General features: G+C 47.2%; 22 protein-coding genes across 22 annotated transcripts; 12 read left to right on the forward strand and 10 right to left on the reverse strand.

Moving 5' to 3' along the window:
- Positions 1 to 22,826: 22,826 nt before the first annotated feature.
- Positions 22,827 to 28,851, forward strand: CGCS363_v012876 (Translation factor GUF1; the record flags this gene model as incomplete). The annotated part of the gene is made up of 8 exons (XM_036644725.1): positions 22,827 to 22,988; positions 23,041 to 25,552; positions 25,623 to 25,694; positions 26,653 to 26,915; positions 26,993 to 28,092; positions 28,154 to 28,336; positions 28,392 to 28,579; positions 28,640 to 28,851. 8 exons carry the CDS (start codon positions 22,827 to 22,829, stop codon positions 28,849 to 28,851), a joined length of 4,692 nt encoding a protein of 1,563 aa, XP_036490066.1.
- Positions 28,852 to 29,122: 271 nt separating this feature from the next.
- CGCS363_v012877 (putative phosphatase) lies at positions 29,123 to 29,955 on the reverse strand (the record flags this gene model as incomplete). The annotated part of the gene is made up of 3 exons (XM_036644726.1): positions 29,123 to 29,565; positions 29,639 to 29,846; positions 29,908 to 29,955. The coding sequence occupies 3 exons, from the start codon at positions 29,953 to 29,955 to the stop codon at positions 29,123 to 29,125; spliced, it is 699 nt and encodes a 232-aa protein (XP_036490067.1).
- A 495-nt stretch (positions 29,956 to 30,450) lies between these two features.
- Positions 30,451 to 32,330, forward strand: CGCS363_v012878 (Beta-catenin-like protein 1-like protein; the record flags this gene model as incomplete). The annotated part of the gene is made up of 3 exons (XM_036644727.1): positions 30,451 to 30,477; positions 30,533 to 30,581; positions 30,640 to 32,330. The coding sequence occupies 3 exons, from the start codon at positions 30,451 to 30,453 to the stop codon at positions 32,328 to 32,330; spliced, it is 1,767 nt and encodes a 588-aa protein (XP_036489652.1).
- A 240-nt stretch (positions 32,331 to 32,570) lies between these two features.
- vma-10 (V-type proton ATPase subunit G) lies at positions 32,571 to 33,216 on the reverse strand (the record flags this gene model as incomplete). Its single annotated transcript, XM_036644728.1, has 5 exons — positions 32,571 to 32,732; positions 32,787 to 32,887; positions 32,947 to 32,955; positions 33,020 to 33,053; positions 33,112 to 33,216. 5 exons carry the CDS (start codon positions 33,214 to 33,216, stop codon positions 32,571 to 32,573), a joined length of 411 nt encoding a protein of 136 aa, XP_036490068.1.
- Positions 33,217 to 33,786: 570 nt separating this feature from the next.
- Positions 33,787 to 34,135, forward strand: CGCS363_v012880 (Protein PET117; the record flags this gene model as incomplete). The annotated part of the gene is made up of 2 exons (XM_036644729.1): positions 33,787 to 33,882; positions 33,962 to 34,135. The coding sequence occupies 2 exons, from the start codon at positions 33,787 to 33,789 to the stop codon at positions 34,133 to 34,135; spliced, it is 270 nt and encodes an 89-aa protein (XP_036489491.1).
- Positions 34,136 to 34,768: 633 nt separating this feature from the next.
- On the reverse strand, positions 34,769 to 38,649 carry RPB2 (DNA-directed RNA polymerase II subunit RPB2; the record flags this gene model as incomplete). The annotated part of the gene is made up of 3 exons (XM_036644730.1): positions 34,769 to 34,931; positions 34,982 to 36,210; positions 36,262 to 38,649. The coding sequence occupies 3 exons, from the start codon at positions 38,647 to 38,649 to the stop codon at positions 34,769 to 34,771; spliced, it is 3,780 nt and encodes a 1,259-aa protein (XP_036489635.1).
- A 1,780-nt stretch (positions 38,650 to 40,429) lies between these two features.
- BNA2-0 (Indoleamine 2,3-dioxygenase) lies at positions 40,430 to 41,935 on the reverse strand (the record flags this gene model as incomplete). The annotated part of the gene is made up of 1 exon (XM_036644731.1): positions 40,430 to 41,935. One exon carries the CDS (start codon positions 41,933 to 41,935, stop codon positions 40,430 to 40,432), a length of 1,506 nt encoding a protein of 501 aa, XP_036489637.1.
- Positions 41,936 to 43,734: 1,799 nt separating this feature from the next.
- Positions 43,735 to 45,583, forward strand: Tsg101 (Tumor susceptibility gene 101 protein; the record flags this gene model as incomplete). The annotated part of the gene is made up of 4 exons (XM_036644732.1): positions 43,735 to 43,785; positions 43,847 to 43,934; positions 44,004 to 44,242; positions 44,306 to 45,583. 4 exons carry the CDS (start codon positions 43,735 to 43,737, stop codon positions 45,581 to 45,583), a joined length of 1,656 nt encoding a protein of 551 aa, XP_036489636.1.
- Positions 45,584 to 46,576: 993 nt separating this feature from the next.
- On the reverse strand, positions 46,577 to 48,212 carry CGCS363_v012884 (uncharacterized protein; the record flags this gene model as incomplete). The annotated part of the gene is made up of 3 exons (XM_036644733.1): positions 46,577 to 46,705; positions 46,765 to 47,570; positions 47,630 to 48,212. 3 exons carry the CDS (start codon positions 48,210 to 48,212, stop codon positions 46,577 to 46,579), a joined length of 1,518 nt encoding a protein of 505 aa, XP_036489639.1.
- A 4,463-nt stretch (positions 48,213 to 52,675) lies between these two features.
- Wscd2-0 (WSC domain-containing protein 2) lies at positions 52,676 to 54,245 on the forward strand (the record flags this gene model as incomplete). Its single annotated transcript, XM_036644734.1, has 4 exons — positions 52,676 to 53,004; positions 53,072 to 53,407; positions 53,465 to 53,548; positions 53,603 to 54,245. The coding sequence occupies 4 exons, from the start codon at positions 52,676 to 52,678 to the stop codon at positions 54,243 to 54,245; spliced, it is 1,392 nt and encodes a 463-aa protein (XP_036489638.1).
- Positions 54,246 to 55,553: 1,308 nt separating this feature from the next.
- CGCS363_v012886 (uncharacterized protein) lies at positions 55,554 to 56,423 on the forward strand (the record flags this gene model as incomplete). Its single annotated transcript, XM_036644735.1, has 2 exons — positions 55,554 to 55,869; positions 55,936 to 56,423. 2 exons carry the CDS (start codon positions 55,554 to 55,556, stop codon positions 56,421 to 56,423), a joined length of 804 nt encoding a protein of 267 aa, XP_036489230.1.
- Positions 56,424 to 59,320: 2,897 nt separating this feature from the next.
- On the forward strand, positions 59,321 to 60,214 carry glcA-2 (Glucan endo-1,3-beta-glucosidase A1; the record flags this gene model as incomplete). The annotated part of the gene is made up of 2 exons (XM_036644736.1): positions 59,321 to 60,065; positions 60,120 to 60,214. The coding sequence occupies 2 exons, from the start codon at positions 59,321 to 59,323 to the stop codon at positions 60,212 to 60,214; spliced, it is 840 nt and encodes a 279-aa protein (XP_036489640.1).
- Positions 60,215 to 62,243: 2,029 nt separating this feature from the next.
- Positions 62,244 to 64,951, reverse strand: somA (Transcriptional activator somA; the record flags this gene model as incomplete). Its single annotated transcript, XM_036644737.1, has 4 exons — positions 62,244 to 62,681; positions 62,727 to 64,122; positions 64,190 to 64,371; positions 64,448 to 64,951. The coding sequence occupies 4 exons, from the start codon at positions 64,949 to 64,951 to the stop codon at positions 62,244 to 62,246; spliced, it is 2,520 nt and encodes an 839-aa protein (XP_036489642.1).
- A 2,791-nt stretch (positions 64,952 to 67,742) lies between these two features.
- BET3 (Trafficking protein particle complex subunit BET3) lies at positions 67,743 to 68,488 on the reverse strand (the record flags this gene model as incomplete). Its single annotated transcript, XM_036644738.1, has 4 exons — positions 67,743 to 68,054; positions 68,114 to 68,336; positions 68,391 to 68,399; positions 68,454 to 68,488. 4 exons carry the CDS (start codon positions 68,486 to 68,488, stop codon positions 67,743 to 67,745), a joined length of 579 nt encoding a protein of 192 aa, XP_036489641.1.
- A 749-nt stretch (positions 68,489 to 69,237) lies between these two features.
- On the forward strand, positions 69,238 to 70,471 carry SNRNP40 (U5 small nuclear ribonucleoprotein 40 kDa protein; the record flags this gene model as incomplete). The annotated part of the gene is made up of 4 exons (XM_036644739.1): positions 69,238 to 69,372; positions 69,426 to 69,552; positions 69,604 to 70,359; positions 70,422 to 70,471. 4 exons carry the CDS (start codon positions 69,238 to 69,240, stop codon positions 70,469 to 70,471), a joined length of 1,068 nt encoding a protein of 355 aa, XP_036489096.1.
- Positions 70,472 to 71,956: 1,485 nt separating this feature from the next.
- Positions 71,957 to 73,613, reverse strand: argx (putative argininosuccinate lyase; the record flags this gene model as incomplete). The annotated part of the gene is made up of 5 exons (XM_036644740.1): positions 71,957 to 72,403; positions 72,489 to 72,972; positions 73,029 to 73,222; positions 73,276 to 73,493; positions 73,553 to 73,613. 5 exons carry the CDS (start codon positions 73,611 to 73,613, stop codon positions 71,957 to 71,959), a joined length of 1,404 nt encoding a protein of 467 aa, XP_036489097.1.
- Positions 73,614 to 76,207: 2,594 nt separating this feature from the next.
- Positions 76,208 to 76,918, forward strand: CGCS363_v012892 (uncharacterized protein; the record flags this gene model as incomplete). Its single annotated transcript, XM_036644741.1, has 3 exons — positions 76,208 to 76,271; positions 76,321 to 76,625; positions 76,682 to 76,918. 3 exons carry the CDS (start codon positions 76,208 to 76,210, stop codon positions 76,916 to 76,918), a joined length of 606 nt encoding a protein of 201 aa, XP_036489094.1.
- Positions 76,919 to 80,844: 3,926 nt separating this feature from the next.
- Positions 80,845 to 81,631, forward strand: GIS2 (Zinc finger protein GIS2; the record flags this gene model as incomplete). The annotated part of the gene is made up of 3 exons (XM_036644742.1): positions 80,845 to 80,938; positions 80,998 to 81,173; positions 81,230 to 81,631. The coding sequence occupies 3 exons, from the start codon at positions 80,845 to 80,847 to the stop codon at positions 81,629 to 81,631; spliced, it is 672 nt and encodes a 223-aa protein (XP_036489095.1).
- Positions 81,632 to 84,057: 2,426 nt separating this feature from the next.
- On the forward strand, positions 84,058 to 87,188 carry Capn8 (Calpain-8; the record flags this gene model as incomplete). The annotated part of the gene is made up of 4 exons (XM_036644743.1): positions 84,058 to 84,259; positions 84,337 to 84,854; positions 84,965 to 85,469; positions 85,525 to 87,188. 4 exons carry the CDS (start codon positions 84,058 to 84,060, stop codon positions 87,186 to 87,188), a joined length of 2,889 nt encoding a protein of 962 aa, XP_036489092.1.
- A 271-nt stretch (positions 87,189 to 87,459) lies between these two features.
- On the reverse strand, positions 87,460 to 88,288 carry fta4 (Inner kinetochore subunit fta4; the record flags this gene model as incomplete). The annotated part of the gene is made up of 2 exons (XM_036644744.1): positions 87,460 to 87,881; positions 87,961 to 88,288. 2 exons carry the CDS (start codon positions 88,286 to 88,288, stop codon positions 87,460 to 87,462), a joined length of 750 nt encoding a protein of 249 aa, XP_036489093.1.
- Positions 88,289 to 90,439: 2,151 nt separating this feature from the next.
- On the forward strand, positions 90,440 to 91,651 carry CGCS363_v012896 (uncharacterized protein; the record flags this gene model as incomplete). The annotated part of the gene is made up of 3 exons (XM_036644745.1): positions 90,440 to 90,997; positions 91,055 to 91,369; positions 91,433 to 91,651. The coding sequence occupies 3 exons, from the start codon at positions 90,440 to 90,442 to the stop codon at positions 91,649 to 91,651; spliced, it is 1,092 nt and encodes a 363-aa protein (XP_036489090.1).
- A 246-nt stretch (positions 91,652 to 91,897) lies between these two features.
- bglI-0 (putative beta-glucosidase I) lies at positions 91,898 to 94,578 on the reverse strand (the record flags this gene model as incomplete). Its single annotated transcript, XM_036644746.1, has 4 exons — positions 91,898 to 91,905; positions 91,965 to 93,441; positions 93,497 to 94,419; positions 94,509 to 94,578. The coding sequence occupies 4 exons, from the start codon at positions 94,576 to 94,578 to the stop codon at positions 91,898 to 91,900; spliced, it is 2,478 nt and encodes an 825-aa protein (XP_036489091.1).
- Between the last annotated feature and the right edge of the window lie 14,360 nt (positions 94,579 to 108,938).

The following is a 108,938-nucleotide window of genomic DNA, read 5'->3' on the forward strand; positions in this document are numbered from 1 at the left end:
GTACTCACTAATAAGCTCTATTAGGCTTATACTTAGGCTTAGGCTACGTCTACCTTAGTATTATAGAGGGTTTGCGCGAAGAAGGCTTACTCTTTAGGATAGCTAGAGATATATATAGCTTCTACTTTAAGGCTATTAGGGGTGTTTATTACTTTAATTATAGTATAGAGAGGGTCTTTTTTAGAGGTATTCTTAAAAGTTCTATCTAATACTACTATAATAAACTACTCCTAATTAGAGTTAGAATACTTACTAAACTTAAAAGCTTTATTTAGTATATAGATATTATACTATATAATAATAGTCTTAGCTATTTTCTTAAAGAAGGGTATACTTAGTATAGGGTTAGTATTCTTATATTTTTTATGTAGTATAGATATTATAAAGGATCTATTATAGGTTAGTGAGGAAGAAGAAAAGGGAAAGGTATAAGCCTTATATATAGAGCTTTTTATATTTCTAGCTATAAGAACCTCTTATAATAACCTCTTTAGTTAAGAAGTTATCTCTATTTAGTAGTATTATAACCTTTTTAGTTAAGGAGTTATCTCTCTTATAGTAGCATTTATAGTACCTCGCTAGAAGGTTTAGTGAAGCTATTACTAAGCTATAAGAGCCTTAATAACCCTTTTAGCTTTAATATGATTAGCCCTACTATGTGTAGTGCTACTAGCCCTATGCTGTATAGCTGGCGCTATTGCTGTTCTGCTAGTTTATTTAGCTAGGGTATGCGTTTAACTTTATGATATTTAGAGGGTTTACTTGCTAGTAGGAACGTATAGGGTTTCTATACTGTTTTCCTTAATTAGTAGAGGGTATAGGTTAAGGTGCCTATATAGTGTTTCTAGAATTATGCCTATATATAGGGTGAATTTTGCTGTAGTTTTTTTGCAGGGGGGCTGCGTTATAACTATAAACTTAATAGCTTAAGTATCTTTATAGTTTAGTTTATTATAAGTATTATTAAACTTTATTATATATTTATTTTAGTTATAGCTTATTCTTAGTTTATAGCTTTATTTAATCTTAAATAGTAATAAACTTATAGCTTTATTAGGGAGATAAGCTTATATAAAGTTAGCTATAAGTAATAAGTTATTTTAGTTATCTATATATTTATTAATTAGGATTTATAAGTATTACTAAAAATATTAGTTTATAACCTCTATTTATCTATCTATTTATAAATAACCTATTATAGAGAAGCTAATTTATATATTAGTAATCTTATAAAGTTTATTCTAAAAATTTAAAATAAATTAAGCTTTATAATTTAATATAATCTTATTAAAGAAACTAAAGTATAAGAAAATATAGTAGAAAAATATTTAAGTTATATCTTTTATAATAACTATTTTATAGTAGAGAATTAAAACTAGATATTTAGAAAGGTAGTAAATTATAACTTAAATAGTATTAAAACTATAGTAATTTTTTAGTAAAGCTATAATATTTATTATAATAAATTACTAAAGCTATATAAAGATTAATAGTAGTCTTAGTTCTCTTAAAATTATATTTTATACCTTTTAAGTTTTATAGTAAATATAATAGTTATAAATATATTATTTAATATTATTAGTTAAGCTTTATTAGTAATATTAGCTTTTAATAATCTTAGTAGTTTTATTTTACTTTAAGTATACTAAAAGCTATTATTTATAAATTTTGTATATAATATATATATAGAAGTTTTCTTTTATTAGTATTACTATATAGCTATCTATTAATAGTAGCTTTTCTCCCTCTTTAATTATTTAATACTTTAAGTTTTTACTAACTAAAGCGTAATAAGCTTTAAGGGATAGTATCTCTAGATTTCTATTTAGCTAAAAAATATATTTAACTAATAGTTAGTTTTATAGTTTATTTATAAGTTTAAAGATACTAACTATAAGTTCTAAAGTAATAGATATAGTAATTAGTATTTATTATAGTTTTTTTAGGACCTCTAAGGATAATATAGAGGGTTTTAATATAATTTAAGTTTTATTAGTATCCTTAATATCTTTTTAGGTATATAGGTTTTCTACTTTATATAATAATATATTTATTAGTATATTTTCTTAATTTAATTAGTATTAAATTATAAAATTATAATTAGATAATAAGCTTATCTATTTAGCTTACTTTATATTTAAAAGCTATTTAGTTATAAAAAATAGAAAAATTTAATAGTTTATAATTATATTAAAATATTATAATATAGATATTAGTTCTATATATTATTCTTTTAGTATTAGAATAATTATAAGGCTTTTATAGTTATAAATTAAGTAGTTTATTTCTATAGAGCTTATAGTTTTAAAGAAAAAAGCTATAAAGTACTAAAAGTTATTATTAAACTACTACTATAATAAAATATTTATATAAATAGAAATAGAGGTATCTATTTCTATATATATAAGTAGGTTTAGGTTTAATATTATGAAATAGAGGCTAAAAATAGGGTAACTTTTAAGCTCTTAAAGCTTTTTTTATAGTTACTAATCTATTTATATTTAACGTTTTTAACTATAAGTTAGTTTAGTAATTAAGCTATTTTATTATAATCTTTAATAAAACGTCTATAGAAGTTATAAAACTTAAAGAATAACTATATATTTTAAATATTTTTAGGTAGCTATTATATTCTAATAACTTCTATTTTTTCTAAGTTAAGCTATAAACCTTCTATAGATATAATAAATCTTAAATATTTTATTTAAGTAATATTAAACTTATACTTCTTAATATTAGCTTATAATCCTATTTTATATAGCTAGTTTAGTACTTTAGTAATATATTTATAATACTTTACTTAATTATCTAAATAAATTAAAATATCATTTATATATATTATATAAAAGTTATTAAAGTATTTTATTAGGATTTTATTTATATATTATTAGTATATTAAAAAGCTATTATAAAGCTTAAAAAGTAATAATAAGTATTTATATATATTAAGTTAGGTTTTAAACGTTATAAGGTTTTTATAGCTTTTAGTAATATAGATCTTATAAAAAGCTTATTTAATATTAAGCTTAGTATAAACTCTAGCTTTATATAAATATATAAATATATTTTCTATTAGTAGTAATAAATATTAATCTTTTTTAGTTTTAATATTTAGTTAGTAATAGTTAATATAAAACTATAAGCTACTATTATATTTATAAATATATAAGGTAAATAAAGCTTAAGAGGTATTACTTATAATAATAAATTCTTTATTTAGATTATTTTTTAGGTACTTTTAAGTTACTTTTAGTTTTTCTAATAATTATTTATAGAGTAATAAATATTATAACTTATCCTAGCTACTTTCTATAAGCTTAATCTTATAGTTATATAATTAGTATTAAGTTTATAGTTATAACGCAGCCCCCCCCCAAAAGACTACAGCAAAATTCACCTTATATATAAGCATAATTCTAGAAACACTATATAGGCACTTTAACCTATACCCTCTACTAATTAAGGAAAATAGTATAGAAACCCTATACGTTCCTATTAGTAAGTAAACCTCTAAATATTACTATATAAAGTTAAACATATACTTTAGCTAAATAGACTAGTAGAATAATAATAGCACTAGCTATATAGCGTAGAGCTAACAGCACTATATATAGCAAAGCTAATTATATTAAGGCTAAAGGGGTCACTAAAGCTCTTATAGCTTAGCTAATAATAGCTTTACTAAACCTTCTAATAAAGTATTATAAACGCTACTAAATAGAGATAACTCTGTAACTAAAGAAGTTATTATAAAAAGTTCTTATAGCTAGAAGTATAAAAAGCTCTACTACTATATATAAGGTTTTATACCTTTCCCTCTTCCTCTTCTTCACCTTATAACTTATAATAAATCTTTTATAATATCTATATTATATAAAAAATATAAGAATACTAACCTTATATAAAGTATATCTTTTTTTAAAAATATAACTAGAAATATTATTATATAGAATAATATCTATATACTAAATAAAACTCTTAAGTTTAGTATATACTTTATCCCTAATTAGAAACGCTTTATTAAGGTTATATTAAATAGAACTATTAGTAATACCTCTCTAGGGGACCTTATTTACTAAGTAATTATAATAATAAGAAGACCTAATAGTTTTAGTATAGAGACTATATATATCTCTAGCTATCCTAAGGAGTAGCCCTTCTTTATATAAACCCTCTATAATACTAAAGTAGATATAACTTAAACCTTAGTATAAGCTTAATAGGAATTAATAAGTATGCCTTACGCTAAATAGAGAGAGCGTTACTAATAATAGCATAGCTGCTACTAAGCTTATTAGCTTAGTATACTACTTTATTTATAGATAATATAAGGCATACTAAAGGTGTTAGCTAGCCTAATTAAATAAGAAGACTAATAGCAAACAGTAAAGCAGTAATAGAGACAGTATTAATAGCGTAAATAATACGTAAGAGAGAGGATAGGTTAATAGTTTAATAATCTATAGTAATTAAGTAATTATAAACTATATTATTACTAAAGTAAAATTAAAGATAGTAAAGTTATATATATATATAAGTGCAGCTGAGGTTAGGAGAGGGATATAGTTAGAAATTATAATTATATAACTAAAAGCTATATATATTATTAAGAGGCGTAGAGTTAAGAGGTCTATCGCTTTAAGCAGGTAAAAAATAATAGTGAACAGCTAGAAGCTATATAATTAGTATAATACTAGTTTATTATTAATAGCTTTACTAAAGATATCTACTTATAATTAAAGTTCTAATAGTAGTTTTTCTCTAATTAAGTGTTAAGTTTCCTCTATATTATTATATAATAGGTTTTTTATAGTATATTTTTTAGCCTTCTTATTATTGATTAGCTTATTAAGTTTATATAGTAATATAATATTAATTTCTATAGCTTTATATTTTATCTAATATTTAAAGGATAATATATTAATAATTAGATTTAGTATTAGTTTAATAAGTATAGCTTTAAATAATATTAAGTTTTATAGCTATAGTAAATATCTTTTTTTATATTAGATAGTTTTATTTTATAAAATATATTCTATTTTATCTATAAACTTAGTAATATCTTTATACTATATATAGAATAGTAGTTTAAGCTATTTAAGTATTTTAACTAGCTAGAATACTATCTTCTTATTATAAGCTATAATATTTACTTTAAAAGCTTTCTAATAGTGTTTTATATCTAGCTAGTATTTTAGATCTATTTTATTAAGTATAAGTAAATCTTCTACTTACTAAATAATAATTAATAGAAAATCCTTAAATAGAGGTATATCTTCTAGCTAACTAAAGTATTAATAGTATATATTTAAAGATATATTATAGTATTTAAACTATTTATAGCTAAATATTAAGTTATATTATTTAATATTAAGCTATAGAAAAGGTATCTTTAAAAGTACTATATAGTTAATATATAAATTAATAATTTATATTATATCTATAATATCTAATTATTCTCTATTAAATCTAAATATAAGGATAAGCTATTTTAATATATATTAAGAGGTTTAATAAAAGTCCCTTAGTAATATTTATAAGTATAAGTATATAAATCTATAATTATTTACTCTAATATTAAGTAATATATATATAAGAATACTATATCTATTATATATTATAATAAGTTTTATTTTAAGAGGCTATTTACTTATTAAGTATTATAAGTTAATAAATAAAAGTATAAAGTATATATCTTATATATTATTATTCTCTTTTAGCTAGAAGTTTACTTTAATTAGAAGCTTTAGTTTTTTAAGTTATTATAGTAGCTCTTAATAAGTTTTTTAAGCTTTATAATATTTATAATAGCTTTCTTTATAGAGTATTCCTTAGAGTAGTATTTTAGCTTATTATAGCTATAATAAGTATTAGAGGCTTTTAAGGTCTTATATAACTTATTATCTATATAGTTTCTAGTCTTATTAGTATTAATATATATTTTATTAATACTAAAGCTAGAACTAAAACTAATAGTGTTAGCAGTCTAGTTAACCTATATAAGTAGGTATTATAGTTTACTCTATACTTTTTTTTCACAGTATTAAAACCTAATAATAGCACTTTAACTTATACCTAATCTTAATAAAGCAAATAAATAAATCTTAATATAACTAGTTATTAACGCTCAGCTTAACTTATCCTTAGCTATATAGAAGAGGGCAGGTAGGTAGGTAGTAGAGCAGTAAAACATACTAATAAGAGCGTTATTTATAATACTATTATTTACAAGAACGTTATATATAATATTACGAAGGCGTTATCCATAACGTAGAATACTAATAGCATTTATAGTAGCTAAAGCTTAGTAATAGCTTAAACCTATACTTAAGGGTATAAACTTAATAGTATAACTCTTTATATAGCTAAAAAGGTTCTTATAGCTATAATATAAGAACTTAACTACTACTTTAAATAAAGTTTTAAGCTTATTCCTTACATCCTCTTATATATATAATAACTATAATATCCTTCCCCTTTATTATACTTACATATAAACTAAGTAAAGCTATATTAAATAACTTAATCTATAAAACTAAAGTTAATAAAATTAAAAGCTCTAAGTATAATAACTTTCTCTATACTAATAAGAAGATTCTATTTAAATTTACTCTAAATTACTTACTTAAGATAACTAATAAAGATAATATAATAGAGTTATATAGTTTTAAGGTTAATATAGAGATAGTTAAGGCTACTAATAGTAATTTTAGTATGTATAACTACTTTATAGACTTCTTTAAGATAGCTAAGGTAGCTTAAAGGCTTAGTAAGTTAGGAAAAGCGAATATATTAAGAGTATAGCTAATAGTAGTAGGGCTCTACGTTAAGACTACGTAGTAGGGTAGAAGACGTTATCTATTATAGCGCAGACGTCTAAACAGTAGAGGAGATAATAGAAGATAGGCGTGGATTGAATATAGCGTCTAAAGGGTGGTTATAGCTTAGAGGAGCGAGAGATGGAGGAGATTAATAGAGATGGAGGTAGCTAGAGGAAGACGGTTAACTTGGCTTGTTGTAATGGTTGAAGTCCTGAAGGACTGATGGAGGAGCGTGGAGGCGAAGAAGATATCTAAGTAGTTATGTGACCTGAAGGTTATTAGTAGAGGGTGAGGGGACTAGTCTAGCTTTTGTAGTTAATACTAGTTAAATTTCATAATATAAGGCTAGCAGCCCCTAAAACTAATAGTAATAATAAGATATAATCTAATATTAAGAGTAATATAAATAATATTAAAATAGCTTTTACTCTTCTTATAGTTAATATTTATAATATTAATAATTTTAGTAATATAATCTAAGTATTAATAGAAGTTATATTACTTTTTAGCTAAGTATTAATTAATAATAGCGTTTTAGATTTATAGTAATAATTTATTATAGAATATATAGTATTAGTAATCTTTATAAACCTTAGCTTTATAAGCTTTTTAAATAAAAAAGTTATATTATATTTAGATATTATTATATAAGATAGTAATCTTATTAAAGTTATAATAAGTATTCTTAATATATATAGTATTAATATAGTTATTCTTTAGCTACTTAATTAGAGCTTTAATATTTTAGATTATACTAAATAGAGTAAGTAGTAATAATATTAAGTTAATAATATTACTATTAATATAAGAAGTAATATAGTTTAGTCTCTTACTATTAAAGTAGTTATTTATAGCTTTAAAGTAAGTTCTAATATAATATAGCTAGAAGTTAAATATAAAGTTCTTATTATTATATTTATCTTAAATATTAATAAAGATAGGAACTTTAATAAGTTTAAGTAAAGCTAAAAAAGAAGTCTTATTAAATATAGTTAAAATAGGTATTCTTTTATAGAAGTAGTAATTATTATTTTTAACTAATTAAAAGTAGTAAATTAAAATAGTAATTATAGTATTAGTTATATCTTTAAGGAGTATTAATATATTAAAATAGTTAAATAAGTATCTAAATAAATAAAGTTAGCTATACTTAAGAGAGATATTAAGATATATAATAAACTTTATAGATAGCTACTTATCCCCTACTGTGAAAACCCCTACTGGGTGGGCTCGAAACTTCCTCAACATAGATAGCTACTTATTAAACTCTTTAAGCTTTATAACTTAGGTTTAAAAAGTAATCTTCTCTATAGTAAAAGTATTAACTTATTACTAAAAATAGCTATTCTAAGCTTTAAAAATAGTAATTTTATATTAGTTTTTAGTATTAGATAAGTTTATAAATATCTAAGTAATATATTTAGCTTTTAGTATAGTTATTCTACTATTTAAAGCTTTAATTATAAATTAGAGAACTTTAATCTCTAATTATAAAGAAGTTTCTTTAGTAATACTTTTATAAGAAATATCTACTATAAACCTATTAAAAATATCTTTATAAAACTTAAGCTATATTATATATTTATAAAAAGCTTTAATATTATTAACTATATAGATAAAGTTAATATAAAGTATTTAGGCTTCTTAATTTTAAATAATATACTACTTAACCTAGCTAATAACTTAAATAAAGAGATTTTTAAGGTTATCCTTATATACTTTTTTAAAAGTTTATTAGTCCTATAAGTATTTATTATTATTATTAAAAAAGTTAAAGTTTTTAATAATAAAGTTACTATTATTAAACTACTTATAGATAATTTTTATATAGTAAATATAGTTAGTAGTAGTAATTTTAAGTAGAAGGTCCTTAATAAGCTATATATAGATAAGATATTTAAGGTTTATAGTAGTAATCTTTAGTATAAAGTTCTAAATACTTTTAGGTATTTTATATATATAGTATTAGCGCTCTTTTAGCTACTTTAAAGGTTTAAGTACCTCTTATATATTTAAGATAAAGTATAATCTACTTATAGCGCTATAGCTATAATAATACTTAGTAGAGCTATCTTTACTCTTCTTATTTTTATATATTATTTCTAATTAATATAGGGGGTATATAATTAATTAGATTAATAAGTATATAATAAAATTAAATATATTATTAATTATACTTATAGTGTTTCTCAGTTAAGTTACTTTTAATTATATATATAAAGTTTATATAATAGGGTTTTTTACTATAGATTAATAGTTAGTACTTCTAAGGAAAGTTAATATTATATTTCTATTACTAGAGATAAATTAATTAAAGAACTTAATATATTATAATAATAGGCTTATAAAGTATAGCTAATATATATTAATAGATAACTTAGATTAATTAATATTAAGTTATAGAAGGGAAAAGTTAGAAGTAGGAGGTATAAGTGCGTGAGGGCTTTATAGGCGCGCCTAGTATGCTTACTACTAGTTATATACCTAGGAATATGATGCGCTCTGAGGTAAGTATAGCGCTAGCACTATGATATAACTATCTTCCTCTAGCTACCCCTATCTCTATTAATCTCCTCTATCTCTTATATTATATTTAATTTATACTTATTTTCTATTAAAATCTCTTTTATTATTTAGATATCTATATTACTCTACTAGATATAATAGCTTTAAGGCCTCTATATTATTATGCTATATAATATCTTCTACCTTACTATATAGTTTTAATATAGGAAAAACCTTATTACTATTAGCTATACTCTTATTATATTCACCCTTCTTAACTTACTAACCCCTTAAGCTATTTTAGCTATCTTAAGGAAGTTTATAAAGTATTTATAAGTATTAAGATTATTATTAATAGCTTTAACTATATCTATATTAATCTTAAAGCTATATAACTACTATAAATTATCTTTATTAATTATAGCTTTATATAAATATAACTAAGTAAATTTAAAAAAAGTTATCTTATTAGTATAAATAAGTAAGCTATAGCTAAAACCTTTAATATCCTTAATATTAATCTTATAGATTAAGTTATTTAACTTAGTTTTACTTAGTTTATATATATATTTAAAGAGGGGGAAAGATATTATATAAAGTTATTATATATATAAGAGGATATAAAGAATAAGCTTAAAGCCTTATTTAAATAGTTAAGTTCTTATACTATAACTATAAGAACCTTTTTAGTTATAGTAGTAAAGAGTTATATTATTAAGTTTATACTTTTAAGTATAAGTTTAAGCTATTACTAAGCTTTAGCTATATTATAGATAATACCTTTATAATATTATAAATAATATTCTTATAACGTTATAAATAATATACTTATAATATTATAAATAACGCTCTTATTAGTATATTTTACTACTTTACTACCTACTTACTTACTTTCTTCTATATAGCTAGAGATAAGTTAAGCTAAACGTTAATAACTAGTTATACTGAGATTTATTTATTTACTTTATTAAGATTAAATATAGGTTAAAGTACTACTATTAAGTTTTAATACTATAAAAAAAAGTATAAAGTGAACTATAATACCTACTTATATAGGTTAATTAGACTTCTAATATAAAATAAAATAACTTTTCTATAAAGTTAATTAGTTTATAACTTTTAACTTTAAAAATATTTATAACTTAATTAGAATAAAGTAAAGAAAAGAATAAAAAAATTACTTTTAAAATATATAAAAGACATTTTAAGTATTTTATTTTTTATTATACTTTTTAGTCTTACTAATACTTTTATAATATTCTAAAATATAATTAACTTAGTTTTATATAAATATATTAATATTTATATAGTTATCTATTTAGATAATATCTTTATATTCTTATTAATATTTGAAAAATATAAAAAGTATATTTACTATATTTTATAAGCTTTTTAGAAAGCTAAACTGTTAATTAAACTTAAGAAAAGTAAATTTTATATATAAAAAGTAGAATACTTTAAATTTATTATTACTTTTAGAGAAATTTAAATATTAGAAAATATAATTAAAGCTATTTAGAAATAGCTAATACATAAGAATTTTAAAGAAGTCTAAAGATTCTTAGGTTTTATTAACTTCTATTAAAAATTTATAAAAAACTATAATAAGATTAATATAGCTCTTACTAATTTTAGCTATAAGAATACTTTATTTAGATAAAAAGAATTATAATAAATAGCTTTTTAAAAATTTAATAATCTTATTAATAGTAAACTAGTTTTAATAATATTAAATTTTATTAAATAATTTAAAATAGAACTAAACTTTTTAAACTATACTTTTAGAGTATAACTATTATAATAAAACTTAGAAAAATAGCTTTATTTATATACTTTTCTTTTATAAACTTTATAAACTTAAACTAAACTATTAGATCTATAATAAGGAATTTATAGTAATTATTAAAATATTTAAAAAATAGAGATTTAAACTCTTAAGAATAATTTATAAAATACTTATATATTTAAATTATAAAAATCTCTTATAGTTTATAACTTTAAAAATATTAAATAAATAATAAATAAAATAATTAGAATTCTTATTAAAAATTAATTTCTAAATTATTTATTATAAAGGATTAGATAATAGTAAAGCTAACGTTTTTAGTTATTAATTAAATTATAATATCTTAATACTTAAAGAAACTTAAGTAATTCTTAAAAGAAATAATAATAGAGATTTAATACTAGCTATTAAGCTCTTAATAATAGCTAAACGTTTTAATACTAGCTTATTTAGTAAATTAAATAATAAAGTAATTATAGAGTTTTATACTTATTTTATATATAATTACTAAAAAATTATAAAACCCTAAAAATAACTATAATAATAATATAGAGAAAAAGTTATTAGAGAATATAAAGTAGAAATAATAAAGAATTATAAGATCTACTTAAAAAGTAAACTTACTTAATATTAGCTATATAGTATATTAGTAATCTAATTAACCTATATAAATAGGTATTATAGTTCACTCTATACTTTTTTTTATAATATTAAAACCTAATAATAATACTTTAACCTATCAATCTTAATAAAATAAATAAATAAATCTTAATATAACTAGTTATTAACGCTTAGTACAACTTATCCCTAATAGAAGAGGATAAATAAGTAGGTAGTAAAGCAATAAAATATACTAATAAGAGTATTATTAATAACGCTATTATTTATAAAAGTATTATTTTATAATATAGAATGCTAATAGTACTTATAGCTAAAGCTTAGTAATAGCTTAAACCTATACTTAAAGGTATAAACTTAATAGTGTAACTTTTTATATAGCTAAGTAGTTATATAACCTAAAAGTTATTAGTAAAGAGTGAGAGGATTAGTCTAGCTTTTATAGTTAATTTTAGTTAAATATTATAATATAAGGCTAGTAGCTCTAGCTATATAATATATTATAGCTTTTATCTATATTATAAACTACTTAGTAATCTATATTACTTAACTTTATTATTAAACTATTAAAATTTTAAAAACCTTTTATAAGAGTATACTTTAATAATATTCTTATTATTATAAACTAATTTATAAAATATACCTATTTTATTTTATATAAAGAAATAAGTAATACTAAAGAATTAAGTTTATAGTTATAACGCAGCCCCCCTATAAAAAGACTATAGCAAAATTCACCTTATATATAGGCATAATTCTAAAAACACTATAAAAGCACTTTAACTTATACCCTCTACTAATTAAAGAAAATAGTATAAAAACCCTATATATTCCTACTAATAAGTAAACCCTCTAAATATTATAAAGTTAAATATACGCCTTAGCTAAATAAACTAATAGAATAGTAATAATGCTAGCTATATAGCGTAGGCTTAGTAGCGCTATATATAGTAGGGCTAATTATTTTAAAGCTAAAGGGGTTACTAAAGCTTTTATAGCTTAATAACACTACTAAATAGAGATAACTCCTTAACTAAAGAGGTTATTATAAAAGGTTCTTATAGCTAGAAGTATAAAAAGCTCTATATATAAAGCTTTATACTTTTCCCTCTTCCTCTTCCTCACCTTTAAACCTATATTAATAACTTATCCTTATAACCTATAATAAATCCTAAAGTATCTTTATAATATCTATACTATATAAGGAATATAAGAATACTAACTTTATGCTAAGTATACTTTTTTTTAAGAAAATAGCTAAAGCTATTACTATATAGTATAATATCTATATATTAGATAAAACCCTTAAATTTAGTAAGTATTCTAACTTTAATTAGGAGCACTTTATTATAATAGTATTAGATAGAGCCTTTAAGAATACCTCTAAAAAGGACTTTTTTTATACTATAATTAAAATAATAAATACTCCTAATAGTTTTAAAATAGAGGCTATATATATCTCTAGCTATCCTAAAAAGTAACCTTTCTTTATATAAACTATTTATAATACTAAAGTAAATATAACTTAAGCTTAAATATAAGCTTAATAGGGATTAATAAGTATACCTTATACTAACTAATAGAGAGAATATTACTAATAATAGTATAACTACTACTAAGCTTATTAGCTTAATATACTACTTTATTTATAAATAATATAAAGCATACTAAAAGCGTTAGCTAGCTTAATTAAATAAGAAGAATAGTAAATAGTAAAGTAGTAATAAGGATAGTATTTAATAGTAGTATAAGTAATATATAAAAGAGAGGATAGATTAATAGTTTAGTAGTTAGTAATTAAGTAATTAAATAATTATAAACTATATTATTATTAAAGTAAAGTTAAAAATAGTGAAGTTATCTAGTAGTATATATATAAGTACAGCTAAGGTTAGGAGAGTTATAATTATATAACTAAAAGCTATATATATTATTAGGAGGTATAGAGTTAGGAGGTTTATTACTCTAAGTAAGTAAAAATCATAGTAAATAGCTAGAGGCCTAATACTAAAGAATATATATATATATTTCTTAAATATATTATTATTAACTATAGGATACCTAAGAAAATTATATTAAATAGAGGTAAAATCTTTACTTCTAACTTTTAGAAATTAATTATATTATACTTTAGTATTAAATAATTAATACTTACTATATTTTACTTATAGATAAGTAGATAAATAAAGTAAATTAATTAAATCTTTAAAACTTACTTTTAAGTTTATATTAATTATAACTAAAATAACTAAGTAATATTACTACTAATAACTTGGTTTACTTATAATAGTATAATAAAGGAAAGTATTAAGGAGTCCTTTTTCTACTTTAACTATAAATTTAAGCTAATAATATATAGAAAACTTTAACTAAGCTTAAAAGTAGTTAAAGCTATTACTTTAGTATAATAAATTAAGGATATTTAAGATAATATATATAAAGAACTATAATTTATATAATAAAGAATAATTAAATTTAATAATAAATAAAGGATTAAGAGATTAACTTTAAAAGAAGGAGATAATACTTACTTTATATAGTAAAATATTAAAATAAATAACTAAATAATAAACTTAACTTTAAAAAACTTAAACCTTTTAAAATCTTATAAGTAATTTCACTAGTTAACTATAAACTTAAACTCTTTAAAACTATAAAATATTACTTAGTATTCTATATCTTATTACTTAAATTAATACTATAAGGATTATAAATAAATAACTTTATTATTATAAAAGATAATAAACTAGAGTATAAAGTAGAAAAACTACTTAACTACTAATATAGAGATAATAAGTAGGAATATTTAGTTAAGTAGAAAAATTATAGTTATAAAGATAATATATAAAAACTAAATAATAACCTAGTTAACTATTAAGATAGAATTAATAAGTATATTAAAATATTTAACTATATTAACTTTAGAGATAAATTAAAACTATTTATAACTTAAAAAGAATAATAAGAATATAATAGAATTTATAAAGAATAATATAAATAATAATAATAAAAACTAAAAGAAAAACATAAGTATTTTTGTGACGATTTATCTCGCGATACGTCTTCTGCCTTACGCAGCCCTCTTAGTGAGCCTCACTAAGGGATCAGGTCATATAACTAGCATAAACCTCATAAGGTCATAATTTAAGGACGCTTAGGAGGATAACTTCCTCCTAAGTAATACACGCCTTTTTATAAACTCTTCAACCTCCTCTAACTGCTAGCTCTCAGTAATTTTCTTTATATATAATTTACTAAACTACTAAAATAACCTATCTATATCTACTTCCTATAGGATAATTATAGAATACTAAAGTAATTACTTTTTATTTACTTAGGAGTATTAGAGTATAACTAAAACCTCTTAAATAAGAAGTTTAGAGTGCTAAGATTCTAATTAAGGATTAAATCTAAATCTATTATATTAAAGCTACTTATAAACTAAACCTCTAATATAAGAGATATTATTAATTTCTTTTTAGTAACCTCTTAACTTTTCTAAAATACTATCCTCTTCTATTTATATAAACAATCTAATTATACTATAAACTTATTTAACTTAGCTTATATAATATATAAAGTAGTAGGTTTCTTTTTTAATACCTCCTCTTTAGCTATTTCTATATCCTCTAAATAAGCTACTTTATTTAGTAAGTAATTAACTAAAGTAAATTAGTACTACTTATAAGTATAAAAGAATATAAAAATATATAAGTATAAATAATATCTATTATAATATTATAAAACTACTTTAAGTAACTATACTTACTATAAATCTTACTACTTAGAAGCAGTTTATAGTACTTCTTTATAGAATAATAATAGGAATAAAGTATATTAATAATAAAACTAAACTTAGTAATATATAGTGTATAATTACAATAATAAAGAGTAGAAGTAAAACTTAATTTTAATTTTTTAATATAACTTAATATAATATTAGTATTATAAGTAAATTAGATAATATAATTAATAGATCTCTAATTTAAAACTAATAACTTACTTATATTAAGTTTTAAAGATAAAACTTTAAAAGAGGGGACCTTATATTATAACTTATAAATAAAGAAAGTAGCTAAATAACTTATTTAAGTATTAACTAGCTTAAATAAAATATTTATACTATAAGATCATAAGAATAATAAAGACTTACTTAGTATAAAGGAATTATAATATAAATTATATAATAATAAGATAAAGAAGTAATTAGTAGAATATAAAAAAGAGTACTTAGTAATTAGTTAATTTACTAACTAATTATAATTACTTTATATACTTAAGTAATTACCTCTCTATAAATAGAGAATGCTATTTAGGATTTATATATAAAATAATTTTAAGCTTAGTTTATAGTTATACTTTTATAACTCTTTAGTAATTAACTTAGTATTTATTTTTAGGATACTCTTAGTTTATTTTTACTATAAAAAACTTATTAAGTTTAAAATTAATTACTTTAGCCTCTAAAAATCAATCTATTATAGTTTATAACTTATAACTTAGATTATAACTTTAGTATATTAGTATAATATATTAATCTCTAACTTCTATTAGTAAACCTTACTATTAGATAGCTAACTATAATTATTATAACTATAAACTTAAGCTTAATAATAGCTTTATAATAGAGTATATATACTTATATTAATAGCTTTAGTAGCTATTTAATTATAATAATACTCTCTTAACTTTTATATAAATAAAACGCTATATAATAGATTTTAAAGCTTTATAGTACTATTTAGTAGTATATTAATATTATCTCTAGCTTAATTATAGCGTTAGCGCTATGCCTACCTCAGAGCCTATTATATACTTAAGTATATAACCTATAGTAAGCATGCTAGGCGCGCCTATAGAGCCTTTATATACTTATACCCCTACTTCTAACTTTTCCCTTCTATAACTTAATATTAATTAATCTAAGTTAGTACTTATTATATGTTAGCTATACTTTATAAGCTTATTATTATAGTATATTAAGTTTATCTATTAATTAATTTATCTCTAGTAATAAAAGTATAATATTAACTTTCCCTAGAAGTACTAACTGCTAATCTATAGCGAAAAACCCTATTATATAAACCCTATATATATAGTTAAAAGTAACTTAACTAAGAAACACTATAAGCGTAGTTAATAATATACTTTATTTTATTATATACCTATTAATCTAACTAATTATACACCCCCTACGTTAATTAGAAATAATATATAAGAATAAGAAAAGTAAGGATAGCTTAGCTAAGCGCTACTATAGCTATAATACTATAAGCAGATTACACTTCATCCTAAATATATAGGATGTATTTCTAGAACTACTAAGTCCTAACTAAGTACCCCCTAAAGGAGAATTTAAGTAAAACTAAATATAACTAGCGCTATAAAAAAGATATAAAGTAAAAATTACTAATATTAGTATAACTAATAAAACTATACCTAATAATTATATAACTATCCTTATAACTATTAATTACATATTAATATAACTAAAAGGAATAAAGTAACTATAACTTTATCTAATTAGAATAAAAAGTATAATTATATAAATTACCTATTATAGTAATTCCTATAATTAGCTAAAACGAATAAAAACTATATATTAAGTTAATTACTATAAAAAGTATATATTAATAATCTATAAAGTTAATAATATAGTTATTATTAACTAAAGTTAATATTAAGTTAAGATTTAAAACTAAAATAATAGAAACTAATAATCTATAATAAATCTATAAGCTATAACTATAATAATACTATAGATCTAAAATATCTAAATTAGATTAGATAAAGCTATAATAATTAAGTTTATAGTAAGGTTTTTATAGTTAATTACCTATTATAGTAATTACTTAATTAAGTAATTACTTAACTAAGTAAAGGTTTGCGAGGAAAAAATATATTATATATATAATAGATTTTTCTACTTAGAATAGATTTTAAGGAAATAAGTAATTTAATAGTTTTATCTATTTAACTATTACTACTACTTATTATTATTACCTTTTACCTATTATTACTATTATTAGTATTATTTCTTTTATATTAATAATAACTATTTATACTAGCTATAAATAGTTATTCTTAATTATTAGGAATTTTATTATAATAACTAATAAAACGAAAAGTTTCCCCCTTTTGCTATATTATATAATACTCCTACCCCTAATAATATTACTTCGATTATATACTCTTTTATATATATAGCGTAAAGCTAGTAGTACTATATATAATAAAGCTAATTATATTAAGGCTAAAGAGGTTATTAGAGCTCTTATAGTTTAGCTAATAATAGTTTTACTAAACCTTCTAGTAAAGTAAATATTACTAAATAGAAATAACTCTTTAACTAAAGAGGTTATTATAATAAGTTCTTATAGCTAGAAATATAAAAAGCTTTACTACTATATATAAAGCTTTATACCTTTCTCTCTTCTTTTTCCTTACTTTTAAACCTATATTAATAACTTATCCTTATAACTTATAATAAATCCTTTATAATATTTATATTATATAAGAAATATAAGAATACTAACTCTATACTAAGTACGCCTTTTTTTAAGAAAATAGCTAAAGATATTACTATATATTAATATAATATCTATATACTAAATAAAGCTTTTAACTTTAGTAAATACTTTAATTCTAATTAGGAGCGCTTTATTATAGTAGTATTAAATAGAGCTTTTAAGAATACTTCTAAAAAGGACTTTCTCTATACTATAATTAAAGTAATAAATATTTTTAATAACTTTAAAGTAGAAGCTATATATATCTCTAGTTATTTTAAGAAGTAGCTCTTTTTTATATAAACCCTCTATAATACTAAAGTAGATATAGCTTAAGTTTAGGTATAAATTTAGTAGAGATTAATAAGTATACTTTATACTAATTATATAGAGAGAATATTACTAATAATAATATAGCTATAAAAGTATTAGCTAGCTTAATTAAATAAAAAAATTATAATAATAGTAATAATTTACTTCTAAAGAAGCTACTATAGTAGATAGTAAAGTAGTAATAAGGATGGTATTAGTAGTATAAGTAATATATAAAAAAGAAAATAAGTTAATAGTTTAGTAGTTCGTTATTAAATAATTAAGTAATTATAAACTATATTATTACTAAAGTGAAGTTAAAAATAGTGAAGTTATATATATATATAAGTGTAGCTAAAGTTAGAAGAGATAATTAGAGATTATAATTATATAACTAAAAGCTATATATATTATTAGGAGATATAGAGTTAAGAGGTCTATTACTCTAAGTAGGTAAAAATCATAGTAAATAGCTAGAGGCCTAAGTCTTTCTCTTTTTAGTATATAAAAGACTTAAGAAATATATAAAAAGAAGTAGAGTTTTTAGAATTTTTAATAATTCTAATTTAAAAATAAAAAGCTAAATAAGTATTTTTATAAGTATTAAGTATTATTTAAAGAGGAAAAGCTTATATAAATAAATAGAAAGGCTACTAGCCTTATATTATAGAATTTAACTAGTATTAACTGCAAAAGCTAAACTAATCCCCTCACCCTCTACTAATAACCTTTAGGTTACATAACTATCCTTTAGGACTTTAACTATTATAATAAGCCTCAACTATCTTCCTCTAGCTGCCTCTATCTCCTCTCCTCTACTATTTAGACGTCTATATTATAAGCTCTACTAAGCGTAAAGGCTTTAAGGCCTCTATACTGTCACACTATTTAGATAATATCTTCTACTTTACTACGTAGTCTTAATAAAGAGCCCTACTACTATTAGCTATACTCTTACTATATTTACTTTTCCTAACTTATTAATATTCTACTTAAGCTACTTTAGCTATTTTAAAGAAGCTTATAAAGTATTTATAAGTATTAAAATTATTATTAGTAACCTTAACTATATCTATATTAATCTTAAAGTTATATAACTCTAATATATTATATTTATTAGCTATTTTAAGTAAGTATTTTAAAGTAAATTTAAGTAAAGTTTTTTTATTAATATATAGAAAGTTATTATACTTAAAGCTTTTAATTTTATTTACTTTAATTTTATATATTAAGTTATTTAAAATAGCTTTATTTAGCTTATATATAAGTATAATAAGGGGGAAAGATATTATAGTTATTATATATATAAAAGGATATAAAAAATAAGCTTAAAGCTTTATTTAAATAGTTAAGTTCTTATATTATAGCTATAAAAACCCTTTTAGCTATATAAAAAATCACACTATTAAGTTTATACCCTTAAGTATAAGTTTAAGCTATTACTAAGCTCTAGCTATAAATACTATTAGTATTCTATATTATAGAATAATACCTTTATAATATTATAAATAATATATTTATAAATAATAGTATTATAAATAACACTCTTACTAATATATTTTACTATTTTACTACTTACTTACTTACTCTCTTCTATTAAGGATAAGTTAAACTAAATATTAATAACTAGTTATACTAAGATTTATTTATTTACTTTATTAAGATTAAGTATAAGTTAAAGTGCTACTATTAAGTTTTAGTATTATAAAAAAAAAAGTATAGAGTAAACTATAATACTTACTTATATAGGTTAACTAAACTACTAATATAAATAAATAGAAGCTTAGTTAGTTTATAATAAATAAAATAAAGTAAATAAATAAGAAATATATTTATTTTATATAATTTCTTATTTTGTCTTAATAACTTTAGTAATTACTTTCTTAGAAAAACTTTTAAGATTTTTAAGTTTAGTTTATAAATCTTTTTTATTAATTCTTACTTTTTAAAAATTAAATAAAAATAAATATTTTAAACTCCTCTAGCTTTAATTAGTTTTACTTTTATTTTTTTACTTAATCTTTACTATATTTCTTTAATTATTCAAAATAAGAATAGAGTAAGATATTATAAGAATAATACTACTAAACTTCTTTTTAGTAATTTATTTTCTCTTAAGAGATTATATAATTTAAAGTATAAAAGAGTAAAAAATATAAATAAAATATAAGTTAGTCAAGTTTATATTTATATATTTATTTTTATATCTCTTATAGTTATCTAAAAAATTAATATATAAGTATTTAAGTATTTTTAAGGGTTTTCTACTTAGAGTAGAGTATTTAGTATAATTAATAAGTCTTCTCTCTTACCTTATTATAATATATATTTATAAATATATATCTTTATTTTTTTAACTTATTAATATTTTTAATAGTAATGTATTTATTCCTAATAAAAGCTTTTTAAAAAGCTTTATATTTCTTATTAAAAGCTTTGTTTTTAATATTACTTTTTTATTATTAAATAAATTAAAAAGTATATTTATATAAGTATTTTTCTTTATTAAAGAGAACTTTATTTAAATATACTCTATAAGAAGAGCTACTAGCCTTATATTATAAAATTTAACTAATATTAACTATATAAATTAAACTAGTTCTCTTAGCCTCTATTAATAACCTTTAAGTTTATAAAATATAATATTATATATTTTATAAGCTTTAATAAAGTAATATATTATTATTATTTAATAAATAATAAATATTATATTTAAATCTATATTTAAGGTTTTTATAAAACTCTAATTATACTAAAAATAATATATTACTAACTTTCAATAATAATTAGAAAGATCTAATAATCTATTTTTAGTATAATTACTATTAATAATTATAGTTTAGCTTACTAACTAGCTTAGTAAAATAGATTAAAAGTAGGGAAATCTGCTTCCTAAAACGTATTTAAAGAGCTAGAATTTCCCTTCTCTTTTTCCTAGAAATTAACGCTTTTAATTCCTTTAAAATTCACCTCTTAAGACGCTATTTATTTAATAAGTATAAAGTAAACTTTAATACATACTTATATAGATTAAGTAAACTACTAATATATTTTAATATTATATAGCATAAGTAAAATATTAAATATGTAATAAGTAAAACTTAGTAGTCCTACCCTCTAACCAGACTTTCATAGCATAGCACCTGCAACCTTTCTAATGCGGCGGATGTAGCAGCGGACTGATTCAAGTGATTAGGTTGACGTCTATAGCTAGACCTTAGCAATCAAGTGAAGGCGCACAGGATGCCCTCATCTCATACTGGAAGCACAACCTCCTTCTCAAGCGCAGGGCCGTCGAGGCAGCCGCAGCAGCAGCAGCAGCAGTCGCATCTGTACCAGAAACAGCACAGACTTTCCAGGTCTTTTCCAACGTCAACGAGTCACCTGGCCCCTCGCTACCCGACGCCGACCGGCACACGCTCCGACCGACAGCAAAGTCCGGTCTCATCTTCGCTTGGTTCTCGTCTCGACACCGGCACGTCCTTTCCGCGAAGAACTCCCTCACCTCTTCCCAGGACCTCGTCGCTTCTTCCGCCACCGCAAATTGCCCCATCACAGCCCCTGACGGCTCAGTTCGATGCCTTGAATAACAACGCTGCCGCCGACTCCGACTCCTTGTTCCTGCGACCGACGACCTCTCATTCGCGATCAAGCAGCGCCGGCTTGTCAGCCGAGGGGTTCAAAAATTTGAATCGCTGGTCTACCTCAACGTCATCGAGTCGAGCATCTGGCCTGAACCATCGCCCTTCTAATTTCTATGCGCGCCGCTTGAGTGTGGATGCGGCTGCGTTTGTTGCAAATTCGTCGCCTCAAAGACCCCTTAGAACTAGACGGCGGTCGAATTCTAGTGAAGCTTCCCAACCGGTCGGCAGTGCCAGCAAGTTGCGTGGCTACTCACCTCCTGGATCATCTCGAGTTGAAGGCCTGTCTACCGTGTTCGCGCCTTACCCATTAGATTCATCCCTTTCAACTGAGCCGGCAGGTGCAGCGAACGGCCCAAGTGTACCGTTGGGCGCACCCAGAGCGCCCAGAAGCGGCCATATTGCGGAACAAAATCGACCCTGGGATGCATTCTCAAGCCCAGACCGGAGAGGATCAGCGGAACCAGGTTCACAGCAGCCGCTTCGTGCAATGATGCCAGCCGATCGCAATGGAGGGGCCTACGATACAAGGGGCCATTCCCGTAACCGTTCCCAAGCGGCTAAGGGGAGTACGGACACCACTGCATCGTCAAAAGGTCGAGAAAGAGGCAATAAACCGCCCTCTCAAAAAGCTATGCTTTCCCGAGCCCTACAAAAAGCAAACACTGCAGTTCAGTTAGACAATGCGCAGAATTTCGAAGGTGCACGCCAAGCTTATGCCGAAGCATGCGAACTACTGCACCAAGTATTGGCGAGAACCTCCACGGAGGAAGACAAGAGAAAGCTCGAGGCGATTGTGAGTATCTCGACTTGGAATGGCGTGACAGTCCGGAGCTAAACTAGGTCAGCGCCGCACGTATACAAGTCGAATCGAGGAGCTGGATCAGATGGCTCCTATCCAGGTACCGGATGGGAAGGCTCTTCCTGCTAGACCCGAGAGCTTAGGTCTGCGACTCAACCCGACCCTCCAGTTTAACGACGACGACGATGTGGACTACCTGGAGGAACCAGGCGGTCTCGAAACAGCGGCTCTTGCCAGGATACTCAAAGATGGAGGTCGAAATTCACCTAGCTACGCGGGGCCTGGGTTGCCTATATCACGAATGCAGGGCTTGGCTGAACCAGCAAGGAGCGGCTTATCGAGGACACCAGAGCAATATACGCTGCAGTCTTCCTTCTCTCGCTCGCCGCTTCGAGAACGAAACTCGGACGAACATCTTATCTTCCAAATACCCACGGAAGATGCTACCATGCCACCGCCACTCTCACCTCGCCGACCAGCTTCTCCGGAGTTAGATGGGCGGGGTTCTCCTGATGGACCCGTCAGGTCGGATTTCTCCCTTTCCGCAACGCGAACTGGACAAGCCCCGAAACATGTGCGAGATTCGAGCCGCGAATCCAATTCCTGGTTGGATCCGATTGACGAGTCCGGTGGCTCAACTTCGTCTGTTCACTCCCGATCATCCTCTATGAATGTGCGGCGAAAGCACATACGCGCTCCTAGTGGCGCTACCGAGGCTGAATTCGATGCAGCATTAGATGCGGCGGTCGAAGCAGCGTACGACGACGGTTATGAGCCGATGGATCTATCTGACACCGAAGCATATGCGTCAGATGATCAGGTCGTAGCGAAGGCACTGCGTAAGGTTGAGTTGGCCAAAGAACGCGTTCGTCAGACGGAAAGAGAAGTCTACGAGCAAGAAAGCGAAAGAGAGCGAAGAGTGCAAGGGCAGCAAAAACCTGACGGGGATTTGATACATGAAGATTTCTACGACGACGGATCATCGGACGAGGAGGAACGCATTTTGGAGGAAATGACTCGAGGATATTCTATTGACGACTTTTCCTTCAACCAAGCACCTCGATCATCCGCAGCCAGGCACTCCGGCTCCAGTGATGCCCAGCAAACGTGGCAGATGCCTGGGACACACGGCACAAACGGCGATGATGTCTCCTCGTCACCGACGGATGTCTTTCCCTCTTCGAACTTCCCTAGGGCCGGAAGCCCAGCTGCACCGCCTCCGGTGCAGTCTCTACCCGAGTTACCCTCTAAAACATCTTTCTCAGGACCAGTGCCTGGGCCCGGCCAGACCGTGAGGAGCAGGAGAATGTCAGGGCAAAACCCGAAGCAGCTCAAGATTGAGACTAGCAAACTTTCGAAATACGGAGACCCCGGGAGACGTTACAGCGTTGCCCAATCAATCGACAATGATCAAGGAGTTGACTTCGATCGTCGAGACTCCATTATTTCCAACGACTTTAATGGAGGCATGCGCAGACCATACTCCCCTCCTGAGGGGATCAGCCCAACACAACCGGTACCCCCAACTCCTCCACCCGGGCATCGGAGTCGAGACAGTGCAGACTTCAATAGTCATTCGGGCTCACCATCCTTCCGGCCTACACTAAGAAAGAACTTCTCTTCCTCAAGCTTGAGGAGCATGAAGAATCGAAACATGTCACTGTCGAATTTGGAGGACGCTTCGGACATGTCACCGGGTACACCAATGAGCAATGCCTTTGGCATCAGTGGCAGGCATCCGGCTATGCCTGCCCTGCCGACCCCCTTGGCAGCAGCCTTCAGAGACAAGTTTACCTCAGGCTCTGCTGGTGGCTTATACCTATTCGACGATACTTTGCACTCCCCGCAAAGTCCAGGCTCGCCAAATTCGCTTCAGGTAGATGCACCAGCACCATTGGAACCGTGCCCAACAGATTACATGTTGCGGCCCTTCTGGCTAATGCGCTGCTTGTATCAAACGCTCGCCCATCCCCGAGGAGGTTATTTAAGCAACAAGCTATTTGTTCCGCGGGATGTGTGGAAGGTGAAGGGTGTAAAAATCCGCAACGTGGAGGATAAAGTAGCGACATGCGACTATCTCACGGCCGCTCTTCTCAAGCTAGCCAGAGTAGACACTTGCGATGCTGATGCCGTGCTTGAGGAGATGCAGGCTTTAGAGGTCATTCTGGAACAGGTTCAGGCCAGCTTGACCAGAAAGCTGGGGACAGAAGTCGGGGTGCAAAGCTCCAACGTGATTTTCAGGGATGCATCGAACTCTGTCGAAATTGAAGCGGCAATCAACGTACCGCGTTCAGCGAGCGTGTCGGGCAAGTCGTCCTCATTCTCGTGGCGCAGATTAAGGTCCAAGGGGTCTGCGGCTGGGTTGAATAGCTCCTACAACGCAAAGGGTACCGGACCCGACAGCGGCAAGGAGTCACCTGTACTGGAAACCCTGCCAATGACAGAGAATCCAACTAGCCGTCCGACCAAAAGAGATCCAACCAGTGCCCAGTTTACTGGGCCAAATTCCAACTACATGGGATCACTCGCACGGCTCTTCGATGCCGCCCAGACGATTGGTAAGGCCTCTCAAATGCGTACCTGCTCAATCGCAGATATGTGTTGTTACGGGTCAACTAACAGACTTAGACCAAATCGCTCGTCAAGTCGAGGATCCGGGACTCAGACACGCGGACAAGACACAAGTTGGCCTGGAGCTTTGTACCCGACACGCCGCGGAATTCTTTGGGTTTTTCATATGCCGGTTCGTACTGTCGGACCTCAGCATGTTGCTGGATAAGTTTATCAAAAGAGGGAGCGAATGGGTCCTCGCATGAGGCGTTGAAATGTGAGTCGCAATCTGAATTATCATATGGGAGAGTAAGGGCGGCATGATTTGAGCGTTTGCTGGAGCGTTTGTAAGAGATACCTTATGGTGACCAATGTCACACTGCAATTTGTAAGGCGACGTCAATAGCAAGAGGAGGTAAGCGTGGGCACTGGGAGGGGTATTTCCTCTCTCAACCGAGCGATACTTGAAATGATGGTGATGAACACCTAGGCTTAACGAATGTCTAAAGATGCGGTGGCGTGCGCAGAGATACCGTCCAAGGCAACTACGGATAGTTTCATGCTTGACCAACACTGCATGTACTCTGACGGTAAACATACGTAATCATGTATGAAGAAAATTTAGCAGCGTATGTATGTCTTCGGGCAGTGTACTCCATACAAACCCACCTCCGTACTAGTATACTGAACTCGGGAGTCAGTTGGTTTCGGCGAGCCTCTGCCGAAAGACCAATCGGGGGCCAGTTCCACACCGAGACCCACTCGAGCTTCAAGCACACTGTACACCTAGGTAGTCGGGGTTTCGATTTCTGCGCCAGGACGGGCATGGGAAACAGGCTCGGCATCACATTCGGTTGCTTCACAGAACCTACAAGACATAACTGGAATCGCGCAATTTGAGCCTCCAGTCTGAATCTATTCAATGCCGACAAGAACAACTTGATGCGCGGATCCCGGGCGACAAGCGTGCGCGCTATGCGGGACCGTTTGGTCAGTTTTCCACGCCAGCTGCGACAGCCTTGGTCTTCACTCTCGACGTTCAGCTTGACCCCGCCGCTTCAGTCTCGCAGCTGCACTCTGGCCCAGACGACGCTGACGACAACGCAAGCTCCATGGTCGCGTAGTCTGGCTTCATCATGGAACCCGGTTCGCAGCCAGCCTTTTCATTGTGCCACCGCCCACCTCGCCAAGCCTGCGCCGCCATCTCGTGCCGCGCAGGCTCTAGAAGAACGAATTCTCTCTATACCAATCGAGCGGTACCGCAACTTCTGCATTGTGGCCCATATCGACCACGGGAAGAGTACCCTTAGTGACCGTTTGCTCGAAATCACAGGCACCATCTCTGCCAGTGATGCTAATAAGCAGATATTGGTGAGACCGACAGTGCAGCTGCGCTGCTCTTCCAGCTTAAAAGAGTATTGCTGACCGAATTTCTTTTCACTGGCTAGGATAAACTCGATGTGGAACGTGAGCGAGGGATCACCGTCAAGGCCCAGACTTGTACCATGATATACAACTATAAAGAAGAGGATTATCTGCTACATCTCGTTGATACACCTGGGCATGTGGACTTTCGCGCCGAGGTGACGCGATCCTACGCCAGTTGTGGTGGTGCTCTGCTGCTTGTTGATGCAAGCCAGGGCATCCAGGCACAAACAGTATCCAATTTCCATCTGGCTTTCGCGCAGGATCTCGCCTTAATTCCCGTTGTCAACAAAATCGATATGCCGTCCGCCGACGTTTCTAGAGTTCTCGATCAAATGCATACTTCATTCGAATTAGACCCTTCTTCGGCGGTTCTGGTGTCGGCGAAGACTGGCAAGAATGTGCCAAATATTTTACCTGCCGTTGTGGAACAAATACCGCATCCAGTGGGCGATACTTCAAAACCACTTCGCATGTTGCTTGTGGATTCTTGGTACGACAATTTCAGGGGCGTCATACTTTTGGTTCGTGTATTCGATGGCCAGGTTAAAGCTGGCGACAACCTCATCTCCTTTGCCACCGGGCAAAAGTACACTGTTGGCGAAGTCGGTATTCAGTATCCAAATGCCGTCCCGCAAAGTGTTCTCCGCGCCGGCCAAGTTGGCTACATACACTTCAACCCAGGTATGAAGCGTATCCAGGACGCCAAGTTGGGTGATACTTTCACCACAACCGGGTCAGAGGCTGTTGTCGAGCCATATCCTGGCTTTGAAGAGCCGAAACCAATGGTCTTCGTGGCTGCGTTTCCCACTGACCAGAGCGACTATACTCGTCTCGCTGACAGCATCAGTCAGTTAGTGCTCAATGACAGGAGTGTAACATTGCAGAAAGACTATTCTGAGGCTCTTGGTGCGGGCTGGCGCTTGGGGTTCCTTGGTAGCTTACATTGCTCTGTCTTCCAGGATCGTTTGAAGCAAGAGCATGGCGCTAGCATCATCATTACAGACCCGACTGTACCAACCAAAGTCGGGTGGGCCGACGGGTCTGAGACGATATATCAGAATCCGGCTGAGTTCCCCAGTCAAGACGAGCACCGAATGCGCGGCGCAACAGCATACGAACCGTAAGCATCCTCATTGACTCTACTGCCTGCCCGCCTATATCCCTCTGACAAAGCTACCTAGGTTTGTGACTGCCACGATTACTCTTCCCGAGGAGTACCTCGGTCGTGTCATAGAATTGTGTGAAAGTCAGCGTGGCGAGCAGAAAAGCCTTGAGTTTTTTCACACGACGCAGGTTATCCTCAAGTATGACATCCCTGCAGCCCAGCTTGTCGACGACTTGTTTGGCAAGCTCAAGGGCGTCACGTACGTTGTCTCGAATACCCTAATGATGGAGGTTACAAGCTGACAACTGGAATAGGAAAGGCTATGCGAGCTTGGACTATGAAGAGGCTGGATGGAGGGCGAGTCAGCTCACCAAATTGCAGCTTCTGGTCAACAAACAGCCCGTGGATGCTATCTGCCGGGTGATTCATACCTCTCAGGCTGAGCGTCTTGGTCGGCAGTGGGTCACCAAGTTCAAAGAACATGTCGACCGCCAAATGTTTGGTAAGTCCAATCGGTCCACCATAGCGGTGGGTAAAATAGACTGACCTGTGACTTTCAAAGAGGTCGTCATTCAAGCTGTTGCCGGTAGGCGGATTGTCGCTCGCGAGACCATCAAGCCATTCCGGAAGGACGTGCTTGCGAAACTACACGCCAGCGATATCACTCGTCGGAAGAAACTGTTAGAGAAGCAGAAGGCGGGACGCAAGCGCCTTCGCGCAGTTGGCAATGTCATCATTGACCAGTCTGCTTTCCAGAGTTTTCTTGCCAGGTGATTTAGTCTTGCGTCTCTGCAGGCCTTGGCGTTCTCTTTGTGGCACCCGAGGACAATCGTCGCGGATCAATTGCGCTACTGATGTACGAATATGTAATTTATAAAAAAACACCCGAATTCACCAACAAACCATGCATCCATTTAATAGCCTGATCTTCGCATGGGGATTATCGGTTGCGATACGGCCTTTCGATAGCAGTTTTGCCTCGGACTCACGCCATCGTAGTTGCTGAGGCACAATCTGAAGCAACCCGAACTTGACACAGCGAGTCTCAGTCGCTCTGAATGCCTGCAATAGAGTTCTCCAGGACCGGCAAGTCAGAGCCAATGACAACAGGGTCTGTCCAGGATTTACCTAGACCGCCACTGACAGTTGACTGAAGCTGTCGGAGCTCAGGCTTGCTATCAGCTTCATCGCCTTTATAAAGCTCGAATGCTCGGTAGTCGCCATTGAAGAACCAGTGCCCCGTCACCCCGAGTCGCAAGAAACCCGAGTGCGAAACCACAAAAACCAGCTTCTCCTTTCGCTCATAGATGCTGTTGATGGATGATCGAGCTCTTCCGAGAATAGCCTCCTTGGTGTAGGAATACTGGGCTCCAGCAGGAGAAGTCTTGTCTGGGTAGACGGGGTCGACAGAAGAGAAGTCAACGCCAGGGAATTCCACACTCAACTCGGCGATTGAGCTTCCTGTATCACACGGCTTTGCCGAGTTTTCTAGTGATGATTAGATATATTACCTGCAAGACCTTACTGAGCAGGCTTTAAATTCAAGTGTGATTACACCTACCTTGCCATCGAGCATCAGCTTGAATTGGCACCCCATTCTTGATCAACCAATCGAGCGAGAGGAGGGCTGTCTGGATAGTCCGCCTCATTGGACTGACAATGATGATGGCATCCGTCTCGTCGGCAAAATTTTGGGAAAGATTCTGACGTAGCTCCTTGCATTGTTCTACACCCAGTGATGAGAGCTCAGGGTCGTGGATCGAGTAGTTCTGTGCCCATGTGTTAGCACAAAGTAAGAGGAGCTTATCAAGAGGACTACTCATCATCAACGTTGTGCAGTGCCTGGGCATGACGAATGAGCACGACTGTGGGCGCCATACTAGCCAAATTATGTCAAACAAAGAAGTGCAAGGCACGCGCAACAACTCCCCCGTGTATAGTTGGTCTCGTCAGTTTGCAAGGTCAATTCTACGGTGATACTGGAATTGGAACCGGGTCAGAAGTGGTCCAGTATTCCGGTAGCGGACCGGTGCTGCTCCGGAAAATGATAACTTAGGCAGCTAAGGTCCTCAGGCTTATGGAGTATTCAGTGCCAAGGTACGTACTTATCCGTACCCGTTACTCATGGGGACCCCTGTCATGCCCCACTGGGCTGCAGGTCTGCGACCTAGGTATCCGTAAGGTACGGTAGGCCGGCGCGCCTTGGAGCTCCAGCAAATACCTGCACCGTCACCTGGTTCGATCGTTACACGACTCTCCAATCTTTCACGAGGCTCCTTCGAAGTTGCGCTCTTGACGTTGACGCGCGGCTGTTAGTTTCCTGTGCGGTTTCATTTCGAGCGCCTTTGAAGAGCCTATCGCTGCCTGGCAAAGATGACCGATGTTGATAACCTCTTCAAAGTAAGCCTGTCGCTCGGACTGCGCCTGGTTTTCACTTCTCAACTGACGGAAACAGAGCTCCGGCGGCGTTGGCAAAAGGAAGCTTGATGCTGTACGAGACCCAAGTAAGCAACCGCCCTACCAGAGACTGATCTTCCCGTGGTCAGGACTGACACACGACAGATGAAATATACAAGTCGGCCAAATTGAGCGCCAGCGAGTCTATAAGTCGGCATGCCCAAGTGGAAGAAGAAGGCGATGATGATGATATCGCCGGACCTGCTCCCCCACCTGACGACGACGCGGACGACTACGGGCCCGAAATGCCCCCGGACGAGGATGATGAAGGCCGATTCTTCGGCGGAGGGATCACAAAACAAGAATCCGAAATACTGGACTACGTGGACGGCCGCGGCGAGAACTCGGCCACTTCTGAGAAGATCGACGCTGCTTGGGTCAGAAAAGCTGCCCTGAATTTCGAAAAGCGAATCACGAAGAACGCCGAGTTGCGCGCCAAGTTTGCCAACGAACCCCAAAAGTTCATCGAGAGCGAGGCAGATCTCGATGCCGCCATCAAGGATCTCTCCATCTTAGCAGAGCATCCCGACCTGTACCCTCAATTCGTCAAGTTGGGCTGTGTTGATAGTCTTGCCGGGCTACTGACACATGAAAACACCGACATCGCCATTGATGCTGTCGAAATTATCGGTGAGCTCACTGACGAAGACGTTTATGCGTCTGACGACGACTGGGATATGCTGGTGGATGCGCTGTTGAAGGCAGACCTGGTTAGCCTTCTCGTGTCAAACTTCTCTCGCCTAAATGAAGATGATGAGTCCGACCGCAGCGGGGTGTACCATGCACTTGGCGTCCTAGAGAACCTCCTGTCCAAGAAGACGAACGCGGAAACGGTTGGTAGGGACGAGTCGTTGATCAGGTGGCTGTTGGAGAGGGCCCAGCGTAAGGAGTCCCCCGTATCCCAGAACAAACAGTACGCTACAGAGCTGTTGGATATCATCGCGCACACATCGATAATAACGCGCCGTCGGCTGGCAGAGCTGGACGCCGTCGATGTATTGCTGCAACTGGTATCGGCTTATCGCAAACGCGACCCAGAGAAAGGCGGCGAGGAGGAAGAGTACATGGAGAATCTCTTCAACGCATTAGTCTGCATTGTTGATGAGCCGGAAGGCAAATTCAAATTCCTCGAAGCAGAAGGCATCGAACTGTGCTTGATTATGCTCAAGGAAGGTAAGATGAGCAAGCAACCGTCGATGCGACTTCTTGTGCATAGCGTCAGTGGAGATATGAGCGGCGAGGTTTGCCGGAAGATTGTTGAAGCTGGTGGCCTGAAGATTCTCTTCACCTTGTTCAAGAAGACTACACAGCAGCGCATGGTTATGGAGAGCTTGTTTGACATCTTCAGATCTCTCTTGCGGTTTCTTCCCGCCAACTCGGCCGAGAGGATCCGGACGCTGGCGAAGTTTGTCGAGAGGGAGTACGAGAAGTTGGACCGACTCTACGACTGCAGGAGGACATACAAGTCAATGCTCGACGTAGCCGACCAGGAAATTCAAAAAGAACGAAGCAGAATGAGCGCGGACGATGCAGAACTGTCCGAAGGAGAATGGTTCCTGAAAAGGATCGACGAAGGGCTTTACAGTGTGTGGGCTATCGATGTCATCCTCGCATGGCTCGCCGCGGAGGATGCCGGTGCCAAGAGGCGGATACAAAAGCTGCTGGGTAAGGATGGTCAAGACCTGGCGGCTGTGAGAGCTACATTGCAGGAGTATCGGGAAGATTTGGATCTGGAAAAGCCCCAACACAAGGACTTGGCGGAGATGCTCACGACATTGATGGACTTTTTACAGTGAAGCAAATGAACTAGGTGTAATTATACAGCTATGGAGTGATGCGGTGTGTTTCTCTGGAAGTCTGGAAACATCTCTCTCCGACCAGTTGCGTGACATCGGTTGATTTTTCTTAACAGTGCCATTCTCTACCTGTCTCTACAACCCCTTCACGACAGTCGTCGATTTCGAGCCCTATGCGTTTTCCATTGCACTCCCGTCATGTTGATGTGTCTATAAGCTGCGTGGCGTATTGGTATTGCCTCATGCGGCGCTTGGAGGGACTGGTTTGACCTCAAAAACGGCTTTCAAGAGATCGGCAACGACCTTATCCTGGCTCTTCTTTCCAGCATCCTTGATCTCCTTGATCTTGCCCTCGGCCTCCTTGTTCGCCTCGTCCTCGGCCTGCTTGTTGCCCTGGGTATGCTTCAAATCGTTAGTCTACTCACACGCCCTTTGACGAGGCTTGCACAGTCGTACCTCAGACTCAAACTTCTTGAACTCGTCCTCCTTGGAGTTGCGGTAAGCTTCAATCTCCTTCTTGGCCTCGTCGCGGGCTTCCTTCACTCGCTTGGTTCGGACTATAGCATCTCAGGGTGAGCAAGCGGGCATTCAGCGCGTCAGTTGGTTATGTACATACACTCGCGGGCTGGCAGTGACATGTTAGCAGAGACATTGGGGGTGTGGGAGGGAGGGGTTTGAATCCGACGTACCTTTCTGGACAATCTTGGAAGCCTCCCGCTCGGCCTATGTTCTTGTGATCAGTGGCGTATTCGTGTAGAAGGCCATAGAGAGATGCGCCTACGTCGAGGAGGGTCTGGATACCCGCCGAATTCTGGGCCGACTGTGAGTACATTAGCACGCTGTCCTCCGAAGGAATGACGTCCGCGGCGACTGTCGCGCTCACCATCGTGTTTGGCTGTTATCAGCTGCAACGTTCAGCTGCAACCAGGATATGTCGAAGGGTAAGTGAATCTAAGGTACGTGTAGGTGATTGGGCGGAGTAGAGATGTCGGATGAAACAGATCGTGATAGTTATGTTGCTGAGGACGACGTTGTCGACGCTGAGTGCAGGTCCGGTAGGTCAGAGGAGCAGGAAGGTACGTAGCTAAGGTTGTACTGCACCGCCACAGCCTGAAGCGCGCCATGTAAAGGTACTCACACGGCGTCGCAGGCATCTGGAAGTTGCCCCACATGAGTTCCCAAGGTACCTTAGGTAGGTAGGTAGGTACCTGCCTCCATAGCTCTGCCGCGGCCTGTGCTTGTCCACGGTGAGGTGCCTGGCTTCGATCGAAAAGTCTTATCTTATCAGAGGCCGCAACCAACCGACATCACTTTCGCCAGGTTTGCGGACGACGGTCAAACCCCGACATAAGACCACTTTCTCCTGGGATTTGCAACTCGCAGTGCTTTCACTCGCGCAGAAATTTAATTCTAGATCTGGATATCACGGGAATTCGCAATCGCTACTCTGCGGATCATGTCTCGGGCCTCTAAGCTCACTCTTGCGGCGACTTCGTTGTTTGCCGCCAGTACCATCATCATCGTACATTTCCAGCAAAAGTTCGAGAAGGAGGTAGGCTGCCCGTCCCGATGATTCCCAAAACACCCCTAGTGATTCGAGGGCTATGAAGACTAAACGTTCCATGCTGTAGGCTATGCACCAAGGCGTTGTGCGCGACATAGAATTACAGCGCGTCAAGAAAGAGCGACAGCTTGATTTCGACATCCAGCGTGCCCTCGAGGAAGAATACAAGCGAGAGCAAACAGTTCGAGACGCCACAATACCACCCATCGTCGGTGCCGGTGGTAGTGGCAATGGCTCCTGATGATGGAACTTGCAGTCAAAGGATTCGTCAAGAATAAAGTCGCCATGCAGCCGTGTAACGAAACATTCCGTCCACACCTGATTGCTGAAGCTACATATGGCAAAGGACCGATGGAAAAGCCACGCTATTTGGTGGCGGGAATACGGGAGCGCATAGAGAGATACCCGGAGGTTTGGCGCATTCTTGCATACCTAGAGGTCCCGCCATCGGCTTTTGTGGGTTCAGGTGTTCCTCGAACGACCGTCGACACCACCTAGTTGCAAAGTGACTTTGTTTGGTGTCACATTATGTACTATATCTCTTTACCTTCCCATTTGCACCAAAAATGCTCAGGGTCCAGGCAGTAATGATATTTTCAACTGCCTATATCTTGTTTTTTAATGTCCCGTTTGTAGTACAAATCGTTAGTACAAAACCATATGAGGGCTGAATTGCCAGTCTGTCGTCCGCCAAGAATTCGGAACGGGGCCCTCCAATGACACCAACCCATCAAGACGCCGAACGCAACCAACCACTGCGCTTCCCAACCACTGCGCTTCCCAACCACTGCGCTTCCCAACCACTGCGCTTCCCAACCTGAGAAGTCTTCTCACGTTCATCAACATGCCACACCACCATAGAAAGCCCTTTGTTTTACCGAATGGACACGCCCGATCTGTTGGTGAACATGCGCGCTGCAATGTTCATGGATTGCAGTTCCTGGAAGAGCAGCTTGGCCGCGTAGGGAATATGGATTTGCGCAATCTTGGTCTTATTCTTGCAGGGTCGGCACTCGAATGACTGCTTCGAGAGGTTTCTGTTTCAAGTAAGCATGACATCTTAAGCTTTCGTGAGGGAGCAACTTACGCAATGGGTGTCATCAATCCGCAAATCTCGCATACGTGGACTCGGAAAGCATCGGAAACTTCGAATAATCTTTCCTTAAGGAAAGACGCAGCACCGTGTGCAATCATGCAATCACGCTCCATCTCGCCGAACCGCAGACCACCATCACGAGCACGACCTTCGACTGGCTGTCTAGTCATAATCTGGACTGGACCACGCGCACGAGCGTGAATTTTGTCGTCGACCATGTGACGCAAGCGCTGATAGTAGGTCGGGCCAAAGAAGACTTGAGCACGCAACTTTCTGCCCGTATGGCCCTGGTACATGATCTCAAAGCCTCTTGATTGGTAGCCTTGGTCACGAAGAAGTTGTGAAACCGAGTCGACAGTCACGTCCGTGAATGGTGTGGCGTCGCCCTCCATGCCTTTCAAGGTTGACACCTTGCTTAGCAGACACTCGATCAAATGAGCAATAGTCATACGGGAGGGGATAGCGTGGGGGTTGATGATGATGTCGGGGGTGATGCCCTCAGCGGTGAATGGCATGTCCTCTTGGCGATATGTGACACCGATCGTACCCTTCTGACCATGGCGGGACGCAAACTTGTCACCAATCTGAGGAATCTTGGTAGTCCTGACACGGACCTTGACGTAGCGAAGACCATCCTGGTTAGTCGTAATAATGACCGAGTCCACAATGCCGTTCTCTGTACTGCGAAGAGGCGTCGATGCGTCACGCTTGACATGCTGTGTTGTTTTCTGGCCTAACTCCTGGTTGTCAGGGTTGATTGGGGACGTCTTGCCGATGATGATGTCCTCTCCAGAAACACGGACACCCGGTGCAACAATACCATCGTCGTCGAGCTTATCGTAGGTACCGTGCTTCAGACGGAGGGTGTCGCTCCTGAACGGCTTCTCAAATTGCTCGACCAAGTTGATACCAACGCGCTTTTCGCAGTCCGTGTAGGACCTGAAGAAGAGACTCCTGAACAGGCCACGGTCGATGCTGCTCTGATTCATAATCACGGAATCTTCCTGGTTGTAGCCCGAGTAGCAAGCAATGGCGACGATGGCATTTTGACCGGCAGGAAGCTCTCGGAACTTCAAGAATTCCATAGAGCGGGTCGTGGCGAGCGGCTTCTGAGGATAGTACAGGATGTTTGCCATCGTGTCCATCCTGCGAGAATAGTTTGTCAGGAAAAAGCCCATGGCTTGCTTTCCCATGGCCGATTGATAAGTATTACGAGGAGACTAGGAAATTGTTAGTGCGCCCACATGCAGCTGCTTAGACCTGCAACGTACCTGGTTGTGATCAGGGAAGGGAATGATGCTGGCACAGATACCCAGCAGCATACTGGGGTGAATTTCGCAATGCGTGTACATGTGCGTCGTTGGGTTGATCTTTGTCTTCAGTCGCCGGTTTCGGTCGTCCGCGTTATCTTCTTCAATGACTTGTCCCTGTTTCTGCAGTCGGTATATCTCTAAGTCCTCGGGCGTCATACAGATCATGGCCGTCTCCTCTTCTTCCGCGTCGAGATATTCAATGACTCCGCTATGGGCCAACGTTTCCCAGGTGATCTTGTCGTTTGGATTATCGGGCGGGTTTTCTTGTTGATCACGCATCTCGTTGACTGTTCCTTTCTGCAAAACCAGGGAGCCCTGAGGGACGATACCTGTCGGACTTTGTTCCACGACGAACACCGGTCTCATCACTCGACCAGCATCCGAAAAAATCTTGAATTCGCGGTCTCGAATGTCACGTACCAGAGAGACCTCGTGGGAAATGACGTTTCGTCGACGAGTTCCCTGGACATCCGGTACGAGAATTCTAGGGTCCTGGTGAACTCCCACCCACACTCCGTTGAGGAAAACCTTGGTGGCGTTGGGGTATCTCAGTGGCTCATACTCTTCAAGCACTTCCATGCCTCGTTGAATCATGTAGTCAATGATGGGCTCGGCGGGTGTGCCGACACTGACATAGCACATGAGCGAAAGATTCTTCACGAGACCACAAGCTTGTCCTTCGGGCGTTTCGGCGGGACAAACCAGACCCCAGTGAGTATTGTGGAGTTGTCGAGGCTTTGCCAGCTTGCCATCACGGCCGATGGGGGTGTTCGTACGACGCAAATGAGAGAGGGTAGATGCGAAAGTGTAGCGATTCAACACCTGAGACACACCGGCCGTTGAGCTTGCAGCCTTCTTCTGGTCTCCCCAGTTACCCGTGGCCAAAGAATACTTCAATCCATTGGACAGAGTTTGGGGTTTGACACCGAGCGTCAGGCTGAACTGTCGGTTGGATTCAACACAACGCTTGAGGTGGCCGGAAAGCTCCTGGTTCATGCGGCGAACGATATTGCGGAACAATTTGGCAAGCAGAGGACCAGCAAGATCGAGGCGCTTCTTGCCAAAATGATCGCGGTCGTCAGTGTCGCGTCGTCCAAGAGCGCATTGAAGCAATTTGTGAACCATATAGCCCAAAAAGAAGGCCTTGCGGGTTTCGCTACCCTCGCTTTGGGAGATGTGCGGCAGAGTCTCCTTTTGCAAAATGTCCTTCGCCGTCCTCACACGCTTCTCGCGCGGAATGTTATGGTTACTTCCTCGCTTACCGATGAAGTCGAGAGCAACCTCCCTGTCTTGAATGCAAAAGGCCTCCTCAATGCAGGGTCGCAGCATCTCGAGCATCTGGCTGTCATTTCGATCATAGCAAATATGATTTAGAATATCCTCATCGGACACCACTCCCAGCGCTCGAAAGACAATAGCGATTGGCAGATCGGACTTGACGTAAGGGAGACTGCAGTGAATGGTCTGACCATATCCGCCCTTCGCAGCGTCTCCCTTGCTGTAAAGCTTCAACATCATGCTCGAAATGAGGCGTGAACCCTTCTCAAGTGCACTGCGAATCTCGGCAGTGTACGAATAGGGACTTGGCTGGGCTTTCTTGAAAACTTGGACGATATTTGCCGCAGATCGCTCTTGGGCAATAAGAACCTTCTCACTGCCGTTGATGATGAAATAGCCACCTTGGTCGTACGGACATTCGTTCAGCATGAAGAGATCGTCCTCCTGCTCACTACTCAAGTGACAAATCTTTGACTTCACCATAATGGGCATGCGCCCGATGAAGATCATGTCCTTCATATCGTCGGACTTGTTCTTGTCTGCACCGTAGTCCTCTCCACTCTCCTCTTCCTCCCATTCGAGCTTGGTGGGATGCTCACCAGTGTTGGCAAGCTCTTCTTGTTGTTCTTCGTCGAGCTCGTTCAGCGGTATGGGCTTCTCAACCGCAATAGATACCTTCTTCGTAATTTTGACGTACAGAGGGCTGGCATAAGTGAGGTTTCGGTCGCGGCATTCGTACGGCAGAAGGGTCGTGACCTTGCCATCAGCTTCGGTGATGGACGGCCGCGAGACCATGACGGTCCCAAACTTGACCTCGTATCGGCGAAGGGCAATAACCTTGTCGCTGTCCGACATGGGATTCGGTTGGTCGAGGGTGATTTGTGAATACTCATCGATGAGTTCTTGAACAGTGGAAGATGTAAATTCGTCGAAGGAGTCCACCTGCTGCGAAACCAAACCCTTGGACTCGAAGAATGATGAGATCACCGTCCAACAATCCTCGGGAGTGATGCTTTCATCTTCCTCGACGTAGCCATCGTAGTCGTATTCGTCGTATGCGTCAGCCATGTTGGCGGAGTGTGAAGGTATTTCGGGGGATGATCTTTTTGAGATTGCTTTCGTAGGTTAGTGGGCAGGCCGTATGTAGCACTCCGATGCTGAAGTGATTTGGTGACGGATGCGCGACGGTTGGGTGTACGGAGGCGGCAGGAACGTTGGTGGTGAGGCAAAGGACGAGGTCCAACCGGGCGATATTTGAAGGAAGCGAATCGAGGCTTGCTTGGTGCCGGGGTTGCGATCGATCCGAAAAGATGAGCGAAAGGGAGTCGAAGGTGATTAAGAATCACGACACAGAGCCCAGGCGGATTTGCCTCCCTCGCACAGCAGGAGCATTCGCAAGCCGGGGGACGAAAGACAAGTCCGAACGTTCGCGAATCAAGTGCTCCAAGAGCGTGTGAGTATGATGGATCGCGACGCAGGCGGGTTGTGGTCGTTGTTATTTCGTTGTTGGTCGAGACAGAGCAAGAGCAGCCTCGCTGGGTGGTGTTTTTTTTTCAGTCTCGTCGCAGGCAGAAGACGTTGATGGGTAGCATCAAAGTCCTCAGAACGCGGTAGGGGGCGCGCTAGTCTTTTTCAGGACTAGGTGGCCGACTTTACTGCTACTGAGGCAGGCACTGTCGCCACCCAGTGAGCTACCTACCTACCTTATGTAGGGGTCCACAAGAGCTCCTCAGTCACGTGGCTTACCTGACTCAGATACCTGCGTGAACAACAGGTCTTGACCGCCGCCATCCGAGATTCCAGGCTCTTCTGATGCTGAGAGGCCTGATTAGACTGGTAGAAGATTGGCGTCATGACTTACTTTTCCTTAGATTTCGTGAGTACTCACTCGCGACTAGAATGACTTCCGTGTCGACTTCCAACTCGAGAGTGACTATGAGAGCGAAATGGCTACTCGTAACTGTGCTGCCTAATGAAGAATCGGAGCTTTCAATGATCTATCAATGACCGCATAAATTTGAACGAGTGTTGGTCAGATCATCCCTTGGTCATTATGTCAAAGCCATTTCAAGCAGGTTCTTACCAGTGTCAGTCGACCAAAAAGTCATACTTTCACCTCACTCTCTCCCCGTGTACATGTGACGCTGTTACAAAGTATTGGCATCAAGATCGTTCCGCGCTGTTGTGGTGCCTGGATGTGGGGTAGGACCGGCCACATAGATGCATAAGCGAATCTGGGCAGTTTCGAGCTTTTCGATGTTACGGACTGTGAGAGAAGCTGCTGCCCATTCCGGATAAGTATGGCAGGTATTCATAGTTTGTATGTTACTCCTACTGCACTCAGCATAATACGTAGGTAGAATTCTGCGTTATCCTTTTCGGCAATTCAAGGGCTCCGTCAGCGGTCGAAATGAGTATTCGAACGTCACAAGCTTCGATGCTTTTGTCCCATATCTGGCCTGACTGGCCGGCCACAACAAGGTGTTTGTTTCAGTCGCAACAAGATCTGTGGGGGCCTGCTTAGCCCAAAGCCATGCAAGAGTCTCCAGAAATTTGACAGTGTCCGCCAACAGAAACAAATATGCTTCTCTCCGCACTCTTTACTCGCAACGTCATCCGGCACTGTTGTTAGCAAAAAGGATGTCTGGCATCGCACAGACTTCATGGGCAAGTGTAACGAGCACGGAAAGACCAGGTCACCACGATGCACCTCACAGTCTCGGCGGTGGAGGATAATGCGACAAATATAACATGAATTCAAGTCCTCAAGAGGTACTACGTAAACCTAGCCATGGCAGCGCGTTGGGTTTCACGCCAACTGTTGTCCTCGGCGAGGCAGTCAGTCATGTTAGTAGTGACAAATGGCGCCAATATCATCATCGACAGTCCAGGTACCGGCCAGACCGCTGACCTCAACTTCGACGCCGGGACCAGGCAAGTCTGACTTGCCCAGGAAGAAGTCTCCCTTGCCTTCCGGCTTGTTCGTTCTCTTCATAAAGCGGCGAGTCCATTCCTCGATGGCCGGCTCACCAGTCTCATCTCGCGCCTGTTTCAAGAACGGGATGAGTGCGGTCCCGCCAGTGCCTGTCAATTTCTTATTCTTCCCGGTAGCTTCCAGGTTGTTTCCCTGAGCATTAGATTGGCGCTGCCGCGAAGCGACGGCCAAGTTCATTCGCTGGCGTGCGGCCTCAGGGCTTCTCGACCTGCTTCGGGCGCGCACCTCTCGCGAGGGTAGAATGATATAGCGAGTGACGATGGCAATGTGCTTATCACGGAACGCACTCAGCATTGCCAGGCAAGCATCATACGCCAGACAAAGCTGACGATCCTGTTTGTGGCTTTCGACAAACTCGCGGATATTGGCGACACCGGCGACATCCTTGAGAAAGCGTGCATGCGGGCCTGGCATATAGCGGCGCATTTCCATGATGAAGTTGTGCTGCGGAACAGGGGCTCGAGACTCACGCTCCGACTCGGAGAAGGGATCACGCTTCTCGCCGGTCGGACGATGGTCAACTCCAAGGATAACGTCAAAGAACTGAATGAGACTGCTCTGTGCATTGCTACCGCCGCTGTACTGGCGATAATCCTCCTTGCCGGAGCCGTCGGCGTAGTTGACACCGTCTGGAAGCCCAGCCTCAGCCATGTTTTTGCTGCCTGCGAGAAAAATTCGGATGCGATTGTAGAAAATGTTGGGATCGCAGCTTTCATGCATGCGCTGCAAGATATTGGTCAAATCTGTCATGCGTTCCGCAAAAGCACGCAGGCTATGAGTGACGGTGGCAGCATCTTCTTGTCGAGCGGCAGCAACAGCATCCAGCATGAGCGGGATGATTGGAGCCCCGCGAGCTTCAATAGCCACGGAGACAAGGTAGAACCAGGATTCATCGAGCGAACCGGTGAAGGTGTTCAGGGTGGCTAGGTTCTCGAGATTATCGATGTCTTCGTCGACGAAAAGAGGCTTGAAGTTCCACAGACAGAGGGCAGCGTAGGTGGCTACGGGAGGTAGCTCCAGATGGTTGGAAATCTCAAGGAGCGGGATGGTAATGGCCGGGGGCAGCTGGTCGCATGGTTCATCGCCACCCCAAACATACGCGTGTGCCATGAAGCACAGCAGGGAGTAGGCTCTCCGCCATTCTGCGTCATGTTCCAGACCGATGGTGGAGAGGACTGGCAAGCGGTCGACAACCGGGCGAAGGCGACGGCTTAGAACCAGAGCTTGAAGGTTGGCAACAACTGCCTCCCACTTATTATAGTAGGGATCCGGCAGTCGGGTCAACGGCAGAACGTCTGGAAGGAATCCATGTTTTGGCGAGATTCCGTAATCGGACAAGACGGGGATGGGTGGAAGCATAATGAATTCCGGCGCTTAGCTCTCAGGTATAGGAGAGATGGAAGTGTGATAGAAGCTGACTGAGTTAACGTCGTAGGCTCAGAGTCAACAAATTGAGTGTTGAGAAAGCTGCGCGGCTTATCTGGAGGCACAATGTAAAGTTGATGGTGGCGTGTTTTCGAGACAGTATTTTAACAAGGTCCTGACGCAAGGAGTATCCAGATAATGGCTCTGGAATACTCCTCAGCCGTGCGAAAGATCCTTGGTGTTGCGAGCATTCAATCGGGAAACGGAGTGGGATTACAAAGACTTCTGGGAAGCAGCAGAGAGATCGAACTTGGGGAGTGGGAGTGTAAGAAAGGAAAGAAGAGTTGCGAGAGAAGACGTTTATTAATGCGCGCAACAGTCCCCGTTCTGTTGAGTGGGCAAGTGGGATTGGACGGAGGAAGGAGGGAAGGGAGGGAGGGAAAGAAAAAAAAGAAAAAAAAAAAAAAAAAGGGCCAGGGTCTTCCCTCGAGACCACAACTGACTGGCAGCATCCATGGTACGTACACTAAAACACTGTCTTGGGAGAAGTAAGTCATTAGCTTAGGCTGAGTGATTTACACATGACATTTTTGTTACCTTGGGAGGGGCTGGCGCTCGAGGTGAAACGTAGGCGGTACATTGTGTACATTTTGCGGATTAGCGGGGTACATTCGGCAACGTCTGATCGCAGACGTGGGATTGCGGCAAGCTGGCAATGCAGCAAAGCAAGCATAAGTGGGTTACATGTCGACTTTGGAGCGCAGTTAGCAGATGAAATGGTGGCTACGACTCCTGTCAACCAGATCCCATTCTGCTTCTCTTAGCTTACAAACCAAGAAGGGACATTGTTCGGGATTTACCGTAGCGCACTGGACCTGCCTTAGCAACTAGAGCATTCAAAGGGGCGGAAGGATTGGAGAAGGGGTAAAGAGCAGGAACATATGAGAAAGCAGTCGCAACCGGGACCACCGGACAATCGAAAGTGGAAGATTCCAACTCATCGAAGTTGTGCATCCATCCGCATGGTCCGATGCTTGCATGACCCGACCACTGTAGGATTGTCCTATCCAGCTTTACCTTGGTGCCTCCGAGGCCGGCCGGTCCAGCGGGTGTTCCATAGTCCATCAAGTACCTATCTTCCGCCGGTGTTAACGTCATGAGAACAACGCCCCGTTCCAAGTTAGATTTGCTGATGTTGGTTTTTCTATGAAGGAGGCATTGCAGGCAATTATCGTCATAAGTTAATCTCAGAAGACTGAACATAGACTTCAATCTTGATAGCACTTAGACACAGGGAATAAGAGCGAAGTTATTCCATCGAGTCGGGTCCACATCCGATACGTCGTCCATCAAGGTCCCAAAGGCAGCAAGGATCTCTGCAACAGAGCTGGGTAATATTAGGTAAGGCGCCTAAGGTGCCCCCTCCCCCTACGCTTGTCCACTTACCTTAGAGGACCTGCGAACACTCGGTACCTTACCTTACGGAGCTGAGCTGCGTCATCTCTCCCCCGATCCCGGGCAAGGTCAATATCGGAATCTCCCAACGACCACCTGCCGCTGCTTCCTTCCGCCCTCCTCCGCCCTACCTGTCCGCCGCCCCCATCCCCGACCGCCGACCGTCGACCGTCTGTTCCGGCCGTCTCAACACGCCTCGCGGTGCACTCGCACCGCTGCATCCGACCCCGTGCTACCGACATGCATTGTCACCGTTCGCATTCCCCCGCTGTCCCCGCTCTTCGCGCTGCCTGAACACTTTCGTTTCTGCTGCCAGATCTCTCCTTCAGAACATCACCATGCCTGTTCAACAGCATGTTCTGAACTGGCTCTATAGTGTTCTCACAAGCGTACGCACGCCTTGCCCCCTCTCGTTCCCCGTCATGTCTTTGCTAACCCGTTCCATCACAGGAGTACCATGACGTAAACCGCACATACAACGATGTCGCCCAAGCTCTGTCGCAGTACCCATCGCTGTCACCGCGAACCGATGTTCACAGTATGACCCCTCTAGTCCTCCTTTGTCGCCTCGTCGGCCTCACACAATCGATTCTGACACCGCATCCAGCTTTCGATACCGGCATCTCCGCCCTTCTCCTCCACCTCACAGGCACAGTACCGGTCATCTTCAGAGGCACGACATATCGATTCCCCATCTCAGTATGGGTTCCTCACGCATATCCCCGAGAGGCCCCTTTGGTCTACGTGACCCCCACCGAGTCCATGATGGTTCGTCCTGGCCAACACGTAGATCCTCAAGGCCAGGTCTATCACCCTTACCTGGTGGGCTGGTCCGCGTTCTGGGATGTATGTGTATCCATCCTTCCTGCTCACCTACCCTCCCAGCCTTTCTGACACTTTCCCCTCCAGAAATCTACCATTCTTGACTTCCTAGCGATCCTCCGAGATATATTTGCCAAGGAGCCCCCCGTCATTGCTCGTCCCCAAGGACGGCAGCCGCCTCCCGTTTCTGCCTCTCCTTCGCAGTCTCACGGCCAAACACCACCGCCCGTTCCCCCACTGCCGCCAGACCTACCTTCCCATGCAACCCATCGTCCGACGACGCAGACGCCCGTGAGCAATTCACATCCTCCTCCACCACCGCCCAAACCGTCTGGCACTGGGCCACCTTATCGCGGCCCTCCGCCTCCTCTGGATGCTAGAAGTGGCCCTCCTCTTCCACCTCTACCACCGGGTGTTGACCGCACAGCCCTCCACGGAAAGCAGCCGGAGCAGCCCCAGAGCCAAGGCTATTCTCGCTATGATTCTGCACCACCTCTACCGCCAGCCGCCATCCCTCAACACCCGCACCATGCTGTGGCGCCGTCTCCGCGATCAACAGGCGAGCTCCCACCTCGGCCGCCGCAGCAGACACGCCCTGACGCGACCCAAAGCCAGTCATCCCTTTCGGATAATCGGTATTCTGCACCCGTCCCGCCTCCTTCGCAGCCCGCCCAGCAGTATGGTGGGCCTCCCCCGGGCTGGCAACCGGCTCCCGGACAATACCAACCGCTGCCGCAACAGCACCCACAACAGCACCCGCCACTGCAGCAGCAAGCGCTCAAGGCGGCACCCCCTCCCGATCTGCTCGATGAACCTCTCACCCTTAGCATTCCGTCTCCATCCTCTGTATCCGCGCCACCAATTCCTCCAAACCCGGAAAAGGACGCACTTTTGCATCAGCTGGCTCAAACGCTCCATTCTCTCCGCCAACGGAGTCGCCAGCAGAACGAGAACAGCATGGCAGGCCTTCAAGCGCAACGCACAGCCATGCTGAACGCCTTCTCAACACTCCAGTCCGAGATGGGCACTATCAGCCAGACATCAGCCCTGCTTCAGTCTAACGCAAATATCCTCGTTGATGCTTTACGGAAGGCCGACACCGTTATTGAAGGCTCCGCTCGTCAAACGGCCCCGGATATTGATGAATTGCTAGTAGCTCCCACCATTGTAGCCAATCAGCTGTACAATCTTGTGGCTGAAGAAAAGGCTATAGGTGATACCATATTTGTGTTAGGCCGTGCTGTTGAGCGTGGTCGTATATCACCTGCAGTTTTTGCCAAGACAACTCGCTCTTTAGCAAGAGAGTGGTATTTGAAGAAAGCACTGGTGCGCAAGATAGGAAAAGGGATGGGACTAGCAGCATAGCTAGACTATAGTGCTTCTGTTCCTGCATCAAATATAACTTTGACGCCTGTCGTCACGAAACGCACCAAAGACACTCATCCCCCCGCCCCCGACTCGTTTGGTGCCTCCCCCATTCAAGCAGTAATGATGCCGCACATCGACTTCCAAGAGCGCAAACACCACAAAATCCTCTTGGTAGTTCCTACGGACCCATCTCACTTGGAGGCGCGTTATTGCCAGTCCAACATGTAATACACACATAGGCGATCTCCTGCCCAATTTAGAAATGCCTGAGTATGCATGCGTTGTGTCGCTCCAGCTCTGTCGATGCTGCCCGTCTCCTCGTCAAGATTGATCGCGTTCTGCATCTCATCCACTGATGGGGATCATCTGCTTAGGAAGACCCCATTCAGTCTTGGCTACGACGAGTTTCCCCACGGGCTCCGCTGGTCATCCTCCCTCATTGGTGTTTCATTGCACGTGAACCTCACGTCCTATCTTGAACCGCAAACAGGGCGAGGGGGTATCTCAGCCGAGATGCAGGTTGTCTCGATGATCGGTCCCGTTGTGCATGCTGGGAGATTTCCCAACTGCTCCTTGCATGGAACGCTTTTGAGGTTCGAAATCCCTACCTCGCCGTCTTGTTCTGTGGCTATTGCAGGCATGCTCTTTCGCGCAGGAAGGTCTGGCTGCCATGCTCTCGTCGAATTCAGGCTTGCAGCAGAGATCAACGTCTTATCTTGGGCACTTTTGGCCATTTTTGGGAGCCAAGAGCCGAGCCTGCGACCCGTAGTATTTTCCCCTTCCTGTGGTCGAGAAGTCGTCGGCAGACCTGGAGAAGCGGCGATCGAGCCATGCCAGTCTTCGTGCTTGTCGAGGCTATCATCAGCTGGCTTTCTTTTGTCCCAAGATGCTGATAGTTTCCTCCAAACCTCCCGACCTTGCTTGAAACCAAGGCTTTCGAATTCGAATCGCCGACTAACAGGACGTCTCTCTGGGTGCTCTTCTCTTTCGTCATTGCGCGCAGGAGTCAACTGTAATTTCCTCAGTGTTCCCCGTTTCGGTTCTGATATTTCGAACCTGGAGCGAGAGAGCGACTCGAAGGCGCTGATATGATCTTTCAGCGAGGATCGCGTCGAATCTCTGGAGACCCGGGCACTCTGATATTCTCGCAAATATCGCGGTGGGTCAGGCGAATCAACCATGAAACCCAGCCTGAATTCGCGATCGCAGTCGAATGAATGATTTGGCGCATGAGAACGATGAATGGACTGGTTTCTCTGTGGTCCAGTGTGGCGGCGCTTCAGACGCAAGTCGAGTTGCAGCTCGTCATCTTCCTTGGCAGTCATGTTCAAGAGATTCCGTAGATTAGTGACCCGGCTCTGGACAGTCTTCATCACCGTTCCCCTGAAGTTGGGATACGTGACCGTGGTGGCGTTGCCTGTGGTGTTGAATTCCGCTTCTCTGCGGGCTTGGTGAGGGGCGTGGATCTGGGCTGGGAAGGATTGCTCTACTGATCCTGGACACTGTAATACACCGTCGTTTTCCCATCCCTCCCCTGACTCCTGATTTGATCGAATATTCGGACTGGGAGGCAGCTCTAGCTGTTCCTTCGACGAATGCAGGCTGACCTCGCGCGAAAATAGTGCATCGATAGCACCAAACAGCTTGCTCCTTGGCTTGATTGCTGTGGTTGCCTTCGATCTGCTTCTTGGAGCCTCACTGCTGTGCATAAGAAGCGGATCGTGGCCGCCGGCTTGTACATCTACTGTAGCTGCGGTTTGTTCCCTTGAATTTGTCGAGGCTTGATTGTTTGTATTCTGAAGTCCATTTTGAATCCCAATTTGGGATTTCGAGGCTTCCGAGAGGCTGTCTGACTCCATTGCTGTGGTCCAATATGTCTTGGATCGCCGTAGTTTCATTGTCAACGGCGGGCTTGACCCCGAGAGGCTAGTGCCATACAGGTTGAAAGGCATGCTTGCAGACTTGCTAGGCATAGTATGACACCCTACGCCCGTGTCAGTAAATGATATCGTCTTCCAAAGCATGAAAGATGGATTATCTTACCCGTCCGAGACTCAAAAATCTGCCGCCTCTCTGCTACAATGTTGTGCATACTCCCCGTCGCAATCCCTCCCGCGGTGCTTGGCCCTTTGTCCCTGGATCTTGTGTTGACCATTGTAGAAGTGGAAGTATCTGGCATCCACTGTCTCTCCCGATAATGATTATGCCATTCAGGGGCGGATATATCGCCAGACGAGAATTGGCTAGACTCCAGACTTGGATCCATGTTCTCGCCCATCATGTGCTTCGAATGATGTCGAGGTATCTTGCGAGGCGTTCTGGGACCTGCCTTTACAGTAGTCGATATCTCAGGCTTCTCCAGGTTGGTCATAGCCTCCAGAATCTCGAACTTGGACACAATAGCAGCAAGACCACAAGCTGGCGAGATCTTGGATGACTTTACTTCGCCGCCACACTCCGCAGGCGCCATGTATAGTTGGCTATGATGTTCGTTTGATAGTCGAGGTGCATGCGTGTCCCTGCTCCTGGGGGACAGTCGAAGGGGTGCGGGCCTCAGATCATAGCCAACCTCTTCGGTTTCCTGGTTCCTTGTCTGGACGAACGGGACCTTAGGTTCTCCATTCATTGTAGCGAAGGCTCTGGGGCAAGTCGGGCAGTCAAAGATGCGGCAGGTAGTTTTGGGGGCTTCACAAGTCCATTGGACTGGATAGTATGCCGGAGTTCAGAAAGCATAATCCAAGGAGGTGTCGCGTGTCGGCCGCATCGGCGACTCGCCATCTCCTCCTTCCGCGACAGATCTTAACCCTCTATCGGACCTTCCAGTTGTGGCTGGGCGCTCAGTGAGGCAAGAGCAAATGTTCTCACTTGTTGATGAATGGAAGGACAGATCTTGCTGTTGCTGAACGCTAGCTGGGTTGCGTAGGTAATAAAGTAAACGGCATCCTTCTCAATGCTCAATTAAATAAAGTAGTAGATACCCAACGACTTCCTGTGATGGAAAATCGCAAACATTTGTTCGTCAAGCGTGTTGAAAGTGCCCGCTGCCTCCTCCAGGCCTGGCCATATCCAGGTTTGTCTGTAATCACACTCGTTCCTCGTGGAGTTCAACGATTCGGTTGACGCGAATAATTCCCTTCTCGCAGTCTTCGATGCGCTGCAACTCGGCATCAATCGGATCGACCGAGTCACCCCGGTAACCCGGGCGTGACGATTCTATATGCGAGGTGACAACTCCCCCTTGTGCGCTTCCATGGTTGTTGAAAAGGCCGCTCGTGGAGCACAGCCTCAAGGGTGTATTGGAACATGTGCAACAGCTTCTCTGGCCTTCGGCTTGCGATGTGTTGCTTGAGATACGAGAAGCAACCAGGGTTCCCAGTGGCAGAAACACAACCACAGACGTGTACGTGACAGAAGCCGACTCAAAATTAGTCCAATGACCCCATTCTAGTGCGGCAAAGACTGCTGTCTCGGTATGTCAGCAGGTTCTCTGGGTAGTTGTGGGATACGACGGGTTGCTTGAAGTGGCGACCCTCGGAGCTAGCTTACCTGGGATCATCATGAGAAGACCATTCGTTATCACCAACACCTCCATTGCGTTCAGTCCGTGCCTCGTGGGAAGAATTCCACGGTTTTTGATCAAGTGCATCAGAAGCTTGATGTTGAACAGAGCGCAATAATAGAATACGGAAACTGCGCCGATAATGGTGCTTTGGTAGCGGATCCAGTCCGGGTTGGGCAACGTAATGAGCAGGATGGCCTCGACTTGTATGACACTGAATGCTATACGCCAAGCGATGGCGGCGGTGGACACAAAACAGGAAAGCCCCGTGAAGAACCACTTCCAGTATCTTGGCAGCAGGTTGACGAGAGCCCAGGCCTGGATACCGAGCGATACCTGGACTAGAATCAGTAGGATCAGGGACATGGTCTCCGTTGCGACGCTTCGGTGGAAGTCCCCAGCCGTGATCCGAGAGTAATCTTGGGCCCAGTAAGCGTAGAAGTTGGTCCAGTTTGAGGTGAAATAAACAGCGAGTAGCGTCATACGAATGGTGCTTGCAACGAGGGCAAGGATGTGGATCCAAAGGGAAACTTTGATGAGCTTGATCGATGGTGTCATAGCAACGATAGTCAGAAGCATCATGAAACTCGCGCCGATTTGGGAACCGTAATTTGTACAGATTCCGAGATTCTCCTGATTGGCGGAATCAAGAACGGCGACATCGACCTTTATGATATTGCCATCTGCCTTGACGAGTTCGAACGTCTGCCGAAACGGGTCGAAATGAGACATGTTTCTGGCCGTGTCAAATCAGTGAATTGAACCGAAGGGCACTCACTGTAGGTCGAAAGAAAAGAGCGTACCTCACTCTGATGGATTTGCAAATGGTGTGAGTGTCAACACTCTCAAGGTCTCGATGGCCACTACGAAGGGAACGGAAGCCTCGAGGTGATCTGATATTGACCTCGCCCTGAACGGAAATGGCGATGTGTGGCAACGGTTGGTACGTTCCAGGATGAACGCTGAGAGAAGAAGCCGCTGGCAAGAAGACAACTTAGGCTTTTGGAATTGGGGGAAACGGAACACAAACAAGTTATAGACGAGGCGAACGGATGAATCGCAACTGTTTCTAAAACAATAATAGGAAGTGAGCCGGGGCGCTTCAGGAGGCGGGCGTAATAACATCTTAGAGCTTTCAATCTCTGCCGGGCCCAATCCCGAGAAAACCTCAACGAACTGCCGCCATCTCACCAGGAGATCTGATCTGGCCTCTGGTTGTCGATGCAACGGCATGGACCACGACCGCACGGATGTCTCGCGGGTGATGTTGCAAGATTGATCACAATGACTGCTCCAAAGCGAGACTTGGTAGACTGAGGATCGACTTTGATTGCTCAATCTTGATGTTAGGGGCCTGTGCTATTAAGCTGTGACAGTACCTTGACTGACCCAATAACCATGGACGCGCCTGGGTTCCCGAGATACAGTTGACCGACCGCACTCAAGAGATGCACGATGTCGTTACGTGATCTCCAATCGTACTAGGATTGCAGCTAAGATCAAGATTCGGCGCCGGATCAGAGCTTTCTCTGGGCCACGAAGAACATGGTACCTTTCTGGTGGCGATATGATATGTACCCTGCCCGCTACCGGCTGCCAGGTAGGCCATATGCAGAAAATGACCGGGAGGCGCGGAAGAGAACGGCTTTTTTTTTTTTTTTTTTTTTTTTTTCCAGAAAACCAGGAACTCATCAGTAAATACTCAAGAGAGTATTCCCGCCATAACCCACGACAATTACTTCGCTCACCGAGCGGCGATATTCAGTTGAAACGGGCAAAGTAAATTAGATCATGGTGACGGACGAGGCGTCAAGACAACGATTGATAAAGAGAAGTTTCACTGAGCCTCATTGCCCAGAAGACGATGAGGTATCTTGTCTTACTCCTCAAACCCCAATCAACGTTGTAGAAGACCCTGATCAGTTGCGCAGAGACACCACTGACACGCCCGTATCGGCGGTACGGTATCCGTTGCGGCCCCACCATGATTTTCCCAAATGCCGTCACTCCCGCCATGACCGAAACCTTCCGTCTACGGCACGGGGTCGGGGGTTTCTGCCAGAGTGTGTTTGTAGGTCTCCGATACCCGAGAGTTTGCTGCTGTCAAACGCAGCACCATGTTAGTGTCTGTCTGTGTCGGCAAGTGGACCATCATCCTTCGCTGCTGGGTCACGCAGATCGTGTATTTTCTTCCAGGCATGGGTCTACCGGCCTTGCTTCTTTAGAATTTTCTCGGGTGTAAGGACGAAGGGGACATGAAAGCATTCTCAGCCCTCGCCTTTTTTTTTCCGGGAACAGATGACAGGTCGGGCAATTTGCCAAGTAAGACAAGGAGACAACTTACCGAGACCGTAGCAGCAATTTCCCAATTAGGGGCCAAAGAGCCTGTTCTGGCCCGCCACCTGTCTCTCATTGATTCCCAAAAGTCTCGACAGCTGAGCACACGCCCGTCCATTGGCCTTGTAACCGGCTGCTGGGTGTCCAATCGCCCGACCAGTTGGGTTAGTATGAGCACCTTGGCATAAGCAACTTTTCGGGAGCTCTTCGTTTGTTCATCAAACTGTCCCCCTAGTACCAATCCGTCAATTTTCCAATGAAAGCCCTCAAACGCAACGTGTATTCCGACTGAGACCCCGACGGATGACGGATGCTTGCAAGTGCGGACGAAGCTGAGTCAAACAGAACCCCCACAATATTCCCAGATGACACTGCTGTCTAAGACATCGAGTATTCAAACTCCGAAGCTTGGTTCCATGGTCTCGAGTTCCGGTCCGGACAAGTACGGATATTGCCTGAATCTTCCACCACGTAGAATCTTGACGTGCGTCAGATCTTGCGACGCCCCCAAACCCCCGTCCGTCGGGTACATCTGCGCTACCCTGGTGGTGGTAAGAGAGACATGTAGCTGAAGGACAGGCAATTAGTACGCCCGGTTTGAGGCTGAAATGGCATGCGCTGTCCGTGACGATGGGCAGCTAAAATCGCGACTGTCCTTCTGCCTGCATGGCATCCCGGACCCGCCTCCGACGAGCGCCGCCGACAAGCGCCGCCGACAAGCCCAGCTCGCAATCTGTGGACACCACCAAGTCCTCGGCCTAGGAACGCTTGCAGACTAAGTTGAGACGAATCGTCATGCGTCCAACTTGCCTTGTTCCTCGATAGCTTAAGGTGAAAACAATGGGCCGGGTGGCTGATGGAGCTGTGAAGCCATGGCTGTCATGGGAAGAGCCCTATCGTTGGAGTCTTGCCTAGCCTGCCATCCACGTCGGAGGCTGTGGTCGCGAACCATAGATCTGCTTGGAGGGAGAAAAAGATAAAAAGACCCGGTCGTGTCCACGCTGCCTTGATAAGAGCCAACATCCACATCGTTACTTCGTTGCTCGCATAAGCCGACACCTGCAGCTGTTCAGTCCATTGACACTCACTTAATATTTGGCCGATTTGATTTCCCAACGCCTTGGCCCGCACTCTTCCATAATTCGAATCCCACATACTGCCAATTCACTGCCTGGCCCCTACAGTTTCCGATCATGAAGACTGCGAGGTGGCTCCTCAGCGGCGCGTGGATGGCCAGTCATGTTACCGCCTTCTTCAAGATCCCCTGCTCAAGGCCGGTGGTCGTAGAACGAGCCGATCCCATTGTCAATCCTGGAACGTTATCTGGGCATGTACATACTGTCATGGGTGGCAACGGCTTTGACTTCAGCATGACCTATGAACAGGCTCGCGCGTCCTCTTGCTCGACCTGTGCGGTCACTGCCGACTTGAGCAACTATTGGACACCAAGTCTGTATTATCGGGGACAAAACGGGAAGTTCACGAGCGTCGGACAGGCTGGAGGAATGCTGGTTTATTATCTGTAAGCGGGAATCTCTCCAATGGGGAAAGAACTATGTGTGGCAAGACTGACCTTTCTTATCATTAAGACTAAGGTCGGACCCAAAGGATCCAGAGTACAGCAACGGACTTCTCGCTTTCCCAAAGGGCTTTCGGATGCTGGCAGGTGACCCAAGGTTGCGCAGCTTCAATGAGAGCAGCCTGGAGCAGAAGGCCATCTCATATGTCTGTTTAGGCAATGGTGGCCCTCAGACGAATGAGTTCCCCAACCGCAACTGTCCCGATGGGCTACGTGTCCAAATTGTGTTCCCATCCTGCTGGGACGGTCTCAACGTCGATTCACAAGACCACAAAAGCCACATGGCATATCCAAGTGGTGTTAGCACTGGGAAATGCCCGACATCCCACCCCAAGAGACTTGTAACGTACGGTTCCCCCCACTCAATGAAAATTCCCTTTTGTCATAGGAGCTAACGATTTAGTCTATTCTATGAGGTTATCTTCCAGGTTACCGACTTCAAAGACCAATGGTATGGGGACAAGCAACCGTTCGTTTTGTCTAATGGGTATGCACTACTCGTCTGTCCCGCGTGGAGACCGTGCAAGCTGACGCTGCCCAGTGACCCAACCGGATACGGTCTCCACGGTGACTTCCTTAATGGATGGGATATCGACGTACTCCAGTCTGCAATCAAGCAATGCACTGATAACAGTGGCTCACTTGAAAAGTGCAGCGTCTTTCGATTCTTCGATGACGAGACGAGGAAGGGGTGTCGAGTGCCCGTAAAAGTGAATGAGCAAGTCTCCGGCCAACTGGATGCCCTCCCTGGTTGCAACCCGGTACAAGCAGGCCCGTCGAACGCACAACCGCAGTCAAATTGCGGCGCAATAACACAGATCTCGCAGCCTCAATGGGGCTTTAAGGATGTTACGAGCACACTCAAATTCAAATATCTTGGCTGCGCTCGTGATCCTTCAGGCCAAGGTCGTACGCTTCCCGCCAGGAAGACATCAGACACCATGACCGTCGACTTTTGCGTCAAATACTGTAACGACCAGGGATACCAGTATGCTGGGCTGGAGTACGCCAAGGAGTGTTGGTGTGGCAATTCAGTGGCAGCAGATCGGATGCCCAAAAAGGGCCTCCTCGGCAGTTGCGAGATGCCGTGTCCCGGCAGCACGGCCGACGTGTGTGGTGGATATGCAGCGCTGTCACTTTACCAAAAGTGCAATGGCACTTGCCAGAATGCGGTGTTGATGTAAGAGGCGGACAGATCCTAGCCCCAATTTTAGGGAATATTTTGCGCGATTAAGCCTACCTAATCAATTGTAATGCCGCATACGGCCATCTGCAGACCAAGCTTGTAAACTTGCCTTTGTTTCCCCATTGAAACCCTTGCCGAGTGTAGCTGATGCCGTGCTGATTCTCCCGGCGAGCTGTGCTGTGATAGGCAAGAGAACGACAACGATGCCTAGACGGTTTGGCCTATTCGGAGTCGCCATACCGTGCCCGCACACAACATCACATCGAGACAGGCTCTGGAAGATGAAGCGAAGGTGGTGCATCAGAGTGAGATTCATTAGCCCAGGGGGCAAGTCGTGGGTTCGAGTACTAAGCCGACCCTCGTATGCCGTTCCTCGTGAAGTAGCATCGAGGCTACCCGTCTTCGAACTATTGTACAGCCAGCATGTGCGGCAACAGGAATGTGTGATTATACATGGATCGTCATTCGGCAATCGAGAGATTGAGGTTTTCATTGACTAGAGAGAGTAAGAATGGCTAGACAATACCAGGTAGGTGATCAGGGGACTGCTCACGGAGGAAGGAGGAACTCGCCCCAGGAGCTCGAGAGGAAAGTTACGGCAGCCTGCGGACATGGTCAGTTTGTTGCGTGCCTGGGAAAAGTTGGTGGGCGTAGAACTTACGCCGAAGATGGCGATGCTACGCACGATAGGTGCATTCTCTGACGAAGTCAGGGCATCATAGGTCGATCTGAAGTAACCCTTGGGCTGGCGAGTTCGGGGGCCACCAGCTCTCTCAACGACGATTCTCTTAGGAGGCATGTTGACAACAACGATATTTGACGACCGGGGAAAATTTCTCGTTGGCGGGGGAGAAGTATTTTGTCTTTTCACACTCAGTGGCTTTGTGAAGTTGGAGGTCGATATCAGACTGGTGCTTGCGCGACGGAGCTCTGTCGCAGCGGAAATTTTTGATTCAACGTCACCACACGAGCCACCTCACGTTAGCGCTATCTCGCCGACATAAGCCACTGCTGAGTGGTCAAGGTGTGGCGTGGTGCACGGTCCAGCACTGCTTACTAAGAGACAGTTGTAGGTAAGGTACATACATAGGTCATGGCCGGTACGAATAGTGAGTCCTAAACCTTGGGTACGTGATGGAGCGGAGATAACTTATCCTCTACCAACCTACCTACCCGGTGCTTCTCACTGCTCGAGTGCTACCCATACCTTCAAGCTCAGATTAACGCCTATAAAGCCATGCTCCAGTCCTGACGATGCGCCGAACTTTGTCGACCCTGACCCAGCCAGTGCCTATACCTTTCAAACATGGCTGACACCTCGCAACCCGGCCCGGGGGGGTTCTTCCCCTCGCAGACCCTCCCTTCACCAGCTCCCAGCAGCTCATCTACCCGTTCTAGTGCGGGCCTCCCCCATCCTCGTGCCAAATCCCTGCGGCCAGGATCGAGTAAAGAAGACACAGTCCGCCGATACGTTGGGGAACGACTGGCAGTAGTCAACCGTCGCTTTGTTAAGAAACACGGCAATCCTGAGCCGGGCGACGATGTTGTTGGCTATAAGACCTTCGCAGAGCTGTGCAAAGACCTGCACGGCGTCATCGATGTTCTCTGGCTATCCGCAACACGTTAGTGAACGCCCACGTGTTCCCGCACGCTTCTTGTTCTCCTATGACTGACACATCCCCTCGTAGCGAGCCTGCAAATCCCCTTCCTCTTGAATATCGCTGGCGATTTCACTCAATGGATCGTCGCCTTCCCGCCCTCTCCGAGAGCTACGTTTTCTGTTCTCACCAAGCTCGACCATTGTTTTGCAAGTCTTCTGACTGGCCGAGACATCGACACTGGCGACTCTTTGCCCGGGTTTGAGAACGGCCTCAGGGCAGGAATGACCACCACCGACATGGTCCGCTGTCGAAGCTCCGTAGAGCATACTCGACTAGTGATTGTCGAAGTTCTTGGCAGAGAGCCAGACAACGACGGCGAAGAGGAAGAAGACTTCGACACTGAAGCAGAAAGCGACGATCGCGCCAGATTGGTTTGGGATGAGGATGACGACAGACTATATATGGACGTCGCGCGAGTGTACGAGCACACAATCGTCCAACTTGGCAAAAAGCTCGGGGATGTCCTCGGCGCAACTCCTCAGCCAGACCAGATACTAGATGGCGGCCAATGCTGAACAAGACACTCCACCACCAGGTCCCGGATACCTCATTATTAGTAATGCAGGGATAATATACCCCGAGTGTCTAGCCTGAACAGACATTTTGCTCAGAACTTGTCTAGAATTTAGAGCCGTGTACAGAAACAGTAGGCGGCTGAGCCTGCTGTGCATAAACAAATAAGGATGCTGACCTACGTGCCTTGGAAGAGAGCCAGATATCTTATCACGGGCTAAAGCGCACAGAACCCGCTTGGCGATGTTATAATGTACACTGGAAGGAAGAGTCTTGGGGTCGTCCGAAAATGAGCATGACAGTTCGTTTCCGCCATTCTGAGCCTCACAAAGCCAGCGACCTTCAGCGACGGGGGCATTGTCTCAGTGGTGGACCTCCCGCTTCGCCATCGTCCTTGTATCCACGGTACCATGCCCTCGGTTGAACGTGGTGTATCTCAGTGGAGGCGACTCGCTTATCTCCTGGATTTACGCGGAAGTTCGACTACCTGGTTTCCACGCTCTGCGTCCGTGATTGTGTGGTCAGCTTGGCTGACATGCTGATGTGTGTACTCAGAGTTATGTGGCCATCACGTATGTATGCTACGTGCAGGGGTAACAAGGCAACAAGGCGTGTGGGAGGCAGTGGGTATTTCCGCTCTTACAGACTGAGCGGCCCATCTCCAACGCGGCACCTGAACGGAGTCGGTCCGGGTCTCTGGTGCGGAATTGGGCAGTGCCGCGTCCATTTGCGGCGCATTGCGGTGTGCTGCGGCACCTTTACCCGATATCTTTCGCCTCCTCTGGTTCGTCCAGTGTCGCCGCGGACCAGCTAGCCCCTGTCGGAGAAACCCTGTCAGTCCTGTCTCAGAACATGCATTGCCGGCCCAAGTAAGGCTGGGTAGCTGGCAGGCTACGCCACTATTCGTGCAGAGTCATATAGCGGCAGGGGCATTGCACTTGAGCGATCCGATCTTTCGCACTGAGAAATTCGCGGCGGCGTGTCCCGTCTGCACACTGGCCATCCACATCAGGCAGCCCCCCCACGCTACCATTCTGTCACATCCACCACCTCCTCCATGGGATCCCAGGGGCTAGATGCGTTGCCGATGTGCCTCTAGAGTGGGAGGAAACGAGACACCCGTGGCATTGTCAGTGTATGCTCAGCACGCTCTATCAAGCTCCCCCTACCTCCTCTCAGCATACAGCATACACGGCACACAATGTTGGCTGCAGCACATCATCAAGAGTATCATATCCAATGCGCAATCGCCGAGCCTACCCCTTTTCTCCTTCGTGGAGCTTCGGGACGAACGAGTCTGACTGACTCTGCCCATCTCCTATTTTTTTCCCTCCCCCTTCAGAATTTTTCTGCTCTAAGTGGACGGATCACACCCCAATCCCCAGCTAGCGGTGGGGATTGAGCTTGTTGAGGAAGTTTCGAGCCCACCCAGTAGGGGTTTTCACAGTAGGGGAAAAAGCAGTAAAAGCACCTCGGTCAGTGCCCAGTCCAGTAGCTTCGCAGTATACGTACCCAAGGGTCCGGAATAACTGCCCGCGCCGACCCCAACTCGCCCATTGTGGCTGTCAGCCTCGTTGACGATGGCTTCGTTGCCAGCAAGGTTAACAGCCTGGGGATTGAGCTTATGCGCTTTTATTTTCTCCTTATGAAGCGGGATCTATCAGTGACCAATGCAGCAGCGGGAGTCGATCCTTGGCTCGGAGGCCCCCTTATCAACATCCTAAGTCGTCCCGTCTCTTTCCCCCGTCCATGACAATATCATGCAAATCCATGATCATTCAGTCCTCTGCGCCCCCTGCTACCTCAACCTGGGTGGTTTTCCAGGCTTGAATCTCCATTCTGCCCGTTTTGTGCCCTCTCATTGCACCGACACTTCCGCAATTCCCTCTTGGTCCTTGGTCCCGACCTTCATCGGCCGCTGGGGTCCCCTCTCATGGCGCAGATCACCACTCCCTTCCATTCATCAGCCACCTCCCGTCATGAGCTGCCCCTGTTGTGCAAGGTATCTAGACGGTACTCTACTTTACCACGTCAGGGAGGGAAGATGGGAGCTTCTTGGTGCCACGCAGCTGCGCAGGTACAATGCAGAGTCACTGCGATAGTGGTGGCAATTACCAACCAACCAACTCGACTATCTGCATATGTTTGGTATGGTCTTCGCTGTCCCTGCCTTTGACTTGGCCCTGTTCATCGGCCCTGGTACTACCCACATCTGACTACCTACACGCAACCCACTTGCGCCGCGAAGCTACCATTGTTGGGACTTCGGCTGCAACGAGAACTTGTGATTAGTCGAGCCCCAGAGAGCCAAGCGGACCACCATCACCGCCGCTGAAGGGTGTTGCTGTCCGATTCTGGGCGTTTCATCCTTACTCCCCACGTCCAATTTCTTTCTTCTGCCTTACGGCATACAGCCTCGGGCTATGGATACTGCTTCGGAGGATTGCCATGGCCCATGGGTGGTGAGCGAGCTCTTTTCCCTGTCTCTGTGGCTCGCTTGCTCTCTCTGGTTCTCAGCACCGGGGAGACCTCCCTTGTTGCTGCCGCCCACTTTCTTGTCCACCGGCAAGGATTTTGTGCAAACAGCACACTCCTATCTATTATATATACTCAGTCCAGCCTCTGGCCTCCGTTCATCAGAATGCCTTTCGTTGCCTTCTCGCCTTCAATTCCACACTCCCTGACCTGGCCTACAGCGCCGCTTACATTCCTTTCTTGGTGATCACTTCACTTACATTCATTCACACGACGTACATCGTCCCAGTCATTCCTTCTTTTGGATATTTGCAGCTTGCCAGCATTATAAGCCAGTACGACGAGAACACCACACAATCGATAATCATCAATTTCTCCCTCGATATCGTCCTCAAGTCTGAAACGTCACTTCATAACATCAGAGATGCTTAGCTCTACTCTTCTTCTGGCACTTGTGCCCTTTGCCAAGGCTCTCGCCCCCCCGGCCGTGGACGGCATGAACATCATCTGGTCAGAGACCTTCCAAGGAAACGCTGGCGCGCCTCCCCGAAGCGACACTTGGGGCATCACTCTAGCCATCGACACCAACAACGAGGTACAGACTTACACCGACTCATCTTGGAACCTTCAAATTTCCGGCGGCGAGACGATCCAATTCATCCCCCGCAAATCTTCCAATGGCGTCTGGACCTCAGGCCGCATAGAGACCAAAGCCTCGTGGACCCCTCAACCCGGAAAACTGATGCGTGTCCAGTCCATGTTCAGAATGGGCGCCAACGCGAATAAGCAGGGAATCTGGCCGGCCTTCTGGATGCTGGGCGATGCCGTCCGTCACGGTACGCAGTGGCCTCTCTGCGGCGAGCTCGATATCTTTGAACAGGTCAATGGTCAGCTTTCTGCCACGGGCACCGTCCACTGCCAACAAGAGTCTGGCGGTATCTGCAACGAACCCAGCGGCCGTGGAGTTGCTACCTCGATCCCGGATAACGACTGGCACACGTGGAGTCTTCAGTGGGACCGTACTTCCAACAACTGGCTCACCGAGACAATTACCTGGATGCGCGATGGCGTTGTTTTCAACACGCTGACCGGTGCTGATATTGGGAACGAGTCGATCTGGGCCACGCTCGCCCATGCCCCTTACTACGTGCTCATGAACGTCGCTGTTGGTAAGTCTGAATCATTTTCGGCCATATTTGAGCCGCCCAACTAACATAGCATAGGTGGTACACTTCCGGGTAATCCTACCGACGCTACTCAGGATGGCTATGGTAGCATGATGGAGGTTGGATATCTCGCCGTTTACGAGACGGCATGAGCTTCCCTCAACGAAGTTCGCCCCCGCGTGTCCTCACGTCAAGGACTTGCCGCATGCTGGACTTCTCTCGACCGCTTTCAATCACGCTTGCTTGTGTACACTGGATGGGCGTTGCGGGCTCTCTGCGATCCGACCAAATCTTGACGAGAGCCTCGAGATAACAACGCCATACCAGTGACGCTTGCCCGCAGCTTCACTCAAGTACGCGCGATGGCGCTTCTGTTCATAGTAGATACCCCCCATTCAACAGCGTTTTTTCTTGCAGTGGCCAACCTTAGTCCACCCTTCCCTCCCGTAGATTGAAAGAGCCCAGTCTTTTAGTATGTGACTGACACAAGACTGTTATTTCAAGGGCGAAACACCAGTGGTCTAGATGCTATCGCAGAGTGATGGCAGATATATGACCAGAATGATGAAATCAAATGGCATTCTCTTCAATCTGCGCCGAGTACCCAACTTGTGGAAAGTAAACTATGATGCGACTTGATCTTAACTCTGCTTTGGCTCAAGGAACACGGGATCGATACGCCCGACGCGCGAAGTTCCCTTTCTGTCGTTGCTGCCCCAAGCACATATGGATGGAATCTGCTCTTGGTCATAGACTATGTGAGCTAGTATATAGTAATGACCAGGAGGCGGGGACTGGTAGTTGGGAGTCTATTGTGGCATCGCTATCAAAGACGGTAGTAGAAGTAATGATGATGGTAATAATAGCGGCGGCGGCGACGACGACGACGACGACGACGACGACGACGACGACAGCAGTAACAACGACAGTGAGGTGGATTATGTCACCATAGGAAAAGCAGCGGGAAAAGAGGCTGTCCCTTCCAAAATACATCAACACCGGGCACTGTTAGTTGAGCACCCGAAGCGGTCCGCGAACGGGATTCCCCCTCATCGACGACCAGTCCATGGTGGTCAATGGCTTGAAATACACTCAAAATGACACACCTACCTTGAACATACAACTCGCATGGTGCCTCGCGTACACTCGTGTTCTCCGGATTGCTTGACAAGCATTATTCACCGTTGACAAGATGCCTCTGCTGAGCCTGATAGCAGTATTCGAACAACTGAAAAAATATGGATTGAACCTCGTAAGCCAATACCATTCCACACGCCACAGTAATCTGACAAGACCTAGGATAAACGACGACGGCTGGACACGGTATGATGTTGTCCTGAACCTTCTAATAAATACAATGCTCTTCTCATACTCAACCCCGGACAGCAACTCTGCCCCCTTTTCGACTTCCTCTCCTCTTTTGCACAAGTTGAAACTCATGGTCCAGCGAACTTTCCCACTCCAAGTAAAACCCGGGCTCCGCAATCTCAATTCGTATGCCGCATGTAATCAATGATTTCGCCCAACTGTTCGAGGTAGGAAGTAGGCACCTGAAAAAAACTAGCGAAACCGGCCCGTAGAACTCCAGAACCAATGATCCAAGGACAGCCAAGGAGAAGCTCGTGTGGTGACAGCTAGCTCGAAGGCCCCTGTTGAGGTTGAATGCGTGTCACACCAGGCAGATGCACGCGTGAATTAAGACCGCCTTTGTTTTGAAGGGCGTTAGAGGACGGTGAATGTGTCCATCCACCACACTTCCACCAGATAACAAACACCACAACCATTTCTGCCTATGTTGTCGACAGGTGGTAGGTGGAGGAATAGTAGCAAATAAAGAAAACTGTCAGGCTGAGTGACGACGATGTAAATGGTCTAGAGACCACATGTGTTGGGAATGGTTTTTTTTTCTTTTTGGGTTGGGCAGAGGGTCCATAGACTGCCCTTGTGGATGAATCAACTGGCGTATATGCCACTCAATGTTCACAAAGCCAGGGGGCTTGATTGCTGGTATTCCGACCGAAATGTTGCCCAGCTGGAACAAGCAAAACGGTCGACGTCGTAGCTGGATCCAAGGAATGAATGGCGGATATTGCGAGGCGCGAAGCGACAGCCTGCACCGTCACCGTATCGTCAAACTACCCTTGGCTACAAACGCGCGCAATGACAGTTTCAATTGGACACCTAGTCTGCGCCGATCTCGTTGGCACCCTCCATGCCGAAAGAGCCGGTATTGAAGTCAAAGGCTTGATTGTCACCATCTTCGTGCAAGAACGAGTCGAAATCGAAGTCGTTTAGGACGTTATCGGAGACGAGAGGGTCCGCAAATGCCATGGCTCCGAAATCGACCATGCCATTTGTGCTGTCCATGCCAAACGATCCGTTCTGGTTGGCATCCGAGTGAGCTTGAGGAGCGACCTGGGGCGCAGGTGCGGCCGCGGGAGCTGGAGGCTGTCCATTGGGAACGGCAGAGACCGGCGCGTTCTGGCCAGCTTTGAAGCTTGCGGGGTTGACAGGAGTGATGGGCGTCGCCGGGGTTGGCGGCTCTTGGTCTTGAGTGCCATCAGCCGCCGGCGTGGCTCCGCTGTTGAGATTGGGGTTTGACTTCTTTTGTGTGGCAGCCTGTAAATTTGTTAGATGGTTCTCATAGGCTTTTGTTGTGCTTACCTTGGCCTTTGCGTTCTTGTTATCCTTCTTCTTGGGCGCGGCCTTATTGGCTTGCGAAGGAGTGGGTGGCGCTGCAGTTGCTTGCTGAGGGGACGAGGTGTTTGTACGGTTTGCGTTCGCGGCGGCAGGCGCGGACGGTGGTGGCATTGATCGCTGCTGAGGGGTGCCCTGGACTTGACCCTGAGGGCCCTGAGGTACCATCTGGTTGCCGTTCGGACCTCCTTGCCATTGCACAGGTTGATTGCCTTGACCACCTTGTTGAGGCTGCTGTTGCTGTTGTTGCGGAGGCTGGCCTTGCTGCTGCTGCTGCTGAGCCGCTTGTTGCTGTTGTTGCTGCTGTCTCGCAGCCATCATCTGTTGAGGGTTCATCTGGCCGTTGAAGGTCTGGCCTGGATGCGAGCTAGGCGGGCGCATGCCATTGATCTGAGGGTTTGGCACCATGTTCCCGTCCATATTCGCCATGCCCTTGAAGAAGTGGGGTGCCATGTTGGGATCCATCTGGTTGCCCATGAAGTTCATGGGATTGGGGGAGCCCCGAGACTGGGCGCCCTCCGGCAAAGGTGAAGGTATGCCCGCGTTGTTCATCTGGGGCGTACCACGCTTCATCTGCTCTGTCGGGTTGGGCGAGGCTCCTGTCCTAGCACCTTGAGGGGAAGTCTCAGGGAATGGCTGGCCGTTGGGGCCTGGAGGAGCACCAGGACCGCCAGGACCGGCAGGGCCGTCTCCTCTTGGCATAGCACCGCCCATGCTGTCCTGTTCCTGTCGAGCCATCATAAGTCTCTTTTTGTTCTGCTGCTCCAGAAGCATTAGCTGCATTTGATAATCTTGCAGAGCGTGGTTACTTCCACCGCCGGCCTGGGCACCGCCAGGGCCAGGTCGAATGCCGGCAGGCATCTCGCCGGCGTTATAGTATGCGGCCAGCCCAGCTTGATCAGGGCCCTGTGCCATCATAGGGGATCCTTGACCCTGAGGACCGGCCGCGTTAGGCATAGGCTTGTTCGGCATCTGGCTGGCCTGGTGTTGCTGCAGATTCGCAGCGTATGTGGCAATGGACTTCGCTTGGACAGCAGGTGGTTGATTTGAGAATGTCGTGAACTGCTGCTGGGTCAGCTGTGCCGGGTTAATGCCGTTGGTGATGAGCATTTGCTGGGCTTGAGCTACGTTTGGGGCGGTCCCCACCTGCTGGCCTGGCATGCCCTGCTGTGGTCTCCCATTCGGCATCATCCCAGGCTGACTCGGGTTGTAAGGCGTTCCGTCCAGGCGAGGTCGCTTTGAGGGTGAAGGAGCATTTTCGCCAGAACCAGGCGAGGAGGGGCGCTGTCGGTTTCCCTCCATGTCAGACGGGTCGCGTTGCATTTGAGTCTGCTTATGCTGAAGCATTTGCATGGCTTGGGGGCTATTACGACAATCTATTAGCGACATCTTCGGGTTGAATCACGGGCCGTTGCGGACTGAATACTCACTTGTTCTGATTGTTTGCCATAGCTGTGCGCGCGAGGTTTCCCTGCTTCATGTTCATGGCCATGCCACCATTCTGCATGTTGCGCATCATCTGGTTGTGATATTGCTGCTGAGCGGCCAGGCCCTCGGGGCGCATCTGACGGAGAAGCTCCTGCTGCTGGTTTTGGCGCATGCGGGATTGTTGCTGCAAACCGAGTTAGCATAAGCCAGGAAATAGACGGCATGGAAACTGGAGGTCGCATGAGCTCGAAAACACGTACCTGGGTGTGGCTGACGTATTGATTCACAGGGCCATTGCCGCCCTTGGTACGTTGCGCGTTGAAAATATCCCAGAACAGGCAGAACCACTCGTATAAGAACGAGGATTCGGAAGCAGGCATGGGCAGTTTGGGAGCGGGAAGATCATCAGGGAGCTTCGCGTCAATGTCATCCTTGGAGTCGGTATCCATAGGATCGTCACCCAAGCCATTCCCAAGCAGATTGCCATTTTCATCCCTCCGTCGGTTCGCACCATCCTTAGTGACGTTTATTTGATGGTCTCCGTTGACGAGCGATCGCGCACAGTCAAACATTTGATGGCGGAGAAAGTATTCGTAAATGTAAGTGTTGAGCAATGTTCTTTGGCTCTCGGTGGGAACGGGCATTTGTCGGGGGCCAGCGACCTGAGGTGCGACTGCGCCATTATTCATCATGGGTACGGGAGCACCGACAGGGCCGCCCATGGCGTTCATGTTGGCCATGTTGGGGTTAACGTTGACGTTCATGGTGACGAGGGTGGGCCGGGCTGCAGACAGTTGTCTGCCCGGCTGGAAGAGAAGAAGTCGATGCGGTAGATGATGAAAGGAAAGGTTGGTTGAAGGACGGGGGTGGTGGTCGGTGGACAGAGAAATCGCGGTCGTCGAAAAACTTTCGGTCAGCCACCTCAGAGGCGCTGGATGCGTGGCACGCGGTGCGCTAAAAGCCGACCGGCAGGAGCGTGTCGGGTTCAGCGGTAGGCCACTTGGGGGGCCTCTAATGGAGAGAGTGAACGGATTGAATGGTCGCGACGCAGGGCGAGGGCTCGCGATCGGAGATACAAAAGGAAGTGAAGAGAAGAGCAGCGCAGTCGGAAAGGAGAAGAGGCGCGGTCGTTGCTGGCTCCGTCGTGGCTCCGTCGATGGCGATGCGGTATGGCGATAGGAAGTCGAGGATTTGTGTAGAAGAGTGAGCGAGAGGGCGAGCGATAGATACCAGTTGCAGGAGAAGAGCAAGTGTGGATTGAGTGGGATTAGGTTGAGGGATGCAAGTTAAGGGAAGTGGAAAGACAGGAGAACGGATGTCGGAAGAGAAGCTCTGTCGGGGGCTTTCTTTGGGGTGCTGAGTGTCTTCTCTGGGTCTTGGGATTTGGCTCTTGGTTTGGGCCTGGGGGGTTGTTCTGGCGTCGTCGATCCTGCCAGACCAGCTTGCTGCTCTACAAGCAGTCGCAGTCGTCCCTCTCCTGCAGCGCTGCGCTAGACCGATAAGGCGAGATCAAAACTGCGAAATTGACAAATGGTTCGGGGCAAAGGGCGAAACCATCAACTGAGCAAGTGACGCGTGTTTAAAGCCAAGTTGCAAGTATTCGGCATGCGAGGCCACCAGGGGGGGATTTAGTTGATGAAGGAAGGGGAGAGGACAGGAGGGTAGAGGAAGGTGGAAGAGAGGGGCGCGAGATGGACAAGGCAAGGCAATGGAAGGGGAGAGACGCAGGACGAGCGACGGGTGGAAAGGATGGGGTTGGGATTTTCCTAATTTTCGCCCAGGACGCTTGGGCAGATTTGGGGGGAGTCTGGAGACCTGGAACTGGGAGCTGGGTGGTCGTCAGAGCAGTTCGGGGGCGGGAGGACGCGGGTACACCTGAGAATGAGGCGCGAACTTCTGAGCACGTTCTGGCCTGAGGCACAAAGCACGTTGTGTCAAAGGCAAAAAAAAAAGGCTACAAAGACCTCAAAGAAGGGGGGACATTTACAGATATATCAAGATACACGGTGTATTTACCTAGTCGATAAGCCCGCCGACTGCACTGTAGCTGTAACTGTCTAATACCTACTTTACCCATCGTCTTACACAGACGGTATTCGTTCTTAAAGGTATGTACGGATAGGTAACGTCCCAGATGTCGACACTGACAGGAGCTTATGACAGGGTACCTCGCTAAAGCACGCAGGCTCCTCATCGACCCACGTACTGACTGTTCGACGTCGCATCGCGGTTGAAGCTCCAGCCGCTTCATTATCCGTCTCAGTGAAGCGAGACGCGACGACGCGCCAGGCTGCTGGGAATAAACCCGCAGTGCAAAGTTTCACCCGACCCAAGATGACCTCCCACTGAATTGCGATAAACTAAAGACCCTTCAGGGTCATAGGACACCTGAGGACATTTCAATACCGGAAGAATCGTATGCACACTGCGATGGCCCAACCACAGGGCGCACTTGGAAACTCATGAAAAGACTTTACCCCAGCGCACAATTGTCGTTCTCAACCTATGATCCCCTTGATGCCTTGGATGCTTTTTACTTGAAATCGTCGTTGCGCAAAGCACGGGCCTCCACTTTATTGCATTAGCCAGCTCCGAGCCAACGCGACACTGTGACTGGTCGGAGCCTCGAGATGTCGCCAACTATGCGAAATGACTTCCTCGGAGCAGGCGAGGCAGACCGATATCCTTCGCTCAATGTCGCCATCCCGCCCGTGACTTTCTCGTCGCCTTGTCGCATCGTCCCGATCATCCATCTCTTTCAAAGTTTCCCTCAGGCTGTCTAGACCCAACTACGGCGGCATCCCGAACCTCTGGGCACCTCTCCCCACTTCGGCCGACACCGGCCGATACACTTATCGAAGTCCGTCGCCTAACTCCGCAATATGCCCTCCCTGGAATTGATACAGTAGCAATGCACCCGCTAATTTACCTGCTGTCTGTCTGTCCATTTGCCTGATCAGTGTGTCGTGTCAACGCCAAGTCGTAGCAATGGGATTGTTGAAAGCAGTAGCTGGACGTTGCTCCATGTCGTCAAAATTAACTCCCGTTATATTCCGCCAACGTGGATACAGGCCCAGGGCCACCGCAAACCCGGCGTTGGTACGGATACAAAGTGCGGCCTTGAATTGAGCGCCAAGATTGTTTCCATTCTCACAATTATCACTCCCTGCCTGCAGTCACATGTCTCCCGCATCGCTCTTCAGATATGTTCCCAGTAATGCCCACTTTGTGTCGTTGAGAACCGAGCCATTGTCTCTTCCTAGTGCTGCGAGAGCACCATTGCATTTGCTACATTTATCTCAAAAGCCTGAGACGCTAGGGTGCCTGTCTCAATAGAGCCGACAGAGTTGTCATTGGAAATTCCACCGTATGCACAGTCGGATTACGTTGATACTGAGGTTGATCATCTCGACTGCTCCTCTAGGGCTCTTCCTCGTCCCAGACAGGTATTTTAGCTGAAAGATACCGCGAGACCACGACTGCGAAGGCCATGACCCAGTGATCGCTGCCGGAGTTGCGGACAATTGGTGTTGTCATGTGAAAGGTTTGCACTGCTCAGTCGTCTTCTGGTGGCAATTCGTCGTCAATGTATCGTATCAACGATACCCTCATCTCTGTTGTGTCATGGCCTCTCAGGACATCGCTGATAAAGTGTGCCTCCACCTGCATCTGCACCATCTCCAAAGCTCCGCGCAACACACCGCAGAAGATGTTGGAGTACCACAGCTCGTCCTGCGCGCGCCCATCATCGGGCAGCTCCACGAAGTCTGCCAATGGGTTCTCGTCAAATACCAACGAGAACTGTTTGTTATCCGTCGTCCAGTTGGTGACTTGGGGCGTAACGTTCAAGAAAATCTTGAAGCCAACCTAGCGCTCATCAGTGATTAACATTTAGACAGTCTTCTTCTTGATGGGAATGCACATACTCGTGCAATCATATCTGCCGTTTCGCGAAAATTCGAGCACCGCTTCATTGTATTTGACTTGGCCAAGTAGTCTTCAATCAGACGGAGGCCGATGTTGTATCCCATCTTATCCAGCTGCTTGTTGACCTCCACATAGTCGCTGTCATAGTCCTTGCATAGCTGGGCGACGATTGTTCCATATGTCAAAGTCACCAGCTCAGCGTTCACCTTGTCGATGCGTGTTCTATAAGAAAAGGGTCAATTCTGGTTCGAATGGCGTCGTCGCGACTTCACGTACTTCCAGATCCTGGTGAGAAAGCTTGTTAGCCTCTATCAACCGCATACGTAGCCGAATACTCACTCTTCACCTAGGCGAGTTGCCTTGCTTGCTGCCATGCTGCGCAGTCAGTGTGCGACAGCTCAAGGTTGCTTAGCGATGCGAGCCTCGTGAGGGCGGCAGACAGTCAAGGAAGTCGGCAATGATCTGGCCGTTTCAACGCCTCTCTGTCTGATTGGGGGCTGGGTTCTGCCCGGTCTAGTATCCTCGTCACCGGATCGCCTTGTCGTAGAGTTCGCGTGGTCGTGAGGCGCAAGTGTTGGGGCGCCCTGACGTTGCTGTCAATGGTATCGGGGTGGTTGATGTTCACAGTGTGGGTGGTAGATGGTCTGGCGTCTGCGGATATTTGAGATGGATACACCAGGGTCAACTGAGGAAAGCGCCAATCAGAAGCTTGGAGAGTTGATTAGGTACCTTAGCGCGTACCTACAACAGCCATCCACCTACCTTAAGCCTTGAGGTGCACTGTACCCCGTAGACTTGCGCAGGTCGGGTCGGATTGGACGGGAACTCCACTGCTGAGCCCGGTACACCCACACTCCAGCAGGACTTACGTAGATGGATAGGTAGCTCGGTGATCGGCAGAAGCAAGCTCCGTTCCGCGTCGCGTCCAGATCAGGTCCAGCCCGTCTGCACTTAGGTAGGTTGTTGCACGGGCCAATGATTACAGTTGTTGCGTATTTTGTCTTTTCCTGCTCATTCAACTGAACATCTATCGCAACACTCAACGCGCGCATTAGCCCACGCGAAATTGACCTGAAAATAACGGCACCTCCATTAGATCGAAGAGACATCATACATCCTCAACATGTCCGAAAAAAGACCGGCATCTGACGAGCCAGGCTCGGGCCAGATGATCGTGAAGCGTCAAAACGTGGGATCATCCACGGGAGCACTGTCGAGGCTCAATGGTTCCGGGAAGAGCAACGCCTTGGTGCAGACCGTAAGATATGCGACTCGTGTACCGTTCAATCATGGCTAACGTTGCCGTAATAGGCGCCACGAACGAGCAATCTACAAGCCCCTGTCATGGAGCTCACTGGGCACTCTGGGGAGATTTTTTCAGCCAAGTTCGATCCTACAGGCAACTTTATCGCCTCAGGATCTATGGATAGAAGCATTCGTGAGTTCATCTTGCCGCAAGGAAAGCCAAGTTTTGGTGCTGACTGATAAGTCCTGTGGCGCACGTATGGCGATTGTGAAAATTACGGAATCCTCAACGGCCACCGCGGCGCCATCCTGGACCTTCAATGGTCGCGGGATTCGAAGATTGTCTACTCAGCATCGGCGGATACGCATCTGGCCAGCTGGGACCTGGAGAACGGCTCCAGAATACGAAGATACGTCGGTCACGAAGAGATTGTCAATGCTATGGACATCAGCAAGAGAGGCGAAGAACTCTTGGTCAGCGGCAGTGATGACGGGTCCATAGGCTTATGGGACCCGAGGACAAAGACTGCGGTTGATCACATTCAGACCGAGTTTCCGATCACAGCTATTGCCATGTCAGAAGCCGGCAATGAAGTCTATTCAGGAGGCATTGATAACGACATCAAGGTCTGGGATTTGCGCAAGAAGTCGGTGATCTACTCCATGCTTGGGCACCAGGATACGGTAACCTCTCTGAGGGTTTCGCCAGACTCTCAATCACTCCTCTCGTTTGCTATGGACTCGACTGTAAGGACGTGGGACATTCGGCCCTTCGCACCAACCGAGAGACACATCAGGACGTTTGACGGTGCGTCTGTGGGTCTCGAAAAGAACCTCATCCGTGCCAGCTGGGACTCAGAGGGCAAGAAAGTGGCCGTTGGTTCTGGAGATGGAACTGCGACGATATGGTCTAGCGAGACTGGCAAATTGATGTACAAGCTGCCAGGTCACAAGGGAACAGTCAATTGTGTTGAGTTCGCGCCTGGCACAGAGCCAATCAGTATGCGTTCCTGCCTTCTTTTTTTCTGGCGTTACGAGACGAATGCTGACTTCCTTTCCTAGTACTGTCCGCATCATCTGATCGGAACATGCTTCTCGGAGAACTGCGGTGAACAAGACGCCGAACGTTAAGCAAACATTACAACATGCCAAGGTAGATGCAGCGCAGAGATGAATTCATTGTGGAAGCGCCAAATTTGAAGGAATTATATGTCCACATGCCTTGCATCTCGGAGCATGTAGTTGTAACAGTGACAATAAGTTTGGAGGTGGCGGGACAAGATGGGTGGGCTTTTCTGCGATGAGTGATAACCTGATCATTCGTTGTAACACGGATTCGGACATGATTCGGCGGAGAAAAGCCGCAAGTCGACGTGGAAGTTAGCGGGCGGCAACTAGACCGATCCATGATTGTGCACCACAGGTCGTCTCAGGGAGAGATTACTTTGATACCCTTGGAAGAGCCGATTTTGGCAATACAAACTCGCTATTGCCGGAGCTGTTATACGGGGTCGTCAAAAAGCACATTTCTCGGCCAGTGTCCCGGCCTCGAGAATCGTCTGGTGTGTCCGTCCAGGTATTCTTGCAGGAATAACCCTGAGACATTGCAAGGCTCATCGCGTGCGTCAGTTACAGCTTGCACAAGCGAGGCCCGCCGACTAACCTTTAGCATCTGACGACTGCTGCCTCGGTACGAAACCCAGATTCTGGGGTTCCCGAATTTCTGAAGTACTTGCCAACGAAACGGGAGAGCAGAGGCTCACTGACCGTTGCATCGTATGTGTACGTCGTTTACTGCCATTCGTTAACCCATTGTCTGTGGGCCCACGACTTTACCGAGTTCCTGCTCTAAGGGTACGCTAAGATGTCAACCACTCAACTTACAGGTTGCCCTTTCCGGTCTTGGTGTTCGGAGAGGCAAATCTTAGAAAACTCTATTGAGCAATGGTTTTTGGACGCTGGCGGAAATCACGAACTGGACAAATGACGACCCGGGGGCTATTTATGCACAGGAACAGGGCGTGACGACGACAGTTGTGTAGGGTGAGAGAGAAGTAGTTCAGACGCAGCTTTGGGCGATGAGACAAATAGCAGCGCACTTGCTAACTATCAACGAATCTGAGGTGTTCGTGTACAGACCCCGAAGTCTACCTGATGATGGAACACGACGCTTTCGCAATCGCCTGTCTTATGTAAGCGTACGTTGGCCGCCTTGAGGATCAGTATGCAACCAGGCTTCGTCAATGGGCATGCTTGATTCCCTGAAAACATATCGTACCTTCTGGTCCTTTGGTAGATGCGCAGCAGAGAGGATGGCAGGAGACAAGTTGGGTCAGGTCCGAATTCTTTGGCGTCGAGTGAAGCGCGCGTCTGCTAATTTGGATGTTGTCAAGGTGACTCTGTCTTGAACGGTAGGTAAGGTGGTCAGGTATTCATGGTTGACCTTTTTCAGGCCCTGAACGCCAACGCCAACGCCAACGCCAAACTGCCAACAACGCTTCCGCCGCCCCCAGGCGCCCGGGATCGTCGATATTGGGCCGTACGTTCCTGGCCCCATACAGGGACTACTTACGTAGTCCTCCCATACTATCAAACCCCTAATCCAACATAGCCCTGATAACCTGGATCTGCTCCAGCACGCTTGATCGACTGGTGCCGCCTTTAGCCGTTTTCGCTTCGACACTCGTCTCATATTCGAATGCCTCCGCAATGTCTGCTGTGAACCGAGAATCAATGGCTTGCAGTTGCTCAAGGGTTAACTTATCCATCGCAACTTCCAGCTTTTCAGACTCTGCAACAACGCGTCCAGAGATGTGGTGAGCCTCTCTGAACGGACATCCCTTCCTCACCAGCCACTCTGCAACATCAGTGGCTAGCATCGTTTTGTCCAGAGCAGCCTCCATCCGGTCTGGCCGCACCTTTAGGGTAGAAATAACCCCGTTGGCTATGCCAAGACTATCTGACACAGTCTGAACCGAATCCAGCATAGGCCCCCACCCTTCCTGAAGATCTTTATTGTAGCAAGATGGCAAGCCTTTCACACTCTTTTAAACGAACAGTCAGTAGTTACTCCCGATGCGCTTCTCAAAAGCCAAGGCAATTGGCTGAGATGTCAAAATGAGGACTCACCATCATTAACCCAGCCATTTGACCGAAAGCACGCCCTGACTTGCCGCGCAGAAGCTCTAACGAGTCCGCGTTGAATTTGTTGGGCATCAAAGAGCTACCCGTAGAATAGGCGTCGGCCAGCCGCACGAAACCGAACTCAGATGTCGAATATATGATGAGGTCCTCAGCCCACCTGCTGACGTGGTTGGTGAAGATCGAGTTCCAGACCAGGAAGTCGATTAGGAAATCGCGATCGGCCGAAGTGTTCATGGAGTTCAAGGTAATTCCGCTAAAACCAAGCTCCTCAGCGATTTTGTTTCGATCAATTCGAAAAGGGTTGCCGGCCAAAGCGCCACAACCAAGGGGACTAAGATTGACCCTTTCGAAAACTTGGCGCAACCGCTCGAGATCCTGCTTAAACGCAGCGGCGTACGACATCATCCATTGAGAGAATCGAACTGGCTGAGCACGCTGGAGATGGGTGTATCCAGGCATGATATAGTCGCTGAGGTTGTCAGTCAGCAGGGAGCCGCTTTTGGCCAGAGATGGGGCTAGGCTTACATTTCAGCCTCGGCACGTGTGACAATGACCTTGAGGAATGCAACGAGTTGGCTGTCGATTTCGCGGATCCGATCGCGTAACCACATGCGCATATCGCAGACAACTTGCTCGTTGCGGCTGCGACCTGTGTGCAGCTTACCCGCGATGTCCTTGCCGATGACCTCTCCTAAGCGACGTTCGTTTGCCGTGTGAATCTGGTTCTTTGTGTTAGCCTCGAGAAGTTGAGTAGATTTGAGCGGCCTCTTACATCTTCGTCATTCGGCATGATAGCGAAAGTTCCCTGCTTCCATTCTTCCATCACTTGAAGCAAACCACGCTCAATGGCCTGAAATTCGTCGTCGCTGATGATGCCGGCCTTTGAGTTGGCTCTGGCAAAAGCAATCGACCCGAGGATATCTTCTTTGTAAAGAGCCTTGTCGTAATGGATGGAGGCATTGTACTTATGCATGAGAGGATCAATCGCACCTGCGACACCGTGAGGTCAGTATACAGCGTCCGAAGCTTGTTTCCCGAAACATTCGAACCTGTGAACCTGCCCCCCCAGAGCATGCCAGCTGCCGGGGCCTCCGCCTGTTTCTCGGCCATGTTGGAAATAATCGTGAGTGGCGTTCGTTGCGTTCGTTGCGTTTTCAAGGCCGATGAAATCAATGGATTGGAAGGGCGGGGGTTACTGAGGTTGAAAAATCTGGTGGGGGTAAAGTACGTAGGTCGATCAGTCGAAAAAGTTTGTGGGCAAAATGGCGGGGGATCAGGTAAAAGCGCAGGGCGCGGGCGCGGCTTTTCGAACCAATCAGAGCCCTGCAACCGTAGTCGCCTCCTTCCTATTACTGCCCTCTACCTTACACTTGCCCTCTACGCCGCACTTGCCCTTTACGCTGTACTTGCCCTCTACGCCTGCCTTCTCGCGCCTGCCTACTCGCGCCTGCTCTTTACTCGCGTCTGCTTTTTTGCGCTTGCCTGTCGCGCCTGACTTGTACGCCTTGCGCTTGCCTGTGTAACTGAGGTAAGCGCCGTAGGAGTGGGCCCGTCGGCGAATCAAAGGCCTTTGGCTGGCTAATCTCTGTCCACGGGCCAGTACCCTGCGAAAATACTAATGGAACCAAGTTACCCTGCGCTTTTACCTAAACCCGGGACCGACTGTCGGTTGTGACTATTGGGTTAGGTTGTGGACGGCGGCAGACCAGAAACGGCTTAGCGCCTCGCAACTGTGCAATCCGAAACATCTGGTGTTCTCCATCTCCAATAAGACCCCTGTGGTGGTTACCCCTGGGCGATTATGCAACACTCGAGCTGTCACAGAAGTCGACAAGTGACGGCGAATCCATCTCTTCTTCTGTGCAGGAGCTGTGCAGGAGCCCAGTGGGAGCCCGGGACACTGCGAGAGGCACGGATGAAATTGAGCCTCGCCAGCGCAAGGGTCCAATTGCGCTGCAACATGTTCCCGTCCTCCACGCCGCAGAAGCTGCACGTTTCCTCCTGTTTTTCGTCCGTATTTGCACCTCCTCGTCACCTAGGGTCGCTTCTTCCTCTTTTTCTGCCCTTCCATGTCGCAGAATCCCAGGTGCCCTGCCATGAGACTGGTCACAGCTGTCTGTGTGCCCCGAGTCTGCGGCCGCAGTTTCTTTTTCTGGTCTGTCCAGTAACACTCGCGATCTTGGCCGACCTTCTCCTCCGTTCCAATAGTCGACAAGACCCTACCAATACTTGCCGGCTTGTGCCTTGCCTCGAACTCCCCTAGCGAACCGAACTGTTGGCTGTCCGTCCGGCTGGCGTACCTACATACCTCCACTTACACAAAGTCAGACGCACCGAGAAACAACGCCTGACTGGCAGTCCCTTGTTCACCTCACCTTATTCCTCGTCTCAATCTCCCTTTCTTTTCCAGCTCTTCCGTCTTCTCTTCATCAATTGCCTCACTCAGCGTCATGTTGGCGGCGCCAGGCGCCCATCAGGCTTCCTTTTCATCCTTTTCTTTTCATTGAGCATTTGTTTACGTTCTCTCATCTACCTCCCAATCCATCTTTTATTTCAACTGGCCATCACTGTGCAGGCTCTGGAAGCTAAACTGCGCCGCCAGCGTTGTCCTCCTGGACACTTTCTCTGCTTCCCATCTTTCTCGGTTGCGAATGTCCCTCCCTTCAGCCGTCGAATTCCTTGATCGAGGCCGTTGAGTCGCCGGCAGTCCTCCCTTGGAACTTCCGACACACCAGCACCCTCTCAATCCGTTGTTTCCTTCACAACTTTCTTCTCCTAACTATTGGGCATTGTTTAAGCCGGTCGTGACCGCACCTACAAAGATTCTTCAACGAGACGGTCATCAATATCGTACCTCTGAGAGACGCTGACTCGCCATTTGCTCCGTCTACAATAAAGGATCCCCCTCGTCGCAGTATTATCTGTGGCAGCGTCGACAGCCTCCGCACGAGGAGTGCGAAACACACAGCGCCGACTCGCGCTTCTCGCTATCCTCCCCGCCGAAGCATGACGAACCTTGAACGGCGGTAACTGCGAAGTTAACTCTTAACGTTCAATCGGGAGGTGCATATCAGCTTCGACCCTCCAGTATGGACTTTCTGCGACGCGGACGGTCCTCGAATGGACCAGATATTGAGCAACAGGCCTGGGCTGGACCATCAACACAGCCTGAAATGCAGGAGGATTCGCGATCTCGACCGAGGCGACTCCCTGGAACACGGCCTGCTCTGTCCTCAAGAAGACATCCCGGCGGCAGAATGCAGCGCCTCGACGATGGCGAGGATGACAGTCCCAAGACTCCGCGCTTCAATATAGGCCTCCCAACACTCCCAAGCACTCGACTGAATCTTCCGCATCTTGCGAGGACATGGACGAGTGGTTCCAACGGCCCGAACTCGCGGCCTAGCTCAGGACAACCACTGCCAAGTCGAGCGGCGACCGATCCGCTTACCGGACCGTATATGAGCAGAGCGGGAGCTACGCAGATTCCTGTAGCGATGCCATCTCCGGTTGCCCAGCATGCTCGATCACATTCCCGCAGACTGACAAGAAGGTTTACTGGGCCAGATCCTGCAGAGATGCATCTGGCACAGATGGCACAGGAGGGAAGGCGGCGCAGACGACGGAGGCAGCGAAACCAAGACAACAACGAGGGACACCCGAAAAGGTTCCTGCTTTGCCTGCCATGGGTGAAGTCGCGGCGCATGCGATCGCAAATCCTTCGGTGCTTTATTTCAGGCACGTTTCTCGCCCTGTTATTAGCCGTTTGTGAGTAATGCCTTGTGCTGCTGTTGGGAAAGCCTAACTGACCCCGTAGACCTTGCCCTGTCTCTCACACAGAACATCCGCAGTAGCGAGTTCACGGTACTTCTCATACTCATCATTCTCTTCACGACGATCTTTTTCTGCCACGGCTTGATTCGCTTATGCATGCTCGTCATTCGACCGCGATCGGACGACGAGGCTAGGCCGCCAATGCCGCAGCTTGTTGCTCCAGGAGGGTACGCTGTCCCACGGGAACCGATCAGAGTGGTGTTGGCCCGTGACGAAGAGGAGGAGGGCGAGATAAGCGATGCAGCCAAAGCGAAGCCGCCAGCCTACGGCCTCTGGAGAGAGAGTGTGGTACGTGCCCGCAGCATGGATGTTTCCAATCATTTCCAACTAACAAGAGGATACAGCGGGTGGATCCCAATAGGATATACTGGCAACGCAATCCCAATGCGACATCAAATGGCAGCCCGTCGAACTCTAGGGAGGTTGGCAGCGGGCCACGACCACCATCGTATGCATCGGAAGACGGTGTCAGCTACGTTGTAGATGCTCGGCCCCGGTCAATGGCGCCAGGAATGACCGAAGTCCTCCCACCACACCCCTCTGAGGTTGGGCGGATGAATGAACGACGAGGCCCATGGTGATCCCATCTACGTGGTCAGGAAAGACATAAGAAACCTTATGTGTGATATTATTGTACAATGGGAGCGCGGCTAGCGACGTTAAGGGAGTTTCGGTAGAGGCACGTCTCGCCAGTGCGTGAAAACGCCACTGAACGGGAGGACCTGAAGCATGTCATCATAAGTGTCTCGCAGTCATTTTATACTGCTCAGGGAGACAGAGCGAGTCGACTGGGACCGCACTAGTAGTACCTCCGCATGGCATTTTAAGATAATCGAGCGATGGGATACAGCTCATTTCCAATACAAGCGGGTGTTTCACAAGCTGAAGGCGTCACGAGAGGAGCCATGAGGAAAGGTCGCGCTTTGCAGGGCTGGTTCCACAGCATTAGTTGGGCTGGCGGGTGTGCGGACTGTCGGGATGTGCATCATTGGCACAAAAGAGGCTCTCCCTGCTTTGCCGCGATAAAGCGTGTGAGTACAACGGAGGTACGGTCGAAGAAAGGCATGGGGAGTTACACCAACGATTCGTAGTTCTACTGCTAGTAGGTGTTCGTTCTCCGCTGTACGGGTAAATACAGCTGTGTGTGTATGCAAAAATAAGCAAGACGGCCACCAGTCCACCCTAGATAGATAGAGATCTATTAATTGCTAGCGTTGGAGGTACAGGAATAGGCTGGCCTATTGGACACCCATTTTGCTCTCCAGCTGCCGCGTGCTTGGGTGCGTAGTGGAGCAGGAAATGATGAACATCCAATGGCGCGGGGAAAAGAGACGGGCAGGCAACCTGGGGGCCAGAAAAGAGAGACACCCGACGGTGCAGCGCCAGTCACACAGACATGCGTTTGGGTCAGGCACGCTAAGCCACGGCACGCCACGCTACATGGATAAATACTTTCAACGGCTCAGGTTTTGTGCTGCGAGAGGTGGGAATGAGTATCTGTCTGCGCTCAGGAATTGCGGCTACGCGATGTGAGGTTTGCTGAGCCGAACATACAGCGGGAGCGTATGTTAAGTATGGAAGGTGCCTTGAGTATATATTACATAAGGTAGGGACTAATTTAGCTCGCTTAGAAGGGCGTCAGCGCGTGGGGTGTTTGGAGGACTTGGTGGGATGATGGATCGCGGCTGCAGTGTGTTGAAAGAGCAGTGACAACTGAGCTGGTAGTGAATTGTGAATATGTAAGTAATGTACATAGTAAAGAGGTAAGGTATCCGTAAGGTAGGTTGAAGACCGAGGCCGGGCGTGAGCGGGAAGCGGAAAGCGGGAGAGTCGGGGGTACCGTTGCGATACTTGGCCCCGCCGCCCCTGGCGCCATGTTTCCCCGCCTTCCCACCTTTTGACGTCGTCAACGACCCAGTTGATCCGTTCCTTGAAGGTTGCTTCCGTGTATCCAGCGCACGACAAGCACTCAAGGGCCCCGGTACTGCCATTGACAGTAGAGAAACTGGGAGGAGGTCACTGAGACAGACACGCAGGAGGGTCAAAGTTCCAACACGACACGGCCACACACATGACAAGGGGGACATAAGGCCGAGCGGGTATTCGTAGGAAAAAGTGATGACTTACCTCAGTAATGTGCTGCTGCAGGTGCAAGAGGGGCAGATGCAGGTGAGGTGCAGGCGCAGGCGCAGACGCAGACCAGACGCAGGTGCATGCCTTGCCTTCGCAGAACTTGGAAGAAGGGCAGGAGAGGGGAGAGGAGGAAAGCAGAGGTGAATAGAAGCCAGTGGGAGCTTGCTTCACAAGTCTTCAGGTCTCTGACGAGGAAGTTTTTCCTTGCCTCGAACCCCTGCTACAAACGCTGCCATCCATCCCGATGGCTCAGGTAGCCAGCCAGCCCGGCCTGTTCAACTCTCACCCCAAACTGTACACATCCTGGCCCTGTCCTGGCCTCGCCTTTCCTTTCCGGTCGACATCCATGAGCAGGCTTCCTCCTCCTATGCACGCTACTGCAGTCACTGACTGACTGATGGCGGGCGAGGCGATGGAGGGGTTGGTGGTGACTTTAGATGACTTTAGAACCGGGTGATGACTGCTCTTGGTATTGGGGATTGTTGGACACCTTACCCGCGAGACGAGAAGGGAAGGAAGAGAAACAGAAAGCTCGCGCTTCGCCCTCCCACCCCGCCCGTCATCCTCCGTGTTGTCCAGCTTGCCTACAGCGTAAGTAGTAGGTAATTAGGCAGGCACGTAGGCAAGTACCTAAGGTAAGTAAGGTACTGACCGAGTGCGCTTGCTTATTCTCTGCAACATCTCACCCCTTCAGCAGGACTTGAGACAAATACCTTTTACCCTTAGTTTTATCTCGAGGCATCCGTAGCCACTTTAGTTCCCCCCCCTCCTCACTGTGACTGAGGTAGCCAGCCCCGTTCAGGTCCCCAGTCACCTAGTCAGTCAGTCAGTCAGTCAGTCCTGCCCGGCAGTCCTGGGAGTCCCCAGTCCCTCGGCCTCCTACCCCGGAAGCAACATTCCGTCATCCGCCATCAAACCAGCGGGCAACCTACCTGCATCCATACTACCTACCTTCGCTACTTACCTTACTTACCTACTTACCTACCTAAGCAGTCCAGTCTGGTCTAGTCCCCCGTTGGGTCACAGCCGCAGTCACAGGTCAGGTCCAGCCAGCCCAGCCGTGTCCCGTCCTTTTTTCTTCGCTACTAGAAAGGACCAGACCCCTCTTTCCTCACACATTATTATTTTTTTTGCCCATTAACAACAGCAACCTTCGTGGAAACGAACTGTTCCCGAATTTTCCCAAAGGCAATTTTTCGCGAAAAGGTGAGTTTCGCCCTCGATTGTACCTGCATCCATCGCATCAGCATTGCCCCCAGCACCTCTCTGTCCTTGTCTCCCTCTGTCTCTCTCTCTGTGCCTTTTCCCTCAATCTACCCCTCATCTTGCCTTCCCTGCCCAGCCAGCCCAGCGTGCCGTCGCAAACGTCTCTTTCTGCCAACCCAATGCGACACGGTCGACGAGGGCCAGCCTGCCACAGCAGCATTCGCCATCAGCCTCACCAGAATGCGCCCACCCAACGCAACGGGAACGATCACGATAGTCCTGCCGCATCTCATCTCTCTGCCCCCCCACGAAGAAACTTGGGAGACTGCCACACTGAAGATGCGATCGCTTCTTCCTTGGTCCCGCACGCATTGCGCATCTCGCTATGCGACCCGCGGAAATGCGCCAACCCCGCCTGTTGCTTTGGTCTCTGGCCCACCACTACTTTTAACGACCGCAATCCTCGTCTTCTTGCCAAGACACCCGTTCTGTCGGGTTCGCACGTCAAGCTGCGATCCCAACTTCACAGATCGTGGTCTCTGGAGCCTACCTGCTGCTACATTGATCCGATAGTCCACCGGACTCAATTGGCTATTCATATCGTTGGCGCTGCGACTGTTGCGTTACTCCTGCGCGCCACCTCAATCCCCCACACTCGATCTCGCCCCGATGCGCCTCCTCCCGAAAAGCCCTCGGTGGATCACTTGCGATAATCCCTCAATCGCAAGCCGGCAACAAACAGCGCCAGACCACGATGAGACCGAAGCCTGCGTCATTTGCGCCCTTGCGTTCGCAGGTTCACTCCCAACGGCATCCTTCGCATTGGCAAAGATCTCTCTCTTTGCGCGCGTCGACCACAAACCAAGTCCCGGGTGATTGGCATGGGTCTACTTAAGCAAATCTATAAAGAAAATGGACGGAACGAGGCATCAGAAACTCGCGTGTCATCACTGCCCAAGATCTGAGCTCCCAGCGCAACTGTGTACCCTATTGCCGGATATTCCAGCCGAAGAGGATTGCACATCAGGGACCTTGGAGACGAATACTTCCGCTGCAACACCATCCGACAAGCTGGATTTCCTCAATAAACCGCTACAACGAGCACAAATCTAGCCAAGAGTAAATCGACTAACCTTCCTTCTCTGATAGCTTTACACCAGACTGCAAGATGTCTTCCCTCTCCCGTCGCGCGTGCTACAAGTGCGGCAATGTTGGCCACTACGCTGAGGTTTGCTCGTCAGCTGAGCGTCTTTGCTACAACTGTGAGTTCTATCCCCAAAGATCGGTCAACATTGGAAGAATTTCTGACTCTCAATGTCAGGCAAGCAACCCGGCCATGAGTCCAACGGCTGCCCGCTGCCCCGCACCACCGAGGCCAAGCAGTGCTACCATTGCCAGGGCCTCGGTCACGTCCAGGCCGACTGCCCTACCCTGCGCTTGAGCGGCGCTGGCACCAGTGGCCGCTGCTATAACTGCGGCCAGCCCGGTCACCTCGCTGTAAGCAATCTTGCGTAATCGCCGTCGATGAGAAGCTGACGTTGAAATTAAAAAAGCGTGCCTGCCCCAACCCTGCCGGCGTCGGCATCGGACGTGGCGCCCCCGTTCCTCGTGGTGCTTTCGGCGGCTACGGACGTGGCGGTTTCGCTGGTGGTCCCCGCCCCGCCACCTGCTACAAGTGCGGAGGCCCTAACCACTTCGCGAGGGATTGCCAGGCTCAGGCCATGAAGTGCTACGCTTGTGGCAAGCTCGGCCACATCTCTCGTGACTGCACCGCGCCCAACGGCGGTCCTTTGAACACTGCTGGCAAGACTTGCTACCAGTGCGGCGAGGCTGGCCACATCTCGCGCGATTGCCCCCAGAAGAACGCGAATGGCGAGATTCCCAACGACGTTGACATGAATGCCGCCGCTGGCATCGCCGCGCCCGCTGTTGCACCCATCGCTCCCGTTGCTTAAGCAATGATCCGTGGTTGCGTCGTCCTCTCCATGAGGCGGTTCCGGACTGGGAAGGAGTTGGCTGCGTGAAAAGCAGCCGCTCCGCTAGTTCTACACACGCCAGCGCATCGTTGTTGGTTTCCTTATGTTTTCAGCACGACCCTTTACGCCTCTCGCACCTACCTACCATAACACCTGCACCTTGCCCATTTCATTCTGGTTATTACTTTTACTTCCTGCATAAAAACGGCTTGTCGCCAATCGACATCCTTTGCTTTACACGGCGTCTACTGGGATTCCCCTTCGTCAACACGATTCATTTTCTGGAACAAAACGGGAAAGGCTTCCTCTCTTCATACTACCCTTGGTTCTTGCAACGACTCTCACGACGGACGGTCTCGACGTATTTATATGCATCTTCATTCCAGCATTTGGAAAAGGAAAGTTCGTGATCCTCATGGCTATCTACAGTTCCTTCTGGTTTGACTTAGCTCCCTGTTTACACGCACCATTGCGTGATCCAGAATGGTTCATAGTCGGCGCGCAGCCCCAGATTGGATCTGAACTACGGCGGCGGCGAAATTACTCCACAGGACAATATGGTGTCAAGGCGGCTGGCGGCTGGGGAATTGAACTACTGACAGGCGATGGGACGCTGCGGTCTGCACGGGCAGTTCAAAACTGTCTATAGACCTTCGCTTACCGAGCATGCCAGGCTAGGAGATTTCATTGGAATGGAAGATATGGCTGAGGGGGGGTGAGAGATCCGAGTCTTTTATGAAGAAGAAGAGTTTTGGGGCGGTGGAAGTGGTTGTTGAGTAGAAGACCCTTTCGAAGGGAGACATGGTGGACACCATGGCAAAGCTGTTGTGGCGTGACGCACAAAAAAAAGAAGCAGTTGATTGAGTCGTTTGAGTGTCCTTGGAGGAGGAAAGATGATGTTGTGATGGGCGCCCCGAGATGATTTGCACCGGTCGATGGCATGGTTGGTAGGAAGCGCCACAATACGTTGGGCTTGTTAGATCGGATTGTGGTACGGCGATGCGCTAAATCAGCAACTGCGTCGGCATGGCGATGGCACACGATTGCGTACGGTGTGCCGAATCATCGGTCGCCTGCATGGGCGAGAAATCACGAGGAGATTGCAAGGAGTTGTGCGGCAGAAGGGCATCGAGTCGCTAGGCCTCGAATGGGCTAGGCCTACTGCATGAGGTGATGTGATTCCACTTGAAGGATCCAAGCTTTTGCTTAAACGAATGGTTCGCGTTCTTCTCGCGTGCGTCTGAATCAGCCCAAATAGACCAGGGCTGATGAAGACCATACAACAGTGTAGGCCGTCTTATCTTGCCCACCTACTCCGGCGTTGCTCAGTGTCCGTACCTAAGGCGATGAACGGGACACTGGAAGCTTTGGCCAGCTCTCATCCGGGAGCGGGACGGAGCCGCAACGGCACGGCCTAAGTGGGTCTCTCGCTGAGAGCACCGGCCATACCCGCCGGTAAACTGTAGCTTGCAAGCATTGCCCTGGCAGGAAGATTTCACTTTACTCCCTCTTATGGTGGGAGCCCAGCCAATTTTGTGAGTGAATTGATCATGATCACTTAAATGACTCTGAAGGCGGCCGGCCAACCACCTGAAGCGGGATAGTTGAACGAGACAACTAAAGATTTTGGGGGCTGATGTGTGTAACGTTATGTAGGTAGGAAGTGAGTGCTCTCGCATGCAGGACATATGAGGTGAACAAAAGCACTCTCTGCGTGGGTACACATGCGTCAATATACCAGGTCAACACAGCAAACGGGATGGGGATCCTTTTCAATTCATTTGTCCGCTTGCTGCCTGCTTGCCTATCTACCTGTTCGCCTGCCTGGCCAAGTCAGAAATGTAGGCGGATTCGTTGCGGTCCCAGGGGTGTCGTACCCGCCCAACTACAAGCGCCAGCCTAGTAACTTGGTAGTCACACTCTTCCGAGTCTTCATGCGGCTGCTATGCATGTCAGTGTAGCGGTCGCGTCAGCAGGCTTGCCTTAGCGGTAATACAAGGCCGCCGTTGATCATCATGGGACTTCAGCCGCCGAATGAGCTGGTATAAATGGCGCCGCCCCCAACTCGACATATCCAGGACCGCAGCCGCAGCTACAGCGAATGCCACAGCAGAAGCCCAAGCCGGAGCCTTGATTTGTTCTGCCGTTCACTGTGACCATCATCGTATGAATTTGCTCCTTCTTTCTTTTTTCTTCACTTGGGTTCCTGCCTACTGCTCGGCAGACTTCTTTCGCTTCTATTTCATGCCTGCCACTTCTAGATACCTGCCACTGCACACCTGCCTTGTCCCTTGTCCAGGCGCACATGCAAGTGTCCAAAGTCCGCATGTGTCGGCAAGTGCATCGGCGGTAAAGACCATTGGCCCCTTCCCCATCAACGCGACTTCTGGGCAACATCAATCAACATGGATTACAGCTCCGATTCCAGCTCAGACTCAGTAATCGCATCTTGCGTCGGCCCGCCCGCCCTCGATCACCCGCGACGCCGAACATACTTAGCCAGGATGCCCGTCACCGTCAGCAAACCCCGAAAAGCGAAGCAACAGCCTCCCCAAGACATTATTGATGAGTTTTGGACGAAATTCACCACCAAGACCCCTGGTAAAGGTTCGTGGTGTTAACCCCATGTTCTCTCGTCCTTGCATGACCCAGGGTGTGTTGCTGCTGGTTCTAACTTTTGAAAGCGACCACTGTCATCCCTCAGAACGAATACGCCGAGAAAGTCGCCCGACGATCGGCTGCAGCTACCGGAGTATGCACCCAGACATCATATGACGAGGCTGCGGCAGTCTGCAAAACCAAGGTTGACAAGATCGTCCAAGAGTGTCGGAGAGTAAATCAGAAGTACCGGGATCCTCATTTCGACCTCGAGTTCGATCTTAAGTTTGGCAGACGGGATTGCCTGGAGTCCCTCTGGAATACCAAGAACAAGGAGCCCTCCCCGTCATCGTTCGTACCGAAGGCTGTGAAGCGCGTTGTTGACATCTTCGACAGCCCTCAATTCTACATCGATGGCCCTACCGCTAACGACGTGCGCCAAGGTAGAGATGGAGACTGCTGGCTAATGGCTGCGCTGTGCAATCTTAGCAATAAATCTGGCCTGATCGAGAAAGTTTGTGTTGCCCATGACCAAGACGTCGGCGTCTATGGCTTTGTGTTCCATAGGGACGGTGAGTGGTTCAGCGAAATCATTGATGATAAGGTACGTAAGTCGACGAAAGGGTGTGAACGATTCCAGTGTCAGCGAGCAATGCCTACCGAGGGACTCCTTGCCCCGCTGTTATCGACCTTGGCTGACACCGCTCGCATTAGTTGTATCTCACAAAACCCGACTACGACGAAGGCTATCTTGAACGTATTCTCTGGGAGGATCGAGAACGTGTCAACTCAGAAGAGGCCTATCGACGGATCTACCAGTCAAACAGCGGGGCTCTTTACTTTGCTCAGTGCGAGAATCCAAACGAAACTTGGCTGCCACTTCTCGAGAAAGCCTATGCTAAAGCACACGGAGATTATGCCTGCATCGAAGGGGGTTTCACCGGCGAGGCTATTGAGGACCTTACTGGCGGTGTGACTTCAGAGATCTATACCACCGATATCCTAGACAAGGAGTACTTCTGGAAAGAGAAACTCCTCAGAGTCAATGAATCCTGGTTGCTTGGATGCTCCACTGGATTCGCTTCCAAAGGATGGGGCGAACGCAAGGGCATCATTGAAATGCATGCTTATAGCGTCATGAAAGCTGTCGAGATGGACAACCAACGACTTGTTCTTCTCAAGAACCCTTGGGGAAAGGGGGAATGGAAGGGTGCTTGGAGTAAGTGCGGCCTATTTCCATAAGCATGTGCTCATGTGTGTGCTAACATCATCAGGCGATGGCTCTTCACAGTGGACGCCTGAGTGGCTCCAGAAGCTCAATCACAAGTTTGGGGATGATGGAGCTTTCTGGATTTCGTACCAAGACCTGCTCAAGAAGTACAACATTTTCGACGTGACACGTTTGTTTGGACCCGAGTGGAAGGTAACGTCCATTTGGACGACGTTCTCAGTACCGTGGACCCTTGACTACCACGATACTCATTTCGCCTTTGAGCTTTCCAAGCCTACTTCTGTGGTTCTGGTTCTGGCAAATCTCGACGAACGATACTTCAAAGGCCTGGAAGGCCAGTATAGGTTTGACCTGCAATTTCGTCTGCACATAGCCGGCCAGGAGGACTATGTCGTACGGAGCCCAGCATCTTACCGCATGAATCGATCCGTCAACGTGGAGCTAGACCTCGAAGCCGGTAGTTACGAAGTTTACGTCAGAATTGACGCAGTACGGAATGACAATATTTTACCGATTGAGCAGGTCATCAGAAACAATGCCAAAAGTCGCCGCGAGAAGTTGACTCGCATTGGGCTGGCTTACGACCTTGCCCATAGCAAGGGGAGAGTTGTCGAGTCAGCCGAGCTCAAGGTAGCACGAGAAGCCCACGAGAACAAGCAGCGGGAGAAGAAGCGCGCCGAGATCAGGACCAAAATCCAAGAAGAGCGCGAGCAGGAGCATTACCTGCGCGTCAAGGCCGCAAAGCGGGACAAGAAACAGATGGCGAAGCGGCACGCGAGACATAAAGCCAGGGCAGAAAAGAGGAAGGCCACACAAGCAAAGACCCGATACGACACGAACGATCGCCCTGGACCCGAGAAATCAGCGCAGACCTCCGAGAGATTCAAATCTTCTCCCGAAAAGCACGTCCAGATTCAAAAACTGGAAGTTCAGACCAAAGACTTAAACATCTCTGAACGAGACAAACAAACTGCGAGCAGCGGTGCTAGCAATAAGCATGCAGCCTCACCAAAGACGTTGTCGGACTCTGGACTTGTCGGAGATGTTACGCGACCATTTGAGGAGACTCCGAGTGGGATCTTGGGGGGATCTTCGGACAACCGCGGTCTGGCTGGGCTGCAGCCCGCGAAAGCTAGGGAAACTCCAATAGTGGACATCCGCCGAGAAGCCGCCAATACAACGAATGAAAGCCGGCAAGCCACGCCCCAGAGAAGCGAAGACACCCAAAGCGATCCACCAGCTCCTTCGGAAAATTCCGACGCGTTCGGTGTGATGCTTTGTGAATCCGATGACGACTTGTCGAGCATCTCCTCCCTTTCCGACTTATCCGAGCGAGAGCTCGATATCAGGATCGAAGACTTCAAGTCGCGGGAAAACAGCCCTGGACGCCTGCCGCCGCCATCGAACCCTTCGAATCTCCTAGATGACCAGGATGAATTTGAGAGAGACCCGTGGAACGCCGTTGCCGTGGTAGGACTCCGAGTGTATCACAAGGTGCTTGAAGTCGATGAAAACGAGGTCATTGTCAAGTTACGCGTTGTGCCACCTAATCCATTTGCAGAAGAGGAGGTGATAGCCAAGGATGCCGACTCCAGCAAGAAGAAACCAAAGGGGCTAGACGTTGACGACAGTGCCAAGGATGCTACGCTGGAGGGTGAAATACAGCAAAGGAAAAAGAGCATTGCACCCAGCGGCGATGATCTTTGAGATGCATCCTTGCCACTTCGGCCCGGTCCGAGCAGAACATGAAGGCCTGGTGTTCTTACTCCAAGTAGAGGGCTTGCGCAGCCATGCATTGCAGTGTGCTTGCGGTGGGAAAACGAAGTAACATCTTGTATCTTGTACTGCGTCGGGGTATCCTTTTTGAAACCTAGAACCTAGTAGCACTCTTCGTGCCCAATAATGAAACACGAATCATGAAAGAATTACACAGTCCTCCACCTTTGTGCGTACATTGGGCTGGCTTGACAGCGTCTTCTCAAAAACTGCCCAAAAGGTCATCAAGCTTCCGTTTCTCGCCCGTAACCACAGGCTCCACGACGAGAGAGTCGTCCTCCCTGAAAAGAGACCCAGACTCGGTTGAGTCGGGTAGCAGGCTAACACGACCGCCGACACGAGCTAGCAGAACCCGCATGCGTTCCATTTCTTTCTCGACCTCGCCGTCGCGTGTGACAAGATTCTCCTGCACCCCGACGCCGGACCCGTCCGAGTGGAAAGGGATCAATACAGCTTTCATACGCTCAAGTCGCTCGACACGATCTCTCACTTGCTGCCTCTGCTGTGCAAGCGATTTAAGACGTTCAAACTGGTCGTGGTAGCGCCTGGCTTCCATGGGATACGTAGTCACATCGCCATCAGATGGCCATGTTGCGGGCAGTGACTTGACGGCAGCGTCATCGGCTTTGTTCCGGTTCGGTCAGCCTACGTACCTGCAGGTATATGGAGCGGTGCATGAACAATTGGGGGGGAAGGGACCTACTCAGGTCAAGGTAGAGCGAGAGACCGTCAGATGGCTCATCTTCTTGTACAGTTGTGGGGTGTGATAAGTAAAGAGAGTCAATCTGCTCGGCGACGTGTCGGCTGGCCTGGTGAGGGTAGGCGCGCCGAGAGTGCTGGGCGATGTTGTGGTTCAGACGAGTAACCACGTGCTCGATCAAGGCATCACTTAGTGGTGATTCGGAGGAGTCGTTGGCGGCAAGCCATGTGCGGGACGGTTGGATAGGCTGCGAAAGTAGGCGGGTTTGGGTAGCGAGGAAGGATTGCTTCTGCGCTATCACGGTTGGCGGAGCTGCTTGGGTTGACGACATGGCGAGGCGCAAGAGTGATCGAGTAGGTAGAGGAACGCGGTGAGGAGGGGGCGGGAACGCGGCCGGACACGGCACGGCGATTGTAGCGGGACGGGAGGACCTTGCCTTAGACGTAGAAAGGGTAGTGGTGTGGGGTCCGTGTCGACCGGCAGGTTCACGGTGCAGTGTACTGCGCAGTACCCACCTAAGGTACGGTAGTGAGGTAAAGGTGCACTGACGTGGAGGTGGTTTGGGAAGGTGGAGCGTGTTGTTGTGGTGCCCTTTACGCGGGATACGTGCCGGGCGAATCATGTGACGACGATGGGGGCCAGCCTCGGCCATGGGCATATTGATATTTCTTTTTCTAGGTCTTGATGGGATTTTTCGACTCGCAACTGCCCACGCCAACGACGAAAGGGGGTCAAAGCTCGCGTCCACCACATTCACCTCCAACGTTCCATCAACGGTGTCCTGCATACGGATACGGATACATAGGAGCTTAACCCAATGATTGCTCCAACGATCGATACCACGCGTTTCCCAATTTGTTACTCGAGCCATGTGCTCGCTCCCATGGCGAAGCTCGCGGGTCCCTTGCATTGCAGTCAGCATCCTCCAACCACCACGTCAAAAAAAAAAAAAAAAAAAAAAAAATCCTTGATCACCGGCAGCGTCTAGAACTCCTCCTACTTGTCCAGGCTTCCAACGTTGCCGGCGGCTGTGTATGATAAACACAGCTAATCCAAGCTAAAGAAGCCACCAGGGCTCTCGTGTCTCACGCCTAGCCTCCTTCTCCTCTTCCTCCTTTCCTGCTCTCTACTTCCCATCCGTCTGCTCAAAAGGATCCTATGCTTCGGACTCGTCGTAGGCGGCTTAGCCCAAGGTACTAGCCCGGCATCAACGTATGCGGCAGATGTGCTGCAATACCTCGGTCTTGGCTCATCGCCCGCCCCGCACAATTCCAACCTCTTTACCGGAGCGTGGGTGCCTTGGCGGGATAAGACGGTTGCGAAAGGCGAAGCAGTACATCAGAATGAGCCTCATCAGAGGAGCGGACAAATTCGAGGCAGACGTTGGACGATAACCGGTGCAATGTCATGAGCAAGGTGGAGGCACACCGCACATCACATACCTGCAGAAACACACAAGCACACCGCCATCGGCTGGCTCCTGCCTCATGGCCTTTCTCAACCATCTCATCTTTCGCTCTTCCTTGCTCGCCCCGCCTCCCAAATCGACACTAATGCAGCCCGCTTGTATTCGATCCCTCCCGTACGGCCGCATCTCGTGGCCCTCGGCGCCCACGCCATCTGCACGTCAGGTAATTCCCTCGCCTTAAGTGGACCGACCTGGGAAGTCTCTTTCTCGTGAACCACTTGCAGGAAGCCTCGCGAGGCCGGCACCCATCTCTTCGCCCTCTTACTGGCTAGCTATGCCCTCTTCCCTTTCTTTGCCGCCACGCCGGCCGGTGACAGGACCGGTGAGCATGCATGATCCGTCCCGTAACGCCGCCCAGTGTCACCACTTGCTCTTTCTCCTGCCTAAGCGTCCTCTCCTGACGGATACCTGCTTGAAAACTGCAGAGAGAGAAAACCTACGACGTGGTAGCCGCCTGGTCGGAAAACACCTGCCGTCCCCCGGCTCGAGTCCAGATGTGCCATTCCCACCCTCTCGGCCGAGCTTGGCCTTGCATCGTTGGAGCAAGTATGCCAAGCTCCTCTATCTTGTATGTCATGGTGCCATGCATCTGGTGAGACACGACTCCGGTGCGCTGTCAAACGGCTAATCCTGTATGCCCAGCTGCAGCGACGCATCTTTGGCGGGGGATCCGGATGGGAGCCAGCCTGGCCCAGCCCAGCCCTTACCCTGTCAAGCGGTGTTCATCGCTCATCCCCCTCCTCCTCTACCAAGGCTGAACACCACTTTAGGATCGATGTCCGAGGTCTCGGGTGCTTCCATTGTCTGACGATGTCTCTGTCAACGTATATGAGAGGCCGTTCGTCTCTTCCACTGGCCGTATCTCGCAATCTTGTCCGTGATTGTACGACCCTTCTTCCTCTCCATTCTTCAGCGAGAAGCACGTATCAAGGAGCGGCTGCTTGTCTCACTCCAGCTTGCCCATTGTTGCACGCCGATGGGTTTTTGTTTAGCTGAGTCTGCCCGCCTGCCACTATGTCTCCTGCCCCAAGGCCTCCCGCCAACGGTTTTGTTACCTTTGTGCGTAAGATCTTTAACCCACTCGGCTTCAAAAAGGGTTATAACTTTACTCTCTTCTTTATCACGGCCGGTGCCATGGTGGGCTTCATCCTCGCCCGCCTAATGTTTTTCGACTTCAAAGGTATATTCTGTAATCCAGATTACAGATCAGGGGCCCTCCCGGGAGAGTGCTACTACTACCAATCCGGCACGGGGAGGATTGGCATCATCATGCATCTAGCTGGTGTGTTGCCCGGTGGTTTCTTGGCCTGCCTCCAGTTCGTTCCCGTCATCCGCCACAAGGCTATCCTGTTCCACCGCCTCAACGGATACCTCGTCCTTCTCCTCAGTATCGTCGGCATCATTGGCGTCTTCATGATAGCGCGGCGTACCTTTGGGGGCGGTGTCAGCATGCAGACGGCCGTGGGCGGAGGCAGCGTCATGTTCCTTGGAGCGTTGGGGCTTGCTATTTACAACGTCAAGAAACTCCAGATCGAACAGCATCGTGCCTGGATGCTCAGGGCTTGGGTATATGTAAGGACACATCCCAGGTCTCCAAAGGCTCAAAACTAACAATCATGGTGCCCCCAGGCTGGTTTCATCATCACCATGCGCATCATCAGTTTCTTGGCTGCTAGAGTCGTCGCCAATACCGACCCAACCTACTACGAGGTGAAGCAGTGCGCGGTCTTGGACTTCATCTTCCGCCACAACCAGACCAAGGTCCTCGGCTTCTACCCTGACTGTGGAGGCTTTTACTCTGGCGAGTATCCTGGCTTGAACGTTCTTGTTCACGCCAACGTGGACGCCCACCAGCCTGCCGAGATTGCGGCGGGATTCGCAGCCGTATTCGGTGCGGGCTCGTGGCTGGCTCTAGCCATCCATGCCATTCTTGTTGAACTCTACGTATGTACCGCCCCAGGTGTGCGCAGCTGCATTTGCAAGACCTATGCTGACGAGACTTTGAAGCTTCACTTGACCCCAGCAGAAGCGGAACGCCTTCGTCGCATATCGTACCAACGCCAGCTCGAGGCGGGGATGAAGAATGCTGGCAGCGCTGGCTTGACAGCACAGCGACTGGGCGACGCAGAGCCGTGGATACCGCCGAACGAACTTCGAAGGATCGAAGATAACAGCACACCAAGCTCTGATGGCGATATGAGAGAAAAGCGCGTGAGCTCGCCTTAACAGCAGCTTTTGTTCGGGTAACGGACCTTTGGCAGTACGGCTCTGGAAGTCTGTCTTCTGCACTCCTACGACCTATGAATGCATGATATGATAGACGTGACTATTTGAGATGTTTGGGCGGAAGTTCGTGTATTCAACATTTTACTGATGTGGCCCACGAAGCAAACGAGAACATGTATATTTTATGTGCGCATTCATCATTCATTCGTTACATACCCAAGACAGCTATGACAAGATATTTCACTCCTATTTTCCTGCCATCCACATGGACATCAACCATTAGTCTACAATCCCGACCACCAGAACGTCTCACCGACGCTGAAGGATCCCTTGAGGGCCTTGTCGGCGACAACACTGCTGTCGCTGACGACAACATCGTATTCGCCCTTCTCTGCGCACCACTGATGGCGTTCCTCGTCGAAGTAGCTGGCAGCGTACTTGGTCTCGATGCTGACCGTCACCTTCTTGCTCTCGCCCGCTTTCAGCGCCACCTTGGCGAAGCCCTTGAGTTCCTTGAGTGGGCGGTTGATCTTGGCCTTCTGCTTAGGCGCCACGTAAACTTGGACGACCTCGGCACCTTGTAGAGAGCCTGTGTTCTTGACTGTGACGTCGACGGTAAGCTTGCCGTCCTTGTCGTTGACGACGAGATCGCTAAAGGCGAAGCTCGTGTAAGACAGACCGTGACCAAAGGGGAAGAGGACGGGGCGGTCGATGTATTCGTAGTAGCGGTAGCCAATGTAGATATCTTCGCCGTACAGAGTGCGGCTGGCTTCAGCGCGGTAGTTGAGGTAAGCCGGGTTGTCTTGGACGCGTTCGGGGAAGCTGAGAGACAGCTTTCCTGACGGGTTGACATCGCCGAACAGGACGTCGGCGATGGCGTTACCCGTCTCGTTGCCTCCATACCAGGCCTGCACAAGGGCGGCAACGTCATTGATCCACGGCATGCGCACAGGCGTTCCTGACTGGTTAACGACGACGGTGTTGGGGTTGGCCTTGCCGACGGCAGAGATGAGGTCGTTGAGGTAGCCAGGAAGCTCCATGTCGGCGCGGTCATTGCCCTCAGTCTCCCAGTCAGCGTTAAGGCCAGAGCAGATGATGACCTGGTCGGCGTCCTTCGCGAGGGCAGCAGCCTTTGCGATCTCGGCCTTGTCATCAATAACCTTGCAACCACCGATGCGGAGGGCACCACCACCGAAGACGACATTGTCACCCTGGAGCTTGGATGAAGGGGCCGAGGCGAACTCGACCTTAAAGGTATAAGTCTCGCCCTTCTTGAGCTCGACACGGCCCTTCTCCTCGACGGTTGCGGCGCCGAAGAAAGCGTCTCCCTGGCGCTGCTTGGTGGTGTTGTCGATGACAAGCTTGTCGTTGACAAACAGGTTGGCGGTGCCGCAGACGATGAGGCCGAGCTCGTAGGTGCAATCCTCCTCGGCGACAAAGCTGCCCTCAAAGTCGGCGTACCAGAGGTTGGACTTGAACTTGGGGTTGTAGTAGTCAACAAGCAGGAGCTCGGTCTTGGTCAGGATAAGCTCGTCGAGGCACTCGCGGCTGTGGTCGGTGGGCGGCTCGTTGTAAGCCTTCATGGTCATGCCGGGTTGGCCATTGGACTTGACAACGTTGCCAAGGAGAGGCAGAAGCTTGTGGGAGTAGGCACCCTCGGTGTACTCGGGTGGAGAGCTCAGCTTCTTGCTGATTCCGTCAAAGGGGGTGACGGAGTAGTAAGCAGCCAGAGAAGCGGAGCCGCCGCCGTGGTAGGTGCAAATTTTGGCATTGGGGCCGATGACGACGGTCTGCAGTTTCAGTCAGCTGCTGTTGTCGTATAGGAGAGAAAGCTCTTGGTCATACCTTCTTGTCCTTCTTGAGGGGAAGAACGCTGTTCTCATTCTTGAGAAGAACGAGACTCTCGCCGCCAATGCGTCTCAGCAGCTCAGCGGTCTCAGGAGTGTCGCCAGTCTTCTCCGGGGCGCCTTCAGGGATGCCAGTTGCCACACACTTCTTGATGAACTTGAGCATAGCACGAGCTCTCTCATCTAGAATGTGTTGGCGGACCTTGTCGGTTGAAACGTTGAACTTCAGGGGCTCTCCACGGAAGCGCGGAGGACCGGGCATCTCAAGATCGAGACCAGCGTTGGCCGCCTCCGTTGTGCTGTAAGTGCCGTACCAATCGCTCATGATCATGCCGTCCCAACCCCACTCTTTGCGAACAAGTCCCTCAAGCAGCTCTTGGTTCTCACTGCAGAACTTGCCGTTGACACCGTTGTAGGCCGTCATCAGAGCGCCGGGCTGCGAGTCGCGAAAAGTCAGCTGGAAAGGGAGGGCGTAGATCTCGCGCAGGGCTCGCTCAGTTACGATGCTGTGAACAGCGTTGCGCCTGTGCTCCTGGTCGTTGCAAACAAAGTGCTTCGGCGTCGCCTGGATGCCGGTGCTCTGAATGCCGTTCACGATGGCGGCAGAGCCCAGGCCGGCCAAGACAGGGTCTTCACCCAGAGACTCGAAGCCTCTGCCACCGAGAGGGGATCTTTGCATATTGATGGTCGGGCCGAGAATGCAGTGAGCTCCCTTGAGCTTGGCTTCTTCACCCATCTTCTTTCCAGCCTCCTCTAGGAGGGTGGTGTTGAAAGTGGCGCCAAGGGCCGTTCCGCAGGGGAAGCAGGCGGCCTTAACGCCATTGAAGAACTTGGTGCCGCGAACGCCATTGGGACCATCAGATAGTCGCACGGAAGGGACGTTGTGCTTGGGAAGAGCCTTGGTGTGCCAGAAGTCGATACCTGAAGCAATTGCGTTAGCCCACAAAGATCCCATCTGTCGATGACGTCGATCGCGGGGAAAGAGCGCCAGTTGGGACGAGGTGGCTTACCCGCAAGAAGGTCGACCTTCTCGGAGACGGTGAGCTTCTTCAGCAGGTCCTCCACATCGAAATCGGCCATCGTGGGCTTTGAACCGGCAAATCGGAAAATAAAACCCTTAGTTGGCTGGGTATCTCTACGTTGGAACAGAAAAGATGCCGCTTGAAATTGGAAGCAGGCGACGTAACAATAGGCGGTGGCTAGGAGAAGCTGGATGGATGATTTGGAAATGGCAGAACCAGTCGGTTTCTCGAAGGCTGAGAGGTGTTAAATAGATTTATTACGAGCTCGAAAGCGGGCCATCTCCGGACGCCGCGGCGGAGTATCGGTTCAAGCAGCCAGCAGCCCCAGTCTCTAGTCTCATGGTGTGGGAGGTGGTTTTCCAATATCTGTGTTGGGCAAACAGGACCACGTACTGTTCGTTCCCGGGGAAAGACTGGCAGACAAGGTATGTCGAGGCGCAGAGAGGAGCGAGCGTAAGGTGATTCCTGTCGCCGACCCCCCTCTCTCCCACCACACAGCCGAGGCGTCGAGAAAGGCCTCGAGGGGAAGACAGATAGACAGACGGGATAACTACGGTTTCCAAGACGCGGTCAGGCGGTCCATCAGTCCAGCGCATCTCCCAGCTACCCCACGTTGAGTGAGGTGCTGCCCCTCACCCCGGCTGGAGCTTTGTGCCTCCTCTGGCGTCAGACTCCGGTCTTGGGACCCATCTGTCGGCTCCGCATTGGCCAATTCAACTGGATCATGGAGCTGGACGCCGTCCCGAGATTCCGCAGACAGGGTTTGGGCCGGCTGAAGTTCGGATAACTCCTCACTAGCGTCTCCGATCGCGTCTCACCTGCCTCCGCAGCCCGCAGTTTGTGCGATATTGACGCGAGGTTCACCCGGGAAGCCCCACTTGCCTCCCTCGGTGAGAAGCATTCACATCCATACCTTATGGATGAGGCTTCTCACCCCAGGGCTATCTGGGTACCGACGATACTATCGCTGATGCCAATGTGAGCCATTGCATTGAAGTGAGTCTTTCTGGGTCATCAAATAAAGACATCCTCCAGTGACAGACATGGCTGACAGGTGTGTTGTGTTGAGCGCCGTACCATCTTCGGCATCCGGTCCGATACCCGTCATCCACTTCCCGGCAGCAAGTAGGCACCGCGGGGAGTAGCGGATCATGACCGTCGGAAGAGCATGTCGACCACGGCATCGCCATGAGACGGAGAATCTCTCAACGGCTGTCCCACACTGCGACTGACCCACATGGGATGCCGACACGGGGCGGCGTGAGAGCGGCCCGGATTGTCTACACGGCAGCGCTGTCATGACCCTACCGCTGACCATTCACGGACGATCCCTTCAACATTTCGCCGGAAGTCTCCGCCATCCCCAGAATCCCCAGACCCCGCGGGACCCATAGAAGCCATCTTGGTCAGCAGTGGCGACGTGCTGACCCAACAAGCCGAGGCCCCTTCCACAGCTGTGACGTTGCCGTTGTCTTACCGGGCATGACCTCCCTTCAGGGGCATCTCGACCGGGAGAACATAGCCAACATGGGACGATGAACAATTAGCAGCAAGCCGCATTCCTTGGCTACAATGGCGGGGAGCCCATTTCACCACATGCATTGTAACAGGTTTCTGGACGGCCTCATGCGTGTGGCTGCTTATGGTGTTCGGCAAAATGCCCATTTGCTGACCATCACCACCCACTTCTATGGTGACTTTAGGTGATTGAGACGACCGGTTGAGAGGTCATACAAGCTTACTGCTGAAGAACACCGTGGCTGCGGCTCGGGCGAGTGCTGCAGTACCGACCGTCTGGTGATCAGCACTGATCCTCAACAGGGTTCTGCTGCTCGCATCGGGCTATTATACAAAAGCGGTGGATCGACGAAGCAAATCACCGACCTCGAGCTTCATCAGACCGCACTCGGTCCTGGTGGCGGCCACATAAATGCCCTCAATTTCCTTCGCTGCCTCAGAGTGCGTAGATGATGTCTCTCGCGTGATGAAGCACAGAGGGAAGCGGGATTCAGTCTCTCTAACAAGCCTGTGCCACCCACGTACAGACGGCTCATTTTTCAGCCGGTGCCACGCTGATCCGTGAGCAACAGAGCAACCTCTGAGGCATTTGGGATGCCGGATTTCACGGGCCACCTGCTCGGACTCAGGTTTGGGCGCCTTCATGATGCTGAACCAGGGGTGGCTTTCTAGGGATGCACAGCTTACAACTTCACTCCCAGTCTTAGATAGCATTACAGGGGCTCTAGGGGCTTTCGCGCGCCATCGTTGAAGCTCTTAGAGCTCCTGAGGGCTTCACGGAGACGTAGATATCGCCCGCTTGGGGGGCGTATGCAATGTACAACACACAATGGCGCTCATGGAGGAGGAGTTGCGCGACGTCTCACTTCCACACCGCCGTTCCGCTCCGCCCCTGAATATTCCTTACGTTAAAATCAAGCCATGCTGCGGCGGAAGCGCCAACAACACCGTCGTTGAAGTCATCAGGGCCAGCGCAGGTGAGCGCAAGCCAGGCGTCCGAAGCATTATGTAATTGGGCGTTACATCATTCCTCGGTGGCTAGGATACCAAACAAGTTTGGCATCGCTCAATCGTTGACCATGCTCTCCGCCATGTTATCTCCCTACAGCAGGTGAAAACGCGGGGACCTCTATTTGGGTATAACGTCGGGCTATCCGAACGAGGAAAACCGGCCGACGACGTTCTTCGCCCAAATCCCGCCAGGCGGGAAAATCTGATCCCCCGACCCCAAGACGAACAGACAAATCAGGTCTAGGACCGTTACAAGCACCATTCTCTGCCATGGAAGTGCTTAGCCAAGGCCTGAGGGCTGAAGGCCAGTGCCAGGGGGTTCCGGAAGGAGGGGCTGGGGTTGCAGATTTCGGCCGGGGAGATGACCGAGCGAGAGGAGATGGACGGAAGGGGAGAATGCCGAACGCGGTGTGGGATACACGGCATCCCGATGGAGCGCGGCAGAAGCGGCGGTATCAGTCCGGCGAGTGCTACGCAGGAGTACATGAAAACACAAACGACACTGGTTGGGCTAATTAGCCAAAGCGATGGAAGGATGCATTGCAGGTCGAATGTACCGCGTATACAAAGTACATATACACACCGATGCTGCCATTCTTTGTTCCTCGTTCTTCTAGAAGGGACGGGTTAGTCCAGCTACATGCGACTAGGCCCGGACTCGACCGCCAAAGTCCCGATTGGACTCGTGCCTCCTTTCGATCGCGATTTCCGCCAGAAACCAATGGGCACTAGAAACGATGCTAAAGCTTTCGCAGGTTAGGGAATTGGGCGTTTTCCCATCAGGGACGCTGGCGGTCGAGCGTGCACTTGCAGGAACTAATCTGGCTGCACCACGTTCCGCACGTCCGCGATCGGGACGGAAAAGGCCACGGACGCTCGGGGGGTAAAGGAAGGAAAGGGGCGAAAGAGGAACAGAGCGGTCAACAATTGAACTTGTTTGACAAACGGGAAAGGGTCTTGTCGTCGACGCTTTCCCTCTCAGAACAGACCCGACTTTGCAGCGAGCGGCGCAAAGTGTAATTCCTTCCATGAAGCTTCCATTGCTTCGATGGCGCAGTTCGGATGCACAGAAAGGGAAACACACCGCCACGTCGCATACAGAACCCGCGAAAAGCAGTTGGAAGCGCCGGGATTGCCACGTTTCTCTGCGCCTTCACACCCACCACCTTATAGCGTCGGAGGGGTGCGCAGGTGTTGATGAAGCGCCTCGCATCGGATCTCACAGCAAGACGCCATGGCGAAGTATGTGCTAGACGTGGACGGTGTGTAGAGCATGATGTGCGTACGTGGTGTAGCTGCAGAAGAATCAACGCCTAGCCAAACCTCGACATGATGGAGGCGAGCACGTCCGGTCATGAATCGGGTTGGCTTCGGTGTGTGTGTGGTGTACTTGTGTGCCATGTGCACAATGTTGCATGGCTAACATGGCGAGTCCGTGGCGTCAAACGGCGTTCGCAGAAACAACAAGTACCAGCTTTAGCCAAACAAGAGACACAGGGGCTGTTTGCAAAGACTATAACGCCCCCAAAGATACCCTACTTCCTGCCTCTCTAGTTCCCCAAACGAAGCCGGCGAGGCGTACAAAGAGGCGGCCCAGCGCGTGGCAGCGTTGTAGGGCTTCAGATACGCTTTCGCCATGACATGAGACGTGCATCATAGCCACGTGTTGCGGGCAGCGATAACTGTCAAAACTCTATTGAGGCCATCACACGAACCCGAGCCGCCTGTCTCAGAAGTTTCCATGCGTCAGATTCTGCGGGAGGCTGACTCGCAGGGAAGGGTGCAACCGTCTTTGCATGCCACACATCCGATGGGCCCCTTCTGCGTCTTAAAATTTCATGTACTACACACACTTGCAGCATGAACCAGCCGACAGCTAGGCGGGCGCATATCCCGCAAACCCCGATATCTAGACTATCTTGATCAAGGAAGAGCAGTGGCAGGCAGATTGGCGGTGGGAAATTGTGCTCATGCAACCATGCTTCACACTATCCATACCTTGGTTGTTCATAGTTCTGGTGTTGGTCGAAGCAGGCATCAAGCAAGCAAGTAGTGTTGCAACACCCCTACTGCACACTACAATAGTCAGCACGTGGACTCGAGGATGCACGCGCAAAGCTGTCATGCAGTAGACAGTCTCAATCATGTTCTCCGGTGATCGACATCTGCGATTCTCCTTCATAGACGCTCGTAATTTGAGATTTGCCCTGTGGCTGGGGGGAGTAGATGAATTGATGGGGGCGGAGCGGCAGGAAAGGAAACCGAGGCTTCCCAAGGGTCGTCCGTCGTGGTGAAGAGGCATGATGGCTGTCCTTTACGACTGTCATTGGACGGACAGCGCTTTGGTCAACCGTCACAGGGTCCTGCTCGAAGTCGGGGTGGAGTGGCGGCTTGAAGAAGGCGCATCGTGGCTTGAGCAGGCGCTGGGCGGCGGGGTTTGGACTGAAAGGATGTTGCGAAATTGAGGCACTCTAAAACGGAGTACTCGAGACGACCAGTCTGGCGCTAGGGTAGCTGAGAAGAACGTCGTTCGAGCGGCCGCGAGCAAGATGCATCGCGAGGCGTGCGAGGTTGAGTTGTTCTGGAGCTAGTTGAAGACTTTCTTAGCGTAGCTTCCTATGGTAAGCCCAGGCGTTAGAGGTACGACTGCAGGACTGCAACGGAGGCTGGGAAGGAGAGGCTAAAACGGACCCTGTTGGGAGTGGCAGGGTCTCGGTGCATGAACGAACGTCCAAGGCACGTGTCTGGGTCTCGCGGCTGGCAATTCATCAAACATTGATGATGGTTGGGGGTTGACGCTCTGACAAAACGTTTGTGGCAACGTCCAGGGGTCGAGAGGAGGAGATGCCGAAGGCGACCGACTGGCTTATGGAGATGGGCTACTGCGTAATATTACATGTAATAAGTGCGTCGAAGCAAAGTAAAGTGAGGTAATGGGAGATGCGTAGAAGAAGTTTATCCGCAATAGATGGGCGTGTTAAGACGGAACGGGTGCCAAGACTCGGTTGTCTTTTTGCTAAGGAACGGATGGATGCCTTAGTGGCAGACGGGACGGGAGATGCGGAATAGGGCAGCGAGGAGTAACCTGGGGGCATCATGTGGAAGAAGAAGCTTCCGTCCGTCCCTTGGAGTTGCAGTGCAAGCTCAGCTAGAGGCCAAAAGTGAGGTGAGATGAGGTAAGGTGAGCTGAGGGGGCAAGCTGTGGACAGGGAATATCCAAGCGTGATAGGAGGACTTCTTCAACAGGGAGAAGTACAAAGTACTTTGCTCCAAAGGAAAGGACCAGGCTCGAAGGATAGGGCAACCAACACAGCCCATCATACAAGGCTAGGCCCAGGACGAAGCATCGCAGGGCGCGGTCAAGAATCAGGGACAGGGGCCAAAGACGAGGAGTACGGGCGCGATGCGATGGTGCACTGCCAGGACTGGGGCCAAGAGAATGAGAGTGAGAGAGAAGGAATGATGCAAAGAGAACAATCAATGGACGGGTAGGTATGCTATTCGCTGTCTGGCTAGGTGAGTACTATGCAGTAGGTACGCAGTAAGGCAAGATGCCTGAGGAAAGGTAGGTAGGTACCTTAATGGAAGTCGAGTGTGCTCAAGGGGAATGATGATTGGGCGCTGGTGAGAGCCGGACTCGGGACGGGAAATGTGGGTTGGACCTTCCTCGCGTCCCACGCTTTCCGGACAAGCGTTTCCTTGCTGGCGCCCCAAGTTCACTGCGATGCAAGAGGCATCTTCACACGAAGGGCAAGGTATTCGTTGTAAGTACATTGCAACAGCAGAAGCGGAATGACATGGTACTGGATAAGGTACCTTGGACTCTCGTGTGCGGACAACACCTCCACCCAGTAGGTAAGGTAGCCGGCCAGTGGAAGGTGGGAGAGAGTGGGACAATCCACAATAGTCCACAACAGCGGTTTTCCGAGAACCTCTGGGCTGGTAAGGCACGGAGGAGGAGACTGGAGCGGGCGCGGAACGTCTTTTCCACCTGCAGAGGCGGTGTTGAGTTGAATGCGATGTACCTTGCAATTGCAGATGGCGTATTGCAAATCCTGATGGGCCAGAGAGGTGCGCATGCAGAATTTACCTCATAGCCATGAGAGATCAAACAGGAGATGGATGTGCGTGCAGAGACAGACGATGATACCGCCAACTGTCAGCGGCATGCCCCTCCTTCTCCTGGGAGCTCCAATCTCTTGCATATCTCAAAGCGGTCCTCTCGAGCTCAAGAGATGAAGTCTCGCTACTAGCAGATTGTGCCAAGGGGCAAGGGGGAGGGGGGTCTTCAAGACGCAAGCAAGTGCACCCGCGTTTCGATCTCCCGATGCAGGCGACTCAAGTCTACCTGCATACCTACCACCTACCCAACTTACTTTACCTCATGGAAGAAGAAGATGAATGGATGCCAAGGTACCTGCCACAACCACCATCCAACGGCGCATGATTCGTATGAGGCATATCAACAACTTGTCGCTGGTGCAGCGCATGCTAGGTCTTCCTGTGAGTGCTTTGCAGCACTCAGACTGCCTTGCTGCGTACTGCGGTAGATACGGCCCAGGTGCATTGCACGTTGCTGCCAGAGCGCGATTCACCAATGACGGAGACGGTGACAGGAACGGGGACCCTCAGCGAAGCGAGAAACCCCGCCCGAATGCATTGACCCGCTTTTCCGCTGCCGGCTCACGCTGGCGTCGGTGGATCCCCCGGCTTTCGCCTGGCAACAGGTGCAGCCGTCAGCCAAAGGTACCTCTGTCCTGGGACGTGCGACAGGGGGGGAAGAGGGGAGGAGGGGATCAGGACGTGGAGGCGGAACGAAGGTACCTGGGCAAGGCACCTTACCCCACCTTGCTCAGGCAGGGCACCTTAGGGCAAGTAGATTGGCTACTTTGCTCCGCTGCAGCTTGAGGCGTAAGGTTGTGTATATTACCTTATGGCGCTGCATACTTAGTAGTATCCGTAGCTAGGTATGTCGTCTCGGGACTGTCCTGCCTATGGCCACCCCTCCATGAGGTAAGGTACCACCTTAGGTAGACAACAGAGGTATCGTGGGCAGAGCACCTTACGCAGTAGGCTGACCTTCAAGTGCCTTAGCTGCTGCTAAGGTATGGATACCGCTGGCCCTAGGTCAAACCGTCAGCCAAGACCCTGAGGGGCGGGATCCCTGCAAGCATGTGGTGATCGACCGTGCAGGGACACCAAGGACAGGGGCACCCACCCCCCCCCTTCACCCGACCCCTTCACATCCTCTTCTTGGAAAGGCATGAGGGCACCCAGAAAACGGCAGGATGGAGACAGAGACCCCTGTCCGTTTGCCCGCTCGTGTGCCCCTCCCCCCCGTTTTGGCGTCGCGCGCCTCGCGATTGGATCCCGCCTCAGAACTCATTTTCTACAAGGCATATTATTCCCATCAGACAGACACCAGACACCAGACACCGGAGCATGCACCACCTCGTCAGGCATGCCAGGCATACATGCTATGGTACTGTTCCTTGCCTACCTTACCTTACCTTACTGAGGTGCACGCACATACTTCCATTGAATAACAGCGAGAATTTCCATACTCAACACACCATACCGACTCCTCGCACTTACCATCCGATGCATGCCTCACCCTATTATGGCGTAAGGCATGAAGATCCCTTCTCTCTCGGTTGATTCTCGTCTGCCAGTCTGAACGTTGCCCTTACACGTGTTGCATCCGCCCCTCCCCATGGAATCTCCATGCGCTTCATCCCTTTTACACGACTAAAGGCGCAAGCACACGTTTCTCCCAAAACTAAGCTCAACTTGGGTTAATTCCGAGCGCGGTGAGCGTTTGGATGACGACGGGATGTTGACACGCCGAGCCAACGAGCGGGCAGTTAATCAGAGCACGTTTCTTTAGCCTCCACCACCACCACCTCCACCACCACCGGTAGTAAGTGGTACTGGGGGTAGGTTGTTGGCACAAGCTTTCCATCACCCATTCTTGACATGATTCCACGGGGCTTCTCTCAGGCTTCGCAACGTCTTGCCACAAACCAAGCTCATCCTCATCCAAGACGGGCAAAAGTTAGTCTGCGGCGAAGGCTAAATCGTTGAACGACGGGCTCCCCGTGCCGGGATCGTTCGGGCGAGAGTCGGCTCAAAGACTTGAGCAGAAAGATTCAGGTGGAAGGTGGTGAGGTGATTAAACGACCGTTGTTCCTTGCGACCATGGCATGTGGTGGGTGTGCCTCGTTCCAAAGTGCGCATTGCAACTATGATAGGAGGCGGCGGGGACGGCACTGCAAGTTGAGGCGAAAACGAGACAGAGATGCAGAGAAAAAGAAGTCGAAAATGGTGTGAGCGAGCTACCATACTGCCTAGGACAGTACGTAGTTGTAAGGACCAATGACAGACAACATGAGCTCGATGAGGCATAAGATACTGTAGTGTGTAAGCCTGTAAGGTAGGTCGACATTTGCAGCAGTTGGTGCACACGGGTATCAGTGTGCAGGATTGTAATCAATTTGTTGCATAGTTGACTGGCAGCAGCTAACTTGGAAGTTCTATCTATCTCTGCTAGCCTACGGATACTCCGTTGCTATCTTTGACTCTGGACCCAGACTTGACCAGATGCAGATCCGAAGCCCCTCCGACTGCCCCGACTGCCCCGACTCCCCCACGGTGATTCTGCAGCGCAAGAGCGGATGGAGAGGCGGATGACGGATGACGGATGACGGGGACCGTCGAGGGCTGACCAGCAAGGTATCTTAGCTTGCCCTGCACGTACTATGCAGTAGATGCCTTGGCCAGGTATGATGATGCACTGCGTCCGCTGGGTAGCAGACTGACCGCTGGCTTGTCGGAGTAACGCAATGATGTGCTCCTGGGGATGGGGAAGAAGGGTAGAATGGGAATAGGTGAATGGGAACGGGAACGTAGACCACCCAGAGACGGAGGCGATGACCGACGACGGGAAGGATAGGGTAGGTACGGTAGGGTTAGGTAGGGTAAGGATAGGTAGGTAAGGTATCCGTACCTTAAGGTAAGAGGATGAAGAAGAAGAAGGGCAGGGGCATGGGAGGTCGGGTCGGCTGGGTTCGGAGCAAACGGTAGGTGAGGTACTAGGCAGGCACAATGGATGGAGGTTCTTACCCTGGGCAGGCAATTCCTGGGAATTCCGTTATTTAGGTAAGGTAAGGTAGGTAAGGTGGGAGAGAACAGGCATTGGCTTGGGTCAGGTACTCGCCGAAAGGCAGGTACTTTGGGCGCCCCTGCCCATCTGCCGCCCAGATGTACCTGAAGCAAGAGGTACTTTGGTCCTTGCCCTGTCTGAGGTGGTTCGTGTGTGCCTGCCTGGGGCTTCCATGGCCTGCCTGCCTGCCTCCGCCTGCCTCCACCCCACCCCTGCCCACCTATCCCAGCCAGCCAGCCAGCCAGCCAGCCAGCCAGCCAGCTTTCCCTTCTGCACGTCCCGTCATCCATTGCATCGGCCGTCTTCCAGCCTCCAGCCTCCAACACCGCACCTGCTGCTGTGCCGTACGCTTAGTTTACGCCTCACCTCACAGAAAATTCCATCTTCGGCGCTAGAACATTTCTCCTGCATCGGTGCTGCACCGGCGCTGCAACGTCCAGGCCTACTACCATACCTACCTGGGTACTCAAGGTAAGGTAGGCACGCCAAGTGCCCTGCCCAGGAGACTGCATCCTCCGTATGGTTATCCTCCGGCCGGACTCCTCCATACTTTGGACGTTGCCCTACCTTACCGCATCAAACCTGCGATCCCTACGTCGGCCGCCGGTTCTTCATCGGCTCAATCACCCATCACCATCGCCAACGCCGTCGGCACCAGAACCAGCTCCCATGTTCATTTCACACTGCTGCTCGCTCTGCTAAACCTGGTCACCACCCACCGCACCGCACCGCACCGCACCTGCCGCAACGCAACGACCTCTCGGGATGCCGAGTGGCCTGTGCGGCTGCTCTGCCTCCAGTGTTCTCCCGAGTCCGATTCTCCAAGACACGGACCCGACATCCATCGACTCTCACTCTCCTCTCAAATATGGATACCGTTTGCCCTCTTTGGGCTACGGATACCTACCATGTCTTCTTGGCCTCCTGCTCCCGCGCGCATCTGCCCCCCTCCACACCCTCGTACCTACTGCGTACTCTCTCCTCTCTCCCGCTCCCCGGACCTCGACCTCACGACCAATCTCGCTTTTCGCCTACACTGCCCACAACAAGGCAAACCGCTGGCTGTTCCTCGCACTTGGTCTCCTCCAAAATATTGGCCTACCCTGCGCCTTGGGTAGCGTCTAAAGAAAGAGCGCCTTACCTAATAGGCGACCGCCAAAGGTCCTCGTCATCCTGGGACGCGTCACAGACGCCTGCAAGCGCAGAACCCTGCCCGTTGGACTTAAGACAAAAAGATGGCCCTGCCACCGTCGCAGGGCCCAGAGGCATCCTCAAACTCAAATTCCCGTCTAATATGGGAGAGAAACGCTTGGCACGGGAAGTTGGGTGCGGGTAACGTTCGGGTAAGAAGCATAGCCGGACCGGTCAAGATTCACTCAAACCTTCCTCCACCACCCCCGTCCGTTGTTGTCAATCGTCACTTACCGCCGCCGTCTTGAATCTTACCTTCACTCTGTCTAGCCTCTCCAGTCCGAGAGTGTGTGTAAAAGAGCAAGTGAAAGGTATAGTGTGTGTGTGTGGGCTTTCTCCTGCAATTTGGTGGAGATAAATGGGCGGGCAATCAATCATCTCTGAAGGCCCATCATCCCGTCTTCGGCTGCTGCTGCTGCTGCTGCTGCTGCTGCTGCCCCAGCCCCAGCTGCGACTCTGTCTCTCCCCCAGCTTCGAGCTCTGCCCCTTCTTGAAGAATCTCCATTGACTGCGCATCAGTTGACTGGACCCAAACAACTGGCGGGATCGCCAGCCTAGGTGCTCCGTGCTGGCAGTTGCTCGGCACTTTCCGGCCTTGTCCGGCGTCTTGCCATTCGGGGATTGTCCGCCGTGGTTTTACATCATCGAAAAAACGTCCGGATCCTGAAAGCCTCCGGTGCTCACCCACTCATGTCCACTTCTCTCGTCCATCTTTCCAGGGTCAGACTGCTAGTCGGTCCCAGCACCAGGGGTCAGGATCAATCAAGCTCCATTCTCCATATCCAGCAGCAGCTCCAAAACGGGGCAAAGCTCATTCCAACTTCCAACCACCGCAGAAGAGAGCCACCACAACCATCCACCTTCCACCATCGTCGGGTCAGCTCAACCTTTCCCCCGGTTCTCGACGTTGCATTTTCCCTCCGTCTCCTGCGGGACAAAGTGGGCGACGCATCAACCCTCCGGCAATATCCTCAAGTTTGTCTCTCCTCCTGCATCCCATCCCATCCCATCCCATCCCATCCCTCACCTGGAATAGTTAGCCCGCGTACCTACCTTCGTCACGCCCAGACGCCCAGAACGCCCTGACGACGAGGAGAGACCCAAACGAGAAAACCCAAATAAATCACCTGTCAACACAAGAACCGCCAAACGCCTCGAAACCCTGCACACCCTGTCATCGTCGACCCTGCCAACCCTGTCGTCCTCGTAGGGAAGAGCAGGCGGGCAAATGGTCCGTCCGCGTCCACTCTTCCCGAGCCCACGGGGCGTCCTGGTGCCGTTCACTCAGTGCATCGGTGCGTCCCCGGTTCCAACCTGGCCTTGTCTGTCCTTGTCGGGCCTGTCCCGTCACTTGCTATGTCTCTCTGACTATGCTGTTCTTCGCCCTGTGGCGAGTATCTACATGTGTTGTCGTTGGCTTGGGGCTCTTGCTTCCTGACGGCCTTAGCTTTCCCGGCCCCGAGTGGACGATCGAGGAAAGCCGCCAGCCGAGCCTCGAAGCGCATGCGCAGTGCCGACGTCCCTTAGGGTAGAGACGGTACGTATTGTCGTCTCAGACGTACCTCAACGCGCGCAGTAAGGTTTCTCGTCTATTCGTCTACCCACTTTACACTTGACCTAAGACTGTGTGCCTCTAATCCATGTTTAGCGCCGTTGTGAACATCACTTACGTATTCAAACACTCTTGCCTTGGAACGCTCCAAACTCTATACGTCCATCGGGCTTGTACCGATGCTCTGACGCATCTTCGAACGCGACTGTCTGATTAAGGGAGGCGAGGGGTGAAAGCATATTGCACGCCTTTGCGCGTTGCGACGTCCTCTGATAGCTAGCGATCGCAACACCATCGGCTTGAACTCGGCTCACTCGTCTCGAATCACTGATCAGTATCGATGCGCTTGAGAAACCGTCTAGCCGCCCGTCTAGCCCAGGCCCAGCGCCTGTCTCGAAGGAATTTGAGACCTTCCAAGACACCAGATCGCATCCCGTCCACTTGGCCCGATGCGCTACGCTACATCCGTCTCCGTCCGCTGCTCGAGATCGGCCAAGGCGTCGGACGGCCAAACGATCGCTCCAAGACAGAAGAACCTGTGGAGAGAGGTGGATCGCAAACTGGAACTGGTGCAAGTCACATATACACACACCACACCTGCCGCCAGTCCAGCAAAACACTCGAACGCGTCGTGACTTGCACTCACGCTTGGCTGGATTTTTTTGTTCGAAGTCCCGACCTGGCTGCTCTTCATATTTGAAAAGACCAACGAGACCCAGACCTGAGGATGGGGCAGAGAGAGGTCGGTAAAACGAGACCTCCAACGAACTGGACCCATTCCCCCCCAATTTCCCCTCCCCTTACGGCTGGCCTTTGAAGCAATTTGTATTGATTGCCAGTGACCCCATTTTCCGGGCGCGCACTCTCCTTGTCTCCCACTCTACATTTCCTTCACTTCCACTGCGACCCACGACGACGAGCGCTCGCACTCGCCCGCCCCTGCACGCGCGCACGCCCATTCTCCCCGTACCATTGCAATTATCCTGTCCCAGGATACATGATACCTTTCCCATGTCAAACGAGAAGAGCTGTGGCTCCCTCGACAGCCCCAGATGTCCAGAACGGTCGTAGACAGGACCCGGCCGGAAACACGCCAGTCCAGAAATGGCGGTCAATTTGTCGCTGTTACCACCATACTGAGTGCTATGTACGTTGGACTCAATCCAAGTTACCTTGGCCCTTCTCTATCCTCCTCTCTCTCTCTCTCTCTCTCCTCCCCGAGCGTGTATGTACTGTATGTGTCTGTCTCCCACTCTCCAGGGCCCCGCTGCATCTTTCACAGGTGACGGGACTACTATGTATTACTTGGGACAAACCCACATTCTGCATTGGAGACAGACAGGCAATAGAACTGGAGCGCCCAGGAGCACACGCCCGGCCCAGATACGGAAGGGCCCAGATGTGGTTCGAGAGAGGGTTGAGAAAGAGGCTTAAGTCGTCCAACAAGTCTTCGGGTCCTTACCACCCAAGTGGATGCCGTTCCATTTGAAAGGCAGAGGAGAGAGAACCCACTCAACGTCACGGCATATCCCATGTCGTTTTCTTTTTTAATCCCCTTCCCATCTCTCCTCCTTCAACATCCAAGCCCAAAACGCCCTCACCTCCAACGGTCAAGGGGTGACAGGCAGGCAGGCAGGCAGGCAGTCAGGGCGCAGACAGACGGGGCATCAGTGGGATGACCCATATTCAGATCGGCGTCGACGAGGCCCTCCTTGTGCGATAGGTATCTCGTTCCCAAACATCGTGAAAGCAGAGAGGCAGGGCCATCAATCTGACCACCCGCCGCGCCGTCCGATCCGTTCTTTTTCTTCAGCTATTGACGGTCCCATGTTTTAATCGCTCTCAAATTAGAATAAGAATACCTCTAGTGTAGCAGAAAGAACCACGCCCACCCCAGTCTCCAGCAGCTGTGGCTCCCCCTCATCCCCTCCCCATCAATCAGATCCCCCCTCCCCTTCTCCTCCTCCTCCCAATCCATACACCG

This window comes from Colletotrichum siamense, assembly GCF_013390195.1.
Source record: "Colletotrichum siamense strain Cg363 chromosome Unknown KSG_Cg363_contig09, whole genome shotgun sequence".
Lineage (NCBI taxonomy): Eukaryota > Fungi > Ascomycota > Sordariomycetes > Glomerellales > Glomerellaceae > Colletotrichum > Colletotrichum siamense.